At 34.0% G+C, this 129,655-nt stretch overlaps 9 protein-coding genes and 2 long non-coding RNA genes across 14 annotated transcripts in view; 2 read left to right on the forward strand and 9 right to left on the reverse strand.

The window, feature by feature from the left end:
* Positions 1-1,273, reverse strand: part of LOC106670612 (uncharacterized protein At4g17910) — a 1,640-nt gene extending 367 nt beyond the window's left edge. The window contains exon 1 of the mRNA XM_014401105.2: positions 1-1,273. This exon is cut by the window's left edge and continues 367 nt beyond it. Coding sequence (XP_014256591.2) covers positions 1-1,266 — 1,266 coding nt within the window. The 5' untranslated portion in view covers positions 1,267-1,273.
* Positions 1-6,953, reverse strand: part of LOC112126634 — an 11,067-nt gene extending 4,114 nt beyond the window's left edge. Inside the window, exons 1-2 of the long non-coding RNA XR_002910104.1 lie at positions 6,913-6,953; positions 5,748-5,963 (exon numbers count right to left, since the gene is read on the reverse strand). This is a non-coding gene — a long non-coding RNA (uncharacterized LOC112126634). The remainder of the gene's footprint in view (positions 1-5,747; positions 5,964-6,912) is intronic.
* Positions 4,554-14,403, forward strand: LOC106670610 (TBC1 domain family member 25). 2 transcript variants are annotated; one of them, XM_014401098.2, is made up of 12 exons: positions 4,554-4,950; positions 5,016-5,125; positions 5,346-5,441; positions 7,336-7,486; positions 7,550-7,749; positions 7,813-7,951; positions 8,019-8,149; positions 8,232-8,469; positions 8,537-8,743; positions 8,807-9,063; positions 11,282-11,448; positions 11,513-14,403. In XM_014401098.2, exons 1-12 carry the CDS (start codon positions 4,900-4,902, stop codon positions 11,890-11,892), a joined length of 2,127 nt encoding a protein of 708 aa, XP_014256584.1. In that variant the 5' UTR covers positions 4,554-4,899; the 3' UTR covers positions 11,893-14,403. The 2 variants fall into 2 exon arrangements, with proteins under 2 accessions (XP_014256584.1, XP_014256585.1); XM_014401099.2 differs by having other exon boundaries at positions 7,336-7,468.
* LOC112126635 lies at positions 4,590-5,719 on the reverse strand. Its single transcript, XR_002910105.1, has 2 exons — positions 5,402-5,719; positions 4,590-5,193 (listed from the first exon to the last, which is right to left on the reverse strand). It is a non-coding gene; the product is annotated as an uncharacterized LOC112126635 (long non-coding RNA).
* Positions 14,404-16,776: 2,373 nt separating the features above from the next.
* Positions 16,777-17,173, reverse strand: LOC106670616 (E3 ubiquitin-protein ligase PPP1R11-like). Its single transcript, XM_024226031.1, has 2 exons — positions 17,144-17,173; positions 16,777-17,091 (listed from the first exon to the last, which is right to left on the reverse strand). The coding sequence occupies exons 1-2, from the start codon at positions 17,171-17,173 to the stop codon at positions 16,777-16,779; spliced, it is 345 nt and encodes a 114-aa protein (XP_024081799.1).
* A 684-nt stretch (positions 17,174-17,857) lies between these two features.
* On the reverse strand, positions 17,858-19,372 carry LOC106670613 (succinate--hydroxymethylglutarate CoA-transferase). Its single transcript, XM_024226037.1, has 3 exons — positions 19,281-19,372; positions 18,196-19,235; positions 17,858-18,134 (listed from the first exon to the last, which is right to left on the reverse strand). Exons 2-3 carry the CDS (start codon positions 19,219-19,221, stop codon positions 17,904-17,906), a joined length of 1,257 nt encoding a protein of 418 aa, XP_024081805.1. The 5' UTR covers positions 19,222-19,235; positions 19,281-19,372; the 3' UTR covers positions 17,858-17,903.
* Positions 19,373-22,483: 3,111 nt separating this feature from the next.
* On the reverse strand, positions 22,484-34,159 carry LOC106670615 (ras-related protein Rab-5C). Of its 2 annotated transcripts, none has more exons than XM_014401108.2 (6): positions 34,013-34,159; positions 25,088-25,259; positions 24,876-25,027; positions 24,604-24,820; positions 22,896-23,043; positions 22,484-22,818 (listed from the first exon to the last, which is right to left on the reverse strand). In XM_014401108.2, exons 2-5 carry the CDS (start codon positions 25,248-25,250, stop codon positions 22,934-22,936), a joined length of 642 nt encoding a protein of 213 aa, XP_014256594.1. In that variant the 5' UTR covers positions 25,251-25,259; positions 34,013-34,159; the 3' UTR covers positions 22,484-22,818; positions 22,896-22,933. The 2 variants fall into 2 exon arrangements, with proteins under 2 accessions (XP_014256594.1, XP_014256593.1); XM_014401107.2 differs by lacking the exon at positions 34,013-34,159 and adding an exon at positions 25,378-25,505.
* A 3,574-nt stretch (positions 34,160-37,733) lies between these two features.
* Positions 37,734-46,337, reverse strand: LOC106670663 (F-box only protein 42). Its single transcript, XM_014401185.2, has 9 exons — positions 46,014-46,337; positions 41,872-42,000; positions 41,601-41,812; positions 41,384-41,544; positions 41,045-41,175; positions 40,836-40,978; positions 40,650-40,777; positions 40,338-40,580; positions 37,734-38,450 (listed from the first exon to the last, which is right to left on the reverse strand). Exons 1-9 carry the CDS (start codon positions 46,156-46,158, stop codon positions 38,099-38,101), a joined length of 1,644 nt encoding a protein of 547 aa, XP_014256671.1. The 5' UTR covers positions 46,159-46,337; the 3' UTR covers positions 37,734-38,098.
* Positions 46,338-48,215: 1,878 nt separating this feature from the next.
* Positions 48,216-119,790, forward strand: LOC106670634 (mitoguardin). 2 transcript variants are annotated; one of them, XM_014401148.2, is made up of 11 exons: positions 48,216-48,517; positions 51,115-51,274; positions 51,655-51,816; positions 73,188-73,268; positions 114,422-114,606; positions 114,676-114,774; positions 118,452-118,564; positions 118,632-118,800; positions 118,863-119,099; positions 119,167-119,337; positions 119,397-119,790. In XM_014401148.2, exons 1-11 carry the CDS (start codon positions 48,443-48,445, stop codon positions 119,550-119,552), a joined length of 1,608 nt encoding a protein of 535 aa, XP_014256634.1. In that variant the 5' UTR covers positions 48,216-48,442; the 3' UTR covers positions 119,553-119,790. The 2 variants fall into 2 exon arrangements, with proteins under 2 accessions (XP_014256634.1, XP_014256635.1); XM_014401149.2 differs by lacking the exon at positions 73,188-73,268.
* Positions 53,483-92,936, reverse strand: LOC106670635 (protein unzipped). Its single transcript, XM_014401150.2, has 7 exons — positions 92,783-92,936; positions 55,479-55,659; positions 55,234-55,411; positions 54,945-55,155; positions 54,549-54,883; positions 54,290-54,489; positions 53,483-53,986 (listed from the first exon to the last, which is right to left on the reverse strand). The coding sequence occupies exons 1-7, from the start codon at positions 92,795-92,797 to the stop codon at positions 53,700-53,702; spliced, it is 1,407 nt and encodes a 468-aa protein (XP_014256636.1). The 5' UTR covers positions 92,798-92,936; the 3' UTR covers positions 53,483-53,699.
* Positions 119,791-122,427: 2,637 nt separating the features above from the next.
* The window catches only part of LOC106670644 (endoglucanase A-like), a 9,900-nt gene continuing 2,672 nt past the window's right edge, over positions 122,428-129,655 (reverse strand). Inside the window, exons 2-5 of the mRNA XM_014401161.2 lie at positions 124,041-124,492; positions 123,580-123,775; positions 123,314-123,502; positions 122,428-122,619 (exon numbers count right to left, since the gene is read on the reverse strand). Coding sequence (XP_014256647.1) covers positions 122,480-122,619; positions 123,314-123,502; positions 123,580-123,775; positions 124,041-124,492 — 977 coding nt within the window. The 3' untranslated portion in view covers positions 122,428-122,479. The remainder of the gene's footprint in view (positions 122,620-123,313; positions 123,503-123,579; positions 123,776-124,040; positions 124,493-129,655) is intronic.

Below are 129,655 nucleotides of genomic sequence, written 5' to 3' on the forward strand. Positions count from 1 at the left end.
CTCCGCGATGAGGGATATGCAGAAGATAAACAAAGTGAAAGAAGTCAGCCACAGTATGTAAGGTATGTTGGCGAGCCTACGTGATACTCCGAACCAATTTTCACTTGTGAGTGTCAGAACAGTAAAAACAATTGTCGCGATAGATAATCTGAAGCCGTGATAAAGGGTTTCATAGATTGTGTTTACTTTCGACCGAAGAGCCACTCCCATCGACACGCTTGATAAAAATAGCGAAATATATCCTGGAAGTGAAAGAATCCCTTCACGGTTGGCCGATAAAAAGTCATCCCTCGGAGCATCGCTTAATATCCAATCCTGGATCCCTCCGAGCAACGCCGACTGATGAAGCACTCCTATCAATATTGAAATGAGTCCGATTCTTTTAGGCCATGTCACTACTATAATCGACCCGACAATTTTGACCACGCCTAATGTGAAAAAGAAATTCCAATGTAGGCCGTACTCAGACGTATGTTTTTGATAATTCAATGCTTCCACCGATATGTATCTGAGCAATCCTAGAACAAAAGCTGGGACCGAGCCTACGAGCACTTTTAATATGAACTTCTTGTAGTTCTTCACACTTTTAGTATTGACGACTATCCCATTGGACAAGATGTAAAATCCAACGCCTGTGTCCATCAGGCCATATCCGAAGCTTTCTGTTTTCGCAAATCTTCTCGGGAATATTTTAAAATCGACAGCCAATATGCATATGACGGAATATACAGACACGACCGATCTGTAAAACGTCAAAGAGGGTTTCTTTTCCTGTTGGATCGGCGTGTTGAGGATCTTCATTATCATCTTTCTCTTTCCTCTCAGAAGGAGCCCCAGTGTCAGGACACTGCTGAGGAAGAACACAGCCATGATGTTGACCAGGTAGGAACTCAGGATGGTGCAGGCCATGGAAAGAGGAACTATAACGGCTAAGAAATCCAGCAGGAATGTGTAGAACCGTTCGCACCTCTGCTGTCTATAGTTGGTATAGATGTAAATTTTGAAAAGGCATAGATAAAAAAGTACCAACGGCGTTGGGCAAATAACGAGCGCGTTCTCCCAGATAGTGGTGCCGTTGTGATTTTCCATGAACTTCTCGTGGAAGTGACGGTAGTTCATGCTTTCGTTCTTCATATTTTCTTTTCTTCCAGAGGAGATATTTAACGAACAGACGGGAAAATTTCGGCGACGATTTTCCGCTGAAATTGCCTCAACATTATTTATCTTGTATCTTTTTGTTTGCAACCTGCAAATGCTGTTATACATGAAAACAAAAGATAAGAGAGTCAGTCCTCTTTTCTTTCCCTCTCATTTGCCATTTGAATTTGAATTTTTATTCTTTTTGTACGGTTCAGACTTAAGTCTTGGATATACGCAGAAATCTTTAAAATAAAACTGACGACCAATGATATTTCAAAACTTTTCTCTGGCGTATATATTAACTTTTGTAGTTTTCATTATTCAAGGGTTTTTTCAATTAGAAACCTATTTCAGCTCTGTTTTGTTTTCATGAAATTTTTAAACGGGCCAATAAATTGAGTCAAATACACATTTTTTGCACTTTTTTTAAGTTTTCATAAGTTCCCAATGCATTACCACAATTAGCAAAGCTGTTTTGACCAAAAGCTACTCAATCCAGTATAAAAATGCATCAAACTCATGGCTTTAGATCAATACCGGCTCAATTCTTCAATAAAAATTTTATTTCCACATTACTTTATTTTTTCCTACATAGGGATAGGATAGGCAATAGAGACGAAAGGGATGAAAAAAATATTGGATCACTCTTTCTCTGTTCTCATGAATAACACAGTATCGGATAAGATTTCAACATTTTCTGGTGGACCTCAGGGCTCTCACTCTGGGCCCATATTATTTCTTATTTATTTCAATGATGTCTGTAGAATATTCAAGAATTTTACATTTTCTTTATTGGCAAATGATTTGAAAATTTTTAACTCTGTGTCTTTTGCTCACAATTGTGTTTCTCCAGTCACAGGGGGAACTGGACTGCTTCATTAATTGGTGTGAGCAGAATCGTCTTCATTTGAATAGTAACAAATGCAAGGTAATTAAATTTACTGAAAATATCCTACTCCATGACTTAGATTGTTTTCATTATTTTGTTGATGGCAGAGATTGGAAGAGGTTGACACTATCGATGACCGACCTTGGCGTCGTTTTAAACAGAAAGGGTGATTTCAGTGACCATATCAAACAAATTTGAGGTAGAGCTCTAGCAATCTTGGTTTTATTACTAGGTTTTCTAGAAATTTTAAAAATGTCTTGGCAGTTAAAATATTATATCAATTCCTTGTGTGTAGTCATCTGGAATACACAAGTGTCGTGTTGTTGAGATTATTGATCTAAAAAAAAGTATAAAAGAAAGTAACCAGGATAATGACCATCAGATTTGGTCTTCCAAATTAATGAAATTGAAATAATTGAAATTAATGTTGGCCTTAAAATCTAGTTTTTCAAGGCACTTTGAGAGTCTGATATTAAACAATAGTTACACGCAACTGGGTTTATTATCTTTGTATGTACATATCTTCTATTGAAGTAATTCTCAGCCGGCCACCAAGGAGAGGAAGAACTCAGGAGAGCATCAGATACAATGATATAGTATACAGATGGCCCAAAAACAAACTGCTCGGGTATTTTTTGTACAAGCCCAAGATATGAGCAATCAAACTCAGCGGGACCGGGAGTGCACTTCGGTCTTTCAAGCAGAAATACATGCCCTAGAAAATCTTACAACAGATTACACTGGCAAAAAAATCCTCATAAGATCTGATAGCCAAGCAGCCATTAAAGCATTAGCATGTAAAAAAATCACATCAAAATTAGACAGTGAACGCATCCAAAATATACAAAACCTGGGGAAACACAACAACCTGATGATATCTCATGTACCAGGGCACAGAGGAATTTTGGGTAATGAAAAAAAAAATACACTGGCCAGAGGAGGATTTTCAAGATCATACATAACCTATACCTCACCTATACTTGGGATTAAAAAAAAATATATATATATAGAACATTGCTGAATGGATTCAAACAAAACAAAAGGAGAAGTGGATGGACTAGTGGTGCTAAACCAATAAACTTATGATGAAACTCAGAGAGTCTGTAACCAGATCGAGACGCTCAAATGGCTGCAGTTTATATATACAAAATATGCGCGAAAGAAAAGAAAAAGATGGAAAACACACAGAGAGCTGGCGATGACCTCAGCTGTTTGTCGGCCCATAAACTTCTCACTTATATATTATGATGAAACAACCAAGACTGGCAAACACACTGCTGCAATTGTATAGGGCCAGACTCAGAGGAATGATAGGACTATTAACCGGTCACTGGCATCCGAGAAAACATCTACACAGCATGGGCATGTACAATGATGATCCCATGTGCAGATTATGCAATGAGGAAGAGGAAACAGCCACCCATATCATTTTCAAATGCGAAGCAACCCCTCAATGGAGATTTAACCTAACATACAGAAAAAATCTAGAGAATGAAATTGTATTGGTGACAGTTAATGACCTGGTACATCTAAGAAGAAAGATTGAGTCAAATGCATTGAACTAAGGAGCTAGGAAGGTACAAAAGCCAGAAGGCTGCAGTGCCTGGGGAGCACAAACCCCACTCCCTAGTGTCCTCATTACCATTACCATCAATGCTGTATAAGAACAGTTTTTATTATAATTTCGGTTATACTTCCAAAAGTAAATAAATGCATTTTCTTTTTGTAAATGAAGTTCTTTTTTTCATTAATCAAATATGTAATAGAAGGGCAACAAAATATTGAATAATATACAATCATCCAAATAATTATATCGTTCAGTAGAAACTTTTATATATTTTAAACTCTATATGTGATTTCATATATGTCATGAAATTTAAGAGTATTTTTGACCTAAAATTTTGTCTGAGGGAGACACATGTATAAATATATTTGTATATAACAATTTACAGATGTAATAACAATTAAATAAGTAAATATAATATAATAACTAAATTTTCATTCATCAAATATGTAATAGAAGGGCAACAAGATATTGAATAATGTAAAATCATTAAAAAAATATGTTCTTCATCCAAATAATTATATTGTTCAGTAGAAACTTTTATATATTTTAAACTCTATATGTGATTTCATATATGTCATGAAATTTAAGAGTATTTTTGACCTAAAATTTTGTCCGTTTGTCCGAGGGAGACACGTGTATCTCTCTAATATATTTGTATATATCGATTTACAGATGTAATAACAATTAAATAAATAAATATAATATAATAACTAAATGAATTGAAAATTGTTTAAAAAAGTAAATGCTTAAGAACTTTCAAACACTTGCAGTTTATTGTTTAAATTTTTGATGTTACACCTATTGGCACTTTTTATAAACTTTGTGTATTGTAATATAAACATTTTTCATATATTTTCTGTACTTTTTTTACGTTAATAAAAAAAAAAAGAGACGCGTTTCGACTTTGCATCATATCGACTATCGAGGGGCAAGAAATCGACATTGGGTTTAGATAAAATAGAAGGGATGTGTACGTGTTTTATATCTTGATACTTTTGACGTTTCCATGCCCTTCTTTGTCATCGGAATTTTATCCCCCGTTTTTTCGAGTCGGACGAAACAAAACGGGCCTTCAAATTCGTGAAAATACCTGAACGCAATCGGTTGCGTTCACGATGAAATGGGCTCTACGATTGGAAATATCCGAGTTTTCCCTTGAGAGAAAGCAAAAAATAAAAAAAAATTATGCGAATTGACGAGGGACGGCTTCTCATGTCTGGAAACGTTTCGACATCAGATCGCCAGAACTCAGTCCAAAAACTTCTCCGGATGTAGAGAACTCAAGACGGGAGGAATTGAGACCATGGCGCAGATTTTCGGCTATAAACGTGAGGCGATAAGGGTGAAAGTTATGGTAAAATCTTTTTAGCGTCCCTCCGCTAAAACCAGAACCGTTCATTCCGTTATTTCATGTTGTAGAAATGTGAGGGTGTCCTCACCCCAGAGTACAAGAAGTTCAGCATTGACCCGCAGATCACTTCTTACGAGGTACTCCTCAGCTTGCTCGTCAAGGCTTTTGACATTAAAGGGTATTCGCTTAAATATTTTTCTTTTTCATTTTTATGTTTTACTTCTGAAGCCTGTTCTCCAATTTTGTCTGAAACATTTTGACAATGCATCAGTATTTGGTCTGTTATTTTGTCAATATTTTTGCAATTTGACTGACCAAAACTAGCTAGCACAGGCAGACATGAACGATCAAACATTACACACCTTCTGACAATACGTTCACAATTTTTCTGTTCACAGCGATTTTTCAGTTTGCTATAAAGTATTTGACGATTATGGTCAAGAAACATATCTACCTCTTCTCTCCGACTGGGATTTGGATGCTGCCTTTTTAAGGTGAGTCTTTTTAATTGTAGCATATTATGACAAATCTGTAGTTTGGTCGTTTCCAAATGTTCAGGTCTGACTTGTCTTCATTGGTGGTTTTGTGTGTTATTTTGTTTTTGACAAATGAATGAAAACAGCCAAGATTGAGACAAGGATTGGAAATGGCAAAGCTACTATAATTGTACTTAAATTGAAACTAGAATTCTCATGGCGAACTATGAAAATCACATGTTCTTTTTTCTCATAAACTTATAACTTAAACTTCAAATTAGGCTTTTGAGTTACAAAATACAATTTTTCACTTTAATTACTTACCTTGACTGCACTTGAGGTACCTCAGTGTCATTACTGCTGTCTGTGTCAGGTCCTCTGTTAACACTCTCATTGTGACAAAGAGAGATACCATGAACTGGAGTATTTTGGCAAAACAATGATGGTTACGGACGTATAGGCTTGGAGGGTAATGAAAAGCTAGATGAGGCAGCTAAGGGATGTCCGAACCTCTTGACTTAACTATCTGGCATCCTTATGCTAAAAATAAAACACATTTTTTAAAGAAAGGCAGCATTGTTGGGCTGTATTAATGTATCAAGAGAACTGTTGGATCTGACTCTTAAGAGAAGAAGGCTATCTTCACCCGATTAAGGATAGGCCATGCAAGGTTGATACATGAACACTTTTGGGCCAAAGCATGATTATGTTCCAACATGCAAAGAAAGGTTGTTCGATGCATCCTACATAATTTAAGGGTGTAACTTTTTGGCTCTATATAGAGAGAACGTAGGAATGCCCCAGCATGAGAATCAAGTATCTGGGTCCCCAGTTCCAATTTTTGGAGGAAACGGTTGTTTTATTGTATATAGTATTGATAGTTTTGTGTACCTAGGGTGTGTTGAGAGTGAATGTATTTATCAGCGTGAATGTGTAGTTTAAGAGGCTTGGTGGAATATTGAGTACCCCATCCCTCAATTAGGATAGTTAAAGTGTAAAGGGTGATCGAGGAATGTCAAGTACTTCTCCACCCAGAGTGAATGGTATGAATATAAGTAACAATGTATTTAAGAGTAAATGTGTTTGAATGGATTTAGGAACTGATTATGTTGGGGGCTAAAATGACCCATCTGATGTTAGGAACCTGGAGCGGCTCAATGGATAAGACTGTGGTCTGACCCCAAACTGCCAACACCAGGTTGAATGATTCTCGAGACTCACTGGTAATTCATTGTAATTTACAAAAGCTGGATTGCCAATGGACTGAAGAGGCTCAACTCTAGGTACATGCGTGTGCAGATTTGAGCTTATGTAAATCATTAATCATTAAATACCATTCACAAAAGTATTGTGATATATTCAGCCACAAACCATATCAACCTTGTATGGCCTATTCTTAGTTGATACTCCCCTTAGAGAAATAATACCTTAAATAATATCCGGAATATGATTTTTTTGCACTAAAATCTGGATTTATGTCGAGACCTACCATTAGTATTGGGTTGTCCGGAAAATAATGCAGGATTTTAAGTTTTCATTAAAAAAAATCTATATAAAATATTCTGTTTACGTTTACAGGATTACTCATTTGTATGNGGGAAATTATTTTGATTAAAGAACATTGCTTTAAAGTAACTAGTTTCTTTTTTTTTGTTTAATACCAAAATCCTGCATTATTTTCCGGACAACCCAATATCTGTCCTGATTAGTATTAGCAGTTAAAAATTATTAAAGGGCTTGTTTAGGACCTAATTTTAAAATATATATAAAGTGTATAAAATATAAATTTTATGAACATTATTTTTGGATTTATAATAAAACTTAGACAAAACAGTTTTTGCCTGCAAAAACTTTTTATTTATTTCTTTTAAGTTTAATGTACAAATGGTCTTATTATTTTTTTTTTCTCCAGTGCTTCCGAGCCTCATTTAAACTTAAGGATCGAGGCACGGCCTTTTGAAGAAACGTGCGAAATCGAAGAGAACCCCGTTCAGCTCATAGAGGCGAAGCCATCCCACGGTCTACCTGGTTTCATTATGAATCGGGTAAATATTTTCTTGAAGGTGAAAAAAAAGGGAATGAAAGCGGCAGTTTTTGTAATTTATTTACCAAAATTATTTCCCTAGGTTGAAAAAACTTTTAATCTTGTACAAAGGGCGCTTAACTTCACTGAAGAAGTGCAGTCAGCGCCTGTAAGCAATCTTCCTCCCCGACCACCGCTCATGGACGCTGAATTTCGTCAGTTTCTAGATCCCATCGGCGAAGTTATTGATATTGCACAACTGAGATCTGTTATTTACTATGGTGGAATTGATCCTAGTCTAAGGTTGTCGACTCATCTCTAAATTGGAAATTTTATTTAGGTTCTATGGTTGTTTTTCTTTTTTAGAAAAGTTGTCTGGAAGCACATTTTAAACGTTTATCCCAAAGGAATGTCAGGAAAACAGAGGATGGACTATATGAAAAGAAAATCTAATGAATATACTGTATTAAGAGATAGGTGGAGAGAAATGGTGAAAAATGGCAAGGTATATGTCAAAATTTTACTAATATAAAAATTATATGCTTTGGCCATCACCCAAAAATACATTTTAGATGGTCGGTGATTTAGCCTATGTGACAGGAATGGTTAAAAAAGATGTGCTAAGGACAGACAGGCATCATGTTTTTTATGCTGGAAGTGATGATAATAAAAATATTGCATCTCTTTTTAATATATTAACCACGTATGTTTTTATTTTTTTATCTTACTAAATTCGTTATTTGTATAATAATTCTTTCTATTAATAATTCTAATATTTTATTAAGATATGCGTTGAATCATCCATCTGTCAGTTATTGCCAGGGTATGAGTGACCTGGCATCGCCGTTACTCGTCACGATGAATGATGAAGCACATGCTTATATTTGTTTCTGCGCTTTGATGAAAAGATTGGCACCAAATTTCTTGCTTGATGGCATTACAATGACCAAAAGGTTTCAACACCTTGCTGATGGCTTGCAACACTATGACCCAGTTTTCTACCAATACTTAAAATCTTATCAGGTATTAAAAAAAAAAAAAAAAAAAAAAAAAAAATTATAAGCAGCATGTATATTTCACTACTTTTCAGGCGGATGATTTGTTGTTTTGTTATCGTTGGCTTTTACTCGAAATGAAACGAGAATTCGCTTTTGATGATGCATTGAGAATGCTTGAGGTTATGTGGAGCTCTTTGCCTCCAGCAAATCCTGAGGAAGAGCTGCAGCTTTACGAGCAGGAGTTCATGAAAAGTCCACCTGTACCGAGCCCTCGGCCGAAAGAAAATGCTTATACCAAAGTATGGCATGCCCTTAATACAAATTACCCCATTGGATTTTTTTTATGCAAAACTTATTTTTAGATATGTGCACTAAGAAGAGGAGTTAACCACATAAGTTTAGAAGAGACACCAAGAAAGCCTTTGGTGAAGACAAGACCGTATACAAGTCTCGATGATACATCGATCAGAAAGCTTCAGGAAGTTAGTCCCAAGGCACCGAGGATCGTTAGGAATCTTAATGAATTTTTCTCCTTGGAAAAAACCAAGGATAAACCAAAAGAAAAGGTCTCGCCTGATGATTCTACCGAATATTACCCTATGACAATCTCTTTAACAAGGTGATATAATTTGTTCATATTTAATATGCTATAGTATTTTTATGTATATTGTTCTTTAACTTTTTTATTTTCCTTTGAAGGATTTTCTTTAAAATAGGGTTAGTCCAAGAGACACATGGTTTTTATGCAGGTTAATTCATTTCACATTTTTCATCTACATTTTGGGCCATTTTTTCTTTTTCTTCCATCATCAGGAAACCCTAACAAGAATTACACATATTATACATTACAGTATTAGTAATTAATATAATTTACATTTTTATTTTTATTTTATGGTTAAAACATCAACATTAATATTATGCTATATAATAATAACTTCCTTACAGAAAATACGCAATGGGATGACAGGCGAGACTGCTAGGTAAGTAATGTTGATGTTTTAACTATAAAATAAAAATAAAAATGTAAATGGTATTAATTACTAATATTATAATGTTTGCTAATTTACTGTACTTCTTGTTAGGATTTCCTGATGATGTAGCCAGAAATGTAGATGAAAAAATGTGAAATAAATTAACCTGTATAAAAACCACGTGACTCTTGGACTAACCGAATTAAAAAAGAAAATCCTTTTTAGGAAAATAAGGAGGTGAAAAATATACATAATAAATAATCTGCAGACCTGAAATCTTACAGAAGTATAAATATAGTTGTTTTTTTTTTTTTAAACGAGGATGTGACGAAAAAAGTTTCTATATTAAATAACAAATAAACTATTGTGAAATCTTGTTGGTTGGTTCGCGAGGATCTTCAAATATTATTAAATTTATTAAATATGAATGCAATAGACAACAGACATGTACAGCATTAGAATTTGGATGTTAGGATAAGATTAAAAAACAAAAAAGTGGTTACGAAAGGCAACAAGATCGCAGTGCTTGATGCTTAATTCAGTCCAGCTGCTCAATTCCTTAGTGAGTTTTTTTTTTTTTTTTTTAAGAAAATTCAGCCTCCAGGGGCTAATCATCCTTTAGACATATTATATAACTAACCTTTGAGGGTCAGTGTGGTACTCAATATTCCACCATCGACCCTCTCACATCACACATTCACGCTAATAAATGCATTCACTCTCAACACAATCTTTACACATATTTTACAAATAACCTAATTGAGGGTTGATGTAGTACTCATTTTCCTCCATCTGCCCTCTCACACGTTCATAATAAATGTATTCAGTCTCACTATACACAAACAAACACAAGTCGAGATATCTATAAAATACATATATAAATATATATAGAAAATCAGTGTTTACTCTAATTATTAGAACAGGGGACCCAAATACTCACTGTCATGCTCAAACACAATTTTTGGGGAGCCCAGATATAGTATGAAGTGGACATACACTTTCCCTTATATGGCGCACAGCACATCCTCACCCGTCCTAGAGCTGCTTGTGAAGACAAACCAAAAACCAGCATACCTCGATCTAAGTTCCAAGAACCTAGCTTGGTAAAGGTATGATGGAGCAGATGACTTAGTTAACACAGTGAGATCATCCTGACGAGTATGGCCGTAAGGACCTAGGGCAAAATTATCCATTTACCCAGCTTGAGTACCATTCCCATGTACGTCCTCCTTAAGGTTTTGCCAAAGCATATTCCCAGGTGTTTAATGTTGCTTATATATTCTGCTGTACTGGCATATAAGAATCGCACCCAAGAGCTGATGTCCCCGCCGCAAAGCTCGGGGCTGCTCTCTGATGTTCGGGTGGCGGCACTATCAGCTTTTTTGTAATGAATGTTTTTCCTTAAGGAAGTGAGCCATTGTTCATAAATAGTCTGAAATTGCCTCATCAAGCATTATCCATTTTATATTTTTGTTTTGTATAAACAAAACTTTCTTCGTATTAACTGGTGTCTCCTTTTAAACCTCGTTTGTTAATATTGTGGGACAAGTCTACTTATCATTTATAATTTAATAAATAAATAATTAAGACGAATTATTAACTGACAGAATTGGTGTTGTGTTCCACATGTTATTGTCCTGTGTATTTCAATTCTTCTCCTAGGATTCAGGATTACCTAGACAATAAAGAAAGAACTGAAGAAGTTGTTGATAGTACATTGGGTCTGAATGGTGTATGATTTCAAATGTATAACTAAGATAATGTAGTGTTTTAAACAAAAAACAAATTTACAATTGGTGATTTAAAAATCCAAAAATAAATCTAACTAAGCAAATTTTATTTATTTTTTTACTATCTTGCTTAAAGGGAATTGAGATTAGACCTGGAAAACCTTGATAGACACGTATTTGGCAATGATTCAAAGACCGAGGATGTTTTTGTTTGGGAAAATCCTTTAAGGAATGAAATGTCACCCGATGAAATTGAAGTTAGTGTGACGCAGAGTGAAGCAAAACCAAAATCACCTACAAACTGTAAATATAATTGTAATTAATACTAAAAACTATTAAATCAATAATAAATTTGATTTAATAAAAGGTGGGAACGAAGCGAAGTCTAGCCTCTTGGAAAGACGAAGGGTAACATTAGAAGAGATACCGACATCAAATGGAAAATTAGAAACTAGCCAGAATGAGAAAGCAGAACCGAGGCAGCTTTGCGGTCCGCTACCTTCTCCCAGGGAGTTCGGCGATGGAAACCCATTTTTAATGTTCCTCTGCATCACCGTTCTGACACAGCACAGGGAGCCGATCATGCACCAGGGCATGGACTACAATGAGATGGCCATGCACTTCGACCGGATGGTAAGGAAGCACGACGTCACCAAGGTACTCAATCAAGCCAGGCTCATGTACGAGTCTTATCTCAAACTCTATGATTTTTCAACAAAGAAATCAAATGATACATTGAAAGTTTGACAGTTTGGAGACAACTATTGAATTCGAGAGTATTTTTAACGATCAAGACTGATCCCTGTTTTATTCCCTACAATTCCTGACTTATTTAATAAGCTGCTGTATTACATTCCTCACAAGCTTTGTTTAGAGTGAATGAAGCTTTTGAGAAAACCTTGCTGGAAATTAAATTATTTTAAAATTTTAATTCTGCAAATCTTATCTACACGAGCATATAGATTATTCCAAAGAATGTAAATTTAAGGACATTTAAAGATACACATCTTTTACTATTTTTATGAGTTACTAAAAAAAAGTATTGGTTGAAATCTATTGGTTGTAGTTGTATGTGTACATTATATTTGATATGAAAAGTAAATACTGCAAATTTTATATGGTTTAGTGTTTTATTAGTGAATATAAAATTTTAAAAAAAAATCCTTAAAAGTGATATGAGTCAACACCACGGGATATTTTTTTGTAATGAATGTAAGTTTTAGAAATGAAATGTGATAATTAGAATACTTTTATTCATTTATAATTTTAGTTGATACTTAATTTAAGAATATATATATATCAATGCAATAAATATTATACATGTTTATAATTACTGAACGATTTGATTTATATATTTAAACTTCAAAGCATTTGCTTTTTGAGAATTATTAAGCATTTTGTTCATTTTAATAGGAAGTGTATGTAGTGAAACTTCCATTAATGGACACTCTTGGGGAATGAAATATTATGTGGCTTAGAGAGGGTGTGTATATTATGTCAGCTTTCTGGAGAAAATTGAAAAAAATGTTTAGTATTACAAGACAGGCTATAAACAATAAATTAATTCCCCATTCCACTGGATGTACATCTATCCCTTCCTTCTGCAAATTCTCGGAGAAAAATTTCCTGGCTGACATACATTTGCAAAAGTGAAGCATTACATGTTTAAGTGATTCCTTTACTCATCACACCTCACGATTGGGATGTTTTCCTGCCAATCTTATCAAGGTTCGCAACACAGATGCTGTGGTTATTCTTACCATCCTCTTCGCAGTCACACATTTAATTTTTCTTGAATTTTACATATTAATTTTTTCTTTAAATGTCAAATACACGCGGGGAGGCATATTTAATATTGTGGGTAGATGAATTAACTCATAAATGTCACAACAAATAAACTGTATTAAACGTGAAACATTGTTTAGTAATTTCATTTTTAGTCGCAAAATGATCGTTACTTCTCTCTGATCCAGGGATGAAAGTGACGATTTAAATGATAGCAGGAGTAAACCAATGCATTGTGGCCATCAGCCAAAATGTTATCTTGTCGAAATTCAAAGTCAAGCTGATGAAGTACATTTGCAAAGTGGCAAAATCAAAGAATTAGAGTCGAAGGACGATACATGCAAAACACATTGGGGAACTGGTATTCTCACAAAAATTTCATCCCACTTTTGGGAGAGTTTTAGAGTCAGATATACATATGTCAAAAAAGCAGTCTGCGTTCATTAATGGCAGGTTTCACTTCATTTTTTATTTTAACACTCGCATCGCTATTGGTAAGAAATAACATGGTCAGCCATAGTGGGTCTTTTTAGACCCAATTTTTTTGAACTGAAAAACTACAGTACAGGTTTTTTTATAACGTTTATTATTTAGTATGTACATAAGCGAATTATAAACAGAAATTTTCATTTGTATGCTAAAATTGTACATATATAATTTTACATTTTATAAAAAATTTCTTGTGTAGGTATGATGAAATTTAATTATTTTATGAAATTTATTTTACATTATTACCTAAATATTACGTTATACTTTCTTGTTTTTTGGTTGACATACAATTTGTTCGCATTTATTACATCTGGTATATATTGTTGCCAGATCAAAGACATCGACCATCAGGAAGAACATTTTGTTCTTCTTCCTGCCTCTGAAACTATATCATCCGCACAAGTAAAAACAGAGTTAGCATCCATTTAGATCCCTTTCATACAGAAACTGTACAAACTAAAATGTGAGAGCTTTGAAGGAACTTGAAGGGTGCAAGTAGTAGGACAAACCCTTGTTCCACCTGAGTAGTATTAACAATTGTATTTAGAAAAAAAAAATTGGGCTGCAATTGTGGATCTAAATAAACCCAAGTATCTTTTTATTTTTAAAGAAAATTATGTTAAAAGGTCAGACCTAATAGAAGAATGCATTGGAGGGTAGATAAAAATAAATAAAAAATAGACGGCACAAGAAAAGAAAAGAAAAATCACTGGGTTTTTCAACTCTCGATGGCCGGGCGAGTGTTACTGTGAAGTCACCAGAAGTCAGAATTTGTCCGTTAAAGTAAAGTGTCCGCTTTTTAGAGATACCATTAAGTGAAGTTTCACTGTATAATGAAAATAAATGGTCACATTCCAGATTTTATGATGATACCTTTATTTATTTAGTATAAAAGTTTATTGAAATAAATTTTGTAATTGCTTTTATGATTTGACATGTTATGTTATTATGTCGGTGAATAATTTACTATTATTATTCAGAAATCGTGAGATGCGGTCTGGTGTGATGTAGGTTTCAGAAAAACATTTTCTTTATCGTCTTTATTGAGGTCATCTTCAGGGCCTGGGATTTACAAACATTGTTTACATTTAACAAATACAACCTGCCATTCTTGCGTGTCATGTTGAGAGTGCCAGTGTGATATTGCTGTTTTATATACAACACGACATGCAAGAATGGCACAATTACACAGAAGACAAACACTTTGAGCGAGTAGAAATACTTTGATTGAATTTAAAAAAAATATATATTTTGCATTGTATAAATTCACTTTTCTCATCCTACATGTATTTATTAAATGTAAACAATGTTTGTAAATCCCAGGCCCTGAAGATGATCTCAATAAAGATCGAAACATTGGCACGATAAAGAAAATGTTTTTCTGAAACCTACATCACACCAGACCGCATCTCACGATTTCTGAATAATTATCGATTAATGGTCACTAATCACCACACATTTACTATTATGTTTATATCAATGCTTCAATCATTCTTTTTAAATTATTTGTAACAGGATGTTTTTAATAGTTGAAAACAATGGTTCTCACAAACTGTGAGGATGTTTTTAAAGTGAAATTTACATGGTAAAATGACCTTTTTTGGGTTGTCGTAACTTTAGGGTCCTTGTACCATTCTTTTTATGCAAGCAAAACCAAAATTTTATCAGACTTATGTTGCTTTACTAATCCTGAGGACAGAAAAGAAAAAATAATAGAATTTGCAAAAACCAAATGCTATGAAGTACATAAGTTCCTTGTTTTTATATGTGATGTTTCATGTTTTTAACATGTGGGGTGTTGCAAGTATATTTACATGTTTTCCCATAGAATTGAATTATTAGCTATCCCAATTATAACAATGTTTCATTGCTGCACAATTGTTAAAATTAATTAATTTAAAAAATTGTTAATTTTTATGGTGTTCATTAAAAAAAAAGTATTACTATACTTCTTGATCTGATGTACATAAAAATAAATTGAACATATCATCGCTTTTAAAACATTTTTTCAAACGAACTTGTACTTCAGCTGTTTACACTAATTTTTATAGAATATCACAAAATTAGTTTGTCAATTTTTGGCATCTCACTAAATAAAAAAATTACGCAGTGCCTGAAAATTGTTTTGAAGCGATTAAAAAATTATTACAATTATTTTGTACACAGCTTGAAGAATATTTGACAATAGCCTGTCAATTTATTAAAACAAAAAACTTTTTTGATTATGTGATTACTTATTCTTAATCATTCCATGTTAAAGGTGTTATTAATTGTCAACATGTCACATTGATTATATTGTATTTTTTAAATTTTATATAATAAACTATTTTTATTTGTTGTAAACTGTGGAAGGAATATTAAATACATTAAATTTGTAAACAGTTTTTTCTCTTTTTAATTTTTAAAATAGTATGGTGGTATGCAGATTTTAAATTAAGTTAAAATATATTTGACATGAGACAATCTCTGATGTATGTACTGTGATATGTTCAGACAGTTTTTTTCGAAAAACCTTTTATCATAATTTGTATTTAAAAGAAAGAAAAAAATATACAAAAGATAAGCTGATTTTAAATTAAATAATTAATTTGAGTTTACAAATTTTGTCTTAAAAAGGGGCGAAAATTTGAAGCTATACTACTAAAAATAAACAAAATTACATTTAAACAAAAATCAACAAATGTAAAGTTACTTAAATCAAACAGTGGATGGATAATTAACTATACTTAATACACTTTAGGAAATAAGGCAAAAGTTTTTGCAATCTTAACAATTACAAAGTTTTTAATAAACATCCTATGCTGCATCATGACATAACAAAAGCTTAAATGCCTTGAAAATAAACACAACAAATCCTCTGCCAATGATTGAAGTTATGAGTTGATTGGAGCATTTAACAATAAAACTTCTCACATTTTTTCTTTATTTTTTTAACCTTATTTTTATAATATAATTAATAAATAATCACAATAGCCACTTATTTATGGAGAAAACTAAGCACTGGGGAATAATATCCCGATAAATTATTTACATTGGTAAAAAGAGAAACAATATTTTTTTTATTTTTTTTTTGTAGTAAAATTCATCAATTTGAACACATTACACATAGTTATCTGACAAAGTTCATTATATTTATCAATGTTATTATTGTAAGCTATAATTTTATAATGGGGGGGCTTAAAAAATTAAATAAAACCTCCTTTGTTCATATTTTTTGCATACAAAAAAGGGGGAAATACATTTCTAATAATGCAAAGGCAGTTTTTAAAGACATTTATTTGAATTTTTTATGTTAGAATTTAATGTTTACGGGTGCAGTTATGCAAGAAACGAATCTGAAGGCTATTAGTTGGGTTATTAAGTTGGTGAAGGTGTTTCAGGTGGTTCGGGCGAAGGAGGTTTTTTATTCTTTTTTTTCATCTCGACGTGGCCAAAGCAGTTTTCGCATTCGCCCTCGTCCTCGGAGGAACTCTCTCCAAACACCCTCGGCTTTTCATATATGCAGCAGCCTAAGAAATAACCGATGTTAGAACTGGAAGACAAACGTTTAAAAACTTTAATACATTTTGACTTTTTCCGGTTGAGGTGTTCATTATCGACTGTCTCTGATGTCCACTTGACCTGTTTGTCAGTCTTCGGCTTTTTCAGCGTAACTTTGATTGTCCTGACATCCTAACAAGACAAAGAAACACAACTTAAAAAGTCTAATTAAATAATTACAAACAATATTTGGAAATGTTAAATATTGAGACATAAACTGCTAAAATGTGGTTATTTTTTATTTTATTCAGCACAAATTATCCAAAATTATATTACTCTTTTAGTACAAATTAGTATAATAGTACTAATGCAATTTTTACACAATTTTTAACAGTATGATCTGAGAAAATAATTTATACTGACAACAATTAAACAATTCTACTAATAGCATAAGTCAAAATACATAGAATTTATAGAATATTAATCTGTTTCTGATTATTTCGATATTTTTGTTCAGATTGATCCAGTCAGGTAGGAGGTAATTTTGTCAGCTCCTCCTGTTCTTTCTTCAGCCTGGTCAACAAATTTCATCTTACATGCAAAACTAGTAAGAATATGCAGAACAGAATGATTTGAGATAAATCATGCTACAGGTTTATTATATTTTACATGGCAATCTTTATATCTATGATATGTCTATCATTCATTATGTGCTTAAAAACCATTTTAAGCAGAATGATGACTATATTTTTGTGGTAGGTACGAACAGACTCTGAATTCGCATTTAAAAGAACTTTTTTAAATTATATATTTTTAAGTTGGTAAGAAATAAGTCTGTCTTCAACGTATTACAAAAGTATATTTAAAAAAAATAGTTTCAGGAAATTTGATTAATTTGAGATTAAAACAAAACAAAAACTAGTCAAAAAATATTTAATTATAACTTTTAACTATGACAATACAACAGATTAATAATAATAATTTTTATTCCTTGTAAGAATAAATTATTGTATGACATTTTCATTATAAAGATTATCGATGTACGAATTGGACATTTTTAGCTCTTCAGTTAATATTTCTCTTGTGTGTTGCCCTTTGTCAGGAGGTGGATAACGGACCGATAGGCAAGAGTCGCTGAATTCGACGGGAGGCCCAACCATGCGGAATTTTGTCCCGTTGGCCAGTACTTTTTCGGTGACCAAGCCAATCTCCTTTATATGAGGATCTTCGAACACCTGGTTAAATCACAGCGTTTAGTAATTGGCTCCAATAAATTTTCATATGGAATTATCTTACTTGTTTCATTGTGTTCACCGGTCCAAACGGCAACGGCGCACCGTCGAGTAATTTAAGAACTTCCTCATTGGTATGTTTTAAGAAAATTGGATCTAGGATGGCTGACAATTCATCTCGATTCTTTACACGCTGGGCATTCGTTTTAAATTTTTCATCTTTATGCAGATCAATACTGAATCTCTCGCATAAGGTTTTAAACTGTGAATCGTTACCGGTGGTTATAGTGATATATCCGTCACAAGTCTTAAAGCTCTGAAATACAACTATGCTCTCATGCTCTGTCCCCCATCTGACCGCTTCTTTTCCTGCGTTTAAATAATTGCTACCGATATTGATCAGGCAAGCGACTTGCGTTGATAGAAGGTTGCAATCGACTTTTTGTCCCTTTCCTGTTTTCGCACGTTGTAAAAGTGCTGCTAGGATGGCACCATGGGCATAAAGCCCTGTCGATAAGTCTGTAATAGCGACGCCAGTTTTACAAGGATCACCACCTTTCGGCCCTGTAATGTGGAACAACCCTCCAACCGATGCTGCTACTATGTCATAACCCATTCTTTCTTTATAAGGCCCTCTTGGGCCGAATCCAGTTATCGAACAGTAAACAATGTGAGGAGCGGTCTTATTTATCGCTTCATAACCGAGTCCGATTGAATCTAATTTCCCAGGGACAAAGTTTTCAACGAGAACATCACATTTTTCTGCGAGCTTGTGTATAATCTCAACGCCTTTCTTCGATTTAAAATTAACGCAGATGCTTTTTTTGTTCCTGTTCAAGGCACCGAAATAGCACGTCATTTCATCTTTATTGTAATTGACGTGTGGCGGCCAAAGCCTCGTTTCATCTCCGACACCAGGCACTTCGACTTTGAAAACCTCGGCGCCCAAATCACCGAGCAGCATCGTGCAAAACGGCCCAGCTACAATTCTCGACAAATCCAACACTTTGATGTGGTCCAAAGGAGAGTTTGTCGAATAGAGACGACGCTTCAAATATTGAACGGCTTTCGTTTGCCGGTAGAGAACCATTGTGCTTGTCCAGTCTACAAATTTAATTAAGAAACCAAATATATTTTAAATCTACTTACTTCACTTCCGTTCCCGTCGACTTGATCGACGGTTAGTGTCTGCGTTTGTGCATTGTCGGATTCGACCACTCTTTCAGCCATAAATAAGTCCTATTCTCAAACACGTCCTTTTAATCTAAAACAATAAATCGAGATGAAAAATATCTTACGTTATCTCAGGGTAAACACGAAGGCCAAGGCGTGGGTAAACTCAATTTACCAATTAAAAACTAGTGGAAGATTTCCTACTAAAAGGATAAACTGTCCCCCTTTTGGTAGAACCCTCGCGAAGACCTACACCATCACTTCAAACTCTTTTTCAGACTTAAATTTCCAACAAGCCGATGATTGTGGGAACTTGTATCTCGCTTTAAAATGTAAATACAAATGAAAAACGGATTAACAGACTACAAAGTTTTGTGTGGAAACAAAAAAAAATTATAAAAACTAAAGGTTTTAGAACGCTGACGAGTTGCAGTTGCTGGACAGGTTTCAATCAGTGATGTCACTCGAGGGGTTGGCACTAGACATTTATTTATTTTTTTTTAAAATTATATTATGTTTTAATTAGTTCTATTGTTGAACCAGATCAGTTATTCAGTGATTTATAATTGTATATAAAGTATGGTTGAGATTAAAAGATTAGTGTCATGAGAAGGACTGGAACACACGACCTTCGGCTCAATATGCTGCTGCTCTAACCATTCAAGCTATCGTTAGGCCAGATTGACAGAAAAGCTCTCGTATCAAGAGCACTGTCAATGTGGCCCTCGGAGTTTCTGAATCGTAGAAGAAGGGGTGGGAATAGGTCATGCGAGGCTGACACACCGGCACCTACTTACGGGGGCCAAAGCCCGCATGCAGAGTTGCTCAATGTGTACCACCTTATTGAAGCAATTCCTTGACTCCATACAGAGAGCCTTTTCCTGTAGGAAAAGGAATGCCATCCGATATGAGAATTGTGCCCGGCAGTGTGTATTTAGGTTCCCTCTTCCAATTCTTGGAGGAAATGGGGTTGTTCATGTTCTATTGTATGTAGTAATAACAGTTGTGTATATCTAGCTTGTGTGAATGTATTTATTAGAGTGAATTTACTTATTAGCTGAATGTGAGGTGTGAGAGGGTCGATGGCCAATATTGCATACCCATCGACCCTCAAGTTAAGAAGAAAAATAACTTTATTCTGGGACTGGTGCCCCCTAAGAATAATATACATGAAATAAATAAAGTTCCTTCTATGAAATAAAACTCTTGGAATAATATATACAGGTAAGGCAAGCCATAAGAAAAAATAACCAGAATATTAAACAAAAATATCAAATATTAACATAAAGTCTCTGGAGAGAGAGGTGATTATACAGATGGGATTTAAAGGAGGAAAAGCAGGTGGTGAGTTATATGACTAAAGAGTGATGGAGGTATATCGAGTACTCCACCACCCAATTCAATGTATGTAAGTAGGAGTCAACGTATTTAAGAATGAACATGAGTACGAAAGGGCTTGGAACTTCATGCGCTGGGTGCTGAATTGACCTGTGTTTACAGCCCCTCCCCTGAAGTCCAACCTGGAGGGATAAGATTGCCCTCGGACTGCCAAAAGATCGGTGACAGTCGAGGCCTGCCAGTAATTTATTGTTAATTACAAAGAACTGGAATTGCATGTGGACTATAAGAAGAGAATGGGCTCAACACAGGTACGTTTGTATGTCTGTGTGGATTTGAGCCTATATAAATTTAAAGCTAACAATACTTAATGAGATGAACAATACTGTAAACAATCTAAAGAAAAATTAAAATATAAAATTAAACGTTTTGAAATATGTAAAGTAGGAAAAACATCAGTCACCAGGCAGTTTATTAGATATTCTTTTAATTCTGTATATTGGATTATGATAAGTATAATCAATGAATGAAGAAAGAATTTAGATTTTTTAAGTTATAGCAGGGTATTATTAATTTTTGAAAGTAATCCTGGATGATCTATTAAATTCTGTAATCATTAGTTCAAGAAAATAACGTTGTGTTTATCTCTTCTAGAAACTAGTTTCTAAATTGCAAAAGGCTTTGGTCTAGCCATCATTGCTATCATTTCTGATCAGTTTGCCGCATACTTCAGTAGTGTTTATAGAAGTAGTAATAATGCCAAGTGTGTCAAAACTGTTTAGGGATGGTTAGGGTCAAGACAAAACTGTTCGAAAGGAAACTCAAATTCATCTAACACCAAAATTACATGGATAAAAAAGTATTATAAGCTGGATGGTGGTTTTATGGCAGGAATGAGTTAAAACCAGAAATTTTCATCGGACATAAAACACCACTTTTTAAACTTATTATACGCTTATATTTCATATGAATTTTCCTGTACAACTTTTTTCAATTTTTTTATTAATGTTAAATATATTTCTGAAAATACAGAAACAGTAGATTTGTTGTTCTTAATTAATATAATACAATAGAAATTAAGGGATCAACTCCCCTAATATATATATATAGGTATATATATATTTATATAAATATATTTAAATAATAAGAATTCCAATAATCACAAAATAACATACAACATATAAAATTTTAAAATAAAATAACTTTTTATGCATCATTTTTCCTTATTTGTTCTTGTACATATATAATCTTTTTGTAAATATTTGCAATACCTTGTAGTTAAATCTTTAATTAACTGCAGATTGATTTTGGTCATTTACAAATTAATTGTCAATAAACATAACACAGGGTTTAAATTTTGCAGGCAGATCACGGCCGTTGGATTATCTATAATGGTGAAAGTGCCCAAATTAATTGCCTGAGTGAAATTATTTTTCTTATATTATTAAATACATTTCTTTATAAATTGGCTTAATATTTTTTTTTAAATCATTCATTCAAGATTGTAAAACTTGTAACACACAAATGTAATCCACTCATTTATAAATCAGTACACTCTTACAGTACTCTGTAAAAGAAAAATGATTAAACATTGCAAAAAGATTTTTTAAACATAATTGCAGCAGTATTCAATTTTAAGCTAAATTCATTTAAACAACTACTACACAGTCAACAGAAAAATTGAATTTTTTTTTTTTTAATGTTTAACATTCTGACTTTACCAAGTTATTATTTATTTCTATCATTTACTTTTTCAAATTATATTATTTTGGTTTTATTATGTTTTCTCTTAATTTACATGTAGAGAAACACAAATGAACTGGAGATTGCTTTTTTTTTTCTTTTAAAACGCACAAGTTTTTACCCTACAACACTTTACATGTACAAAAATGGAATGAATTGATTTTTATTAAAAATTTTTGCCAAATAATATGATTAGTAAAATAAAAAAAATATATTTATTTTCTGTTCATTTACTTTCCCCCTTTTTTTTTTGCTTGTGTTTATTATATTATTTTCTTTTTATGTGTTTTAAGAAAAAGTGGAATAGTACTGTTTAAATATAGTGCCCAAATCACCAACACAACCCTCTTTGTTTTTTAGTTTCATCGCAACTGAAGCCCTGATCGAAAAATGAAGGCTTTTTTGTACACTACCATCCAAGAATATTGTCCATCTGAAAAATACGATGACAGCATATTTGTAATTAACGTTAAACATTGGTTTTGGATTTTTTTTTTTTTAATTTATTACCGAAGCTTTGTGATATTGACTATTTTCAGTGTAAGTAATCACTTGCAACACGATGATGAGGTTTTGGCTGTCGTCTCTGTCTCTGCCAATCTACGTCCTTGAGAAGCTGCGTTTCCAGCGTTTTGGTCACTTTTCGGGAGTTTCTTTGCTGAAATTACAAATATTACGCTAATTAATTAATTATAGTATAATCACTGAATTTGTATTACTTTTTACATGAATAAATATATAACACAAAAATAAGTCAAATAAGCTGGGCATAAAATTAAAAAATTGTTTTGCATTTAAATAGATTGATTCAGATGGAAATCAAAATCATTACCACATCGAAGAAAAACATGTTGACACCTCTCTATAACGAGCAAAAAATAAGTTTTTTGTCCATTATTAAGAGATTCCCGGTCAGGAAGGGTTTAATTTTTTTAAATCAATATAATAGTAATAATAATAAGTTCACTGATTTCGTGGTCCGCTTGACCAATTAATATATTACAATTAATTAAGGTTTTAAGTTTTTATCTCAACTTAAAACCTTAATTAACTGTAAATAATAATAAGGTGACAATCCTAATTTCCATCAATCAGAGTCAACCATGTTAGAGCAGAGGGGCTTCTTTGTAAAAGAGAAGCTTTAGCAAAGTAATTTCTAGAAAAAATAAGGGGGAAAAGAGCCGTCAAATGCATGAACAATTTATTCCTCCTAGAACAAAATGAGAAGTGGATAAACTCTAGAGGTGCAAAAAGAACCCTCAAAACCAGCAAACTATAGAGAGAGAGAGAGAGAGAGAGAGAGAGAGAGCTAAATTCAGAGGAGTGATAGGACTACTGGTCACTGGCATCTAAACATCTACATGAAATGGGTTTTTCAATGACGACCCCATTGTAGGTTATCCAATGAGAAGGGGGAGAGCTACTCATGTCATCTTCATGAATGGAATGGTAGCAACAACAATCAATGACCTAATAATTCTGAGAGGGAAGGATTGAGCCAATTGAATTGAATTAAGAAAAAAACAAGGCTGTAGTGCTTGGGAGACACAAACCTCCTACTTCCTAGATTTTCATCTTCATCACCCCCACGAAAGAGAAGCTTTGAAAATGTACCTATGTTATTGAAAAAATATATTACAATAACAAGTTCAGACAAACAAGGAACAGGATGTGAGGGCGAATGTTACTTATGGAAAAAAAAAGTAGCACTTAATAAAAAAGGGCAAAGAAATGAATTTCCTAATAGATGAATCAAACATTAAATTTAAACATAACTGTTATTATTTCTCAGGAAAGAATTGCATATCTAGCCTACCTTCCTAAAATGTTTTACCCCATATAGAGGGGTGAACTATTCTAACTGGGGCTGATGGCAGTGTCCGCGACCAGTATGAAAGGGTTAAAATGTAGAAAAATTAATCTTTTTTGCCAGGGATGCAAAACTTGTCTGTTAAGAGAGGTTGCTATAGAGGGGTTTCACTTAATATCGTTTTTTTCACTTAATATCATTTCTTCTTAAATGTAAAACATTAAAATTAAACCAATTTCTTTATACATTTGGTGTGAGCGAAGTTCAATTAATATTTAGACTATCAAACTACACATTCTTACTATTTGGACTATCATTCTATTTACTCAACTGAACTAAAAACTATGCGAATTTTCAATTTGAAATTTAGCCCTGGAATAATTGAATGTAATATAATTCGACTTATACCTATCGCTAAGAAAATTTCATTGACGTGCATTGCTGTTTTTGCTGATGTTTCCATAAAAAGCAGCCCGTTCTCTTCTGCATAGGCCTGAGCCTCTTCCAACTCGACACTGCGCTTGTTTGCAAGGTCAGACTTATTCCCTGCTAATGCTATAACTATGTTTGGTGAAGCTTGTCTTTGTAGTTCCTTGACCCACGTTTTCGCTCTGCCAAATGTGTCCTAAAATAAAAACATTAAAATCACTTTTCAAAACAGGATATTTAAAAAAAATTACCTGGTTTGTGACATCATAAACTACTATTGCTGCCTGAGCACCTCTGTAGTACATAGGTGCAAGGCTGTGATACCTTTCCTGCCCTGCCGTGTCCCATATTTCAAACTTGACAGTCATATCATCAAGGCAGACTGTCTGCGTTAGAAAAGCGGCTGAAAAAAAAATTATTACACTTCCATTTTTTTATTAATTATTTTTATGCGTTAACATACCCCCGATTGTGCTTTCTTGAAATTCATGGAATTGCCCTTTGACAAACCTAAGGACTAAACTGGATTTACCCACAGCTGATTCTCCTAACAGAACTAATTTGAACTGACAAATTTTTGTTTGAGCAGTTCCATTTGGACGCTGAGGTCCACTCCTGCTCGCCATGTTTGAACGCTGAAACATTAAACAAAACAAAAACTTACATAATTTGTAATAAATGTAAACACATAAGCACTAATTTAAACAATATATATTTTCTTTTATATAATCACATTTATAGAATATTTTTTACCTTGGAAAAAAACATAATTTTTACTTTTAACTGCGATCTGAATTAAGTAATTTGTTACCAAGAAAATCAGTAACAGAAACGCCCACTCTTGAAAAACTGCAAGTCAATTGTGTAAAACTCAGTGCAACAAATTACACGTACGATGTTAATAATTACAGTCAATGAGGTACAATTGCAAACTGAATTAGTTGAAGCCACCCACCTTGTACTCTTCCGAGAAAGGACTGACTTCCGAACAGAATTCCCGACAGATTTGAAATGACGATTGATAATAAGATAAGTTGTACAAAATTTCAAAGGCTTGTGTTTAGTATTTGCAGTATAAACAGTTTACATTCTAGAATACAAATCGATGATAATAAAATTGAATTGATTTTTTTTAAAACCCGATAGATATCAAAACTGATATCATGCGTAATTATTTTTTTTAACTAGGTTAATTTCTAGCCACATGCCACAGACTAATTTTTCAATCATACAACACTAAAAATTTCAACAAATAATTGAATATATCTTGACTAAGTTTAGTGTTTTCCCGCCCCTCTGCCCTATTACCACCCTTATTTGCAGCCATTCTCCTGATAAATTATATAAGATAAGCAATCTGCAATTACAAAGTATTATCTTGGCATTTTAGAAATCTTCGTTAGATAATAGGCACTCGTTTTGAAACAGAATAAGTAGATAATTTATAAGAAAATACTGAAACACGGCATTGTTTCAACGTTTACAAAAAAAGAAAACAAGATGCGTCTTGTTCATTTTTACAAAATGAATTTTAATTGAGAACAATACAGTTATGGGGGAAAACCGAGTTTTTGATAGTTTCAATGAACAACACGGTAAATCGTATATTTTTCTTGTGTATAGTTTATTGTATTAAAATAACAATAATAAATAACAAGTAGGGTGTGTGCAATTTAATCCATTCTTTCTTGAGTCAAGAGTAGTTTACAAAAAAAAAAATCATAATTAAGGACAATATATTCAGTGATTAAAAAAAAATTGATTACACCATCAAGATGTTTGAAGACATACCTCCTTAAAATAGCCTGATCTATGTTTAAATATTTTAAATGATTCCATTAAATTTAATCGTCTGATTGACAAAATTACCTCTTTTAATTGATTAATTTATGTAATGACCGGGATTCGAACCCACATCCTTCGGCTAGTGTACACTAACTTTTTCATTTCAACCAAGACCTTACATAAAAACATTAATTTTAAATACATTGACTGCTTTGAGCTAAACTCTGTGAAATAGAATATAAAAGGAGAGAACAAAAACCGCAGCTTGATCAGCCGGCTTTGTTAAGAAGAATATAATTTCTACCTTGCTATAAATGATTGGTTTAAATTCTATTTGCAATTTAAGATAAAGAAAATCGAAGTGAACATCTAAAATTTCAACCGCGTATTCAGATTAATCAAGATTAAGATATTCATCTTTAAAAATCATTAAAACATATTTCTTTACAAAAAGTTAATATTTTTATTTTTATCAGGATGAAAAAAAATTAGTGCTTCTTATTTATATTAAAAAAATAAAAATGATTAACAGAAGAGAAAAAAATCATTGGTTTAGCAGTTGTATTATTTTAGCATACTTTTTTATTTTATATATTTTTAACATTTACAACAAATACAACTACAAATATTTTATTAGGTAAATATTTTTGATTTATGCTGATTGTGTCGTTTGAGCCACTTGTTGCATTCACATTGAAACCTCATCATTAATCACTGAGAATGTCTCGGAACAACTTTTGCTTCAATTAATTTCGAGGATTTTCTGGTAGGGTTGGAAAAGATAATTATCGTACTGGTATATTATTTTGGATGTTTAGTGATAGATAAAACAATTTTTTGGCAAGTTTTGATGAGGTCATATACAAACTGGGTGTGTAGGTTTTTACGGATAACGAGATTTGAAACATAAAAAGGAGGTATTTAGAATTTGACGGAGAATTTTAAAATGACAACCTGACACCACATTGGAAATTAGAATACTTAGTTGAGCTCCACAACCGTATGGTTTGTGTTCCATAAACGCCCAGAGGTTTATGGTCTTATAAATTAAAAGTTGGTTTTCAATGTCTAATTTTGATCGTGAGTCAAGTATTATTATTAATCATTTATCATGTCAGGGTTCTTGTCTTTTCAGTTTCCAAGTCAGTCATTTATCCATGAAAAGTCTAAGATAACACACAAGGTCAGTGGTAGCCAATGGGGTTTCATTTACACTCACTACAGGACAGATATTTGTATTTTTAGTGTTAAATTATCGACCACTTTTTTACTCGCGGATAATCAAGACCATACCATGATCCATTTTATTCATAGACAGATACTTTTACAAAGGGTAAATTTTTTATCTGTATGCAGAAACAAACAATTTTTAAATAAACATTTGCAACCACCCCTAACGTAATGTGAACAATTTATACAGTAAAACTTCCATGTAACGTACACTCTTGGGGAATGAAATAATGTCCATTATTCAGAGGCGTCCACTTTTGGTATAAGAGTGAAAAAAGTTTATTATTTCAATATGGGCCACAATAGGGTTTACAAGATATTGACACCTTTGGAATACTGAGGATTTTTAGCATTTTGAGAGGGGTTTTTAAATTCACTAAGCATACTTTTGCATAAAAGAAAATTATATAATGCACTGCAATGCAAAATTCTCAGTTTGGTATTTACTCGTTAATTTTGCTGATGAGAAATGGTATTTGTGTTAGGTAAAAAACAACACACACAAAAAAGTACATTGTTTCAATTTTGTCCCTTAATTCTTGAAATATAGTCTACTATATAGTCATCCCTGATTGTTTGGGTATGCCTGTACATGCAAAATAACACATGTACCAACCACTAGTTCGAAGGCTTGGAAAATGTCTGACAGAATGGAACTGAAACCAGCACAAATAAGCAGATTGGATGATCTGGGACGGTTCATCATCTCACAGGAACCTTTCATCCTTGAAATACTTCACATCTTCTAAGAGCTATTTAAAAAAAAAATATTTTTTTTTAAATATGTATTTTGACAAAGGACAAAATAAAGCAACCTACAAATTAACACACTGATCGATTTTCCAAATGGGAAATAAAATGTCTAAGCACATATAAAATCAATGAGGCTGACCAAGTTGCCAGAATTTATCATTTGACAGTACATTTCTTGATATAGCTACTTTGAATGCACTTTTAAATAAATAGAAACATATTTTTCACAATTGGTGGAGGAGAACAAATGGGGGGGATATACTCCGCAGATTTAATGTAATTTTAGGATAGTTTGTACGGACTAAAAGCAAAAGAAAACATTAATTTTCGACAGAGTTCTTTCTTTTCAATAAATTTACTGATTATGATTTATTGATTATTATAGTAATTAAAGAAAAAACACCATCAATTCAGCTTTGTCATATTTAAATATTGTAGATTTATCCGTGCACTCTGCATAATAACACACATTCCAACCAGAGAAAATGGAAAAAAACACATATGGCAGATAAGCTGCAGTTTTATCATCACAGACTACACAAGAATACTATGTTCATGACATACTGCTTCATAATTTGTAAATGCGATTTGAAAATGTATACATGTACAAGCTTTCAAATGTAAAATTATACTATTTCTTATTCTGTAAAAGGAGACAAAAGCATAAGGCATAAGAGAGTATTTCCGTTTTTAATAAAAACTACTCATAAATTTGGTGAAAGAAAGTAGATTGTGTTAAGTTAAAAAAACTTAATTTTGTTCTTTAACTTTTGAGATAGTGAAGTAATTCATGGACGTAATGAAACTAATCATTGCTGATCACTTTGCTCTGCCTGTAAAAACCAAATAAATTATGAACTGACAACTAAAGATGCATAATGGCACAACATTTCTACCAGAAAACATGGAGAACAGAAAAATACTAGGATGATTGGGGACGACTAAACCTGCATGTATTATTTCAGAGAACTCATCGAGAAATATCATTCTTAAAACGACTGTTTTGTACAGCTGTATAAATAGGAGAAGGCATTCTCTAAGGCAAAGGAATTCTCAGCAGATGATTTTTTTTTTTTTTAAATAAACTTTAAGTAATGGAAAGAAAATAGATTGATCATCACTAATTACTTTGATCTGCCTGTACATACAAAATAACACACAAGAAATGACAAAATGTTGAAACGTCTATTAGGCAAAACGAATACAAATCATACTGCATGTCCATTATCTCAAAAAACAAATTGGACATTTCATTCTTAAAAAATAGATTTTCACAATAAAAAAACTAAATTATAACTATCTATTTTGTATTAGGTCAAACCGAAAAGAATAGGAAGATTCGGATGATCGGGGCCAATCGCACTTGGGGTTTTACATGTCCATTATCTCAAAGAACTAATTGGACCCTTTCATTCTTAAAAAATAGATATTCACAACAGGGAAAAAATTCTACTCCCCTAATGTAATGTAAAATTAAGACTATTTTGTACCGCTGTATAAATAGGAGAAGGTAGAAATTCTCAGTATTTTTTTTTTATTTTAATAAATTTGATGAAAGGTATAGAAAGTAGTGTGATTGTCACTGATCATTTGCTCTGCAAGATAATGAAACACGTTTGACAGGCAAAACCAACAAGAATGGAAAGACTTTTATGATCAGGGACGGTCATGCTGCATGACCATTATCTCAAAAAACTAAGTGGACCATTTCATTCCTAAAAAAATAGATATTCTCAATAGGGAAAAAATTCTTGTTTATCAAAGCAGATAAATCTGAGAATTTCTATAAAACAATTTTTGCTAATGGTTTCTGAGAAAAATTTAGGACCCTATATTCTACTCCACAAAAAAGAAACTTTCAAATTGTTTGCTTCATATGTACCACACATATAAAATTGCAACAAATGCATCTAATTTCGCTAATTTAGATCTTGGCTTTTTAATCTAATTTCGCTCGAGTTCAGTTTCTAAAACTTCATTTGCTTCTTCTATAGTGCTGTTCTTATATGTTTCATGATGTGGTGGTCAATAATCAATGAAAATACAATCTTCATCCTACCTTTCATAATATTACATTTTGCATATCCTGTTGGACCTGGCTCTTCTCTGAAAATATAATATTTTGCACTCTTTTAACTTTTTTAACTCTCTTAACATTTTGAGTGCACTCTTCCAGGTGTAGTACCCATTGCATTTTTCTTCTTCATTCCCATGCAGTTCCATCAATTGAAATATACTGATAATTTTTACTGATCTATTTATTTTGTTTTATTCTCTTCTTCAGAACTTGAAAGCAATCTCATTCTTTTTCATACACCACGTTTATTCACAATATTTTCTTTCCAAATAATATATCCACTTCAGTTATGTCATCAGTTCTTGAAAACTCTTCGCTTATGTTATTTATTTCTTATTTCTTCTAAGCATTTGGACACTTGATAGTTTTGAGACTTTTTTTCTGGGTAAACAATAACACTAGCGTAATGGTAATGAAATAACGCCCTAAAAAGCAAAATATAAACTAACTACCGACAATATTTAGTTTTTTACCATTTCATTCCACTAAAACGATACTTGCAATTGCAAATTGTACCCACTTTATTAAATTTCAATTCACAGATATTTTGAATTGCGCATACTATGCAACAGTCATTGCAGAAGTGGACAGCAAACTCATATAATACATAGAATATGAAATAGCATTAGAATTTTGTCTCCAATGCTCTTATTCAGTAAATATTTATCTTGGTGAAATGACCTATCGTGGTAAATAATGCTAGGCTACACGTGTTTATCAGATTTAACAAATAAAAATAAATGATGTACAATTAATTGTATATATTTAATTAAAAAATTAAGAAGTCAAATGGAAAAAGCGATATTTTATATGAAATTTCTAATCAAAACTTTACAACCAGTCATGGTGCATTTAGTATTAAATAAATTTTATGAAAGGTATACAAAGTAGCATGACTGTCATTGATCATTTGCTCTGTGAAATGATTTAATAAATAAAAGTAAATTATGTAGAATTAATTGCATGTAATTAATAGATAAAACTCATTAAGTCAAATGTGAAAAAGTGATACCATTTTATGAAAAATTTCTAATCAAAAGTTTACAACCGGCAACTGTACGTTTAATGTTAAATAAATTTGATGAATGTATAGAAAGTAGCGTGATTGTCATTGATCTTTCCTCTGCAAAAAGATGATTTAACAAATAAAAATAAATGATGCAGAATTAATTGCGCCTATTTAATAGAAAAAATCATGAAGTCAAATGTGAAAAGCAATGGCATTTAATGTGAATTTTCTACTCAAAGTTTACAACCTGTCATGGTATGAAGTTAAATATATATAAGTGGGAAGTTTATGGGCCAACAAACAGCTGAGGTCATCGCCAGCCCTCTTCGTGCTTTCCTTCTTTTTCTTTTCTTTCGCGCATATTTTGTTTTAAACTGCAGCCAGAAGTTAAATAAATTTGATGAAAGATATACAAAGTAGCATGATTGTCACTGATCATTTATTATGTAAAATTAATTGTATATATTTAATAGAAAAAATCATGGTCAAATGTGAAAAGCAAATGAAAATTTAGGAGAATTTTCTAAACAAAAGTTTTCAACCGGTCATGGTACGATTAGTGTTAAATAAATTTATGAACGTATGAAAGTAGCATGATCGCCACTGACCATTTGCTCTGTGAAATGATGATTTAACGAATAAAAATAAATGATGTAGAATTAATTGCAAATATTTAATAGAAAAAATTAGTAAGTCAAATGTGAAAAAGTGATAACATTTAAAATTCTCTAATGTAAAATTAAGACTGTTTTGTATGGCTGTATAAATAAGAGAAGGCTTTCTCTAAGGCAAAGGAATTCTCAGCAGATGATATTTTGAAAATAAACTTTATGTAATGGAAAGAAAGTAGATTGATTGTCACTTATCATTTTGCTCTTCCTGTACATACAAAATAACAGCAAAATGTTCAAACGCGCCTGTCAGGCAAAACCAATACGTTCATACTGCATGTCCATTACCTCAAAAAACTAATTGGACCATTTCATTCTTAAAATATAGAAAAATTTCACAATATAAAAAATAAATTAAAACTATTTATTTTGTTCAGCTTTATAATGCATAAATTTTGTATTAGGTAAAAAAAGTACACATTGGTACAACTTTCTATATTAACCGATTGAAATATTGTAGAATGATCAATGATAAAATACTGGTGGTACTACAAAATAAATAATGATAAAACACTGAAACGTGTTTGACAGGCCAAGGCGCTGAGAATAGGAAGATTCGGATAATCGGGGTCAATCACGCTTGGGGTTTTACATGTCCATTATCTCAAAGAACTAATTGGACCCTTCATTCTTAAAAAATAGATATTCACAACAGGGAAAAAATTCTACTCCCCTAATAATGAAAAATTAAGACTATTTTGTACTGGTGTATAAGTAGGAGAGGCAGGAATTCTCAGCAAATTTTTATATATATTTTTTTTAAATAATTTTAATGAAAGTAGTGTGATTATCACTTATCATTTGCTCTGCAAGAAGCTGCAACACGTTTGACAGGCAAAACCAACAGTTGTAGAAAGACCAGTATGATCAGGGACGATCGCGTTGCCAGTTATCTAACAAAACTCACCCGAACATGTCACCACTTTGAAATTCACCTTTATCTTTTATATTTTCTACGTTTAAAAAAACAAATTAACAAAATATAAAGTAAGCCACTTAAAGTCAATTTAAGACAATTTTTTGTTTGTATTGTAAGTAGAAAAATGCATAAATTATCAGCAGTTACTTTTTACAAATTTGATCTATCCTTTGGAGTAATTATAAACGGAAAATAAAAGAATATTGAAGAATAAAGTGTCTTGACATTGTGCATGGTAGATAATGTTTAAAGTATTTTTTTCCAGTTATGATCATAATCATTTGAGTAGATAGAAACACTCTGATGACTCACTTGAACCCATTAGAGGAATTCACCAATTTCAATGGGAATCGTCCAAAGAATCCAAGGCTGTTGGGAAAATTTCCGCAACGCTTGCTAAAAAGATGGACGTATCGAAGCGATAAGAAAAAATGAGAGAGAAAAATAGGAAAAAATTGAAAAATGCCCGATATTGAATAATAAACGTATTATAACCTTGAAACTACAAGAAAGAAAACAGGTATTTTTTTTTTGTTTTCTCCATTCTTGCAAAGCGGAAAAAAGATCGTAGTACAACCGAATAATTAGAAAAGCGGAAAACTTGAAGGGAAGTTAGAATTATGCGTTGAGAAACATCCCGTTACATAAATAAATTACATTTTTTAATCCCTCCCTTGCGGGAAGAACGCAGTCAAAGGGCAGAAAAAAATCGTAAACGGCAACAGGCAAAACGGACCGTTTCTGTTGTAAAAATCGTCTGAGAAAGTGTTGCCTTAAATGGGAACGTTCATCCGTCTCGCCGATTACCTGATCAAAAGAGTGTCTCTGATGAAAAAATCGTAATTAAATAATAACAATAACAAGAAGACGGGGCGAGGTTGTACCAGATCGGCTGGGAGGATGTTCTATTTAATAAAAAAAAAATAATAATAATCTGTACTCACTTGATTATCCGAATTGGTAGTGTTTGAAATAAAATAAAATTAAAACGGTAACGCTAAAACAGTTGTGGTGAATATCGGTAATTTCCAGGGCTCCTAGAAACTCGACAGAACTCAACAATTTCGCCGATGACAGCGCCTTACAACCTCCGCCCTTGAAACTACGATTTTACCCAAGGACCTGTTACCAACAAAAAGAAAATTTCAACAACAATAGTTTTAAATCAATTTCAATTAAATTACAAACCGTAAGCGTTTTTGTTTAAATGCGATGATTTTAATTGAGCTCGACAGAAACGAATTGATGAAAAGTAACAAAAATTATTATCGTCGTTACGCCAGTTACCACAATACAACAAACGATCCGCTCAAATTCAAACTGCGTTTCGATCAAACAGATCCCTAGCCATAAAAGTTACGTAAAATGTTATAACTAAAGCCCGGATTTGTATACAATTGCATATTCTTTATGCTAACACTAACATAGTGATCAGACATTTAAACGAATGCCCATAAGCTAATAGCTATGTCTTTGAATCTCTGATAATTGATAACTTTTTTTAATTTGGTATCAAAAGATTTTATATAGCCATAATAGTATTGAGTAACAAATTTACTTTTTAACATCACAAACTATACCTTAACATCACACAAAAAGTTGTTAATAATAAACTGGGGTTCCCAGAGTCAGCAAATGTATTAATCAGGGTGTGATAGCTGATGACTGGTGAGTCCTATTTCATCAAGGAAACTAGTAGGCCTGGTTTCAGTGGTTGAATTTCTTCTAAAGACACATTGTACATTTCACAATACTTCCTGCGGGCAAGTATGGCACCACAGTTTGTTAGTAGGTGTGTTGGTGTGGTACTGCGTTTTTGCAGAATCTGCACATGCCATGTTGGGTTATACCATTCTTCATCAGATGCCCACTCAGTCTGCAATGTCTGTCAAGAAACCTGTCAGGATTTTGCGTTTTTTCTTGCTTCCTTTGATGCATTCTCTTGTTTCCTTTCTTCTGAAATTTGTTAGGAGGTTCTTGTATTGTTTGTGTCTAATGAGTGAATAACATTGTTTACTTATTTTCTTTTTATCCTTCTGTATGAAGTGCTCATTGATAGTGTGGGTTCCTATGCCACAGTGAGGCATTATGTGTTTAAGGTCCTCCTTTATTCCATCTCATGATTGGGATGTGGTTTCCTCCCAATCTTATGAAGGTACACAGCGCAAATGTCGTTAATGGTGGTAATCTCTTTTTTTGTCATGGTTGCTAAACCATGACTTTATTTTCACAAGAGGAAAAGTGTCTTATAAGCCATTCCTTTATCTGGAGATGTATAATACAGTTTACCATTTTTTTGTTTTTGTTTTTAGTTTCTAAAAGTTGGAAAAGAAGAATCTGTGTAGACAATATGTTTCAGTGTTGCAAAACTGTGTAGCACATTAGCTGTAAAGACCTTTAATCCATATGAAAGAAACCGTCTATTTTATAATAGATAAATTATAGACAATATTTTTAATGCCTACAATATAATTTTGTGGATTTGCAAACATTGTATAGTAATGAGTCTATCTGTGCAAATTAAAATATGATTTTTAATACGAGGGGAGTGCAAAAAAGGTCAGTGCTGTCTTGTCCAATTGATAACTCAAAATATGCAAAAAGTATTTTAATAATTGGATTGTCATTGGTTTGATTTTAAGCAAAAAAGCAGTAGAATATAAATTGATTTAAATTTAAATGTTCAGAATAGAAATGACAAATCTCTTGAATTAAATCACATTCAAAATGTACTCACACTCTCAACAAAAAAATTTGAAATGAATCAACAACTTTAATTAGAAACAACAGAACAAAAAATATCCTTGAAATTAGGCCAAAATGTTACACAAACAGATTGGTAAAAACATGTCAAAAATTAAAAAAAACCTAAATCTGGAAGGAAGCTTACTCGTCACATACTTTAATAATTAGAAGAATCTTATTTTCCACACCAGGTTAAGAATAGGCCATGGACACTTACCTTTGTGCCAAAGCCCATGTGTATCTGGCATGCATTGAATGGTGCAATTTCTTGGCTCCATACAGAGAGTGCGCAGGGATGCCATCAAATATAAGAATTGTACTTGAGCACTCCAGTGAGTGTTTGGGTCCCCTTTTCTGATTCTTGGAGAAAACGGGGTTGTTCCATATATAGAAATAATAGTTGTGTATACTAGCTTAGAGTGAAGGTATTTATTAGCATGAATGTGTGATATGAGAGGGTCGATGATGGAATATTGAGTGCCATTGACCCTCAATTAAGTTGATGTAAAGGGTGATGGAGGAATATTGAGTATTCCACCACCCTATTGAATGAATGATATGTAAATAGAAATGAAGGTTAAGAATGATTGTGACTATGTTTTGGAAACATGCATGCTGAATTGACCTTGCTGTTAATAGCACCTGGAGCACAACCTCCGTGGCTGGACAGAGAAGACTGAGGTCTGGACGGCCACACCCGGGGGTGGGTGATTCTTGAGTCTGCCAGCAATTTTCTTGAATAGCAAAAGTTGGAATTGCTGGTGGATTAAAAGAAGCAAACAACTCAGCACATGTTTATATGTTGGTATGTACATGTGCATATTTGAGCCTATATAAATCTAAATACCTTATTTATTTGTATCTTTTTTTCTTTAATTTGGTATTACACATATTACTTTACATTTACTTTATTATTGTAGCTATACGTTTTCCTGAATTATTATTATCAAGCAATGCAACCCCTCCAATAGTCCAGATTACCAGAAGTATTGATGTTCATATTTTTATTTTAATTAATTAATTTTGTTTATTGCTTGTTTTAAGATTATTATTACTCATAACGTTATGTATCAATATGTATAATTGCTTATGAATATGTTTACTTTATGGTTATGTTAAATACACAGTTATTATTATTTATTATGTCAAAAATTATGAACAAATCCATTTATGTTTATTGGTCTAATTGACCATATTAATTATTTCTATTAATTATTATTTTTATGTAAGGTTTTAGCCGAGATGAAAAAGTTAGTGTCACGAGCGGGATTCGAACATGACCTTCGGCTCAATAGAGTCATGATAGCTCAAGTGGTTAGAGCAGCGGCGCATTGAGCTGAAGTTCATGGGTTCGAATCCCGCTTGTGACACTAACTATTCATCTCAACCAAGGCCTTACATAAAAAGAATAATATGAACAAAGACGCAACAGAATCACCGAGGATGATTACTTTTGGTCAGAATGCTCAATAAATTTATACTATCAATTGTATCTTATCAATTTGTCTACATAGCTTTATGATTGTCTAAATTTACATTTAGTTTAATTACTTGCTTATTAAGATAAAAATAAAATCCTCTGTTCAACTACTTTTTTTTGTGTAAGATATTATTCAAATTCTACCTTTGTAACTGTTTAACTAAAAAAATACATGTAAAATTTTTTATATTTTCAAGACATATCAATGATAATGATGTTGTCTATACAATTGAATAAGACATAACTTGATTTATTTTTTAACACAGCAGACTTTTAAAAATGAAAATACTTGTATTTTTTCTTTACAACCTTGTTTTTGATGTACTGTCTCCAAGATATCAAACAGTTTAAAAAAGAAAGGAATAATAAATGGAAATTTATAAAATATTTATTTTATTATTTTTTTCTTCAGCTTTGAACTTTTTCAGAAAACTGAATAATTTTATACGATAAAAACAACATTTATTTATAATATGTACATGATAATGTTGCCCTGAATTAATGTTAGACTTCTAAAATGTAATAACGCTGTCCATTCTTAACTTATCGATATGTTACATGCCTTAATATTTACCTAACATTCCTTCAACTTAAATCACAATTTTTCTTTTTCAAATCAAAATTTGTACATGCATTTTTGTATTTTTATTATGGTGTTGCAAAACTTGAATGCACAGCATTTTGTGAACGTAGCGCCAAACAGAAGGAAAACAGAATAATCAAGTTTAAAGAAATTATAATAATTACTGGCTATACAGAATAAAGATAAATATTAAAATGTACATAGATAAACATGATTTTTTTTTTACACAGTAGTGACAGGTGCGGTAATGAAATGTAGAGAATTAGACACGATGTCTGCTTCATCTGAGCTCTGCTGGGACTGGCTCGACTGGACAGCACTTGCGTCCTTTTTGATTCCACCAAACATGATGAGCTCACCATTTCCTTTGACGAGCGTGTAGAAGATCGTGGGCTCAGGGCTTCCCTCCGCGACTCTCCTCAACGGCAGCCAATCGGCCTCGGGTTTCTCCTCGAGGATTTTGGAAATGTTCAGGACGAACATGGCCATCTTGGGGTGTTTCGACCTTTTACTGTCTTTTTTGATTTGCCGTATCTTTTCCTCCATTTTTCGTAAAACATCTAACCTCTTTTCTCTGGAAAAAAAAATTACTAAACATAAAATAAACTCAAATGAAAATAATGATATTTCCTCATGGTTAGGCATCTGCTGAGTGGATGAGCTTTAAAAATAAATAAAATTAATTAAAAATTGTAGGGTTTTTTTAGTCTATCAGACATCTGTCAGCTTCTTGTCATCTTCATCAACAGACTTTTTGATATGACATGCAAATAGCAATAATAGGCAGCCTGAAATGATCGAAAACAACCAAACTACAACTTTAATTAATTTTACTTGTTGATAAGACTATAATTGATGATAATACTCTTATTTTTGGAATAGCAGGTATTATGTGTGGTGATTAATGGCATTAATCGATAATTATTCAGAAATCGTGAGATGCGGTCTGGAGTGATGTAGGTTTCAGAAAAACATTTTCTTTATCGTGCCAATATTTCGATCTTTATTGAGATCATCTTCAGGACTCAAAAGTGTTTGTCTTCTGTGTAATTGTGACTCTCAACACGACACGCAAGAATGGCACATTTACATAGAAGACAAACACTTTGAGCCCTGAAGATGATCTCAATAAAGATCGAAACGTTGGCATGATAAAGAAAATGTTTTTCTGAAACCTACATCACACCAGATCGCATCTCACGATTTCTGAATAATTAAGCAGGTATTATTTTTTTCAAATGGATTCTATACACTCTAAGTATATAAAGAAACTGTATAACTAAGTATAAATATGCTGATCTACCTATACATCCTAATACCATCATCCACCTATGCAGACGATTTAATTTTGTCATCTAACTTGAATCCTATCCAAGCTACCTCCACCATCCAAGAACACCTTGAGCTTATTGAAGACTGATGCCAAAAGTGGAGGACAAGCCTTTATAGTTAGGACTATACCTAGACAGTCTGCAGAATTCCCATACAATTCTTAAGAGACAACTTAACAGAAGACTTGGTCAACTACGAATACTTCTATAAGCAAAATCTGTCTTGACCGTCTACACTAAACTTATATAAGACTTTACTTTGGCCACTTTTGACGTACATAGTGGAACTGTGGCTTTCTGCCGAGCCATCCAATATCCAACGTACCCTATCCTTCCAATCAAAAATCCTCAGACAAATCATCAAAGATATTTCCTATATCACTAATCTCACTGTCCAAAACTGCTTCAACATTACTTAAGAAACCAACTGATCCATTCCCAATTCCAAAAGCCCTTTGGCGGGGACATTCCCATCCCGAGAACCTGCCAAGCTGCCTTAATCAATAATAGCATTGAGACCTCATTGCCCTTAATCGTCCACACTGAGTGCCAGTATTGACTGGTTTCTCACAGCATGTGTCCTCTGGGGGCAGCACTGGCCTTAGTGTTAGTGCTGTGACTGTGTGAAAAAACGTATTGTGATCACATTTGTAAAAGTACTAGTACGTATAGGGCAAAAAAATTATATTATTATGTAAGAAAAAGTGCATGGTTTGATTGTCCCTCTTGTGCCTATTCTTGATGGGTTTGTCTGATCATTGTAAATGCAAAAATACATCTCACATGATGATCTAGAAAATGATTCAACTAAACAGTTTAATACTTTGAATTTATACTTTGCAGCTATTTGCTTTGTTTTTACTTGTTTGTGTAATCTCACCTATATAAAATTAATTTCTCTCATCTCACACGCATATACAGTAAATTTAAATTTAATTTACCACACATAAAACTAGCTTAGAAGGAAAAAAAATTCAGATTTAAATACATCGGAATTAAAATATGTAAAGACAAACAAATTTTGACGTAAGAACTATCATTTTACATACTATTATAGCAAATTTATAAAAATCTCAAAGAAATAGGAAATTTATATCGACAGTTGAAAAATAACCAGAATTCAAACTCACTGATTCCGCAGATTTGGTAGCATATACCCTCGAATGCTGTTCAAATGTATCGCATTAGTTGAAATTCTACCAGAAGAAGGCTCTGAGGCACGGCGCGGATTCCAAGGGTTCGCAGGTCTATCGATCATCCAGACCCTTGATATGAAACTTCCTCTTCTGCCATTTACATTGACGTCTCGGTCTATCCTGGCACAGTTGTTTGAATTCCCTCTTAATACTTCATCACCATTCCTCCCATTATTTCTAGTTTAAAAAAAAAAATGTTTAAAAGTTAAACTGATGGAAAATTGATGGAGGTATTGTTATTATTACAAATTTTGTTCTTCGAAAGGCCTCCTTTGGTGATTCCTGGTATGGGAGTTAATGGCCCATCTTGTGTATGCTAAAGGGGTTGGAGATGACTCTGGATTTCTGCTCAGTACAACGACAAAATCGTCTACCTGCAAAACAAACATTCATAGTAATTTTACCTTTATTTATTTATTTTTTTTAGCATACTTTGCAAGCTGGATGACACCAGAGATGGGAGGCAGCCCATTGGGTATTATTTATAGTTATGGACGACCAAACCCAAACCTTTCCAGTCATCGTCAACAACCAGACATCGTTTGACATCATATTCGGTGGACCAATATAGCCTCCTGTTTATATGATATACATTATAAACATGTATTTTTACTTTTTTTACTTTTAATAAGTATATATACCTAAAATAATTAAATGGTCTTCATCAATAGCAATTTGCGAATGTTTATACCGAGCATGGGGTCTTTTGTCTGACGTGTCTTTTTTGCACCATGACATTGTTTTTAAATTGAGACACCAAACATCATTTGATCTGAAATAAAGTCATTCATATTAGTAAAAACACAACAAAACCATTTAATTGAAAAATGAAGTCCTTTTATAAATTTGTTGCTTCAAATTTAAGGTAGTTTTTTTTTTTATATATTTGTATATTTTTAATTTCAAATTTGTTCCATTAAAACAAAGATATTAAAATTTAACTTTAGAAAGAATTGATTTGTTTTTTATAATTTACTTACACACTGTTGTGTCCATCTAAACCACCAAATACCACCATGTTGTTGCCATGGACAGTGGCGGTATGGCCTGCCATTGAAGGAGGGGTGACTGTTGATGTTATGGCACTCCATCTATTTGCTACTATATCATACACGTGCAGCTCGTTGAAGATAGTCCAGGGCTGAGTGACAAAAAAAAATATTTACAATACAGTCTGATGTTATTAACATGTTTTACCTGGTGCAAGGGATATGGCGAAGGGTAGGTCCAACCCCCGTACAATATCAGTGTATTGTTATAATAAACAAGGGTGGCACATGCCTTCGGACATGGATAGCTGCCCATCGTGAGCAGCCTGCTCCAACTCCTTGTTGATAGGTCAAGCTTCCAGAGATCGTTGAATGTTGTACTTGCACAGGCACATCCACCAAACACGTACATAGCATTTTCTGTAAGCCAATCTATAAGTGCTGAGGAAAATACGATTTTTAAAAAATATTTTTATTACCGTGACTGCAAGCAGAGTGGAAGTAGCGTTTGGTTATAACAGGGTTTACACTTTCCTCTTCATCCACCCATTGAATACAAAAATTGCTTATGGCCCGGTAGAACTCCAATTTTTTATGCTTTATGACACCTGTAATTTCCATAATGTAATCAATTTAAAATGAAATATTAACATATACATTTTTAAAAAAATATAAAGATAAGAGATAGAATGAATGAATGAAAATTTTATTTCAGTTTTATTAAGACCCCCATTATACTTAGTAGTCCATTGACCAAATTATTTCTTTCAATTAATTAATCCTTTTATGTAAGGTTTTGGTTGAAATGAAAAAGTTAGTGCTATGGTGCTGTAATTACGCAGCAGCATATTTAGCCAAAGGTCGTGGGTTCAAATCCCGCTCGTAGTACTAACTTTTTCATTTCAACCAAAACCTTGCATAAAAGGATTAATTTATGAAGAAAGTTGATATAATAAACTATTTTTATTTATGATACATTGTTTCATTATAAGGCCCATGCGAAAGTTGTAATAAAAACTAATCTCACTGCCACAAATTTATGTAATATTGAAAATAATGTATGTGCTTGTGTTTGTAGTGTAACAGCCGTGTCATATCAACTTCTGGGGTAGCAGTGTTTTTGGAAGAAAAAAAAAAATTTGTAAATATGTCAGGTTCAAATGCAGGGCCGCTGGATTCAAACCCAGGACCTTTACCTTACAGTGATAAGCGCTGGGTCAATGCCTTAACTGTTGTGGCCACTGACACCCCTTTTATTGTTGTTGTCTTTCTTTTTATAGATGAAAAAAAACTTTTTTGTAGGCATTTTGTTTAAAGTGTTTTTAAATAAAATTAATGATTAAAAACTGTCATAATATTTAAAAATACCTTCAACAAAAGGCCTACAAAAAAGTACATTTTTAAATTATATTTGGTAAGTAATATTTAAAATAATATTTAATAATTTTTATTGATTAAACAATTTTTTGAAAGTGTAAGGGATGCTGTATTTAGACAAAGATTTAATTCTTGGGTGTATCACTAACTTTGCAAAGAGCCAATATGATTTATTTATTTTTTAATTTTCAAGTGGATTCAGACATTAAGTAGAATCTTTATAGTAATGAACAAAAACTTATAAAACTGCAGTTTGTAAAAAGTCATCTCTGATAAGTATTAGGGATGTCTCAGACACATCATTGAAGATAGCAAAAAGTCAAATCTAAAAGGCCAAAACACCCAATCGCCAAACTATAAAGTTTATGTTTAAAAAAGAAAACATTGTTTTTAACTGTCCTTTAACAATTTAAAAATTATAAATTTATTGTCGATGATCATTTTGCTCTGCCTATTCATTCAAAATATTACACAAAACCACACTGGACTTAGTGAAAAGCCAAATTGTCTAACAGACCAAAAATCAGAAAGATCAAAAATGACCAAATACTATGAAAATGAAAAATAAATGAAATTTTACAACAAATTATTATTTCATCCAAAACCAAACCAGTGAGGACATGGAGACCAAAATGATTGGAAAATACGAAGATTTATCACACCACAGACAGCTAGATTTTACAACAAATTACTATCTTTGATCATCCTGGTCTAAAGGCAACACAAAATAGTTTGATTTAACATTCTTAATGATTATCGTTAAGCGCAACAAATATGCCTGACAGACTAAAATGATCGGAAAAGACAAAACTACAGGGGGCTATCACCCAACAGACCTATAGATGAAATTTACACTAGTTAATGTCCAGTTTGATCAACATTCTTGATCATCCTAGTGTATACGCGGTATAAAATGGTTTGATTTTAAATTCTTGCCTTACCACTGATGATGGTAAAAGTTTGGTTAGGGTTGAAAAGTGAAAAAAATAAAATAAAATAAAGTGTGAAAAATGTCTCACATACAAAACCAGCGAGGGCAGGCAGAGCAATGTGATCGGAAATGACCAAACTACAAGTCCATCCCCTCCGCAGACCACTGGATGAAATTTCACCCAAATTACAATCTTTTTCATCCAAGTTTTGTGACATAAATGTGCTGCCTGATTGTCATCTGGTGGTATCATGGTCTATACATGATACAAAATGGTTTAATTTTACTGAAATGAGTCTTTCTAGATGAAATTTAACGACATATTATCATGTCTTTCATCTGAGGTTTGTGAAATAAATCTTTAGCTCAATTACCAGTGATCATCCTGGTATAAATGCCATACAAAATAGTTTCATTTAGTATTCTTGCCTTACTACTGATGATGGTTATGAGCTGAAGCATGCCTGACAGACCACAACAGCAAGTAGAGGAAGACCAAAATGATCGGACAAGGCCAAACTATAGGTTCATCCCATAGATCTGTAGATGAAATTTGACATCTTTTTCATCTGAGGTCTACAAGAATTTACTTCAACGTAATCAATCCTCATCAACCCATACAAAATAGTTTAACAGGCATTCATCCCTTACCACTGATGATGGCATAAGGCTAAAAAGAGTCTCACAGACTAAACCAGTGAAAAAACACTGACCAAAATGATAACAAATAACAAAATACAGGTACATCACAACCTTAGATGAAATTTCAAAACGAATTGCTAATTATTTTATCAAAGTTCTGTCAGATGAATCCTTATCCTGATTGTCCCCTAACATCTTGATCTATATACCATACAAAATAGTTTAATTTGATGTTCTTGCCTTATCATTAATGATGGCAAAAGGCTGGAATGTGTCTGACAGACCAAGCCAACAAGGATAGGGAAACCAAAATGACCAAATAACAAGATACATAACCCCATAGACCACTAGATGAAAATTTCACACCAAATTTCAATCTCTACCATCTGAGCAGTGAGATAAAGCTGCTTCTCGATTCTCTTTGATCATCCTGGTCTATACATTATATAAAATAGTTTAATTTTACACTCAAGCCTTACAAGTGATGTTGACAAAAGGCTTTCAGTATCAGAAGTATTGACCACTTTTTCACTTACGAACACTCTGGATCAAGGTATGGTCTTGAAGAAGAAAGCAAATTTAGTCTACTATTTTAAGGTCATCATTATGGCAAAATGACCATAAATATGTCCACAGATTGACATATTAAAGTTTTTACAGGCGATCTCAAATTTCATTGAAAGCTCAACATTAAGTCAAGCGGACCACGAAATTAGTGAATTAAGTCAAGGACTGTAACTCAGACCACCTTGAAATATTCTAACAAGCCAAAATGACAAGGATTCATAGACAAAATAACCAAATACAAGTATATTACCTGGCATACCTGTAGATGAAATTTCACAACAAATTACTATATCTTTCATCCAGGTGCTGTGAGTTGAACTTGCAGCGGGAAGGTCCCTGATCATCCTGGTCTAAATGCCTTACAAAACAATTTAATTCAACATTCTTGTCTTACTACCGATGATTATGAAAATCTGAAATACCTCTAACAGGCCAAAATGACAAGTATCTACAGACAAAATGACCAAATACAAGGATATCACCTGACAACTGTAGATGAAACTTTACAACCGGGTGCTGTGAAATAAACTTGCACCATAATTGTCCCGGATCATCCTGGTCTAAATGCCTCTCAAAACAGTTTAAATAAGCATTCTTGTCTACTTACCGATGATTGTGAAAGACTAAAATACTTCTAACAAGAAGGATCTACAGACAAAATGCCGCCAGTGACCAAATACAAGTGTATCACCTGGTAGACCTGTAGATGCATCTAACAGGCCAAAACAGGAAGGCCAACCAAATGATTGAAAATGACTAAACTACACAGACTACAGGATGAAGTCAAAAGCGAAGTCACGCCACAGAAGTCAAAAAGAAATCTCACCAGGAAGTCATTGCATCTATAATACTAATAAATAAGAATAAACATGATAAGTAGTATGGCCACGATACTGATGGAAACTAAGCGTACAGCTACAAAAACTAAATGCCCAGTATTTTTGATAGAAAGTAAAAATAACAACAAATCGAATGTTATTAACACTTGAAGATATATTTTTGTATAAATACAGGAGGAAAAATTTGAAACTGGCATTGAAATAGGTAAAAAAATAAAAGGATTAGTTAATTTTCCAATAGTTAATGGTACATATTGAAAATTACTTTTGACAACAATCTGCCACCTCTTGCAGACGAGCTGGCATTGTTCGAGATCCTGGTACGGGAGGAGGAGGCTGATGATGTACTCGAGGATCTCGTTGGGCAAATGGTTGATGTGTGCATTTTTATCAAGAGCCTCTTCTTCCATTTTTCCACTCTGGGTCTACACCAAGGAAGACGACACCGGCCCGTTTTCTGCAGTCAGGAGAATGCCATCGACCTTTGGAAAATCTCCTGCATCGCCGTTTTCTCCCCTGCGCGACTAACTCAACTACAAACAAGTGACAAGAACGGAAAAAGTCAATGTTGACAGTTGATTACGTGAGGTTACACGTTGTTTTTATTAAACGTTATACTTATGGGGTCATCAATGACGTCATTGATTGGTTCAATAAGCCAGGCGAAATTTTGTTAATCGTTTTTATGTTTTAATAAAAAAAAAAAAAAAATAGAGTGATATTAGACCGTAAAAGGCATAGAAAAAAGTTCTAACTAACTTAGTTAAGAAGATTTAATTTAAATGTACAATAGGCTTTACGCCCCCTTACATATATTAAAATAAATTAAGTTTTATAAACGTAGTAAAATAATAATAATAACAGCAATAAAGCATAACAAAATATACAAAACAATAATGACAATAATATCAACAAACAACAGGGCAATTAAGAGGCTGATAAATTGGTGAAGGAAAATTCAGTGACACCTGTTGGCTTACCAAACTGCCAAAAACAATGCATCAATAATAAGTCCTCCGCTCAATGAGAATGTACCCCAGGACAGAGGCATGTGGAAAAGTTGATCAGAGGACCATCACAGAAACTAAAGGCAGAAGTTTTTTAGAACTTAAATTCACCTATCAAATCCTATCTTTTGCAAATGAAATTGACTTTTTCAGAACTCAAATTAACTCTTTGGCAAATCAAATTCATTTTCCTGCTATTTAAATTCACTCTTCTGCAATTCATGTTTACTCTTTTAAAAAATCAAATTCACCTTTTTACAAATCAAATTCAACCTTTTGCAAAATAAATTCACACTTTTCTTGTCAAATTAACACTTTTGCTAATAAAATTCACTTATTTAGAACTCAAATTCGTTCTTTGCAATCCAAATGTTATAAACCAATAATGTGAAAAACATACCAACACACAGAATTATGTACCTAGAAAACAAACTGCCATAAGATACCTACTTCATATTGATCATGAATAACATGCACATATGTATTTGTAATTTGTTGTTGGGCCTGACTCATTTATTTTGTATGGTTTATTGTTATGTTTTGTCTTTTAGGTATGTGCTAACTAGATTGAAGTTTTATCTGATGAAAAATGAATAATTTGATAAACAAAACTGTTAAAATTATCATAGACTATTGTTAAGTAAAGGAAAAGGGCGTCCTGAACCTAGATATGTTTATTTGTTGTTTTGTATTGTAATTCTGTAATACATATTTTATTATTATTATCCACAAATATAATTTTAAATCTCGTCATTGTTATTTTGTTTGAAATTTATTAGTTAAAATCCTTTTTTTTTTAACAAGATAGTTCTTACTCATATTAAGTTGTTTTCCAACGTCCGGATTTCGAGCCCTTTGCTCATCATCAGTTTGAAGGATTTCTACAACCACGTCTCTCAACATGAATTGCAAAAGTGAACCCGCCGATATCCCCGCCAACGCGACGTTCCAATGAAAACCTGTTTTTTTTTTTTAATGGGGCTCAATTTGAACGTGCGAAAAGCGGGAATTATAATACAAGTAAATATTATAATGGTAAATACTTTTACAATATTTATTATTACCATTATTTTACGAAATTAAAGGGTTACCAATGGGGTCTCCATTAGCCCCACTTTGTGCCGAAATATTCATGGATAATTTTGAAAAAAATCTTTTCAAATCAAAGAACAAATTAATTAAATCTGTTCATTTTTGGAAACGCTATGTAGACGATATTTTATGCATTTGGTCGGGAACATTAGAGGATCTCAAAGAATTCCTCTAATTAATTCTCTACACCGTAATATGTTTGTACTTTTTTTAAAAAAAAGGAGTGAACACCGCACTCACTCCATTATTCACCATTTCGTCTAATAGAATGGTTAGGGATGGTCAGAATGACCATGACATTCAATGACGTACAAATGTTTCCTGGCAGCTTCAGTTGAATTTTGCCGCAGTAGGTTTACGTCAGGTTACCTTCGTATGTTTAATGTTTATTCCACTGTTACATTCATGTGTTTTTCTCGGCAAAGTTTTAAAAATTTAGAAATGGCCAAAAAGAAAGAAACACATATTTGGCTGAAGAAATAAGTTGGTCCGGGGGTGGGCGCGGAATCGGAGGGCGGAAAGCGTAAATTGAGAAAGTGTAAGCCGAAATTCCAAGTAAAGGTGAGAGGGTTTTGTCGACTCGGAACGGTCGAAAATGTTGTGGTCAAGGCACGTCAGGTCACCATCCCACCTGATTTGGGACAATTTCTACCTGTCGACAACCCAGAAGGTAAGCTGTATTCATCCCCTACATTCATCTGTTGTTATCCAAGTCTTTGCAGAATGCCTTTCTACGAATATCTGGTTTCCAGCGTGACTTCATACCCGATTTGTATGATGAGTACGTATGGGTGAAGGTGTTTGCTTTGTATGCATGCTTTGAGTTAATATGTGTGAGCGATAGGTAATGTGTCGGTTGTACTTGTTTGTTTTGTGCATAAATGTGTTTTTCATTTGTTGTAAATGAATGTGTGAGTGCGGGAAAAAAAGATTGTGTTTTTGTATTTTGCGAATGTTTGGTTTGTAAGTTTTTTTTAAGTCGTTGGTGCATGATATGTGATCCAGAGTTAGTGTGTATGTGTGTCTGTGAAAGTGTTTGCTTTGTAAACTTGTGAAGAGGAGAGATAAATATAGAAAAGTAGTGTTTGTTGTGTTCATGAATGTATGTGCGCAGTAAGGGTTTATAAACTGCTCAAAAATAAATAGGGATGTTGTAATTTATTCTTATTCTATTTATTTTGATTAAATGAACCGATATATTCTTGTTAGTTGGATAAAATAAAATAGAAAATACAAACCAAAAACAAAGAAATGTTAATCCTCATTTTTAACAACGGATTTACTTATGAATATAAATTTGAAGATTACTCATTTTGTAAACAAACACCTTTTCTCCTCTTTTCTCCATTTTAATCCAGTTGTATTATCTTTAACCATTGAAATAATCACGCCAGAAGTTCACAATATTAATGTAGAAATGAGTCATCGAAGTCACCAGCATGTGGATCTCAGCATTACGACACAAAAGGGGGACAGAAATTTTGTCATTGCTGCAAGAGGAACCCTTTCCGTAGTGTCCGCTGGATCCTAAATTAAGTACAAGATGTTTTGATGATTCGAATTGCTTGTGGGAAGTTGGCCTCACATTGTACGCCCCTTTGAGATGACTTGCAGCAACAGTTCGTCACCAGCAACTCGGGCGAATATGGTGCAGTGAGTGCTTAGAAGAGGAAACCAAGTGGAATGCTGTTATGTTCAGTGATGAATTGCATTTCGGTCTGTGTAGTGATAGCAGGCACTGGAGAGTCTATCGAGGATTGGGGATGTGTATAATGCAAGAGTTCATGCACCCTTCAATGCAGTTTGGACGAGGCAGTGTAATGGTCTGGGCTAGGATTTTTACTGGATGATGAACTGGACTTTATATTGTTGAAGGCAATCTCACCGCAGTCTGTTATGTCCAAGAAATTGTCGAGGAATACTCCCTCAAAATAGAGATTCATCAATGTTCAGAAAACATGGAATTTTCCTGTCTTCCCCTTCCTCCATTATCTCCAGACTTCAATACCGTTGAGTAGGGACATCAGTGGCTGCAACAGTTTAGGCATTGATACGGCGCTCATCACTGAAAGGTAAATGTCCTGGGTTCGAATACAGCAGCCCTGTAATCGAACCCGACATACAAATGGGCTTTTTATCAAAAGCACTAGCATCCTGAGGGTTTATATGACCTCTGCTGTTGTGAACCCTTGTAAAAGAGGATTTAGCTAACAGAGAACATTATACACTGTATTAATTGTTTAAAAAAAAAAATTGTCCATTAAACAAAATTATGGAATTAAAACCTTTTATTTTTCAAAATCCCTTAATGAAATTTTCCTTCAGTAAAAAAACAATTTCCAATACATTTTAATGCTATTTATAATTAAAAATAAAAATGGTAGGGAAAGTAATTACTACAAAATTGGCAATATCCCTATTCATTTTTTAGCAATTTTATGTGTTGTGTCTGAGAAGGAAAGCTCACATAAACATAATTATATAAAAGAACGCATTTTTAAACTGTATTTCTTGTTTATTTCATCTATAAAAATTAGCTTGTAGCATTGTATCAAAAATGAAAATAAATTTTTTAAATAATATTATGCATTGAAGAGATAATTTTATTTTCTGATCATTTTGGTCTGCCTATCCTCACTGGTTTGGTCTGTCAGACACACTTCAGCCTTGCGCCATCATCGGTGGTAAGGTAAGAAGATAAAATTAAACTATGGTGTATAGATCAAGATGATCTGGGACAATCTGGATTTGGGTTCATCTCACAGAACTCAGATAAGATATAATAATTAGTTGTTTAATTTAAATCTAGGGATCTTCCGGGTGATATATGTGTATTTGGTTATTTTCATCATTTTGATCTGCTATCATCACTGGTAAGGTTCACATGTTAAAGTTAACTGTTTTGTATGGTGTATAGACCAGAATGATCAGGGATGATTAAGCAGCATATCACAGAATGAAAATGATGGTTATTTGATGTGAAATTTCATCCTGAGGTCTGCAAGGTGATGGACCTGTAATTTGGTCATTATCAAACATTTTGGTCTGTCTTATCCTTGTTGGTTTGACCTATCAGACACATTTCAACCTTTTACAATCGTCAGTGGTAAGGCAAGAATGTAAGATCAGACTATTTTATATTTTTTTACGTTTCCCTGATTTATTTTTTATATTTAATTTAAACTCCAAAATCAAACACTATGATCAAACATAATGTGAATTGTATTAAGTTAAAAGTTTCACTTCATTTTTGGTTATATTTGACAGGTGCTGATAATTTCGGCAGGAGCAGGACTTGCACTCCTTGTAGTTGTTGCTTCACATATGAAAAGGAGAAAGAAGAGCAGTTCGTTCAGTGTTTCAAGATTAAAGCAAAAACCCACTGAGCAGAGCAATAAAACACCAGCAACCTTGTCTCCAAATGGAGGTAACAAATTTAACTATCATCTTCTTTTCTCTCTCTCTCTCTCTCTCTCTCTCTCTCTCTTGTTAAAATGCCATTAGGATAAAATAATTATATACTTTTACTATTAGAGAAATAATACCATGTAATGCAACCTAAGCTAGTCCCAAGTCTAGTTACAAAATGCAGAGGGAGTGGTATTATTCTACCCCATGGACTTCAAAACACCAAAAAGTAACTTATTCGCTTAAGAATTTGGCATTTTAAATCCCTGAACTTTGGGTTGCCTTATATAAGTTGGTAAGTCTTATTTTTATACATGACTTTTTTTTGCACAAACTAGTTTAGACGTTTGTATTTGATATTCCAACAAATTATTCTTTCGTCTTTTCTTATTCCACCAGATCATGGGAGTGTAGTGGGCTCTCACCGAAGTGGTAGCCCTGCGGCCACAAGGACTGTTTATCGCCAGCCATCTGTCCTGTCAACGCTTTCCGACCGCCTCTCTGCTGCTGGCCTTTCACACGCAGAAGTAAAACTCACACCTCAGCAATTGGGAGCTATGGGTAAGTCCTCGCATGTTGAACAACACCATTACAGATAAGTCCAGTTCACAATTGAAGTGAATGCATGTCTTTTAAGTTGTTTTATCTTTAGAGCAGTAAAATCCAAGCTTTCAAAATAGTGCTAGAAATACTATATTAAGTAAATAAATAATCTTGGGATGTACCTGATGTGCTATATATAAACAAAAATAATAAACTTTTTTTTTTAAACAGTAAAATAGTAGAATTATAATAATTATAAATAATAATTTTTTTTGGAAGACTTTTAGACTCATTTTAGAAAAAAAATTCTAGAATAAATTTCAATATCATTCATATCACATTTATCAAAAAAGTAATTACTGCAACTACACATTTTGAATAAAATTTGCTATCATTTGTAATGTTGGTGTGTTTGTTAAAATTTATACATATATTTTTGACTTATTTGACATTCGATATCAAATTGATAAGGTCATATATGTATGCAGTACTCAGAATGGTATAGTTTGGGTATGAAAATGAACATTTGTTTTTACATATTTTATTTTGCAGTAATTTCCGATTGTGCATATATTGGTGAGAGTTTCGCTTCTCCTTTACGATTTATTTTATTGTCCATTGAAAAAGCTTTTGATAATTATTTAGAACTACGATTTTTTTCCGGATTACTCTTCAGTACATCATTTCAATATCTTCAGACTTATTAATTAAATTACTCCTTACATTTGGTTTTTCCCAGAACAGAAAAAGTAAAACTTTACAAACGATGAACTATTGCAACTCTCACAAATGATTAGATAAATATAACAAATTAAATACCTGCTGTTAAAAATATAATATTACAAAATAAGCTTTAGTTCTATTTTACACTTATTTTTTCAGATTTTTGAAGTGCTAAATACATAAATTGTACAAAAATAACTTTCAGCTCACTCTAACGTGCAATCTATAAATATTGTGCTATACATACATAACATACAATTGCGATTTTTTTTTTATTCATTTGTCAGACTTGCCTGAACTATAAAAAAAAAGAAAATACAAAAAACTTTTATAAAAATACAGCAATTTAAAATTTTTCCCTCAAAATTAATTAATCTTCATTATATACATAAATTTTTAATAAACATTTATATTATGTATATATGATTAAAAAACAAAAAGTAATAAACATAAAATAATTTTACCTTTCTTGCTTTTCTTCTTTTTCTCTCTTTTTCACTCATTCCTTTTGATAATATATTACACCTTATATTTAAATTATTTTACATCAATTGTACAACAGAAAAAAGATCTACCTTTAACAAGAATAATTTAATAAAAGGAATGTGTTTATTACATTCATCTTGAAGTTTTCTAATATATTCTATCAAATATATTCGATTAACAACTTACATTTTTACAACTGACATTATTTTTAAAGGAAAAAATCCCCCCTAAAGGTCTAAATAAAGCTAGACGTTGTTCCAATGTTTTCTGTTTAAAGCATCTAATTATTCACGAATTATTATTGAAAGCTTCATTTTCGAAAATGTGAATTGCAATATTTTTAAAAATCAGACTTGTAAAAAATACTGTAGTTTAACTTCATGTAAGATCTTTCAACTGAGCCAATTTCATAATGAAAGCTCCTGCATGAAGAAAAACAAACAGATCAATATTTATAGTTATTTATCAGAGAAAAAACGCTTGAAGCAAGGTTTTATTATTTACCTTTGACAAAAATTTTCAACAATTAAGATTAAAAATCAATTGTAACTATTTCTTTCTCAAACTCTTTTATACAATCTCTCTTCAGAACACAAGCGATTAATGTCAACAAAGATAAAAACTGATGCAAAAAAACAAACAACATTTTTCTCAGTCATGTACATTTATAGAGCCACACATATTGAAATTTCTTAGTAGCATATCCTAAGACTTAGGAAAAATGGTACAATATAGAATAAATATTTGTCAAACTGTAAATTAACTCCGTCCGAGCTGTGGGAATGAACTTCTTTCTTTTTCGACCCGGCATTTGAACCCTGATCATTCATCAGGTCTGTAGTCTGATTTTCTTCTTTCTTCACCTCACTCTCCTTCTCTGTCCTCTTTGGTATATCCTTGCTCTTTTCAGTTGTTGTCGTGGTTGTGGTTGTAGTTGTAGTTGTCGTTGTAGTCGTTGTTGGCACAAATGAATTATTTCCTGCAATTTTTTAAAAAATAATTAGTCAATTATAGTTATGTGCATAACTGGAGAATCTTATGATGTGGTTTCTTAAATGCTGTGTATTTCAAATTTTTTTTTCTTAACCCTACTTTTGATTGTACTTTCTTTCTATTTGTTATACACCTTAATATTCTATTGTTTCTAAACAATCTGTCTCTTGTTGTCTAAAACAAATTTGTGCTTAATTATGTTCATTATTTCAGTTTTTTTTACACAATTTGATGAGAAACTTAAAAAAAGTGATATTAAAAGACATTAATATTTTTATTTATTAATTACCGGTAAAGTATAAGGGCGAGAAGACTGTTCTGACATCTTTCAATGCAATTTCGTGTCGAATTCCTTGAATGGTCCTCCCTCGGGTAGCATCATCAGGATAGACAGCAACCAGTCTTGCTGTGTATGGAATTTCAGTTTCTGTGAGATTTCCCAGAAGTGTAACGTTTGTTCCTGTCCCTGGATCAAGTTTAATTTCCACTCTGAAATACATATAATACATAATTAATCTGTATATAATTTTTACTGTAGCTGTAAGTACTTGTAAATATGTTCTTTTCGGTCTTCTTTCTCTGTGATTCCCCATTTGATTTCTTCAAGTACGCTTCCATCTTGTTGTCTTATAGTTGTTGGTAGACCTATTAAAATGCCTTTTCCTTGGCCCCAGTATATCGAGTAAGTCGAGTTGTATGTTATTACTGTGTCGCTGTTTGCCGTGAAGTCCTCTTCGTTGACCATCACAGCTGATCCAAGTGTTTGCACATCATTCTTTTCCATTTTCTTGTGGTAGTTGAATTTTATATTGGTCAGTTCATACCGAACTGGTTCTGTTTCAATGAGTACCTCGCCATCTGTGAACTCTTGGGGCACTCTTTCCTAAAATTTAATTTATAACTATACTCATATTTCATTATAGATAACACTCGATTGGTTATACATTGTCGAGAACAGTTATTTTCCCCGTGATCCCTTCCATTTCAAGTTTTCCCAAAAAGTGTTCAAGTCCCAGTGTAGATTCATTTGACGCTTTCCTTCTTGCAATATAAGTCTCACCAGCGGATACAGCACCGACAGGCAGACCGGAGTATTTGTCCCACCTGACCCAAGTGAGTCTAGCCCCATTTTCAATATTTTCCAGCACTTCGTATCTGAAATAATATTGATATTCAGAAGAGAAAAAAAATTAACCAAGTTTTATTATTTTTGCTTGTTTGTGAATTGCTCACCTTTCATAATAATATGTACGACCATGCATGGATATTTCACACTTAGTAGAGCTGAATCGAAGCTGTCCAGGAACCAGAATTGAGTTATATCTCGCCCTACAAATATACACTTTTCTAGGCACTGTCAGTTGTTTGTTGTTGTCCATTTCGTCACTCGGCTGTTGCTTTGAAGAATTATCTAAAATTTAAACTTGGCCATTAATAGAAAATAGGTTCAGACTGGGAGATCGACTTTTTAAACCCACCGGCCTCTATTAATATAGATCCTATTACTGCTTTGTCAGGGTGCTTGCCTTTTTCAGCAGACAGCCATCTCAGTGTAGATGATGTAATTAATTGATGGTGTTGGAGGTCTTTCGACCTAATAGATACAGGATTTTCTGTGATGCAGAAGGTCACATGAACCAACATGCTCATGAGAAGAACCTGAAAAAAATAAAATACAATAAATAAATAATAATGTAGAAATCTTTTGAAAATGATGATAGTGGAATCACGAAACTAAAATTTAAACATACTACAAGATTAAAAAAGAAATTGAATCAAATAAAAAAAAGGATTATAAAATAATGAAGGAATCTAATAACAACTTCGAATAATGATGCTCAATAATGATGTTGAAAAAATTAAAAATTCAATGATATATAAGGAAAGTACTTTAACATGGTCATATTTATGGTTAATAACGATTAATGCACCAGCTTAACTCTCTTATCACCAAGTTCAAACGAATGTTCTTTTTCTTTTATTTACCAATCCTTTTTTTTTCTCTCAAGGACATTAAGGCTTTAACCTATCAAATGAGAAAGAACCATCAAATTGGAAATTAAGCATTCTTAAAATATAATTTTTGAAGGAAATATAATTTTTCATCAAGATATAAATGTGGGTTGTCAACACACTGGTGATTAATGTTTATACATATATTTTTTTTTTAATTTTTGTTAATATACTGGTGGTAAAACCCCATTAACTTCCACAATTAATTTCCGATATGGAAGAAATATTAAAGCAATTATTGTGGCAATGTGAGGACTTGGATGGATTGATTGAAGATGGATGATACCTTTTCAAACACAAAGGAAATTTTACTTAACAACAATAATAACATTCCTATGTATATGACACAGAGCAAAACAACTACAGTCAATATTGCAGTTGTCCTGGTTATTGACCAGGAGCTGGCATTATGGGAGAAATATTTGGCATGATCTAAAACAACCAGTAAACTATATTTTTATTGTTGTTATATAATTTAAGATTTTTTTCATAAATAACCTTTATTTGTGATTATTAAAACAAACAAAAATTTCTAATTTCTATTTCTTGTAGACGATGATGAGGAACAAGGTAGCAAATTTGAATAATTTTTGTTTGCCTGTGATTTGTATCGTTTTGTCTTTTAAAGGTTTCAGTTTTAGATTTTAATCATGTGAAAGACTTGTTTTTAAAAACAAATAATTTACTGCATTACTGCGTTTCATTTAAATTTAGCCGTCAAAAAATGAATTATTGTGTGTATGTGTAGGTGTGTATTCACTTTGGTGGGTGGAGTGTTAAAAAAAGCCATATTCTGAATAAAACAATGAACAGTGGAATCATATAATTAAAGTTATTAATGTAATATGTTAAAAGTCACAAGTGAGAAATTAAGTTACAATTATAACTTAAGCTGTGAAAAAAATATTGTTAGTTAAACATTTTGGCAATTTTGAGTAATAAAATGAGTAATTGCCTATCGTTTCGTTTTGAATCGAACCCGGAGTTGTTTTATTTCATTGTTTTCTTTGAAAACCAAGTCTAGATTAGATTAATGCGGTCGGTTTGGAAGTTCGTCGCCCTTGGAATTGATGAATAGATGATCGCTGAAAAAAATTAGTGGCCTAAAAATCCCCTGAATATAACCTAGGAAAATACTTATATTAAAAAAAAAAATTATAACGACAAAAACGAAAACTGATCCAGACGTGTCACACCCTTCTAAAAGCATTTTGGCCCATTCTCCAATCAAATATTTGACAAAGGGGCTTTTATGTTAAAATTACAATAAGAATGTTAAACAAAGACGATAAAGAATGGAATTCACTTAACGACAGGGGAAAAGAGTCGATAATTTTTTAAAATTTCATATTCAAAGGCTGTCCTGCCTAAATAAGAAATGTTGACGAATGAGGAAGAATTTCTATCATCCCTGTTGAATCTCGATAAGAAAGCCCATTGAATAAATGAAACGCACCGGGGTTTTTCATCGTAATCCCTCGTTAACAGCTCGTCGCAGCTCACATAACACATTTACGCAAATTTACGAGAATTTATGCCTAAGTTGGCCGGTCCGGACGTTATATCCGTGAATAAAGTTTCTGTGGTTTCTGTGATTAATGCCCGCACTGAGTGCACTGGGGTAACGGGAGATTTATCGAAATGGGACTTTGTGATGAGTGTTTTTCTCCTTACTCAAAAAATTGGATGATTGTGAAACTGATAAATGTGTTTCTATGAGAAATATGTATAATAATATAATTAATTAGAAACACGCCCTTTAAGATATTAAATTGTGTACATCGGACAGCTTTGGATTTTCAATAGTTAAAAATATACTACGAGAATCGTTTTAGTATAATTAGAAACGAGAAAGCTTTTTCTAATAAACCTTTATCGGTCTCCATGTCGACCTTTTTCCTCACACAAATTATAATTTACACAATTCCCTCGATGTTCACATCGCTTTAATTATCCCACCCTGCTCTTTCGTATTCTAAAGTTCCATTTCTGCCTAATTTATATTGTACACTTGAGTAATAAACGACCGAAACTTTACAACTCGACTTTAATTTTGACTTCAAATTAAATCCGGCTCCAAAACTCTATCGCCCCCTTCTGATTTGATAGAGGTATAACGTTTTGAAAACAAAGAGGCCCGGACGGCCGATGCTAAATTGCTATTTGTCAATTCTGTTTATCTGCAGAATAATTAACAAAACTGTATCAGCGGCTGGTGTTTACCGTGATCAATATAAATTGGAAAAGTTTCCTATTTTAACACTCGACGACGGTTTTATTAAATCCCGTCGCGCTTGGGTTACGCGTCAGGGCCCGAACTTTTTTATTGCTTTTAATTCAGCCCTTAATTTTACAGTTTTTCGAACGCTTTTAATACAATCTCTAATTTTACAAATCAAAACGTGAAAGTAAAAAAGCCAAAAGGGTTCGCGAAGGGAATGTGTATATGATTGTGACATGATGGGGGACGAGGTAAATCTGGGAAAATTTCTTTGATCATAGGCGGTTTTATTTAACTCAAAGGAAGTCGAGAATGGTGATTTTCTGGATTGGATTTATGATTCGGCATTCAATATTGGAAAGGAAGTTAATTATTAAGGACCATAAACGAAGGAAAGGGAAAAATAAAATTAAGGTTTAATAGTTTATTTGCTTTATGATGTTGGCGTAGCTACGGCTGAGTTTGCAAGTATCTGTTCTGTAGTTAATAATAATTTACCCAGGCCCTGAAGAAGACTCGAATAAAAGTCGAAACGTCGGCAAAAAAATGAAAAAGGAGTTTTTCTAAACTATTTCATTCTTGACTGCTCCTCACGACTTCAACAAATTTTGAAACAACAGGTCACTAATTGTCTATATTATGGAGAAACTATAAATTCTCCAAGAGACAAATTGATGCCATTGTATTCTAGCTAAACAGCGACAAGCTTCCCTAGAAACAGTAGACAAGATCGAACTTGTGACAAATTATCTACACGCACACCGCCCAATCAAACCTCCAAACTTTTGTGGGCATAGAAAAATCGTTATAGCTGAGTAAATACTAATTATTTCCAATGTTTAAATACGGGTTGTATCACAGCAAATCTTCCTATCTTCGTATTTATTCAATTTTCAAGATTTCAAAAGCGAAATGGGTCGATTTGAATATCGCAAAATAAATTTCCGGATCTTGAGCATCGAGTTTCACCGATTTCCGGTTCGAACAGCCTCGTTGAAAATGAGAAATAAATTGGATTTAAATGAGGAGTCGTACCGTTGGGGGAGGGAGTCCAAGAAGTTTATCCGGAGCGTACTTATCAATGAGGAGGGTGAAAAAGAAAGTTTTGGGGAAATGTTATGTCTGCCGAAGGGGGGCTGGGGGGCGGCCGGAGGTGGCTAGGGTGAGCCGTATGAACTGGATCGATTTTGTAGGTTGGCCTTGAGAGAGGAACATCAAGAATAGGTCTCCATAGCAACATTTGACTCTATTTTGACGGATTCTTCCCCAAATTTTAATTCCCTTTTTTGACCGTATATAGTCAGACCCGGCGTGTAGTGGAGTCGAGCGGTGTTAGCATACCCATGGCGCCGTCTTCAAAGAACGAATAATATACATATTTTACAGGCGAAACTTTTTTCGTTTAAAGTTTTACTTTCAACAAAGAAAAAGCTTTTCTTAATTAGGGTTATATAATTATCCTTAAAGTTCAAATTTAAAACAGAACGATACGTATAAGAGAGGTTTTTAAAACAAAACCTGTTTGTTGTATTTTCTCGTTAATTAAACATTTTCTTCTAAATACCTATCAACGGAAATTTTTTCCAGTCATTCAGACTACAGTATAGTGTAATACTAGACAGACCATGCATAAAACAATAGGCTTCAGCTACCTCAAGGAAATTAAAGAACTGGTAAATCAGAAAAGGAAAGAAAGAAACGGTAGGAAAAGATGGCAACAATCAAGAGGCTCTGCAGACAAAAATATTCTTATGTTGTTATATGGTCCAAAAAGTTAAATGAAAGCTTAAAAAAAAAAACAAAAAAACAACTACATGACGACTTAATCAGAGTTTATCTATTTATTTGATCTTATGCCTCGCTATGAAGGCAAAAAAATTAAAGCACCAATCGTCCAAATTCCTCCTTTAAAAAAAGAAGATGGTAAATAGAAGTCGAAAGACTGGTCTCTGGTGGAAAGAGAGCAGAGAAAAAGCCGAATTTTTGCCAGACCTTGCTGAATTTTTCAAACCAAATGAAAACATAATTAGCAGCTTACTTGAAGTAACCATTCCGCAAGTAGAAAATCCATCTCTAATCATTCATACATCGGACATAATAGAAAAATCTTTTGAAGAAAAACAAATTTGTTCTGCTATCTTCCTTGATTCTCACAAGCTTTCGAAAAGGTCTGGCATGAAGGATTCATCAATAAACTAAATGCTGCAAAAGCAGTTTGTAGGTATTGTCATTCCTGCCTAACTGACAGACAGTCAAAGTTAGACTCAAACAATCAGATCGACATGCAAAATTAAAAACAATAAATGCAGGAGGGCCACAAGGTAGCATATTAGGTCCTCTTCTTTACTTGTTCTGCACTAGTGATTTTCCGAAAATAGATGGTGTAAAATTTGCGAGTTTGCAGATGACAACACGTTTGCGGTGATATCAGTAGGACCGACTATCAATCAAAATGCTTGTAATAAGATAAACGAATGGTCACAACAAAAGTTCAATAATGTGTTAAATCAGTATATATAAATTTTACAAACAAAAAAGTGGACCATGTTCCCTTGCTCACAATCGATGAAACTATTATACTACACAACGATACAACTAAGTATCTGAGAATGACCTTAGATGCCAAGCTGAGATGGAAAGTGCACGTGAAGACAAAAAAAAGGACAGAAATAGTTTTAAGGTATAGATCCTGGTTGATAAGACGTGGCTCCAACCTTACTAGACAAATAAAATATTATTATATAAACAAGTCCTAAAGCCTATGTGGACATATAGTATTCAACTATGGGGTTGTACCAAACACGGAAATATCAAAATCATACAAACACTCGAAAATTTGCCACCAAACACCAGTATTGACTCAGCCATCACGAAAATGTGGAAGTGACCAAAGTCCTACATAAACGAAACACCGTCAAAGGTTAAAAAGAACAAAGCCATCTGAACCATTGTAGTCTAATAGACCAGTTTTAATAAATAAATTACATTTAAAAAATATTAAATACCTAATAATTTTAGGAAATTGAAATGTATAGGCTTCTTAAAAGGCTGAAATTGAATTTGTTATTTATCAATTCACTTTTTTTTTTCTGAAGAGGATATTTCAACTTAGTTATTCGAACTCCTCGGGGTGCTGGTATTTTTGAAAAAAAAAGCTCTTAAGTATGGTCGGTTCGAATTCGTCCTTTACCTAACAGTGATGACCTCCGTGTCAACACCTAAACCGTTGCGTCCAACGACACCCCTTTAAAAAATAGTAATATTCTATATACAAACTTCACCGAACAGCCTCCGTGGATTGATTTCGAAAGTTTTCTTTTCTAAACTTTTAATCCCTTCTTGGTGTTATATAGGCCGACCCAACGTGCAGTTGCGTCATGCGGTTTATCATGCTGAAAATCGGTCGTCCTCTTTAAAAATAAAATAGAAAAATTATACAGTCCATATCGGAAAATATTTACAATTGTTCCAATTAATTATCCTTTTTATCTAATGTTTTGGTTGAGGTGAAGAATTAGCGTCCTGAGCGGGGAACACTAATTTTTCATCTTAACCACAAACCTTAGAAAGAATAATTAATTGGAATAATTAATACGGTCAAGTATGACGTCTAAACAAGTATGGATTAATTTACAATTCTGTTTATCAACATTTGTCATTTGGAAAATAGTGAGTTATCAGTGCCATTTTTTTTTCGTCAAGGTAAAAATAATAATAATAATAATAGGCTGACAATATCGTTTTGTAACTCAACTGCCAATAACGATTTTTCGAGGCCGAAGTAAGTAAGAAGGTTCAAAAATTATTGGGTTGTCCGGAAAATAATGCAGGATTTTAAGTTTTCATTAAAAAAAATCTATATAAAATATTCTGTTTACGTTTACAGGATTACTCATTTGTATTCTTCCAAATGATATTGTTTGTTTACCTCTGTAGCATTCCGCTACTTGGAAATAATTCAGTCATCCTTATAATGTCAAAGCGAGAATTTCGTACGATTTTCTTTTACGAGTTTAAACTCGGCCGAAGCGGAGCCCAAACGGCTAGAAACATTAACCAAGTCTGGGGCGAGGGTTGTGTTAATGAGTGCACTGTGCAAAGGTGGTTTAAAAAATTTCGGGAGGGAGATTTCAGCCTTGAAGATGAAGAAGGTCGTGGAAGGCCTTCCTCTCTTAATGATGATGTTCTGCGATCAGTGGTGGGTGCAGAGCAACTCAAAGTCAGTAAAACGACCGTCGCTGACCACCTCAAGGCGATTGGAAAAGTGAAAAAACTCGAAAATTGGGTTCCACACTCATTAAACGATCGCCAAAAAAATCAGCGCTTTGATGTTTGTGCATCACTTCTTTGTCGAAACAAAAATGACCCATTTCTGGCCAGAATTGTTACATGTGACGAAAAGTGGATTCTCTACGATAACACTAGACGTTCTGGACAGTGGCTCGACAAAGGAGAAGCTCCAATACATTTTCCAAAGCCCCCAACTCATCAAAAAAAGGTAATGGTTACGGTATGGTGGGCTTCATTTGGTTTAATACACTACAGCTTCTTAAATCCTGGCGAAACCATCAATGCTGAATCATACTGTAACCAAATTAATACCATGCATCAGAAATTGGCAGTAATGAAGCCCTCTTTGGTCAATCGGAAAGGGCCCATTTTGTTGCATGACAACGCTCGACCACATGTGTCACGTGTAACGTCACAAAAATTATTGGAGCTTGGCTATGAAACTTTGCCTCACCCACCCTACTCTCCGGACCTCTCGCCTACTGACTACCATTTTTTTAGACACCTGGACCACTACTTAGAACACATAATATTCAAAAATCAAACGGAACTGGAAAATGCATTTATTGACTTTATCAATTCTAAAAATTCTGAATTCTACTCAGACGGAATTAATAAGTTACCAACACGTTGGGAGAAATGTATTGAGAGTATGGGAAATTATTTTGATTAAAGAACATTGCTTTAAAGTAACTAGTTTCTTTTTTTTTGTTTAATACCAAAATCCTGCATTATTTTCCGGACAACCCAATATATCAAACTTTCTACCAAATTTTACTTGCAACATTTCAATAAGAAATTTTATGGGTTTTTAACAACTAGAAAACAAACCAAAAATCTCAACCCTATTGAGATATTGATCTATATTTTACTAAAATGAAAGGTTGAGTAAAAAATTAAATTTTTTAATTTTTAAAGAAACAATTTCTTCAGCTTGATCGATTGGTCATCCATTATCGATTAATTTCGTTCTCTTTGTAAGATTAATCTTTCACAATTTAAAATAATTTCTCTGTAAGCAAAATGAAGGAATTTAGTAGAGTGAAAACACTAAATTTTGTGACATATTATGAAATAATAATTAAAATTTTATTTTCAAAGTGTCTTTTTTTAAATTTCGACGTGATGAGTCAGAAGAGAAGTGAGTCAGAAGAATCATCGTGAGATTGAATGTTTTCCTGGAAGTTCAAGTTTTGTCTCCCATAGAAATCCTCAAATGTGGTATGGGGCCAAACATTAATCATAAAGTTTCGATTGTTGCCTGGCCGAGGCGTTTGTTAAATTTAGAGATAACAACCGTTTACGGTTTCCTGTGTGTGCCGAGCTCTCATGCCACTTGTTGCAGGCTTCTGCACGGCAAGCCGTCCCATCGATGAAAACGGCGCTATTTTTCACCCAGTGAGGATGGGAAGAGTGTTTGTTCGTTAATAAATACAGTTGCATCACAAAATGATTCGGGACGAACCGGAGCGTGGCAATAAAATGTACCGGTTTCGCTTTTATTCTATTTAAGCTCGTTGGCCACGGCCTCGAAGCTCCGACCGTGTCGGCTCTACATCTTCAGGGCTCAATTCACAATGACTCATTTACCATTTTTAAGAGGAAGTCGTTAGTCTTCCAGCGCCGCGAAACGTAATTGGCGGTCCAAACAGGTTTTGTAACCGACGGATTTTTTTTTTTTTTTTTGAAAATGAATACTTTTAAATGCTGAGGCGCTGGTTGATATCGCTTAGCGTGCGCTTCGTCGGTTCGAAAGTTACGGCCCTTGGTAAAATATTTGTATTCTCCGTCGAGCCAGAGGAGGAGATTTGAAGATTAGATAGGCAGAAAAGGGGAAAACGAGGAAAAAGCGCAATCTCTTTCAACCTCTCGGGCAATTACGTTATTTCAATAATAACATTAAGAATACTTTTTTATCTAGGAAAATATTTACGCGAAATTAAGCAGAATTATTCACCATTTTAAACCTTTTTTTTAAATTGGATCTTAATCTAATTTACCTGGATATTTATCATTTAAACACATCTACCCCGTTATAACTACGTGTTGAATCTTTTTTGACCCTTTTATGAAAAAGGTCCAACGAAACAGCAAAGTTTTGACGAACAGGAAGCTCCACAATAACGCTCGATTTCACGCTTGGCTGTCAAGAAGCAACGAGACGAATATAAACAACAAATCCAACATATTCAGCGGACTATTATGACGACGAGCTAAGCAGAACATTTTCTATCTCTTTTCTCTTTTAACTAAAGAGAGAAAAATAGATTAACGAATTGACATATATATTTTTTAATTTTCACCCTATCTATACATACATTTTTCTATTTATCTATAAGTCTCCCTCCACCCTACTCCAACTACCTATATATCCACACATCTTTTCATTAATCAATTTATATATATATATATATATATATATATCAATTCGTTAATATATATATAGGTAGATAACTATCTATATATTTATCTTTCTATACATCTATACCTGTTTAACTATCTATCTCACTATTTTACCCCTCTCCTTCTTTCCACTTAAATTTTCTCTCTAACTATCTATACATTTTCCTCCCCTTCATAGATAGATGGATAAGGATAGATATATAGCTAGATACAGAGAGAGAGGTTGTTGGATGAACAGATCGATTAATTGATTGGTGGATTGAGTGAGAGATAGTTGGATTGACTAGCTTGATTGATTGAGGGTTGTGAGAGAGGACGGGAGAGATGATTGAAGATATGTAGATAGCTTGATTGATGGATGGATAGTGAGAGAGAGGTGGTTGGATGGATTGATTGTGTGTATGTGAGACATAGTTGGACAGACATATAGGTTGATTGATCGAGGATAGAGAGAGGAGAGTTGAGAAGATTATACATAAATAGATTGCTTGATTGATAGAAAGAGAGGGAGAGAGAAAGAGAAAGAAAGAGAGAGAGATAGTTGGATAGACTAGCTTGATTGATTGACGGTTGGTCAATCAGAGATGATTGAGAAAGATAGCTGATAATAGATAGATAGATAGATGATAGATAGATTGATGGAGAGAGAGAGAGAGAGAGAGAGAGAGAGAGAGAGAGAGAGAGAGAGAGAGTGAATGAGTGAGGGGGAGAGAGCGAGAAATTGATTGATTAACTGACATTCTATTTTACCTCGCAAAATTATGGCTTTTGGATTTTTTAACTTTTACTTCATGTCACTTAACATGAAGTAAGTGAGAGAGCGGAGAAAGAAAGAAATAAAAAGAGAGAACGACCATCCAGGTTTATTATTGCTAACGAGATGCATCTTTTACACCTTGTGTCTGTTGAATTTTATTGAAATGCAAAAGAGCTCCTTGGTCGTTATTGTTGGGGTCACCGGGGTGGCTTTGTGAACTGTAAGTGCTTTATCATTTTTTCGCCAGACGGGAAGTACAGCAGTAGTGGATTTCAAAGAAACACCAAGTTAGGGAACAATGAATGCACTGTCCTCTAAGCTCTTTACTTCTCGGCCCGTCACTGTTTACTCAGAGGATAAAAAACAACTGAACATAAAATGGGAAGTGGGACTGTTACCATACCCGCCTTAAAAGGTCAGCAGCTACAGAAATCAAAATTAAGTGCGTACAACTTGGACACAATTGTCTAATTGTTCGCCGAGGGTCACTCTTGTGTATATAGTTACAAAAGACGTCATGGAGTCGGAAGAAACAGATTCTAATTGTTTTAAAATGCATTTATCCTTGTCAAAGTGCACAATATTTGATTCAATTTTCTATTGTTTTCTTCCGAAAAACCTTGCTAAATCTTAAATTTCGCTGTATTCCTGGCGAGGTTTATCTTTTCCCCCGTGTGCTTGGAAAAGAACCAATGTGAGATTCTAGAAGATAGGATATTCAAATACAAGTTTAAAAAAATTCCTATTTTCAGATGATTTGCGCAGTAGGTAGATCAGCAATATCCTATTTATTTCGCTAAAACTAGAAAATTTCCATGTTCAGTGGGTGATAACCTTGAATTGTTTGGGCGTAGTTTGACGACGGTAATCCTTGTTATGGGCTCTTTATCCGGTTTTCTAACCTTTCTAGCAAAACCTAATAAGCAATGCGTTTTCGAAGGTTTACATTATTGTAGTATGTACATTCATTTTTGTGATCTAAATCTATTCAGAAAGAAATATCTAACGTATATAAATGAAAAAAGCTTTACCGGATGGAACGATTTATTGGAGTAATAAATAATTATGGCTTTTAAAAAATCTTCGTTCTGTGAATCTTATCAGCAATCATTTATAAAATTCACCTTCTAACCTTTAAACAGGAAAGTTTAAGTTGTTACTCAATAAACAATATCGCCGTTACTTCTCCTCTTCGATAAGGAATTTGTAGGCATAAAATAATTATTTAAAAAAAATTGAAATATGCTTTACGTGGTAGTATCTTTTTTTTTTGTAAGAAGGAAGCTTTTCATATTTATGCTCTGTACACAAGGTATGCGGTCGAAGAGTAAGATATTTTTCTCTTTGTTGACACCTTCCGGCGGCTATTTACCCATTTTATCGATCCCGTCGGATGCTGAGAACAGATCTGGTCTGTGGGAACTGAGTCAGCTCTCAATCAATTGGCAGAACTTTCTCATTAACTCACGTCACCCTGGGGCGTTTATGCCACCGTGGTCGTTTAGGAGACCCGACTTGTTTTGCAGACTGGACGCCGGGTTTGGCCAATTGTGTATTACCAGATTGGCCAGGCGTAAAACAAACTCTCCCCCTTTTTCGATTACCACGAGGAGGGTTTACGTGGTCGAACGTTTCTTCCTAAGTTTATTTCTCCTATTTTTGTGATTTATGAGTTGAACTGAAACCATATAACTCAATCAACAAAAAACAAAATTTATTTCTTAAAAAACCAGTAATAAAAAAAATCCTATTTCCAAGAAATAATATAGTTAGTTACATAACAACAATGGCTGATTTATTTCAAATACAATGCCACACTTTGGTTTACGAGTAGACGTAATAAAACAACTTTATTCGATTACGAAACTTCATTTTAAATTTAGAAACGAATATATCTACATATTCTTACGTAAAATATATGATTCGTACTCTTTCATAAAATATTAATTGTTATAAATTATTAGTCAAGATGAAATTACTAGTAAAAACGATTTGTTAGAGTGAGTGAGTCTGAGAGGGAGAACGGGAGAGAGAGCGAATGAGTGAGTCTCCCAGAGAGAAAGGGACGAAGGGAGAGAGTGAAAAAAGAGGGAGAGAGAGAGTGTGAAAAAGAGGTAGAGAGAGAAAGAGAAAGAGAAAGAGAAAGAGAGAGAGAGAGAGAGAGAGAGAGAGAGAGAGAGCGAAAGGAGGTGAGTGAAAGGAAGAGGGTTTAATTCACTATCATTTTCAATACCGGGTATAAATGTACAGTATTTAAAAAAGAAAAAAGTAAAAAAAGCCAACGTTAGAAAATGTTCTGAGCTGTTTTCCTCGTCACTGGAGGCCCAATAACATGAAATAATGTTAATCGTTTTAAAGACTGTTTATTCTGGAAGTGTTTGTATTTATATGTAACCGTAGTGGAAGGCAGGAATGACACCCCCGAACCCACACAAACGATGAATGGACGCCTTGAACTTCCTTTTTAATAGAATATCCTGAGTCATTTCCCAATAAGACAATTCCTATCCCTCGCGGCTCGCCCACATCCAATCCTTTCATATCTTCCCTTCCTATCGATTTCTATTGCATAACGCCCTTAAAAACAGATGGACCGACAATTTCGAGATGGGCCGTATTCTGACCAATGTATACTTAAAACTTAATAAAAAGGCCGGCATTATTGCAATCGAATCAGCTTCAGAGAGCAAGACCGCGACCCGACGCCAGTTCTCCTTGGGGTCTGTATGGCTTTTGAAATTATATTGAAAATTATAGTACAGGTTGAACGTTTCCCGTTACCTTGATCCTTTGATCGTCTTCACCCGGGTCAAGAGTCGTCACGACGTGACACCGAAAGTTCGGTTCAGAAAGAAAAATTGACTTCAAGGTGGTTCAGTAGTTAAAAAACTTAACATCAGAGCTATAACTCCGCTTACATTATTATTAAACTAAATACAAAGTAGTTTTTCATACTGCTTATCCTATTTTTTTTTTGCAATGTTGGGTTGATTTTGATGTTTTTTCTTTTGAAATTAGACCGATGTAGAAGACAGTATTGATCTTCTGGGTTTAAGTGACCCCAAACACGTTTGACTCAGAATAGCAGTGAGAATGGGCCCCACTCGATAAGATCAGTTCTGACATCGCCTTTTAGCCTAATTTCTCAATAGGTTGTTGAAAAAATACATGTATATTAAAATCGAACCCAGTTTTCTTGAACTGAGTCATTATTGCCAAATAGACCAGCAGCCTAGGCAAAGCTGACGAAATATGGGCCACTCCGGAGGTAAAATTCTTCGCTACACTCATAATTGTCCCCTTTTTTTCTATTACGGCTCCATAATAGAAGACTCGCTTTATCCCTCGGTAAGAAATACGGTTTCGCAGGTTGCCCCGATTAAAAGCCAACCGATTATGTTACACAAAAAGAGGGGGGATACTGGAAAAAGGGGAGATGAAAACGCCTTAATTATGTATTTCACCTTTATTCTACCTCCTTTGCTGGCTTAATTGAGGATTTATTTTAATCAGTTCACTTTACGCAGGTTTTCCATGAGAAACATTTTATAATTAGTGCGGCTCTTTGCGTTATTCTCAGGGTTTATGCTTTGATTAACGAGCTTCAGGCATTGTAAAATATGTAAATGGAGCGGCCTCGATTTATTGCTGTGCGTAATTTTTCACGATTTTTTTTTATTGCACTTTCCTTTCTTCTCGATAGGAATTGCATAAGCGTAATCAAAATGTAAATTGCAATCGGACTCTGAATACACGGATATCCAGTTAAATCTAAATTATAACTTAGATTTCGCTAATTGCTAAAAGGTATAATCGTATATTCAACATTACATCACTTTAGGGCTCGGCTTTCCGAGTCATTAAAGCCAACAAGTTTGTTAGCGCGTATAAGGGAAATATAATGTTTGCGTTTGCTTTGTGCGCGTTGCAAAAGGGATAATGATGAAAGCATATGCCCTACCTTGTAATAATGTAATAAAAGGACTGCTTTTACCAATCAACTCATACCATGTTGGACGTAATAAAATCGACAAAACGTAACCATAATGAAAGACATCTTTGACGTCCTAGTTGAATTTTCTCATTTAGAAAATATTAAAAAGAAAAAGAGGTTTACGGCCTGAGAGGAGACACGAAGACGCCGGAGCTAGTAGTGACAATCAATACTAGAGATTCTCGTCCTCGTTTCTCCATTATCCTTGCAAACCTTGCCAACAGTTTGGGTTGTTTTTTTTTGGAAGAGTAATGTTTGAAAATAGGTGCAACAACCCAGTTGGCACGTATTCCGTTGTCGCCATTGATTTTTTTACCCTTGTTCGTTTTGTTCTTAAATTTTCTTAAATTCACTTGGTATATGGATCAAACATGTCTAGAATCTATAGGAAAAATTTTATTTGTTCGTTCAGTTTGTGTTGTTATGAACACATTGCATTGGATCAACAGTCGATTTTCTCCACAAATATTGGTCAAATTTAGCTTTCTTATGAATTGGGTCTGATCGATAGTGTTATCGACAAGCTATCTTGCAGAATATATCTAGTAAGATAAAAAAAACTTTATATGAACTTAGTGCGACAACGTTGTAAAATTAATCATTGTAAAAAATAAAATTTCTTGAACCGATGTTGCCGAAGGAGGAGAAAATTATTATTATTATTATTTTTTTAATTAATAGGCAACTCTTTTCAAATATTCCTGACTATTTGGATCACCAACTAAGTAATATGAATTGCACGCCGTTTGAATTTTTCTCTTGGACAGTAGTACAAATTTGAAAAATTAATTTTTATATTTACTTGCTAATAGATGTTTACAAGCCAATTTGAACGGAACTGTTAAAATTTTTTGTGAACCTTCGACAAACAGCTGATGTCAGAGTAACTGTTTTACTTTTCCTAAAATTTTGAACTATCTTTTTCTAAAAATTAGTTATTCTTGATAGATAAAAGCAGGTTTTGAAATCTGGAATATGCATATGATTGAGAGTGTTTAGAATTATGTCCGTGGTATCGATCACTTCTCGTTGTCAAGCTGTACAGTTCCATTAAATTTGTTTTGTACCCCTCTCTGATCGAAATGGTATCTTCTGCCTTCGAATCGTTTTAAGCACGCCCTCGAAATTTATTTCATTCATTCGGCGGAAAAAAAAATCGGGGGCTTATTTGAGGCATCAAGGCGACCAGGAGGGGTGGGAAAACAGTATATATAAAATAGGGGAGAGTTGTCATGACTACGCCACGTGGGTACCTTTGCCGTGTTTTCTGCCCCACTAACACCTCAACCTATGAAAATTTTCCAGTGTGCCAGGTTTCCGAGATCGAGTGAGTTGTTTAACCGGAATGTCTGGAAAAAAAAATCCTATCGAAAGTGAAACTGAGGAAGGACGATGGAGGAATTCGTTTTGCATGAGTTTTAAATGAATGGGCACGTTTGTTATTAATTGTGTTTTCAACGTTATAATGTTATTCAGCATAACTTTTACCGGAGCGGTCACACAGTTTGATTTTCGTGCACGCCAAGGCATCGTTAGGGAGGGATTCGACTCAATAAATTTCACGGGCAATAAAGGGTGTCTGAGTTGGGGGTTTCCTCTTCCATCGGACAAAACAACTAAGATTTGTACGTGAGCCTACTTTTCCTGATTTTGTAAAACTTAATAAAATATTACATTTTCTTCTCTGCAGGCCAACTGACTTAACACAACTGTCATCTCCTACTAGAATGTAGAAATTCTAATTCTAGGGGTTTCTGTGCTGCGAAAACCAAGAAATATTATACTCTATCCATTAATTTCGTGGTCCGATTGACCAAATAACTTCTTTAAATTGATTTATGTTTTTATGTAAGGTATTGGTTGAAATGAAAAAGTCAGCGTCCGAGCGGGATTCGAACCCACGACCTTCGGCTCAATACGCCGCTGCTCTAACCACTTGAGCTATCCAGACTTCGATCCACTCGGACACAAACTCCCCATCTCACCTTTCCTTTCGAATTTTCCCTACTTTTTGCCATTTTTCAAATGCCGTGTAATCAGGATTCGATTCTCGGCGACATATGAAGTGGCCTCGGAGAGCTGTTAGTTACTCTATTATACTCTATGTTCTACACTAAAGAGCGGATAGTCCTAATTAATTTATGAAATTTGCAACTTCCCAAAGTTATTAGGAACTCCAGAATGTAGTTTATCTGTTAAGTAAACACATCTTCGTACAATTTTCCTTATAATTCAGTTTTTCTTAACGCCAATCTTTTACAGATTCCCTTTGAGTATTCAGAAGCCCTTTACGAAAACTTTCAAAGGTCTAAGATCTTCCTGCTTTCTATTTCTTTTTTTCTTCTATTTCTTGGATTGCCATCGTCCAGCGAGAGACTTCCTCTTCGTCCCTATCCCATAGAAAGGTTCCTGTGAGCAATGTAGCATCTCCCAAGCTTATTCATTCCATGGAACAAATAATTTGCATTCAGATTCCTTGCACTGCTGCAGTTCAGAGCACTGATATTACTTATTGGCTATCTAAAAGTACAAAGTAAGGTAAGGAGGGCTTAATGTCCAACTATAACCGTTCGGTGTCGCGGACGAGGGGTCAAGCCACTTTACAATACTTCTTTTAAACTATATTCTGATGAAAAGCTATGGATTGGCAGGATACGAACCCAGGACTGCTAGCGTGGCAAAGATGAGTGGGACGCCCTGACCATTCGTAGTTTATTTTTTAACTCTTTATTTAAATTAAATTTTACCAACGTACACCGTCCTCGACCTCTTACTAACTTAATTTTTGTTTTATTTCTGTCAGTTCTCTTCATTATTGTTTATTTTTAATCGAGTTTTCACAAGGGTACCGTAAGTCTTTTTAATAACATACTCTTATATCGGGTCTTGCTTACATTTTTCCGGCGGTGGGTATCCTCATAATCATATAAGGCTGGTGACAGTTCTTAAATTATGTATAAAAATTACAGATTTGACCTTTAAATGCAATTTACGGTTAATGTACGAATTACGCTTTTTTTACCTCGTGTTTCCACATTAGCCCTGGAAATAGACACAGAAGAGGCACCAGCCAGGTATCCAGGGGCCACCGTCGAGCAAGGAGAAAAGGCAAACGTAGTTATTTTCTTTTTTACTATATTATTTAAAAGTTAAACTTTATATTTAATTTTAAATGTTTTAAATACGTTTTGATAAGCATTCTTTTTAGAGAATTACCTCACAATGTCGAAAAGTTTAGCCAATTTATTAATGATTAAGTAGAAGTCGTAAAAGGCTATATTTCTCTTAAGTTTTTGTTATGATACAGTATAAATGTGGGCGGATGATATAATAGTATTTAATTATTTTTATAATTTTTGGTTTTTAACCCAGAAAACTAACTTAAGGGTATCATTAATCCTAATAGTTAATTATTTATTTATTTTTAATTGTTAAATAGTAAATCATAACTATAAACTAAATCCGGCGACGTTATGATGTGTTGACATTAAATATAAACGTGTTTCTAGGAAATCCGAAAGTAAAGACGAAACATTCTCTCGACGCGATAAAAGTAGCAAGAATGACGGTGGCCATACGAGTGTTCAGCGGTAAGCGTTAATGAAATTAATTTATGCAAATAGGTCTATGGCTACGATAAGTCGTGTCGAATCGGACACACGGTTAAATCATTATTACGTTCAAACTTATAATGAGATGTTTCTAAGTGTGATACAGGTGTAATTTGTAGGTTTTGAGAATCAAACCTTCAATTATGACTGTAATGACTGACAAGAGTGTCAAGAAGAGGAGATAATAGCTTTTTAAAAATCCACTTTTTCCCCTTTTAGTATATCTTACTAACGAATATGGAAAAAAAGTTTAAAGAGGATTTTAATATAAAACTCATAAAATTCGAGGACATGTCGTTACAGTTAGTGTACCGTACAAATGCACTAAATTGCGAGGAATTGCTTATAATTGCACTTGGAAGAACCCCTCTTTTATGATTTTCTCCCCACTTTTCCTTAATCAACAATTGTTCTTAATTGTCGAAGGAGCGAGTGTTGTTAATGTTGAAGTGATCTAGGCCTGAAAAAGTATATTTATAGCTCGCGCAATCCTGAGAGAAAGTGGTACGATGAATACGATAGGATTTTATAATAGGAAGGACCAATTTTCTACAGTTTCTTCTTCCTCTTCTTAGGCATATGATTGGCGAAGATGAGTTGAACGATAAAATTACCCCGGCGCGTTAGACCCAATTCCTCTCTCTTGATACGACAGTTGTTGGTAACCAATTGTGAAACTGATCGCTACACTCTCCTATTAATCAATTGTCCGAGTTTACCATGTCTCATGATCTGCATCCTCCTTTCCGATTGGACGGGACACGACTAAATTGACCAGGTGCATTTCACTTTTGTTTTCACCCCCCTTGGTCCAGGGTGGTTTAGATTGTAATCTTCTTGCCCTCCTGGTTTCCGCCCCTGTGAGAATTGTTCAACCTTGACTCCTGGTGGCAACTTAGCGACAAGGAAAGTAACGATGTAGGAAACCGGTGAGATTAAATGTATCGATGGTTGTCAATTTGTATTGAGTAAAATACTCTGCTCTGAGAAGGAAAAATAATTGTGTAACGATCTTGCTTAAAAAGATCAACTAGTTCTTGAATCGTCGAGGTGAAAAATATTGATCTTTATTCGTAAAAAAACACATAAAATATACTGATATGAGGAAGTGGAAAGATTGTGTATTGTAATGATCAGTGCTGAAACAATTTGTAGAACAATATACATATAGGTGTTTAACTTCTGTTCCCCCTATATTTTTGATTGGAGTGTTTTTGGAATTTCCCGAGACACGTTCTTTTATGGTTTAGTTTCTCATGAGCCAATTTGATTTACTCGTCAGAATGGACGGTTTCGAATAGGGGCTTAACTATTTCATTTGGCAAGCACGCATCAATGTACATTTTTGGAAAAATTTTGACTTTTTGCTTTTGAGCTTTTTTTTAATTTGAGCAACTATAGCGAAGTTATTAGAAGGAAAGAAAAACTATTTCCGAACATTGTTTTTTCGTTCTTCTACCAAGAACCAATTTATTTATTTATAATTTTAGTTGATAGTAAATTAATGCTCATGGTACCGAAAGAAAAACTTTCCAATAATTTCCATAAAAGCGTCGATCAGGATGCTCTGGATGTAGTTCATTCAAGGGCTATTCGGCCAGGTGCAAATTTCGGTTGCACTGTGAAATAGTTAGCCTCTATTCCTATCCCCCCAGAGAGTTAGATCGAAATATTTTGGCTCAAGAGAAACAAGACAAAGAAAAAGTTTGTTTTAAACACCCCAATAAAAATGTACATATAAAACAGGGTGAACTCACTCTAGAGTAAATATGAATACCACCCAAAACGTGAAATACACTCCCATAATAAAACAGGAAGGCTTTTATTATAACGACAAAAATAACAATTACTATACATATATTCATATTATTTTAAAGGAAATCAACAGGAATAAGACGTAAATTATCGAGCGGTGGGAAAATTGTATACCTAAAACCATATCTACGCTAAGCGGAAACAGGTAGGATTTTGCTTCAACAAAAAAGTTTGTATAACAATATACAGACAATTCAAAAGAGATCCACCGGATTACGTCGTAAACCATTGACAGGCGACAAATGTAAAAATGTAGTTCTAAAAGTACAGAATACATTTTTCTAATTAGGCAGGGAATATTTTGCAATAAGCATTATAGAAACAACACCAATATACAAATAGTTTAAAAAGAAATGAATACCCTGAACTTCGAACCCTTGCTAGGAGAAAATGAAAAGCATTGTAAAAACAATGTTATGTTTGGATTTAGTGAAATAATAAACCGTTTGTGATTATTACGAATGTTAATATTTGTACAAAATGACCTCCATATATTGGGTTGTCCGGAAAATAATGCAGGATTTTGGTATTAAACAAAAAAAAAGAAACTAGTTACTTTAAAGCAATGTTCTTTAATCAAAATAATTTCCCAACGTGTTGGTAACTTATTAATTCCGTCTGAGTAGAATTCAGAATTTTTAGAATTGATAAAGTCAATAAATGCATTTTCCAGTTCCGTTTGATTTTTGAATATTATGTGTTGTAAGTAGTGGTCCAGGTGTCTAAAAAAATGGTAGTCAGTAGGCGAGAGGTCCGGAGAGTAGGGTGGGTGAGGCAAAGTTTCATAGCCAAGCTCCAATAATTTTTGTGACGTTACACGTGACACATGTGGTCGAGCGTTGTCATGCAACAAAATGGGCCCTTTCCGATTGACCAAAGAGGGCTTCATTACTGCCAATTTCTGATGCATGGTATTAATTTGGTTACAGTATGATTCAGCATTGATGGTTTCGCCAGGATTTAAGAAGCTGTAGTGTATTAAACCAAATGAAGCCCACCATACCGTAACCATTACCTTTTTTTGATGAGTTGGGGGCTTTGGAAAATGTATTGGAGCTTCTCCTTTGTCGAGCCACTGTCCAGAACGTCTAGTGTTATCGTAGAGAATCCACTTTTCGTCACATGTAACAATTCTGGCCAGAAATGGGTCATTTTTGTTTCGACAAAGAAGTGATGCACAAACATCAAAGCGCTGATTTTTTTGGCGATCGTTTAATGAGTGTGGAACCCAATTTTCGAGTTTTTTCACTTTTCCAATCGCCTTGAGGTGGTCAGCGACGGTCGTTTTACTGACTTTGAGTTGCTCTGCAAGTTCTCGAACAGTTGTTTTGGGGTTTTCTTCCACCACTGATCGCAGAACATCATCATTAAGAGAGGAAGGCCTTCCACGACCTTCTTCATCTTCAAGGCTGAAATCTCCCTCCCGAAATTTTTTAAACCACCTTTGCACAGTGCACTCATTAACACAACCCTCGCCCCAGACTTGGTTAATGTTTCTAGCCGTTTGGGCTCCGCTTCGGCCGAGTTTAAACTCGTAAAAGAAAATCGTACGAAATTCTCGCTTTGACATTATAAGGATGACTGAATTATTTCCAAGTAGCGGAATGCTACAGAGGTAAACAAACAATATCATTTGGAAGAGGATTAATAAGTGTTGACATTCATACAAATGAGTAATCCTGTAAACGTAAACAGAATATTTTATATAGATTTTTTTTAATGAAAACTTAAAATCCTGCATTATTTTCCGGACAACCCGAGAAAAGCGTACATTAGATAAATGCTCACTTCCTCAAACTTTACATTCTTTATAATAATCTGATTGAGTACACATTTTAAATAGGTATTTAAAGCGGTATATCCTCTTGTCCACGATACGTAATAGCTGGTTTGAGTATTTTGGTACAAAGGGATCAAAACAAGATAAACCGTATTCACAGACATAATCTGTATGGTTGAGACACAATTAAAATGGTAAACGTACTTCTTGTAACATTTCTCGCATCGATTAAGCTCCCATGTTGAAAACAAAATTGTAACAAGGGTTTCACCTTAGCGCTAAGTGGGATTTCGAAAAAAAATCGCAACTTGCACGTTTTACTACAATAAGCCAGAGCCGTTTTCACTTGTCCAAACAAAATGCCAAGAAGGCAGTTTAACAGTGTAGGAGAGAAACGTGATGTTCGTGAGTCTTTAAAACAGAGAAAAAAAACCGTCTCTACGAGTCCTTAATATCTGCCAAACAAATTGCATGTCGTACTTTTACTTTCTTATCCGACGGTTTCACGCACGTCTCCTTGAATTGCAAACGTCGACTGTTGAAATTCGAACTAGAGGACCGAGGATGTGGGCGATAGCAGGTGGACGCTCGGCTCATATGGCTAAATTGGATAACGAGGAGTCGAGGATCGCTTCCCTATTAGTGGTCATCTTTCGACCCAGTGCCCCTGTTTTAAACTATCATTTGTAAAAACCGCCTATTCGTCCTTCGAACTCATTCAGCTGCGTCGTACCAAACTATGGTGGGCGTCAGCATTTACAGATTTCAATTTAAAAACGATTTACATCGTGCTTAAATTACACACCTTTTTTATTTTTAAATTGACCTTTAACTGAGTCTGTTTTTACTTAACCTTTTATATTGACTGGAGGCACCAATTCTATCTATGCAATTTTAACAGTACAATTTTCTGCTATTTTCTGAAAGTGAAAAGAAAATTTTTATTTCAACAACAACAGAATTCTATGTACAGTTGCTGGTAATTAGAAGTTACAGCTGTCAGGAAAGTCCATTTCAGGACCGCATCGCGATAGACATAACGTGACACTTGATGCCTCGACGATCGCAATCCTCCATATCCTGATTGAAAGACATTATTTTCTAATAGAATTTTCAAGAATTATTTTCTTTTTATGTCTTGTTTCAACAAGAGCAGATTTATATGTACAGTTGCTGGTAATTAGAAGTTAAATGCTGTCAGGAAAGTCCATTTCAGGACCGCAGCGCGATAAACTAACGTAACACTGACGCCTCGACGATCGCAATCCTCCATATCCTGATTGAAAGACATTATTTTCCAATAGTTTTCTGATTTTTTTGTGAAAATTTTTGTTGTGCCTACCTTTTGTAAAACCGCAAAATAAATCCAAGTTCCGGGTTCGCTGTTAGCTAAAATTTCTGTTCTTGGTTTTAATGTGATCGGCTAAGTTTTAAAGCTGATCAAATGGATTATTAAAAGAGTAACCGACTAGCCAAAACCTGTACGGCATAATTCACGATCGACGGGCTTGCTGTGTGCTCTCTTTTTCAACAATTGTCAGTTCTGCGTGGAACCGGTTTGACTTTCCAATTGTCGTCTTTTTGATCCTCGTCGCCTGGTCTGTATTCGCTTTCACTTTCGGAGACAGGAAACCGAGTCCATTCGTGCCTCGGAAATTCTGTTATGCCGATAACTGTTAAAACAGAATTTATTAAAAGCGCGCCGTATCTATAAAATTCGGCTTTATTTGACAGGAGCACGGAAAAGGTGAAATATAACCCGGCTGGGAGAAATTTAGATAGAGGACTGCCTAATATACTCTAAAGTCTGCGTACAATCTTAATATTGACATGTTTTTCCAATATTTTCTCTTTTTTAACTGTTGAGATAGCGAGATTTCCTCGTGATGTGTGCGTTGGTGTACACATTTGGTCTGCCCGTTCATATGTTACCTTCTCGCCAGCTTCAGTGATGTCTGCGTGTAATTTCTCAATTATTCGAAAGCTTTTTATAATTTGGTGAAACGTGGAAGAAGTTTGTCAGTGCTATATTTGCGTGGATGTATTGGACCCTTCTGATTCTTTGGTTTTTATTTTTATTTTTTATTGTTTTAAATGACATCAGCTGTACTTTATTCATGCATTCATGAGGTTTCTTCGAGTTGAGTATATCTCTAGGTTTTCATGTAAGCCCGTTTGTAAGTCATACAGTAATTTCAAACTTAAAGCTAAAGATTTCGGCTTGAGGTCTGCGAGGTAATAAACTTTGGTCATTGCTGTTTTGGTCTGACGCGTCCTTACAAACCAAAGCAGACAAAATAATAAAAAAACGACCGAACTATTATTTCAAGCTTTCAAGTTGAGTGTGTTCGTGGTCGCGTAGTTCGATTTTCTGTCGTCCCTAATTGGCCTTATATATTCTTTGTAAATGTGTTTTAGCCTCAGTGTAACGTCCAATGTATTTTTTTCTGTATTCATATTGCTATTGTGTGATTGTCATTTTTGTCTAGTAGGTTTGTCTTTCCCGTCAGTAGATTTCAAAATTCGTTTGGTGTCTTCAGTGAAGTTTCTATACCAAATTTCTTTACCACGTTCCTTTCCATATGTAATGCAATCCAGTCCTTTTAATACCTGTTTTTGACATGTTTTTTTAGTAGTTATTTATTGACTGTTGGTTATTGTAATGCTCATTAGTTTTGGTAGTGGTTTTACTTTGTCCAGTTGTTGCGTAAATTGTTTCGTAAATTAATTTCGTATACGGTGTTTTAAATTGAAATGCAATGAATTAATTGACTTTGGACAGAAATAATTTGATAAATATTTGAAATAATCATTGCGTTTTATAGTATTTCCTTTTTTCAATTCGTAGAAAGAAACTGTGTCATGGGAATTGACACGGCTCATTTCCATCAGCAATTAATTTTGCCAACGACATGATTAATTACGATTTTTAACTACGAAATGAGGTTATTACACTTATAACTCCGGCGTGTTTGCACAGTGAATATGAAAGAATATCAGAACATGGAATTCATGTTTACCCTTTCGTTTGTGATTACCCAGCTCAAATATCAAAACGGCTTAAGAGTATGATTACGGATCGATGGCGTCTGCTGACCACGTGGATAGGGTCAATGTCCCTTAATCATACCAAAAAGAAATTTAAAGTCCGATATATCATCCAAAACCGTTTGAACCCCCTCGCCCACTTTTTTCGAGGAAACTAGACCACCTCCTCCGTCGTTAGAATTAAAAAGAGTTAACCTGGGAAAGGAGAATGGATTTTAAAAAATCGTCCCGGATAGCATGCTGCGTACCGTTATTAACTGTCCTTCCTTTTCTTGCCTATCTTTAAGAGTTTTGTACCCCGAGATAGCTCATGAATTCGAGATCCATGAAAAGGTCAGTGTCACTCGGATCGATTGTATTCCAAGAAATCGAAAATTAACCCTCGACATTAATCCCATTGGGGTTTCACGGGAAAAAAAACTATTTTATGTTAATCGTTACGTGCTTATGATCGATGTTTTCCAATTATATACGCTTCCTTTTTAAAGCTTCCCGGCGTGAAACCGTTTCGATAATTGCTCGCTGTGTCCGTGTAATTACTTTCGAAAGGTTATCTATCGTCCATTCGTTTACGATTTAATTTGAAAATCAAAAACGCCAGGGGCGTATTTAATAATTAACCTTATCGTTTGTACAGTACACAACATGGTCATGAGTTGTTTAAATTGTTTTAAATTGCACAAAAAGTCAGCGTTGCATAATTATTAATTATAAGGTTTCATGTGGTGTCGTATATACCATGACGCACCGCATCTTTGTGTTTCTGGGAGAATGTTACCAGATGATTCATTTTGACCTTAAATAAAAGGGAGTAATTCAGACATGGATGTAATTCACCAAACACAATATCCGCTAAAAACTGCGTGGAGAAACGCACCCTCTAAACATAGAAAACATAGAATTAAAAATTAATTTTAGAATTTAAAAAACACTGACAAATTGGACCAAAAATAAATGGACTGCCTTCTTCCGCAGTCTTAACACGCTCACGTCATTCTGAATAAAAATTGTGCATTTATGACCCTTACGAAATTTTCAGACACGATGACTTATTTGTTTATATCATGCAATGGGAGAATATAAAAATATATTTATTTTTAATTCTCACTCTCGTACCTGAGAAAATGTAAGTATTCTAAAAATAACCTTTGTTAAAATTGAGAACCTTTTGAAATTCGGGCAATTTTATCGTTTAATCGGTAACCTAAACCTAAAAATTTAGAACAAAACCTTTCTCAAACAATGGGAGAATATAAAAATTAAATATTTTTATATTATTTATTGTTTCTTCTCACTGTCACATTTAAGTTAAGGAAATGTAACCGTAAATGTAAAAATATTTATATATTCTAAAAAATAGGGAGTGTTTAACCGAGGAATATCGAGTACTCTGTGGTGAGTGTACGACGTTTTGAGAGTAAATAAGTTATTATCGAGAATGGAGTGGGTTTAAACCCCGTTTAAACTGTTGGGAATCAGTGTGACCAGACTTCTATGCTTGTATCAGGTGTTGTGTTCACGTTAATTCATAGGAATGAATGTAATTTATTAGCGTGAAAGGAAGGGGGTCTTTAACCCCGCCTCGAGGAATATTTAGTTTTTGGGGTGAGTGTGTGACGTCTGGAGATTAAAAGCAAGTTATTAGCAAGAATGAAATAGATTCAACCCTTCCCCGGAGGAATTGTATTGAATTTTTGAGGTCACGGTCATTTCATCACTTCCCCGTTTTCTTAGTTCAGTAGAAAAATAAAACCAAGAGTTTAAGATTTTATTTGTCATATTTACATACGTACAGAATATTGAAAAACAATAACACTCTTATATGCCTTTATGATAAGGCTTTTCTGGGGTGGGTGTGCGACGTCTGGAGAGTAAAAGTATTTATTAGCGAGAAGGGAGTGGGTTCAACCCTGCCCCGGGGAATATTTAGTTCTCTGGTGTGTTTCAGGTCTGGAAATAAAATTTATTAGCGAGAATGAAGTTGATTCATTCAACCCCTCTCTGGAGGAATCGGGTACTCGGGAGAGAATGAAGTAGTATATTTTATAACTATTTTGTAATTGACAACCTTAGGTAAAAATGAGAGGCTAGCATTTTAAGATTTCGACTTGGTGTTCATATAAAAGGAGAGCATGAAAGACCAGAAAAAGACTGTTTTAAATGAACCTGAACTTTTAGAAGCAATGGCATACTTGTTAATATCTCACATTGAAAGCACATAAAAATTAAGGATTGTTTTATTATTTATTTATTTATTTTTACTTATCACTCTCACATCTGAGGAAATACGTACATAACTAGAAAAATATTTTTAAAAGAAAATTAAAGTTCTTTTGGGATTCGATAAATGGTATTTTTCATCGCCAATCATAAACGTATCTACTATCTATCTATTTGTTATTATGTACTTCATGGTAGAATCACACTTCTTCAAGTCAGAAATGTATTATTGTGTGATTTGAATTGAAATGTTAAAAGATCCTTAGATCGAAACTTTATGCATTTTAGTTCTTTGAAAAGTCTATGAATGCAAATAGGTAAGTGTTGGCTCTGAATACAGAAAGTCCATTGGACATGAATCAAATGTAATAAGGATGTGCGGGTATTTTAATAACAAGGCTATCTCATGCTGAACGAACTTAAATCTTTGATTTGAAGTCATTACATTCTTTCTTCGAATAAACGAGTACGATTTTACGGGTTTCGAGTCCTTAAAATAATAATAACGTGCAGATCGTGCGTAGAGGGCCGGATAATTTAAGCGGCTTTAATTACTATAATAAAGGGGCTTACTTTCGCCCAAATATAAAGCATAAAAGACTTCGTAGAAATTGTGTCCAATTTAATTAACGCTTCCTATTGAACTGTTCTGGCAAGATTCGTTCATTAATGCGATCTTTTATGTATTAGTTAAAATATTCTTATCAACATTCTTAATGTTTGTTTACTGGATGTAAAACGGAAAAAGCCAATGGATCGTAAAATAAAATTAAAAAAAGGTGATATAAATTCACATTATGCGTCAATTTCACTATAAGCTCTGCTATAGATCATGCAACTAAACAATAGACGGAACAAAAGCAAGGTAAAATTAGGCTTGTAACAACACAGCAAGGATAATCTGATTTGAAACAGCTTCTATAAAAGAGAACAATCACATTTCTCAACAAAAACAACGCTTTAAAGTTTTGTCCTTTGGCCTGCGGGTTGTTTAAACATTTGTGTATCGATACGTTGATGATGTATAACTTGGCCTAAAATGACAAATTTTATTTCGAAATTAAATCCAATAAAATAACGATACTGGAAGACAGACGCTTATATTGGCGATTATTGGAAAGGAGACCGTTCAGAACAATCTATCCTTCTCTCTCAGTCATCTCACTCTCTCTCTCTCTCTCTCTCTCTCACTCACTCACTCATTCCCTTTCTCTCGCTCTCCCATATACACACTCTCCATCTATCAATCAACCTATCTATCTCCAATCATAGAATATCAATCAATATAATCAATAGAATGTTCAATCAATCAATCAATCAATCATTTTCTCTGTCTTTCTATCTCCCTACCTCCTTCCCTCTCCGTATTTTTCATCAGAACCGTCAAAAATAGAAAAAGGAAAGATGCGGGAAAAAACGAGTCTGAATACAACAGAGCAAGAATTGGCGTGATGATCAAGGACGATCCGACTCACCTACAATACAATTATAAAATGAGTTATCTCGCTTCGTATTATAAAAGTTATCTTTAATCTTTTAAGCCCACGACTTTTTGAAGTATAAAGAGTAACATGAAAAATATTTTAGTCTGACGCATAAAGTGAATATGGATGAAGGTTATCAGCGAAGATGGAACGTTAGTCAATAATGACTTTATTAAACCATGGTCCTTTTGCTTTTATTTAAATAATCGTTTGTTTGTTTTAAATAACGCCGGGAAAATTGAAAGTGTTTGTTTTGTTTTATCCCCCGGAGCAAACAGGCCCAAGGGATACCCGCCGGGTGGTTTGATTTTTTCCTCTGGAAACTTGACTTGTATAACTTTTTATTCGGGATTTTCTGAGTCGCACTTGTTGGGATTGTGAGTTTGTATTATTGCCGAACTTTCTTGCGACCCCTTTCTCAAAACGTGGCGGGGCCCTGCCTTCGAAAAATTAATTGCGCCCATTCAGCAAAAACCGGGCATGAAATTCAAATTATTTTTAGGGGTGTTGAGTGAAAAACGTAGAAAACACGTGTTTTTTAAAATTTCGGTGACGTTTCGGAACTATCTCGTTTGAAAAACTAGTACCTTCCTCAAGTCATTTAGGCTCCAGAATTAATCAAACTGGAAGGGAACTAAACACTTCGGGCACACCACAATAATCAATAAAATCAGATATCCTTTATAGAAATATGGACTGACTACATCATCCCGGAAACACTTTTTACATCTTATAAAGTCTCAACATTCTGCAAAGGAAAATAATTGAAAACATCAGATACAATGATGTAGGATAGAGATGACTCCAAAACAAATAAAGGAACTGGATCTGGTGTTTTTTGTACCGGCCCAAAACATAAGTAGTTGAGCTCATTAAAGAGGTTCACCTCGGTCTTTTAAGCTGAAATACATGCATGCCATCAATGCTAGTGCCCTGGGAAATTTTAAAAGAAGTTAAAAGCCCTGGCAAAAAACCCTCATAAGATCTGATAGCCAAGTAGCCATTAAAGCATTAGTACGTATAAGAATCACATCAAAATTAGTCAGTGAATGCATCCACAATCAGCAAACCCCGGGGAAGCACAACAACCTGATGATATCTTGCATGGGCACAGAGGAATTTTGGGTAACGAGAAAGCAGACAGACTGGCCAGAGAAGTATCTACAAGACCGTACATAGGCCCCGAATCTATACTTGGGATAACAAAAACAAAATTGAAACCTCCATCGCAGGATAGATGCAAGCAAACCAACGAAGAAGTGGATAACTCTAGCGGTGCTAGACATAGTGAACTTATGATGAAACAATACTCACCAAGACTGGCAAAATCTTAGAAGATCGAAGTGCTTTAGAAAATCTTAAAAGATCACCGTTAAAAACAATCTCATAAGATAGGATAGCCAAGCAGCCTTAAAGCATTAGCATGTAAAAAATCACATCAAAACATTAGTGAATACAATCAAAATTTCCAAAATGTGGGGAAAACAATAACCTGTTGATATCTTGGGTACAAGGTCATAAAGAAATTTTTGATAACGAGAGGGAAGATACACGGCCAGAGGAGGATCTGCAAGACCATATTATAGAACCTATCTTGGGATAACGAAAACAAATAGAATTCTCCATCACCGAATGAATTAAAAAAGACAAAACGAGAAGTGGATAAACAAAAAAGGCGCTAAACACAGTAAACTTACGCTTAAACAACCCTCACCAAGACTGGAAAACTCAGTGCTCAGTTAGAAAGGGCTAAACTCAGAGGAGTGATAGTACTGTTAACCGGTCACTGGCATCAGAGAAAACACAAAACACAATATATTAAGGGGGCATATGCAATAACGAGCCATTTGTTCCTTATGTAATGGGGAGGAAGAAATAGCCATATCATCTTCGAATACGAAGCAACCGCTCAATGGAGACTTTATCTGGGATACAAAGAAAACCCGGGGGATACAATTGCAGAAGCTAAATTCATGCCCAAGTACTTCTTAGGAGAAGGATCGAGTCGATTGCAGCAAGGAACTAGGAAAGTAAAATAAGCCAGAAGGCTGCAATGCTTGGGGAACAAAATCTTCCACTTCCTAGTATCCATCATCATCACCTTCCTCGAGCCAAGGGGATTGAACAACTAACGCCAAAAGATCTGTCTGATAAAGCCAAAACAATTTACTTCTGTTTATAAATTTTGTTCCCGATCTCCAGTTAACTTAATTAAAAATTCTCTTAAGGATTCTTTCTAGGTAGATACTTAGGTCATCAGCGGCTCCAACTTAGTAAAATTCATTTTGGCATAGATGCCCACTCCTGTTCGATAGCGTAGAAATCTCGTCGACTGGTCGGCCATTTCGACCTGTTGGATTTGTAACGATTGGAACGAAGGACGTCTGGTCGGACGCAGCATAAAAAAAGATAAAGAAAAATCAATTCGAAGCCCTTGAATGATGCGACCTCCTCCCGCCCGCAAGGCGCGTGAACATCTGCAGAGATTTTTTCCAAGTCAAAAACGAAATTCTGGTTATTATGAAGATGTGATTAGTATAATCCTGTTTTAACTTTACATTGTACATATTTTCAGTAGTGCTTTGGCTAAAGTCTTACTCAATCAGACACAAGTACAAAAGAAACACTCCATCAAAGCATTTGATTTGTTTATGGTTTCATGTTACAGCCATAGTTTACATATTATCGCCCAATAAAAGACCATTACTAGAATTAATTGCCAAGTTGATTTATAGCTCATGACAAGTTATGAAGTTAATAATTCTCCATCAGCCGAGTTTTCCGCGTTTCGACATCAACTGCCTTCCCTTGTCTAAACAAGTCCCGACATTTATAAACAAATGCAAAATTATTATCGGCTCGTGTCAAAAAGTCTATTTTTTAAAATATTTCTTTCTCTTTGGAAGCATTCTCTGATATCGGTATATTTCCCGGTGGAAACACCTGGGGCTAACCTATCCAAAACACATCTGCCCTTCGTACGCCTCTCCTCTTCAACAAAGGAAACAAAAACCTCCTCATCCAATGCCCTGGCCCCCTCACAGAAATGGATTTCTTACAACGGCGATGTTGTTTTTATTCAGAATAAGTATAAATTTTGTTCTGCATTTTACTTGGAAAACATCCTTTTCATAGGTTTTAAACTGTTTTCTGCCAAAATATTAAATCTGATGGACTGGTGTCGAGTTTACTGTTCGAAATATATTTCAACATGGAAGTAACATGGTGTTAACTTTAAAGTAAAGCAATTTGTGTCATACTTGAGGAACTTAAAGCCCAACCAAACCGTTGGAATTTTAATAATAATATTTTCGAAGCCAAAACAAATCAACTAAACTTTAATAAACTAAATTATGACTCCCCCCTCATTGTGATTGACGGTAATTCCTGTTTTACCAAGATTATAGGATTTTAACCAAAGTACTTTGTCAAGTTGCCCGTCGTCGTGAAAATGTGACACTCGATTTCGAAGACGGGGGAGAAGTTGAACTCTTCGTGACACAAATTATTGATTCCTCCAAAGTCAATTAAAAAAACAAGAAAGCGTGGCTGCGTGTCGGGACGTCTCCAAAAAATACAAATGTTTGTACAACGGAAGAATTTAAATAAAATGGGATTGTATGGGAAGCAAAAGGACTGGGAAAAAAGTTGATCCGCCCCCGTAAAGACCCGTTGTTATTTCTTTAAATCAAGTTTGGATATGCAAATAGATGAAGAACTGAACTTTCTGTCTTTACGTCAGGTTTTTCCTTGTATGTTGAATTTTTACACTACTTAATGTACTTAAAATGTTACATTTACATGATACGTCCATTTTATTATTAACTTAAAAAAATGTGCTTTATAAAGGGGCGGCATAAAAGACGGTTGTCTTCCTTTTTTGACATCGCTGTAATAATTCTTTATCTTACAGTGCACAAAAATATATATATCACGCACCTAACACATAACATAAAACCGTTTACAATTTGATGCGAGTAAAGTTATTTCAATCAATTTTACCTTTTTCCGCGGTCATTAGCGCATGATGGTTATTTTTGAATATTTCTATAGATTTCCAATCCCGCTATACACATCATTTTGTAACTTTGCCAGCTGTGTAACTTTCCCCTCTTGGGAACTCATAACCTTTGACTGGGCCGAGCACCATTGCAAAGCGTTATAAATGGTGGTCTTCAGGAAGTCGGTTTTCCTGAACAATGGGTCGTCCTTGCAGGACGTTATCGCTCATCTGACCGAATTGTACGAAATGTTGGAAACGGTTATACGAGCAAAAGGCTAAAAATAGCTTAACGTTTGTTGTCTTTTTGATAAATAAATTATGAATAACGAATGAGCCGATACGTCCGTCCGGCTTTAACTAGAATAAAACTTTCTACGGCTAAAATGTATCTTAAACCGAAAATATTTTATACTTTTCTATTGTAGAACTTTTACAGGAGATTTGACAATTGTCAAGAGTCTTGTGGCTTGTCGTTTCAAGCCTGTTCCGGTCGACTGACCAATTTAAAGTGCCGGTATCGAATTTTTGAGGTCACGGCCATTTCATCACTTCCCCGTTTTCTTAGTTCAGTATAAAAATAAACCAAGGGTTTAAGATTTTATTTGTATATTTACAGTATATTGAAAAACAATAACACTCTTGTGCTTTCCATAAAGCTTTTCTGGGATGTCAGTGTGGCGTCTGGAGAGTAAAAGTAGTTATTAGCGAGAATGGAGTGGGTTCAACATCTCCCCAGAGGAATCTAGTACTCTTGTACTCATGAGGAGTGAATGTGACCAGCCCTCTACGTTTATGGTAATATATATCTTTGGTTGGCAACCTGAGGTAAAATGCTAGGTAGCCTCCGATTTTACCTCAGGTTGTTGACCAAAGATAGATACGCGAGAAAGCCCGGAAAAAGAAGGAAAGCACTCAGAGGGCCGGTAGACCTCAACGGTTTTTCGACCCCTAAACTTCCCACATATTATTTATATATAAGCTTTTAGCCTATTCAGTACCAGCTCGTACTTGTTTATAAACTTTAATATAATCCTGTTTTTATTCATTAGCAAGAGCTATCTTGGGGAAACAATGCGACGGAAAAACCATCCGAATCCACTCAGACTGTTGTAAGTTAATAATAAGTCAGTTGGGTAATTGCTTTATTTTCTGTCAAAAAATAGCCCTGATTGACCATTTCGTTCAACTCTGTAATCATTTCTCATCATCAGTATATTCAGCTTCATCAATCAGCTGCAGTAAATATTGAACTGGACCTGGAGGTTGGAATAATAACTGATTACAGTTTGTCTAGATTAAGTGTAAAAATTAAATGGAAAAGTAATACTTGCGCAAATAATAATAAAATAAGACAAATTTATTTTATGTATATGCAGATTGTTAATGAAACTATTCAAAATAAGGCAAGTAATGTAAAAATGCAAAATAATTCTTTTATACAGGAAGGCTTAACGTCTGTGAAGTTGAGGGTTGCGGAAAGGGTCAAATCACTACAAAACTTTCACCATATTATTCACACTTAAAAATCCATGGGCTATGCCGGGATTCGAACCCAGGAACGCGTGCAAATAAGAGTCGGACGCACTAACCACTCACCTCCGCGGTCCCCTTGTGAGAATTTAAAAATATATAATAATAATTTTTAATCTCTTAGTGACAAAATGATAAATAAACTTCATTTTTCTTAAGGTATTTTCTATTGAAAGCAGACTGAGAATCATGGGATTATAATGATTTTATTTTAAATTTATGATTTAAGAAAATAAACTGGCCATTCTTGTGCAAACACCGTAAGAACATTTTTAACAGAACATCGAATCGACCTGTTTGACTTTTTTGTTACCGTAGTTTAGTCATTTACGATCATCCTGGTCCGGATGATCTCGCTAGTTGAGTCTGCCAGATTCGGTTTGCAAATTTGCCTCCTTTAGCGATAAACCACATGTCGAAACGCATCGTTACAAACGAAAACAGAGCGTGTATGAGCAACGAATATGGTCGGGAAAGGACAAAACTGCAACAAAAAGCGATCAAATAGTCCACCACTGCACAAACCGTATTAACACGTGAAAAGTCGCCGTTTAGCCGCGATGAAAGTTACACCCTCGGTGTAATCTTGAGAAATGTGAGGTGACGAGTTCGGGAAGGGCAGGAAAGAACGTTGGATATGAGGGAACAAAAGAAACCGCAATTGCAGTGTTCAATAGGCAATGCCGGGAGCACGAACCTCCATTAGAGTACAATGTGTCACAATACAGCCCAATCTACTCCAGACAACATTCAACGACGTTGGAAATGGATTTTGTTTTACAAGCCTCCTTGTTTATTTGCGTAGTGGGTCTTGGCCTCATTTAATAAAACCGCAAAATATTTCAAAGTATCTCTCCGTTTTTTTATGAAATCTCCGGCCTACAACACGTTTTGTTCTGTTTTAAATGATTAGGGGAAAAATCCGTTATATCTTGACTAGGCATTGTTGGATTGATGACCCTTTTAGTACAGTTGTCATCTTACCTAATGATCCAGTACATTAATATTCATCAAGTGACTGAGGTGGTTCTAGTTACTAAACCGCCCTAGAAAAGTACAAAAACAAAATGCTAACAGCATTTCACTGATCGTACGATTACGAAGTTATATAAACATCGGTCAAGTGCTTCGATCTTTCACAAGCCGGATAAAGAGAGATGTGTTTTTCGTCTAGGGCTTAAACATTTTGACCTATATTAACTTAGTCGAATAATGGTGAATGCTATATAAAAAAAAATTAAAAAAAAAAAAAATAGAAAAAATATAAGGTATGGCCTAAGAACAACAAATAGACCGCACACTTCAAGGACGGCCAGTTAAAGACTGGTGAAAAATGGTTCCGATACAAAATCTATTTATAGCATTTTTATCAAGAGCGTGTTTATATGTTTACACATATTGGCTCGTGTTTGTTCAATGATGTTATTCTTCATTATCGCCATCTTGAAAAGAAGTCTTGAACCAGTTTGAAGATATGCAAGATAACAAGAATTTATTTAAAGAAGATAAGTTTATAGTTCTGGAATGGCGGATGCCTACACGGCAAAGCTAAAAAAAAGTTTATAGTTAAAAATTATTACTTTTTTATATTGAATCACGTATATTTTAAAAACAAACTACAAAATATATGCGTCCATCGGAATGTTTATCAACTAAACGCTGACAGGGAATGGTGATTTTATTTACTTTACTGCACCTTTATTCTATGAAATTATAAAGGATGTTTTACTTTATTGCCTGATTATTAACAAAATACTTAAGAGACGTATTTTTTGGAAAGATTACAGACAAGATACGATTCCATGAAATGTCTTTACATGAAACCCTGATGGTACGTTACAATCCCAGCAATTTCTGGCCGTGAATATCAATTAAGTTCAATTTAAATGTCCTAGAAAACGAAAAACAATTGCTTTCTCAATCAGTGATATCGGACGTCGTAGTGTCAAGCGTGAATTTCAATTCCTCACTGAAGATGGCGTGAAACGCGTTTGAATGAAACTTCGGCGAGACTTGAACGTGAAGCTGTTCGGTTTTCTCCCTCTTCGGAAGAAAATATCGCGATTGATACTAGTAAATTCACTTAGTGTGATAGATAGTCTTTGATTCAACTTTTCCTATAAAATTATCTGCATTTGGTAGCATTTGTGGTGTGAATGAAGACGGCCAGGAATTCATTGGAATATGAGATTCCGTGAGATTGCAGTTAAGGGAGACGGTTCTAAGTTTGCTACTTCAGCAGCAGCTTAATTCTTGAAACAACTTGAAATCTCTCGGTAAAGTTAAGCCAGACTTAAAACTCTCGTATCCTATTTCCGTTTTGTAGAATTTGTCTGGGAAACAAGGAGATGAATTCTTTGATTGTATTTTCGTAACTGATGTATACGCAGGAATAATAAGTGGATGTTTACTTTAAACCTGTAACCCAACGCCAAAAAAATAAGCCACCGTGGGTAGTGAGAATGGCTAATATTCATGCGTTTTCTGAAGACACCCTGCGGGTGGAATTCGTTAACGAGACCCGTTGAAAGTACATCATTACCAGACCTGCAAACTGCCAATCGAATAATTCAACTTGTAAACAGGGAAATGATTAGCCATTCGCTTTTTATCAGGGTTTAAACAGCTTCTAGAACTAGTTTCAAAGCGGGAAGCAGGTAGTTAGTACCAGGCTTTGGAGGGAACGCGGATACATGAAATAAAAATCAAAAGCCAGTCGACCTTGGTTAAAGGAGATCGGGAGATAAAATCCACCCTCAACTCCTGCTGCGGTGCGGACCCATTGACTCGACAATAGTTCGATCCTATGATAGTCCGCCCACACAGTTACGCACCTTGACCAAATGTGTTTTTAAAAACGTTTTAAAGCATCTGGATATATGGAAATATTGAACTTTTGAACAACTATAACCTTTTTACCCACAAAGAAATTTTACTCTGGACTAAAAGGATCATAGTGACCTTAGAAGAAATGCCGGGCATATGTCAAATTTATAGTTTTCTTATATGTAGTTATTAACTATTAATGTTCAACGTGTTGATTGCAACATACTCAGACACCTTTGTCCAAATATATCAACAGGCCTGCAGTTGTGTCTTATCAGTTGACACGACCGTACGACCTTTATGGTATTCTTCGATAATCTTCAGTTCGTTTAGTCACGCCGTCGATATCATGTCATCGAGGAAACATAAAATGACAATCGATGAGTTGTTGTTCGATCGAAAATGAGAATTTTTAAATTGGCCACGTTAGATTTCTAATCTTGGCAGGCAATCATCAATAATCAATTTTAAGATTGTCTATATTGTAGTTATTAAAACGTAATAAAGCCGTGATTATATGTTATTAAGGCCGAATTGCTCAACGAATCTGTGGTTTGATTGATATTTTCAATAAGTATAATTTCACAATCCTCGATTTGTCACAATGAACTGTTCAATCAGGGAGCTTGGAAATTGCCGAAGACAGTGTCGACAAATACAAAACCAGGCGAACCTCTGATTATTGTACTTACAACTGTACATTTTATAGTTATTAAATAACTCTTATTAAGTGAGTTCAGGTGTTGCAATTTTATTTAGATTTTGTTTTCCGATTTGTTTATCTTACCTTGTACGACCACATCGTTAATCCTTAAGCGATATTACGAATAGATAGGAGGAGATCAACACACTCCACACTTATGATGTCGTATGATTGTTAACACTTTTCATCTGGTGCAGCTCCTGCTCGACAACTCCTCACGAGACTTGTTTTGAGACTGGTGGGAAATGGGATGCGCGTTGGTGCCGGCGAATGGTGCATGGAACCCCACCACCGCTGAAACGTAGAGGGGGTTAATGTAATGCGAAGGGTGGTTCTGTGAAATAAATGTACGTTATATCGTCTGAGGACTGCACACTGCAGTCACCCCCTTGTATGTTTAATGTTGAAAGTGATGTCTTATTGTCCTGGCGCACACACAAGGCAAACATGGAAGCTTTTACAAATCGACTTTTCCATTTCTGTATATCAGCTTTTCAACGGATCATCGTAAAGTACGTGATTCCTTGCCTTGTTTAAAGTTTAAATGTTGAAATGGTATATACAACATTATTGAGAACGCAGAGCGGGTTTTAAACACGTTTTTAAACCACTAGCCACAAGTTAACTTGATTTGGACTAGAATGGTATCTTAATTTTTAAATATATATTTATATATATTGTTTATTATCTGTGACACCTATTTGACCCTCTGCATTTGTAATTGTACACTTACTTAGTACTAATTGTTTTTATTAAATTATTCTTGAAGTTTAAAACTTAAAATCTGTATGTTGTTTCTTTTTACAAACAACCAATCACAATAAAAACATCGCATAATAATTTGAGCAATCATAAAAATCACATTCAACGATTTTACCTACGTTTTACTAAAATAAGATCAAATGTATTTTTAATTGTGCAATAAATTGATTGCACTCAACAATGTTGCTCATGAGATGTCCAACCATTAATATACTCCTACATTTATGAACATTTATTTTGCCGGCTAACTGCTGCCTAACTGCTAAAACTAATATAAAATATACACTATGTTATTTAAAAGACTACAGTTGGGAAGCCGGCAGGGTGTTCATAACCTCGCCGTTCACGCTAATAAATAAATTCCTATTTAATGTTACTCGGTGACTCACCTGCTTAATACAATCACAGGGGTTGTCACCGGTTTTTTTATACTGCTCCAGTGCTCTACCCCTTCGTTTCATACTACAAACAATTGGCGAGTGTGTGGGGTATTTGATATCCCGTCTCAGACTCGTCCATGTCCACACTTAACTATTTTCTCTAATAAATACAGTCACCTCTCAGTGAAAGCCATGAAGGGGTTACTATATGACCATAAACTTTAGGCAAATAATTCATTTCTGCTGTCACTGTCAGGGCCTAATGTTGTTCTGTCGTTGGAGATTATGTTGTACTTTTTCCGGTATTCTTGTAGTAGTTCACAGTCACGTATTATGTTGTGTAGTTTTAGTTGTACTATATGAACCTAATATTTGTCAATTTGTGTGTAAAATTAAATTTCTGAAATGCTAGAAACTATAAAGTAAACGATACAATTTTTATTACCAAAATTGTAGGGTTGTTTTTTTTAAGTTCGTGACAATGGCTATCGGCTTCTATTACCTGGTCGGCCCAAAATTATAAATACGCAAAAATAATAATATAAATATATTGTTATAAATAAACTTTTTATTTTTTCAACTTTTTTAACTTTTCTAACATAAACAATAAATAAAAAATTAATAGGATATATACATTATTATTAGTAATGAAAAATTGTTTATAAGCGAAACTAATGGGAAATTTTTTTTAACATGAAGTAACAATGGCTTCTAACCGTCCGACGAGTTGACCTTAATTTATAAAAACAGAGAAGTGATAATTTAAATAAAATGATATTACTAAAACAATAAATATTATTTATATATTATTAGTTTAAAAAATGGAAAAATATATGAGCTATGTACAAAATAAAATGTTTTGTTTTACATTAAATGGCAATGGCAACCAGCCAGCAGTATGTCCAGTTGGCCCTAAATTAATGTAACTTAGAAATAAGAACTTAAATCAAATCTTGTAAGTAAACAACAAAATAAAATTTATATAATAATGTATGCATTGTACAAAAAAAGTTTGGTTTTACATCAAATGAAAATGGCCACCGGCTTTCTCGAGTTGTTCCAAAGACATATAGAAGAATGGTAGGTAAATTACAATTATCTCAGGTTCCTGTATTCCATTGAATTTACAATATCCAACTAAAAACTTAAATTTGTATAAACTCAATGAATTTTATACAAATTTAAAAATGATGAAACGAGATAATCGATTTTTCAACGCCAAAAAACATCATCGACAATTAATTAAGTAAATAACATAACGAAAAGAAATATACATAATATTCTTCATTGCACATTTATTTATGTTTACAAATCCAGATAATGTATTATAGTCTGGTTGCAATGTTTAATTAAGAGCAAATCCTCCTGAAAAAGCAGAAAAGTAAATATATAGATTGAAAAGCAAAATAGCTAGAAAAATATATTTAACTGTTATTCTTCAACAAAATAAAGTTGTTGTTTTTTGTACATAAAATTACATTCCTAGTTTTCATCAGTTAATATATTTGATGAACTGTGCAATTCGTAGCTTTGATACTAGTCTTTAGTCCTCTCAGAAGTTTGATGTCCTTTTCTTCTCTAGTTTCTACAGAACAGAGATATGCACTGAGCTCTCTCCATGAACAGTTTCAAATCTAAAGATCAAAATTATTTTAAAGAGTAAATTTACTGTTTATAAGAACTTTTCTAAATAGGCTGTAATTTAGGGGAGTCTTTATCCTAAATTTTAATTCACGAAATTCAGAACTGATGTTATGTGAAAGCGAGTTACATTATAAACAAGGACGGTAGACGAACAAACTACAGTTCATCACCCCGCAGACATTAGCTAGAAGCTCACGATGATAGCTATTGTCAGATTATTTTTTTATCAAGCCATCGCCTAAATTCCCACGGGGTTGTCACGGTGAATGAAATGTAATTAGACCCTTTCAAACCGGTATGGTTTAACAACCTACAAAGATCGGTATGAAACGAAAGCAAGAGATTATCATTAAAAACATAAAAGGAACGTGTGCAATCTACGCAAACTTACTTGACTTGGGTTGAACGTATGTTCATAGGAAGACGAGGGAAGCCAGCGTTTGATCTGAAAACTGCTTTTGACAGCTCAGTGGAAAGGTCTGGCATGCTCAAAATCATTTATTTTGAAATAACTGCCGACGAGAACCGATTCAGGATGAACCTTTTATCCTTATCCTTTTTAACAAAAGTTAATTGTTCAAAGCAATAAATTTCTCATTACGAATAAATTTACATAAATTACAACCATTGATTATTTCTTCTACATAGCACAAAGATGACATTTCTCATTACCTTGCAGCTTTATACAAGATCTATTTTTAAAATGTAAGTCGCTAATCCATGAATTAGAGATGATCATTATATTGAGGTTTGCAGTTAATTTGCTGCCGAACAGATTGCACAATCAATATTTAAACCAATCTAGAAATTAAAAGTTATTGTACGAAAAAGAAATGTACAAATAAAATATCGTATATTTATCAATTTAAGTTGCTAAATATGTAAGTGTATGTAGTATAGGAGACGGTCACTATACCCAATAGCTTGCTAAGTTGGAATCCAGGTATAGGAGAAGAAAAAAAATTATACCTAAGTTCATCATAAATTCACTGCCAAACCTATTGTACATTCAATATTTAAATCCTTTTAGGTATTAATAATATTGGTTTGAAAAGAAATGTACAAATAAATCTTATATTTATAAATTTGAATCACTAAACAAGTAAATATATATGTGGTACACCAGTATAGGAGATGGTCACTACCCAAGTTCGCGACGAATCGCTGCCTAGCCCATCGCTCAATCAATATTTAAACAATTTAAAAAATCAATAGTTGTTTAAAAAGAAATTCATTGTTGAAAATGTATTTTTTTTATGTAAATAGCTTATCAAGTTGGCTCCTACATATATTTATTAGTATGAAAAAATTATACCTAAGTTCGTGATGAATTCTCTGCGGAATTGATTGCAGAATCAATCTTTTAACATTTTTAGAAAGTAATAATTATTGTTTGAAAAAAAATCATAAATAAAGTATATTTTGGATTTTGACTCATACAAGTGTCGCACAAAGTATTATAGGAGACAGTGATTATACCCAAGTTTGCAATAAATTCGCACCAGAAGCTATTGTAGAATCAGTCTTTACACCCTTTTAGGAATGAATAATTATTTTTCTTTAATTTCAAAAATCAACTGTCATTGTTTGAAAAGAAAATCGTGCTTGAAAATTTTCTGTTTTTAAAGTTTGGTCGCTTAGCATGTATGACACCCAAGTATAGGAGACGGCCATTGTACCCAAGTTTTAGATGAATCACTGCTTATTAGATTGCAGAATCAACCTTTAAATTCTTTTAGAAATTGATATTTTAAAAACAAATTAGTTTGAAAACAAATTCACAAATAAAATATATTTTAAATTTATGTCGGTCAACAAGATAGCATCAAGAGGAGGATAGGATAGGGATAAAAGAAGCGGCCACAAGGCCTACTGCACCTCGACCTGAATAGATCTATTGTGCTTCCCTGTTATTTATAACTCACTGGCCAGCTTCAGGTTATTAACCAGCCTCCAAAGCATGTCAGCGGCTCCTTAGTGTAGGATCTTGCTTGTGGTTTTTCTTATTCTAGTTGCAAGAATCTGCACGTTCATACACCTTCACAGAAACATAAAATGTGTTCTGCGGTCTCCTCTTCTTCCTGGCAGTATCTGTGTTTCTTATGTCTGTGCTCCTATCCGGTGCATGTGCTTTCTTAAGTGCCAGTGCCCTGTGTCAGGAGTCCAACCAGAATCTTGGTTCGGTTGCGATTGTCTTCCAGTAATGTTTTTGTAAATCTTGCGGATGGTTCTTCTATGAATCTCTTCGCGTGCCTCACACCTGTGGTATTGTTCCACCAGGTTTTGGACTCATAAAGGAACCATTTTAAGATTGATCCTTTTTTATGGCAGGCTGTTAAGCATGTCAACCTTTTCGTTGCCTCTATGCCCCGAATGTCCAGGGACCCCATGCCAGGGTCCGGTCGTTAGTGTCACTAACTTCCATGCAGTTCCAAACACTCTTTGCCTTCGTCTCGCATGAGGCTAGGACCCTAAGAGCTACCTGGCTGTCAGAGAAAATGGCTATCTTCCGGAAATATATTCCTAGCCTTTTTATTCTCTGGCCATTGTTCATTCGCTATGATTTCAGACTGGAAAACTGTAGCATATGTACCTAGGTTTACCGTCAGTCATACCCATTCCTGTGGCCCATTCTACCCGTTATGGTATCAGTACTTTGTACTTTTTACTAAAGTTGTACTTTGGAGTAGTGGCATCAATTGGCATGCTTAGAATGCCTGTAACTCCTCCCTCAGTTTCCATTGTTTATTTACATAGCCGATCCCTATCCCTATGGGAGAAGGTCATTACACCCATGTTTGCTTTGCATTAACTGCCGAACCTATGGCAGAATCAGTCTTTAAACCCTTTAAGGAATGAATTATTACTGTTTGAAAATAAATTCACAAATAAAATATCTTATATTTTTATATTCGTGTCGTTTAACAAGTTTAGCACCCAAGTGTTGTACGAGACGGACATTATATCCAAGTTTGTGATGAATCGCTTCCGAAACGATTAGAGAAATATTTTAAATCTTCAAAATTAACAGTAGTTTAAAATTGTGATGAATAATTATTCTTTGAATATAAGTTTACAAAATAATATACAATACATATACATAAACAATATTATGTTTTTAAATTCGCTTAGCAAGTATAGGAGACAGTCATTATATGTTTACAATGAATTCACCAAACCTATTAGAATATCCATTTTTAATAAATAAACAATATCGTTTGACAAATAATTCTAATTTTAAATTTAAGTAGCTTAATAAGTACATAAATAGGGAAATGGACTTTATACCCAAGTTAGCATACCATTGCCCAGTTATATTGTGAGCATATTCGTTTTCTCTCGAGCCGTATAAAGTAAATTAATTTCAATTTAAAACATACATTTTTAAAGTTTTCCTTGCTGATCTTCCGGAATTTCATTGTCTTTTAAAAAAATCTTTAAACTGACAAACCTCAGACTGCTTACTGTTTACCAATTTCACTAAGTAGTTACATTTCCTCTGCTAGACGAAAATAGACGTTTTATCTTCTTGCCAACAGCAAGAGAGAATGAAACAGCAGTGTCAAGTTAAAAAAAGATTATTTTTAACTTTAAAAATAAAACTACCTTCTGATGCTTTGTGTAATGATTATATGAACGAATTGAAATAATTGAAAACTTGAATAGTATAGAACTCGACCCTGTTTCAAAGCCAAAGAATCTATTTATGAGTCTAACACTTCATGCAACCGTTATAATCCATAAAATAGCATTTATTATTTGGTGATCGTCGTGTTTCTCGCCAGCTTGCGAGACGTGAATTACTTAGGCGGTACAAATTATAGCCTATCTTTGATTAGGGAGGTCTGAGATAGGGGAAGAAGATAAAGTTGAAAGGTCCTCACCCTCACGATAGGATGGATGAATAATCGAAAAGAGGGTTCAGACGGAACAAGACAAATTGAAACTTATTACGGAGTGTTTAATAGTAAGAGCTCACTCAACTTAAGCCACGAAAATAATTTATGCACCTTTTAAACGGATTATCGATAAATATACATTTTTACGTCCGTCACACTGGCCCTTGAATGTATTAGAAAGTCTTTCTCCTGGTGTAAAATTTATTATCCGGCCTAAGAATTAACATGTCAAAAAACAGGAAATTATTGCCTGGCAAATGTTAGAAGCGATTTGCATAATCATGTCAACGCCTGATAAAGGAGTGCAATTAAGTCTAGTTCTGGTCAGTTTTCCTTAAACACGCCGGGCAGTCCGCAAAAAAATTCCGCTTTTGAATTCTTGAGAAAAGGTGGAACAATTTGCATAATCACTTGAAAGCGAAACTGGACTCAATGGCATACCAAACAATCTTCGTTCACACTTTCTTCGTGCGAAATTGCGTATGCAATGAAAACTGACATTTGTCAAACAGCTGAGGGATAATGATGAAGATGACGATGGACACTAGGAAGCGGCGGTTTTTGTTCCCCTGGGACTGCAACCGCTCATTGTACGTTCCTAGTTCCTTCTCGATCGTTCTCCTAAGAAGTGCTAGGTCAATGACTATCGTTACTGCAATTCCATTCCCGGGTTTTCTTTGTACCTCAAATTATGCCTCTATTGGTGGTTGCTTTGCATTCGAACGTGATGATGTTCTCTCATTGATCATTATTGAATAGTCCTTTCATCCTCTGAGTTTAGCCTTCTCTAACTGCAGCAGTGAGTTTGCCAGTCTGGGTGAGGGTTGTGGAAGTATAAGTTTACTTTGTCTAGCGCCTTTGTCGACTTCTCTTTTTGGACCCATTCTATGATGGAAGATTCTGTGTTTGTTTTCCCAAGAATAATTCAGTTCCTATGTATTACTGGGAACACTTGTAGAAACAGATCAAACAGCTTATTTTCGAATAAGCGGGATTCAAATAGATGTCCGCAATGTGATGCACGTAAAATTATCAATAAAAATTGAAGACGTTGTGGATAAGTTAATGAAATAATTTGATAGAGAATTGTTCAATCAACTATTTCTGGTCCCTCCTTCGTCTTCGTTTTAATCTCTAAATAACATCTTCATTAAACTTTATGTACAGCAGAAAAAAAAAAAAAATTATATGAGTTTTATTGGTCTTAATCAGATTCATCTTTCTTGTTAAAATCTACCTTCTTTCAAGCATCGATGGACATTTTAAAACATTTTTGTGCCACCCAAAATACGTGAGGTTTTATTAAATTTATAATAAATGAAGCTGCTAACGGGGGGAGGAATGCTGCTTTCGATTTTGGGGATGCTGGTCAGCCGTAAGTACCGTGATAAAAAAATTAATGGTCACAGTCTGTTGTACACTGGTGGCTGTCATTCATTATCCCTTTTCATTCTTCACCGTCCACTGGGTTCATTAACACCCTCCACTCGCCGGGTTGATTAATTTAAAATTAAAGCCCTTAGAAAATTACTCGGGCTACTAATATACTCACACCCAACGACAAAAAAAAAAAAAAATAGATATAAATATTAATACTTGACTTAAAATGAAAACACAACACACAACATTCATTTCTAACTTTATAGAGTGGTAAACTTTTACATGCATTAGATTAAAATAAAGAAAATCAGTTCAATTTCATCCTTTCTAGAGCCAACCTGTCGAGTCAGTTGTTTTTTAAATAGTTGTTTTTCCCTTAAAAGCAAGGTTTTAAGTCGAGAAGATATTGCCCGGGCAAATGCTTTGTCAACGATGATCGTAGCCCAAGACCTGGGTGTGTCGCGCTTTTCCATCCACGATGTCTACATGAAGGATTTAGGGCCACCGGAACTCTCGATCGAAGAGAAAAGTGTCAAGTCAGTGGTCGACCACGATCTACGGCGGCTAGGGCTTTTATCGCTATGGAATCGGGTTCCTCGATCGCGGAATCGTTCCTTGATAGCCAGTCAACTTCAAACGTACGTAATATGAAGGTGACCTCTAAACTGTCATCAAAAGGCTTCGTGAGAATAGCCTAGTCTACTGGAGAGGCATCGGGTAGAAAGGCCACTATCCACTATCAGCATATCGCGTGGACACTTGATCAATGGATGGGAGCTGTTCTCTTCAGAGATGAGTGCCGGTTTGGTTTGTGGCATGCAGATGACCGGGACCTTTTGTGGAAAGGTCGTGGAGAACGTTTTGCTTCATGCTCCATAGCCTTTTCACGACAGTCAGTACGGGGTGGAATCAACGTCCATGCCCGTACCGAATTGATTATCATACAGAATTCATATTGACTGCATTAAGTACATTGAGGAAGTTCTTCTGGAAGCTGAAGTCCCATTCGCTCCATTTATTGGGGAAAACGACGTCTTAATACATGATAATACTCGACCGCATGAGCTCGAGTGTCCAATTATTTGGAGTATGTAAGGATTACCCCAACGGATGTTTAACAAGTGTGTTAACAAGACGAAATCCAATCGCTTATTTTCTCGATCTGCCCTCCTTCCCTTCCTTCGAGGCCAGAGGAGGTAATAAGCATTATTAAGAGCAAAACTATGCAATAAATTATTATTATTGCGATACCTGGAACTTGGAGGTAAACTTGAATAAGCCCAATATTGTAGTTTTCAGGAACGGGGAAGACCTGCTAGACAGGAAAGATGGCTTTAAAAAACAAGAATTAATAAAAATAGTTTATAGCTTTAACTCCAAATCTGTCATTATAACATTTTAAATAAAAGAAAGTGAGTGTAAAATTTGCTCTGCATAAGTTTAATAAAATAATATTTAATCCATTACATTTAATAGTCTGATTGACCAAATTACTTCTTTCAATTAATTAACGTTTTTGTTTTGTTAATTATTCAGAAATCGTGAGATGCGGTCTGGTGTGATGTAGGTTTCAGAAAAACATTTTCTTTATCGTGCCAATATTTCGATCTTTATTGAGATCATCTTCAGGGCTCAAAGTGTTTGTCTTCTGTATAATTGTGCCATTCTTGCGTGTCATGTTGAGAGTCCTGAAGAAGATCTCAATAAAGATCGAAACGTTGGCACGATAAAGAAAATGTTTTTATGAAACCTACATCACACCAGACCGCATCTCACGATTTCTGAATAATTATCGATTAACGGTCACTAATCACCATACACACGTTTTTGTTTTGGTTGAAATGAAAAAGTTAATATCACCAGCAGGATTCGAACCCACCATTCGAGCCGAAGGTTCGAATCCTGCTCGCGACACTAACATTTTCATTTCAACCAAAACCTTACATAAAAAGGGTTAATTAATTGAAATACTATTTAATAATAAAATTCCGTTTTCTTCCAACTTGAAATTTTTAACAGCGTGTCACGAGCGTTACTGTGTTAGTCTGGGGACATCGCAGCTATTAAAGTGTGCAAATAACCCTTTATTGTATAAAGAAGAACCTAATATATTGTTTGGCAACAAACACACCTGATTATATCACTTATCTAGAATCTGGACTTCTCCCCATATTTTTGTTCACACTAAAGTTAAACTTATGCTAAATAAATAAATGTCTGAGCTTGTCGGCTAACAGATATCCTAAAATATTTTTAAATGAAATAATCAATAGAATGTTGTTTTGGTACAATGAACGCTGTGAGAATATTGAGTGTAATATCTCAATAAATGTCTGTAATACGTACGAAATGTACGTAAATTGACAGTTACATTTCGTTCTTGTTGAAGTTGTTGCTTGATGCCAACGTCGGTAAAATGTCGATCACGGAGTACATTCAATGAATAAAACAATAAAACGATCAGCTCTCTGATGAGGAGACCGAGGGCGACCTGGTACGTGCCTTTTTGCATAATCTCCAGTATCTTGGTCCCTTCTGACATTAGTTCTAGGAATGTTCAGCACTCTGGCCAAATACGTTTGACTTCTTTCATCTTCCAGCAATGCATGATTTTAGCCGAATCACTTAAAACCACCACTCAAACAAATTTGAAACTTAAAAATAGTACAACTTAAAAAAATCAAACCACCGGGCGTTAGAACGTAGCTTTACAGAAAAACAAAGAAGACTTGGCTATTCCAAGATTTATTTACAAAAACCAATTGTAAACGCAAGTGGGAGATTTTATTTGTGTTTTATTTACCTATAATCCTTTAAAACGGACCAAATATTGTTTTAAGATAATCAAAGGAAGATTGTCTAAGTGGCAATTAAAAACATTAGGGGTGGATACTTTTTTGCCTCTCAGTGCAACTTAAATAGTGAATTTAACTTCTAAAGTTTGTACCCAAAACCTAAATACACAATTGTTAATGGCTGTTTTATTAAACTGTCTCCAATGTAATTTTATATTAATGTTTCGTTTACTTAGATCTAATAAGATATGTAGCGAAATCTAAATTTTTTGCACATGATTCTAATTTATTGTATTTGTATTTCATTCTCATTTTTATTTTCATTTATTGATTCATTGTTTCTGTTTTTGTTTTAAGACACCTCAGACGGCTCAATAGTTTGAGTATGTCCAGCGTAGGGAATAAAGAAAGGAATGCTTAATATTTGACTTGTAATTGTTAATAAATACTTTTATTATGTATTATTAATAAATTGTTAGTTAAATTTTATAAATTTTTTTGCTTGAGTATATGTGGATTTTTTCAAAAAAAGACAACGCTTATAATTGCTGGTTTCTACCGTTCAATAGATTAGCATTTACAAAATTAGAAGGGGGTTCGTAAATCATATGTTTGCCAGGAATGCCCAATATTTTTCTTAGTAATCAGTGATTTAGTGGCAATTTTGTAGATTTAAAAACGATTCACGGACCAAATTCTCAAATCTGGATTTATATCAGTCCCATGCGATTGTTTTTTTCCTTCCTTTGTTTTTTTTTTTTTTTTGTTTTAAATCTTTTGTGATGTTAGGTGTATTTCCCCAGGGCTGTGAGTATCTCCTCTTTTGTAAAATTAACGCGTATCGAGAAGCATTGAATAAGCGAGGGGTCGCAGGTACCACTGGCCCATTTCCCCCTCGAGGATCTGTCCGAGAGCCCTTTATGCTAAAACGGAATGATTACGCTTTCATTGTCGTGGAAAACGCCTCCAAAAAAGGGACGAGAGCTAATGCCATGTAATTATAATTCCGTTACATGAAAGGTCAGTTCCCCCTGGTAAAAGAAATCGAAGGTGGACGCCGGGAAAACAGAGGGAAAAATGTGAAGTCATCAGAACAGTTAATTTCGCCGACGTTCCAGTTTGTATAATGGGCCCTTCGTGATTCTGTTGTATCGAAAATTCTTTTGATATCATTATACGTTCTGGTTTGCTAAACGGCCGGTATCCCGTAGTAATAGCCCTCAATTTAGGACGGGCAACGGATCTTTTTTCTCCGATTAACTGCCTATTATGTTGATTGTTGATTCGAAATCTCGTTAATTACTATTTGCCCAATTGATTTCCTTCCCTTGTTTGGTAATATCATCCCTTTAGAGCTTTCGGAAGAATTTAGGAATTCAATTTAGATTCGCTGTGTTCACGATTAATACAGTGTAAAATCATTATTTAAAAACATTAACATTATTATTATTATCAAAATTTCTTTCTCCGTTTACGTGTATATTATTATTTTGAGATTAATTACAACTAACAGTTTAATGGCTTCGTTAAAACTCAGCCACCCAGGCTTTCTATTCATGCTTAAACCTAATTTTGTAAAGAAACTTTCAAATTCGTATACATGAACCCACAACCACCTAAATACAGAACACCCAAAAAACACAAGCAACACATACCAATAAGATCATCATAAACTGCAAATCTGTCCAACATTACTCAAAACGCACCTCAAACTAAACGATACACACTGTTTAAAAAACTCAACAGGCCTAATTAACAAAATCAAAGGTGTACAAATTAAAATTAACACTAAATTAATACCATTTGACACAACAAACTTTTATCCTTTTTTTTTTTTTTTTGCTTTGTTTTGGAACATTCAGCAAGAGTACGGACCTATGAAGTATCAAATTCCATTTTTTAGCATGACTAGAAATTCATAAAGCAATAAATAAATAACACGTAACGAGAGCAATAAAGATTGATCTACACAATAAGTACTAAGAATAAAAAATTTCGGTGCGAAAACAACAACAGCAAAGGATAACAACAACATGAATAAATAAAGGTGCAGACCTACCAAATAACAAATTACATTTTGACAAAACTAACAATTTGAAGACACAAACAAATAAATTAATAACAAGTAACAGATGCAATGATTAACTATCAACTAACTACAATAAATACTGCAGAATAAATACAGATCAAACGCTCGGGAAGCTAATAGCTGTCCTACGAGGAGGAGATCTCTGCCGGCCACAGAAAGCCATCCCCGGGGAGGCTCTCGTCCACAGTTTTACACAATTTAAAAGGCTACTGTTCTTCATAAAACGGGTGTTTCAGGAGGATGTGGATAAAAACCATTTACAAAAACCTATGGAAAAGTCCACATCCCCCCCACATCCCGGGGACTAAATGCCCAGCGCGTTTAGAGAGCCCGACCCGAAGACAGCCCCGCATCCGGGCTGAAACCCAAGGGGATTGAACCGACCTCTACCTTAACGATTTCACGTTTACACGTTGATGCCACTATTTTGTAAGAAGGAATATATGACCTGGTATACGTCCACTCTGTTAAGAGCAAGTAGGCTCGCCCAGCTGACAGGTTTGTTGATTTCTTTTGTGTTGTACAGATTTTCAAGGAAGTCTGTTTTGGTAGACTCGTATTCTGGACACTCTAAAATCAAATGCTTGATAGTTTCTGGTTGATCACAGGTGGGACAGTTTGGGGACGCTCTACGATTTATTTTGTGCAAATAAGCCCCGCAAATGTAGTGGTTGGTGCGTATCCGAGACATTGAAGGATAAAATTTTTTGCATCCGAAGTTGGATGTTGCAAACCATGGGATGGAGCGCAATTCTGGGTGTAGCGATTTGTAAAAGTTTCCCGCTGTTCCGCTGTTGTACCAGTTGCGCCACTCCACTAACCAGTGTTTGTTTAAGGTACGTTTCGCATCTGTCTTTGGCAGTTTTATGTCCTGGTATTGTCCGGCTGTTGTCGCTCGTTTGGCTAACTGATCTGCTATGTCATTACCCTTTATGCCACAGTGTCCTGTTAGTAAGAATGTTGTATGTGGCGATGCCGTAAGGTACAAACGATATTGACTATGCGTGTCACTAGATAGTCGCACTTTGAGTTGGGGTGGAAAAGTTCTAATTGCTTGATGGAGCTCATGCTGTCTGATACAATAGCGAAGCGTGTGCCCCTTAAGTGTCGCAATGTACTCCAGAGCGCAGACAAGAGCGTACATTTCGGCAGTGAAAATGGATGCCTGACTGGGAAGGGAAAACATTTTTTCCACCTTGGCTGAGGGGTCGTATATAGCGCAGCCTACTCGTCCTTCTAGTAATGATCCATCAGTGAATATTAATTGGGAGCCTGGTACCGCCGTTGTAATGTCTGCCATGAAAAGTTCGTTCACTATTTGTGGGGGATACTTTTATCCTTTAATCCCAGTAAAGGAAACGATGGACATAGTACAAAAGACACCACAATAAAACTACCTTAAATTCAATTGACAAATACATATACACACCAAAAGACAGATTAGGAAATGGGAACCCAACGTCACATCTCGCAGAAGTGTTTTTACAACATTTTGAAGAGAAATACTTACCCGAAATTATGACAAAACATAATATCACATATATACGATTTACTCGCCACAGTAAAAATCACCAACAACTGCGTACACGTCATACTGACAGACCTGAACCCACTACACGACAGCATAAAATTCACCACAGAAAAAGAAACAAACACGGTATAATTTTTTTGGATTTAACAATCACAAAAAGAAACGACAAACTACAAATCGACACAGAAAACCGACAGCACCAGACAGCACAAACATCATACAAGCCGATTCAAGCCACCCAACGAACACAAAATGGCAGCACTGAAATGCAAGACAGACAGGTTAAAATCAATCCCACTAACCAAATACAAATACGAAAACGAATTTAAAAATTACAAACCATAGCGATAACAATAACAGCTTGGTGTTTAGTGACTGTTTCTTAATGATTATTTGAAGATCGTGAGATGCAGTCTGGTGTGATGTGGGTTTAGAAAAACATGTTCTTTATCGTGCCAACGTTTCGATGTTTATTGAGATCATCTTCAGGGGCTGGGATTTATAAACATTGTTTAAGTCGTACAAATACATGTAGGATGTGAAAAAATGAATTTATACAATGCTAGAAATTCATTTTTTCACATCCTACATGTATTTCTATAATTTAAACAATGCTTGTAAATCCCAGCCCCTGAAGATGATCTCAATAAAGATCGAAACGTTGGCACGATAAAGAAAATGTTTTTCTGAAACCTACATCACACCAGACCGCATCTCACGATTTCTGAATAATAATAAACTAAACTCGCATTTTGAGACTTGACCAATATGCTAGACCATAAGGCAAAAAGAAAAAAAAAACTCGCATACAAAAATAAAACAAAATATCAAAACACACTAAAGGGAACACATTCACATACATTGGGAAAGAATAAACAAACTAACATTCAACAAAATTAAACATAAAAACCACTAAATATCACAAATACAATAGGAAAATTACTGAGACAAAACGTCGTTAAGACAAACCAACTACAACTAAAAAGAATATACACACTAACTGCGAATGAGGAGAGAAATACATCGGACAGAAAGGACGAAAATTAAAAGACAAACGTTTCAAATCGTTTAGGGACAACGACGGAAAATCAAATTTCACAATTCACCAGAATTCAGAAAGTAACCACGAATTATCTACAATACAAATAAATTTGAAGCTACTACACTACCTATAAAAAGGAATGAAAATGATGATACTCGAAAACTTAGAAATATATTTACATAACACAGTCAACACCAAAAATCTCATAAATATATAAATCAAGAATAACTCGCAAACATCATTCACATCTTTTAAAACAGTACACAAATTAAAAAGAAAATAGGTCCAAAGACCAACTAGAACAACAAAAACCTTAATCTATCAAACACACCTACAAATATTACTAATACTTCCCACATTCAACATCCAAACCTATAAGTACACAAATTAACAATAAATCACAAAAAATCGTTTACACAGTTAAAAACATTACTAAAATAAAAAAGAAAAAGGACAGAAGATCAAAAAGGCCGACTAGAAGAATCAAAAAGACCCAGACTTAATACATCAAACCCACCGACAAACTGCTAATACCTGACCTGCACAACCCGCACCATCGACTACCTCATAATTAAAACTTCACAAATATCACTCAAACACTGGGTGAAATGCCGAAACGTCACTGAACACACAAAAATCAGCGAGGATAAGCAGACCAGAAGTAAATCTCACAATTCAAACTTAATTTGCTTCATATTTATGCTACATAGCTTCAGCGTAGCGAAAATCCAGGGCAAATGTTTCAGTCATCAGAAATCCTGAGACAAACTACACTAATTGGGAAATAAAATTTCTACCTAATCTTGCTCAACGTTTACGCTTCTTTCGCAATAGCTTTGGAGTTCTGAATCAGGGATACTTCTTAAACAGACAAAACTTCTGCCAGGACCTTATTAGCATTTCTAACCAATTATATTTGTTCCCTCAAAGACTGAATGATACGAATATTTATAAAACGTCCTTCCAACAGAGATGTGGCATCAGGCTTTCTTGAGAGAATGAACAGGAGTATTCCTTTTCCTTGTTCTGTATAAATATTATGCTGGTGAGTCCTTATTCATGTCCTGATTGTAGGTTGCATTTTTTCCACGATTGTGGAGTTTGTCCAAAAACACTTTCTCCGGAGAAACTGTACCAACACCGCCAAATAGTGGCTATAGTGGAGGTCCTATGCCACTCATTGCAGAATCAACCAATATCTTGTTGGTTTGCGCCAATCTTTCTTAAATGCCCATTATTAAATGGAGTATGGTTAGGGATAGAGTAGTGCCCCGTCAGTAAACTGCTGCTCTTTCTTCTACTTCACTCTTACCGTGTCTTTTTTATACAATGCTTGTTGATAGTAGAGATCCCTAAAGGTCTGGAAGTTAATCAGGCCATCTTGAATAGCCAGTTTCTTTGAAAACGACTTGACTTCTGTCATCTGTTTACCTGTGTCACTTAAATAATATAGTGGCACTAGCGTCAGGTATGGAAAAAAAGTAAAAATATTTTGAAAGACAACCTAGTAGGGAAGTGTTATATACACAAAACTGATAAATGGGCCTCTTCTCAATCTCTCTCGTCTCCTTTTCTAAGATGCACGTTGAGAGCATGGATCCCTAAAGGTCTGGAAGTTTATCAGACTATCATGAATAACCACCAGGTTCTTGAAAGAGATGACGAACAACCAGACTCGACTTTTTCCGTCCTTCTGCCAGATTGTGGTACTTAAAAGGCATAGTGGTACCATTGTCAGGAATGACAAAAAGTAGGAAAATTATTAAAAGACACTCTTAGGAAAGTGTAGTTCACTCAAAAAAGATAAAGTAATCTTTTCATGCTTCCTTTCATTCTTGCATTGTGCTTCTCATTGCTTACTTACTTGTCTTAGCTTTTACGATTCCCTTCGGTAATGAGATCCTACAGGTCTAGGAAGTTTAAGGCTATCAATCATGAATAGCCACCGTTTCTTTTGAAGCGAACGATGAATACCCTGACTTGACTTCCGTCTTTCTGCCAGACTGAGGCACTTAATAAAAAAACAGTGGCGCCAGCGTCAGGTATGATGAAAAAAACGAGTCTTCAGCTTTCTTTGATTCTTGGAATATACGTGATTCTCATTAGTAGAAGGAAAAATGACGAACAGCCTGACTTGGCTCTTTACGTCTTTCTGCCATACTCTAGCCTGCAAGACCGTAGTGGCATAAGCGTCAGGTATAAAAAAAATAAAAATACAGCTTCAGGAAAGTGTTGTATGCACAAAACAAATAAAGGATGGATTGATGATTTTAAGAATTTCAAGAATCCAGTTTCTTTGCATTATACTCAAAAATGTTTTTTTGTAAGATAAGAAAATAAAAATGTTGAAGTTGGCCACTCTTAGGTTTTAAAATATTATCAAACATTTTAAGTGAATAACTATTATTAATAGCTATGCAATGGATATTACTACAAGTTTTATTTGTGATTCTGGTAAAACTGATGCAAGCTGATTGTCACACTTTGATCCGAAGCTAATTAAATTTTATTTTCAATTATTGAAACTATCGTAGTAGGAATGAACTGAGTGTGAAGTATGTGAATACAATTGCGAATGTTGACGATGCAAGTAAATCGATTCTCCGATCTTTTAAATTTTGATTCGAGTTAGTTTAAAAAATAAACTTTCAAAATCAACCGTTTTGTCTTTTTAATACCAACCCGCTAGAGTAGAAAACACGCGTGACGGATTCCTAATCATTTCTAAAACCGTGCTAAATCCACCGGTATGTTTTTCTTATGAGAAAAACGGTATCGTATTGACGGGTATGATAGAAGCCTTGGCCTAGTTTGCTGAGGCCCTCCGTGGCGCCAGGCAAGGCTCCCGTTCGCGGACCCAAGGGAGATGGGGTGGTATGCTGAAAGGCCAACCTAATCCAATATTCTATCGAGTGTGAATATCACACTATTTCGTACGATAATTGTTTTTTTAAAGGTTTTTTTATTATGTTTGTAGTGGAGTTTCAGTCTATATTGTAACTGCAAATGCATCGTTTTATTTTGTTCGATTCGAAATAAATTCTAGCATATTTTTTATGAAAGAATCTACATTATCTTTATTGGAAAGGATTGAACTAAACTAGATATTTCACAAAGCACAGGAAAAAGTTCATTTAGAATTTTGTACAAATTTCATATTTACATGGTCTATAATTATCAGAAATCAATTGGTCGATTTTTACAGTTTTATTGTGTAATTTCTTCATGAATCAAAAAGTTAATTTTTTTAAAATTTATCTTGCCTGTATCGTACATTGTCGTTATACATTGTTTTTTCCTTAGCTGTTGCTTTGATTATCGACTATTCTGTTTTTATTTTTTTAATTTACAAAAATTAGGTTTTAGAATAAATGAAACAATGGCAATTAAACTATGAATGGAATACTGTAATAACAAGACAATATTAACAATTTGGCAATTCAAATGTACATAAACACCGTATGAATATACTTACTGTGACTCACGATATTGATCAAATGTTTGCAGTACTATCAAAAATTCGTCCTAATCCAATATGTTTTTTTTTTATTCTAATCCTCAAAATCTTTCCTACCTGCATTGTAAACATAATGCAATCAGTCCTTTTTAAAAGTCTCATAAAACTACTTGATCGATTTTGTGAGTTTCAATCCAAGAAATAACAATTAATAATTAAAATCACTTCAACAGTGGTAACAATTAAAAATTCCTGCAGCATCTAAATTAGTAAATAAAAAGCGATTTTAATTTTTGTTGTCAATTTTGAAATTTGAATGTAATACAATATTTGAATTGTGATGATTTTACGGTGAAGCTGATATCGGAAAATATTCAGAAAGCAATTCTGGATGAGCTTCAAAAAGGAGCAAACCACCGTTCTTTGAGTAACAAATATGGATGCTCAGCAGGGACTATTAGTAACATTCGAAAAAATGAAGGTAACCCATGTGAGAGGGAATGAAAAGAATAGAGCAGTCGTAAGCGAAAATTCTCTGATGCCTTCAAGCGCGATATTATTCATTCAAGCGAAGTTGATAATGCCGTTCAAATACAACAAAAGCTTTGGTGGTTTGATAATATCGACATCAGTGCTGAAGGAGTTCGCCCTGTCTTGAGGGAAGCTGGCTTGCGAGGAAGGGCAAAAATAAAAAACCACTATTAGCAGATAGGCAAAAAACTAAGATTAGCAAAACAATACATCTACTACACTGAAAATGATTGGTCAAATGTTGTATGGTCTGATGAAACCAAAATTAATAGATTTAAATCTGATGGCAAAGTATAATTGTATGGGGATGCTTCATGACATGGGTGGTTTCATTAAGAAAATAGAAGGGAGAATATCTGCAGTCGACTATTTTGACATTTTAAAGTGTCACTCGATAGGAAGCCTTAGAAAGCTCAATAAACACAAAATGGACATTCTTTTCCAGAAATTATAAATGTACCGATCGTATGACAAAACATGGCTTTATGAAAATAGGTATAATTTTTTAGAATGGCCACCACAATCTCCACCTTTTAAAACCTATATCTCTGGGTGCTGCCGATGAGATCTGTCACTGATGTTAATCCTTCAGCATACACCATGCAGCTTTTGTGAGAAAATGTGACCAAGTGGAATCAAATCACACCACAACAATGTAAGAAGTTGGTACAAAGTATGCCAAGACGGATCTGTGCCATAATCAATGGGAAATGGAGCTTTACCAAATATTAAAAGTTAACAACTCATAATATTGATCAATGTTTTAAAAAAAGAAAATTTTTGTTCTTCTTAAAATTAAAAAAAAATGTTTTTTTGTAGTTTTTGTAAATTCACCTCCCAAGTAATATCTTAGTTAAGTAATGTTGAGTAAGTAATAAATTGTTAAGTAATATCTTAGTTAAGTTAGTAATGGAGTTGATATAACTAATATCAAATGATAAAAACATGTGATCTATTGTAAAGCATAGGCGATTTGATTAATTTTATGAGTCACTGTCATTGGTAAAATCGGTTTATTTGAAATACTTTATTTATATTTGCTAGTATTTTTGTGATACACATTTTTTATATACTACAGCATTTATTCCATATTTATAACTACCTAAAAGTTATAATGTTACAATTACTCTACAATTCAATTTATTGCTGTTTCAGGCAGCTACAGACCTTACAACTTCTCAGTTATTTTCCTGTCTTTCTCGCATTTTTACCCTTCCAATTTTTTTTTTTTTTTTCATATTTCTCCCAGTTATAATGTTATTTAATACAATGGTAGCAGACTCAGAATAATCCTCAAAGTAATTGGGGATACACCCCACATTCAAGCTAATAAATTACATTCACATACCAGACTTCTTTCAAACTACCCCAGAGTACGCAATGTTCCTCGGGGTGATTGGTGATAAGCCCCTCCATTCACGCCAATAAATTGCATTCACACTACCCCAGCATACTCAATATTCCTTGGGGTAGTTGGGGATAGGCTCTATCATCCTCACAAATAAATACCTTCATTCCAATAAATAACTCATATAAAGGTGTGTTCAATTAAAAATATTTATATCCCTGAAATATTAGATCAGCGATCTGTCATGCCTCTATGTCACTTATAACTTGTTCGGGATGGTTTTTTTTTTTTTTTTTTTTTTTCCCTCTCCACACAACGGGCACTTGCATGGTCTCACCCCATTATAAGGTGTCCATATTTAATATTGGTATGACTGTGCAACCTTGCAATAGGACCTTTTCCCTTCTAGGCCCAGACTTCAAGGACATTTTTTTTAAATTATGTATGACTTAGAAGTTATTTTCAGTTCTTTTAAATTTAAATTATTAAATTACGCATTTCACATATTTTAGGATAGGTGTACAATTTAATTTGTATTACAACTTTGTTTTAATCTCATTTACATCTCTGGAATAATTCATGATGCTGACCCAGCAGTCCTTTCCATTAAGATATCCAATTCACGTACTTACAAGGCACAGTAAAATTGTATAAATCTACTTTTTCATTCAAACATCAAATATCGCACTTTTTTCTTATTAATTTGTAACAAAAAGTGCTATTTTTCATTATGTTATTTATCCAAAAATTGTCTTCTAAAAGTGCCTTAACTATTACAATTTTTTGTTCGATTAAAACCATAATCTTTCAATTTTTATTATAACTGTATATTTGTTAAAATATAACTGTTTGATTTGTTCATCAGGAATGGAAGCATTAGACAATGGGATTAACTACTGGGAGGATGCTCTTGCTGCTTATCAAAACGGTACCGTTGGCCCTCTTTGTCTCACCGACCAAGAAGAAGCTCAGTTTGCATCAGACCTCCAACAGCTTTTGGAAATTGCTTACAAGCTGCAGAGAAAGTGCGAGCTTCTTTTTCTCGATCAGGTTTTCTGCCTTGTATTTCAATTAAGCAGTCACATTTGATTGTCTATAACTGGTCGATTTCATTGACAGAGATCTGTGCTTTTTCGTGCTGATGGGTCCATCCGAGAAGATTCCTTCCATGGTGATACCTTTTCCTCGGCTGAATCTTTTGTCTCCGCTCAGGATGAGGTAATGAATGAAAAATCTACACACACTGCATATAAAATTCCCATTTTACATTGAATTTTTTTTTTTTAATTTTTTTTGTATTTTTGTTTTTGCCTTTTATTTTGTTTTTAGGGCAGACAATCTTTGGAAGATGGCATAAGCTTCATGACTGCTGATTTTCAATAATCAACTGAGAATTCAATTTTGAGTTTAAACACAAATATACAACATTATAAAGACTTTTGATTTTTTTTTTAATATATAGGTTGCTAGTTAGTAATCTGGCCTTACACCATAAGTATAGATTCAGTTATTATTACTTACCATGAAATAAAAATTATTATGCAAATTTTACTTAAACACCAATAAATTATAACACATTAATTATAATGGATTTTTTTTTTTTATATATATATCAAGTATACATATTATACAGACATAGCGCTCAAGCTACTATTAATAAATACTATGTACATACTTTTTTTCAACTACAACATTTTTCATATTTAGAAAATTAGACATTTTGAAGAATAAAAAAAAGTACAAACACTGCATTACACATAATTACTCGAATTAATTTTTCTTTCCTGTGATACAGGTTTATTTATGTCGTTTATTTTAACTATTTTTAGTGAACTTTATGAATAAATCACCAACCTAATTATTACCAGCCATTAATATTATAATTTAATACTAAAAATCAAGGATAAAGTCAATTTAAAAGAAAAGAAACTTTGTCGAGTTTCAAAGAATCATCTACAGACTTTGAAAATACACTGAAAGACAAACAAAAGTGGTCCCTTAGTATATAAAAAAGTTAGTTTTTTTAATTTAATTTAATTTTTTTTATATAAAAGTATATTTAGAAAAGAAAACAAAGTATTACATTTTTACATTTTTTTTTTTACAAAATAATACTTGTAATGGCATGATCTAGTCGTCTGACAGTCGACCCTTACATATTTACATTCAAATAAAACTTAAATTAACATACAAATTATAAACTTAACATAAAATTATCTCTGCAATTCAGCGCATCTACAATACATCTATACAAACTAAACCAATCTTTCCCATTTAACAGTTCTATATACTCACGGAATGTCAAACGAGATCTGTGGAAGCAAATTAACCTAACGTTCTCCAAAGTTGGACAAACTGCCAAAAAATGAAACAAATCTTCCACCATTTTTAGTTTACATATATAGCATGCTTGGTCTCTTTCCTCCAGCCAAGGCTTAAAATTTAAATATAATAATTGACCTCTAGCGCGAAAAAAAACCTTGATCAAATTCCAGTTGTATTCCTTATACAAGTAATTGTTGTCCCCAAGATCGAAGTTCAATTTCTTGTATATTAAATGGTATGTAGAATATTGCACTTTTCTTAAACTGAGTTTCTACTGCCTGCAATAATTGTACTGCCCAAATTTTGAAATCTTTCGCATCTGTAAAATTTATACGAGAACTACAGTTCAGTCCGGAAGACAACACTTCCAATTCTTTAAACCAAAAAATTTTTTTATTTTATTATCTCCTGAGCGAAGAGGTAGGGCAAACGATCTTGTTTCAGACCCAAAACCCGCTGTATATAATTTAAATGACTCCAACGTATACACAAACAAAGGTTTTAAGCCTAATTCCAAATAAAGAAAATAACTTGGTGTATAATAGGGAGTGCCAAACAACTTCTTAATAAAAAACAAAAAAGTTTTTCTACCACTTCATACTGATGGTAGCCCCATACTTGTGACGCATAACACATCACAGCCCGGATCACATCAGAGACGGAATTAAAAACTTTAAATTTGCTTTTTAGAGGAACATCTCCTCTATTGAGAACACCGTTCTAGGTTATATTCAATGCTTGTTTAGCAACCCTAAGTTTATTGGCCAAATGCATATTGAAGGAAAGTAAAGGAGTCAACGTTACACCTAAATATTTGTACTCTTTTACTACCTCTATTCTTTCATTTTCTAAAAACCAACTTTCATTCTTTGATGGTCTACTGCCATTTCTAAACACCATAATCTTAGTTTTATTCAAATTTACTGACAAATTCCAAATTCGGCAGTATTCTCCCAACCTGTTTAACATCTTTTGAAGTTGAACTGGTTCAGTACTCATCAAAACCACATCATCTGCATAAAACAGTTTACATTTGATGCTCCGACAAACAGACCGCCACCCAAAAACTCGGGTAAATCGTTAATAAACAGCGAGAACAGAAGAGGGGAAAGCAGACAGCCCTGCCTTACACCTACTCTAGTTTCAAAGGTACTTGTGACCTCTCCCCTACACCACACAGCACTCTCTGTCCCGCTATACAACGACTTTAATACCTCGATAAACTTACTGGAGATCCCATAATTATACAGTTATAGAAAATTGCCATTCTGCTTGGCGAATCGAACGCCGACTTAAAATCAACAAAGCAGCAGTAAACTTTTCTACATTTTACAGATAATTTCAATTTTATAATGTTAGTTAAACTAAAAATATTATCCACGGCGGAATATTTTTTCCCAAATCCTGCCTGGCTCTCTACCAAGATATTATTTAAATTACACCATTTTTCTAATCTATTCAGTAGTATCCCCGTAAATATCTTAGAAATAGTGTCAGTAAAGGATGTTCCTCTATAATTACTGACAGTATGAAGTATAATACTTCACACCTTCCAATAAAGGAAAAATGATAGATTTTTTTTAATGATGATGGCCACCCTTAGTATTTTTAATTATATCTTCGGCAATCCTCCATTGATTATCTTACAACAATATTTGATCCATTTTAAAGAATTAGGATTAATCAAAACATAAAATCTCTCACGTGTTTACAATTGGATTTTGTAAATAAATCTTCGAATAGTCAATATCTTCTTTGTTTTTCTGTAAAGCTTGTATCTAACGTCTTGTGGTTTGATTATTTTAAGTTGTACTATTTTTATATTTCAAATTTGTTTGAGTGATGGTTTTAAGTGATATAGTTTCGGATAGATTCATAGCACTGTTGGAAGATGGAAAAAGGCTGAAGAAGACATGGCTTTTTACGTTCCCAGAACAACCAGTGTCTTCCATTGCTACCAAGATACTGGAGGCTAAGCAAAAGGCATGGATCAGGTCGCCATAGAGTCACATTTCAGAGAGATTATCATTTTATTGTTTTGAGTGTACTCCGTAATCGGTTGAAACTGGTGTTGAGATCAAGCAATGACTTCAACAAGTTAGAAATATCCAGTAAACAACAAAGAATAAAAATTATAACAATTGCAAGTATTTAATAAAAAAAATGAGGGTAGCCACTTTTTACCTCTCAGTGTATTATTAATAATTTACAAGATTAACACAATAACATTATTAATTAGTTTCATAGTCCTGTTGAAGGGGATATATTCCTCAAAAGCTTAAAAAAAAAAAATAATAATAAAAATGCTTAAAACCAATGTTTCAATGTTGCTTTTGGCTTTATTTTGATCTCAACCTCAATTGAGTACTAGATGAGTAGTAATAATAATTATAATCTATAACTCAACTGAGGATTCATCATATCATGGCCTTTTTCAACAGCATTGAACAACACGGATCTGAAGCAAAAAAGCCCTTAGGATGGCTTCAAATAAATTCGAAAGCTTAATTTGATTTACATTTGCAACAAAGCAGTAAAAAAACTCATTGTTAATTTTAATTTTTTTTCAGATAGCCGATCTGAGAGAATTTGATGAATATTTAGATTTTACAACAGACACCGAAAAACTTGCTCTTTATCAATCTGCTATGAAACAGTTTGAAGAGTTTGGCATCCCATACAGGTAAAATAATTCATTTACAGTGAAATAATAATAAAATTTATTAAATTTCCTCATTTATGTTTTAAAGATGTCTTCGCACTGAAATGGTCCACTGCAGTTCAGATTTGGAATACCTTGGTAAACTTCATTGTGTTCGTTTAGCATTTCAATGGATGTTCAAGAGCCAGGAAACTTGGAAATGGTTTGCAGACTCTGGAAGGCAAATACTGGCCGACCTCCTACTTTATGCAGATAAGGTTGTGTGATTAATAATAAAAAATTTCCAATGGTATGATCCTTTTTTTTTTGTTTATCGCAGGACCCTAAAGATTTTTTAATTGCATATGAAGAAATGCTCCATTTTATTTCTTCAGATGGTAAAATTTGGTCTGACATTGAGAAAGAACTTAGCCTGAAGGGAGTTAAGGCAATGACGTTCTATGATGTTGTACTGGACTACATTCTTATGGATGCTTTTGAAGATCTTGAGGTGCCGCCTTCCTCGGTCACAGCTGTTGTGCAAAACCGATGGCTATCTAACGGTTTTAAGGAATCGGTAGGCTTTTTATCATTAATTATTACATTAATTAAACAATGATTTTATTTTCATTTTTTGTGTGCAGGCTCTTGCCACAGCCGTTTGGTCTGTCCTTAAAGCAAAAAGAAGAATGCTAACTTTTCCCAACGGATTTATGTCACATTTTTACGCCATTTCTGAACAGATGTCACCACTGATGGCATGGGGTTTTCTAGGTCCGGATGACAATTTACGTGAAATCTGTCAGTTTTTCAAGGTAATCTATCAGGATATTGCAACATTATTTATTACTATGATCAACATATTACGTTCCAGGATCAAGTCATGGGATTCTTGATGGACACCTTCAGTTTTCAAAAGTGCAGGTATACAACTGTAGAAGAACTTGCTGAAGACGTTTTAAAGCATGTAAAGGATAGAGTGTTTAACTTAAACACAAAACTGTCAAAAGTAGATGTTGAAAACCAGTAGACTTTTGAAATGATATTATAGATTTTGCATTCCCGTCGTTTTGTACCCCATGTATTATTTTTAACAATTTCAAATTAAAACATTGGGGGTTGCTGTTACCATTGCAAAATTATATGAAAAATAACTATTCTTAATCAAAATGCATACCTATATTATAGAAAACGATAAATTCTCAAAACAAAATAAAATATAAACTATCCTAGAGTGGATAGTTTATACTGTATTTATTCAGATATCGTAAGATGCGGTCGGGTATGATGTTGGTTTCAGAAAAACATTTTCTTTATTGTGCCAACGTTTCAATCTTTTATTGAGCCCTGAAGATGATCTCAATAAAAGATCGAAACGTTGGCACGATAAAGAAAATGTTTTTCTGAAACCTACATCACACCCTGACCACATCTCACAATATCTGAATAACTATCGATTAACAGTCACTAATTTCTACACATTTATATACTGTATATTGGATATAGTACATCATAAGCATGAATAAGCCACATTGGTCCAATTGGTCTTCATGAATTTTTATTAACTACATAACTTGCAATTTGCTTCTAAGTGTATTGTTAATTGGACATTCCAATAAATTACTAGAAGAAGAAAATTTCAAATCATGCAAATTCCCTTATAATGTATTTTATATGGCTATATGTATAAGTTCACCATTGAATTGAACCAATTTATGTAATTAAAACAAAAAACCTAATTTTTATAATTTGTGCTATCATTCATTACATTAATTTCTGTTGCTTTAAATATTTATCAAGTTTTAAACAGCAATGACACTCATTGCTGGAGGATCAGATGAACAGGAATTTTTAAATGTCCAAATAAATAAATGGAAATCTTCGTAAGTTCCTACATCACAATTATGCATTTGATCCCCTTAATTAAATTTAAAATTTGTATTATTGTATTCCCGAAGCTTTTGTTTTGTAAGGGACTCTTTCTTGTATGCAACTTTAGTAAAACATGCTCCAGGAGTTGGTGCTTTTTTAAAACCCACAATTGAACATAATCGTCAGAGGAAAAAATTCAATCCCATTTAAGCTTTTATTAAAATCATTTATTGCAATTTTCTTTTATGATTCTAATGAACAATTTAGCTATTAAGCTTCTTTTTTTTTTGCTCCAACATACTTTAATGACTTATTTAGCTGATGACTTTAATCTTTAATTTAATTTGTTGCATTTGTGAGGAACAGTCAAGAATGAGGTAATTTAGAAAAACACCTTTTTCATTTTTTTGTTTTTGCTGATGTTCAATTTTTATTTGGGTCATCTTCAGGGCATAAAGTGTGGTGCTATTCTTGTGATGTGGAATTGTGAAGAATAATTATTCTGATAATTTAAGTAATCACATTTTATAAATCAATTAACAATGATAATAATAATGTATAGTATTTAGAGCCATAATTAAAGATTAATTGGAGATCGTGAAATGCGGTCTGGTGTGATGTAGGTTTTAGAAAAACATTTTCTTTAGTGCTCAAGTGTTATTGGCATTCTCAGTGCTCACAGTGTTTGTTTTTGTGTCATTCTTGTATGTGAGAGTGCCCTCTGACACATCTACACAGAAAACAAACACTTTGAGCCCTGAAGATGATCTCAATAAAGATCAAAACGTTAGCACGATAAAGGAAATGTTTTTCTAAAACCTATGTCACACCAGACCGCATCTCACGATCTTCAAATAATTACATTTGGTTGAAGTGGCTGGTTCATCTTCATGGGTCTAGGACGAAGGACACACTTGAGCTCTGTTGAGAGCAAATCTTGTGGTATGCCATGATCTGATTGAACAATCTCAATGACAATTTGGAGCCATTAAAACTACAAAATTAGACAGTACTAATCAGAGATGTGGTAAAATAATTGAGTCTCAGAACCTTCAAGTGCTGTGAAAATTCAACTATCGTTTATTCAACATAACTGCAGATGTTTAACATGGAATGATTTTAGTGTGAGTTTTCTCACAGTGAAATATTATTTTATTTTAGAACCATTGTGAAGTATTGGTTGAGATCTGCAAAACTTGATCATCCTGTCTGTCTATTTTTGCTAAATTTACTTCTGACATTGCCATCTTCTGTGGTTGGCCTGTTTGTAAGAATTACTGTATGTATAATCAACAGTTTAGTCATTCTTGTTTTGTATCTGTTGATAAAATAGCATATACCATAACTGGAGTTCGAAAAAAGGGTCTCAGATCTGCCCAGCCGAGATCTTGACCATGACTTAAAAAAAAAAAATTAATTATTTACTCAAATTTGTTTAATAAAAAAACTAATTTTAATTGAAATTGGACTGGTTTTCTTTATTTTTAATCTAAAGAGTATAAAAGGAATAGTAACACTATAAAGGTAAACAAATTATTAATGTTGTGTTTACATTTTAAGTGAACATTGTACGTACCTAGCTATTATGGAAAATAAAAAAAAATAAACAAAAATCATCTTTATTTAGTAAATAGCATTTACAATCATGATCACATGTTTACTTAGCTACAATAAAGAGATATTAAACCTCTCAAAAATATATATATATAAAGTAATCTTTCATTAAAAAAAACAAAGAAAACAGTATACAGAAAGAAAATACATACTGTTTTATCACTCGCCTTAAAACTGGCACAAATTATCAGTTCTCACTACTTAAAACCTAGAAATTAATAATAGAAACATTATAATAGAGTGACTTTACATTTGGTAATTCTAATGCTCTGGTGCATTTTTATTTTTATTCTATGCTTAAAATGACAAATAAAAAGTAAATAATTACAATTCCATTAAGGTATTCTGACCGAAGATTAATGTTTAAGATGAATATGAAGAAGCTGGCGGCTTTTAAAATCACAATTTTCTGGTTATACTTTTAATATCTCCACCCTGAAGTACCAGTCTTTACACATAATACCGGCAATTTTACATGCTGAGATATCCCCTTGCCTGGTTCCTCTTCCTTGAGTAAAGGTACGCAATGAGCACAGTGATAATCAACAAGGTCAAAGCGACTCCCACCAAGATGGGCACGAGATCGGGTGAGTCAGGTGCACAAGAATATGCTTTAAAAAAATATATAATAAAACAGATTAGTAACATTATGTTTATAGTATACCTACATACAATATTATTGAGCATTTGTGTTCCTTTTTTTCCCAAAAACTATAAAATGTCAGGATTTTACAAATATTTCAATAAGGAAAATTGATTTGACATACAAGCATTTTTGACTTATGAGCTCAACCGTGGAATTAACTCTTATCTCAAGGCATTCTGTATTTCTTTAAAATAAAATACACATTGCAACCGTATTGCAAGAAGATTATTTACTCTACCTCTACTAAATTACATAGTTGGTATGTGATTGGAAAAGTCTATAATAAAGTAGTTGCTCTGCTAGTTTTAAAATCAACTGTTCAACTCCAAAAGTCAAATTTTAATATGATCATAAGTTAATGTTAATCAAGGGTCTGCAATTCACGGGTAGCCATGATTAGTGTCAGACTCTTGGCGTGTAGTTCCATGGTAGTGGGTCCAATTCCCACATCAACCCTAGAATTTTATATTATGGAATTGCCCTTGTCTGGCTTTTATTATTGTTCTTTCTAATTTCTGAATTAATTTTCTTGAATTATTTTTACCAACTTCTACTGATATATCATTAAAATGGTCCAAAAAAAACTCTACTGAAGTAATTGTTGGCCCTATTGATTTTTATATTACAATGAAATCAAATAATACTGTTAAGATTATTACCTTGTTTAAAATCTGCAGTGGCGGCGGAATCGTTAAGATACGCCTGGAGATGGATGTCACTAAGAGAAATGGTGAGCGTGTTGTTTGGTGTTTTGATTTCGATTGGGCTAGAGTAAGAGCAACTGTAAGAAGTGTTTTCCTTTGTCTCATACATTGTTAAATTATATTTAGTTCCATTGTAGACTACGTCTGTAATAAAATTAAAAGGGTTAAAAACTGCTTTTATAGATATAATAGAGATTAACTAAAATTGTTAAAATACTCACTCTTGTTATACAGTTTGACTTCAACTCTGTTAATGTAATAGTTTTTAGAGGTGTCATTTTTCTGGAACCAGAAAGTGAGCATATTTGAGGAATTTGAAGAATTCGACTTCGTATCCCATGTCAGTATGAGAGCCTGCTGTTTACTGTCACAGAGTCCCGTCGCTATTGCATTCTTTGGCACATTGAAGACAACATCCTAAAAAAATATTTAATGTTTTAAAATAAGACACCAAATACAATATTTATATTGTAAATTAAAAGTAATTAATACAAAATATAAAGCTTTGATTTAATATGAATATTGAACGCTTTATTATACCAGAATCTGCTTCAACTAGACAGAGTTCTGGTAATGAAATCCAATTAAGATAAACTATCAGTTTTTAACACTGAAGCTATCAATGAGTGACTGGATTTTTTTTTACATGCCAAAATTAAACCAAATAAGTTTTAGAACTCACCCTATGTTCTTCTACCCTTTTCAGGTCCAAATTTATGTTCATCTTGGCCAAAATGCATACAGTTCCATTCTTTTCAACATCCCAGTCCCAAGTTTTTGGTTTTGGTGAAGTTGGGGTCGGGGCTGTGGAAGTGGCTGGAGTTGGGGTTGAGGAAGGGACTGTGGTTGTGGTTGGTGCTGGAGCATGGGTTGAAGTCGGAGCTGGGGTTGTAGACGGAGCTGGGGTTGTAGTCGGAGCTGGTGTTGTAGTCGGAGCTGGGGTTGTAGTCGGAGCTGGGGTTGTAGTCGGAGCTGGGGTTGTAGTCGGAGCTGGGGTTGTAGTCGGAGCTGGGGTTGTAGTTGGAGCTAGGGTTGTAGTTAAAGGGTGCGGCACAGGTATAGTTGGGTTAGGCTTTGTCTCTATTACTGGCACCCTACTGGTTACTTCAGTTAATTTTGTTTCTGCAACTCCATCTACAAAATAAAAACAAAATAATTTATTTTAATAAACACCATCCTTACCTCTTTCTCAAAAAGTAGTTATTTATACTAACAAAAATTGTATAATGATTTCTCTCTTTTCTGTCACTATTATAAACAAAATGTTTAAATAACAAGAAATACTGAATGTGAATAGAATATAACAAAAAGTACTTTCAACATTTTTAACTGATATAAACTTAATAGGTTATAAAAACATAATGACTAATAGATAATGTATTGGATTATCACATATCTAATATTTAAGTTGTTTTTACACAATTCATTTTTATTTTCCACGCAAAACTCACATTTTTGAACAATTTGATAAAGCCTAGCTAGCTCCAGTTCTTAGGTTAAGGCAGGCAAAATGAATGAAGCCCATGTCAAAAACCATTAAAACAAAGTGGATTTTTTCTTTAAATTCAAAGCAACACAAGCTCAGAGAGACTTTCACTACATTTATAAATGTGGTGCTGCTGATGCTCAAAAATAAATAAATAAATATATATATATATATATATATATATTTTTTTTTGTTATGTNTTTTTTAAGGGCTAGTGAATAACATCATGACACCTGACACTATTATTCTGCTCAATGCCCTGAGAATTTGGAGAACATAGGTGAATGAATTTTTTTACTTTTTGTTTGAACGTTGAATTCTATTATTTCATTCTTGCAACATTGTTACACAATATCAGGCTATTTAGTCAATTTCAATATTTTACTGGCTTAATGTTCAGTCAATCCATGAAATTAATTCAACAAATTGAGATTTAAGTTGTTATAATGTGCATTAAAAAAAATTTAAGCTTTAATTATTAGGAAAAGTATGGTTGAGTTGAAAAATTATTGTCACAATGCGGGATTCAAACCCATGACCTCTGGATCATCTGACGCTAATTTTTTCAACTGAACCATACTTTGCATAATAAATAAAGTAATCATTACTTTGATCAATTGGATTGAATAAAAACATATTATATATTTCTTTTTAAGGAATGGCATTCAATAGAACTAGTGTAGTAGAAAATGTAGAATTTATTAGGACTCTTTTATCAAAGTTTTTTTGTAAATCAGTTTGCCGATATATTTACTAGCAAGTCAAAGTCCAACCTTAACATATGCACACAAGGGTTAATATTGTTTCCAGAATGGACAAATTGAAATGTAGTTTTAACAGAACTTATTTTTAAATGGAGAATGATAAGGTTTCTCCCAACGTCATTATCCATAGGAAGGCCCCAAACTCGGCATGTTAATGAGATCATCAAGATCTGTGAAATATTTTTATTTATTTATTTACGAGGGTATTTCAACTACGAGGTTATACGAACCCTCAAGGGTGCCGGTGTTTTTACATCTGCAAATCACTAAGACCATCAAGCTAAATTTTGTCAGAATGGGACCACATCGAGAATTAGAAATGCTTAAAAATTGTGATACCCATGGAAAATAACAGATAATAAGCTCAGAATGGTAAAATCACAGAAAAGCTTTTCCCTTATGAGTGCATATGAGGCCCTCGCATGAATTCTCAAGACTGGATCAACTCTCCTAAACTGTCAATGTGATGGATGTTTAAGTGTGATACATATTCTATGCCCTCCAAATTGTTGCCATTTCTTATTTATTTATTAATTTTTATAACCGAAACCTGACGATTCAACAGTGAAGTCTACAATGTATGAATAATTTTTTAACAAATAATTTTATGAAACATGTTTTTCAATCATCGTCTAGTTTTATGATTCAAAGACAGTTGTTGCAAAATAATTTTTTTTTAAAATGCCAAAAAACCAATTGTATGAATTTGATCTACTTTTGTATTGGTGCATGTGATGATGGGGGGGGAGCCTCTTGGTCTCGGGCAAATACTTTAAATGTATACTAATAATTAATTAATAATAATATTAATAAAATAAACAAATTTCTGTGGAATTAGTACAATGTTATGTTATATTAAATGTAGAATTAATTACATCAGCAATACTATATCAAGAGCACTATCAACAGATGGCTCCCCCAGAGGACGTCGTAATAGGACATCTTCATCCAATTAAGGATAGGCCATGCAATGTTAACACACTGAATTACTTTTGGGCTCAAGTACGTGTCTGGCATGTAAAAAGGTTGCTGGATGTGTTCCAATCGGGGGTGCAATTCCTTGGCTCTATATAGAGAGTGTGTAGGGATGCTTTCCGATATGAGAGCTTCAACATGGCATAGAGTATCTTCAACGACGATTCTTGGAGGAAGCAGGGTTGTTTTATTGTATATAGTAAGGATAATTTGTGTTCCTAGTGTGTGCTCGGATTGAATATACTTAATACCCCAAACTTAATTAGTTTTCAAATACAAACTCATTCATACTCTTAAATACATTCTTTCCTATTTACATATAATTTACTCAGAGTCGTGGAGTACTCGATATTACTAACTACCTAATTGAGGGTCCATGAAGTATTCAATATTCTGCCATTGGCCCTCTCACACTACATTTATGCCAATAAATACAGGGTGAATTGCTACTCGTGCTACAAACTTCTCCAGTAGATTCTTCACCCTAAAATGAACAAAAAAGTTCATATTGTCCATGGTCCGATTCTCAACCATTTCAGAGTAATTTCGCTTTTTATCGATTTTGAAAGATATCACGTCCTGGCGTCGGAAAATCGTGATATCTTTTAATCTAAACATTTCTCTGAAAATCTAATAGCACCGTTGAAATTCCCGTTAATTTTTCAATAAGAAGATGACGGTGGCAAAATGTTTGGGCTAATTTTTTGTGTTTTATTTCAGCCAGAACTACAAAAAGAGTGGAAAATTGTGTAAATCGGAAAGTGTATAAAGTAATCCAGAGTTTCTAATTTTAGTCTCAGAAGGCAGCAAATTTGAGGAAAACTACCTGATTTAATAACGCTTCCAACGCACTCGTCATTTTCTTATTTAGTGGTTGTGAGACCAAGATGTTGATGACAAAAAGAGAAAAAATGGTGGTTCAAGGATTGCTAATGTTTGAGAGTGACTTGCTACTCGTGCTACAAACTTCACCAGTAGATTCTTGACCCTAAAATGAACAAAAAAGTTCATATTGACCATGGTCCGATTCTCAACCATTTCAGAGTAATTTCGCTTTTTATCGATTTTGAAAGATATCACGTCCTGGCGTCGGAAAATCGTGATATCTTTTAATCTAAACATTTCTCTTAAAATCTATAAGCACCGTTGAAATCCCCGTTAATTTTTCAATAAGAAGATGAAGGTGGCAAAACGTTTGGGTCTTTCTTCCTTGACCTTCTAGCTGTTTGTAAACTTCTTAAGCATTACATACTAAATGGGCATTAAATTAAATTAAAAAATTTCAATGGAATTATGATTTTGATTCTCTCTAAAAATTAACGGGGATTTCAACGGTGCTTATAGATTTTAAGAGAAATGTTTAGATTAAAAGATATCACGATTTTCCGACGCCAGGACGTGATATCTTTCAAAATCGATAAAAAGCGAAATTACTCTGAAATGGTTGAGAATCGGACCATGGACAATATGAACTTTTTTGTTCATTTTAGGGTGAAGAATCTACTGGAGAAGTTTGTAGCACGAGTAGCAATTCACCCTGTATTTATTGGCATAAATGTAGTGTGAGAGGGCCAATGGCAGAATATTGAATACTTCATGGACCCTCAATTAGGTAGTTAGTAATATCGAGTACTCCACGACTCTGAGTAAATTATATGTAAATAGGAAAGAATGTATTTAAGAGTATGAATGAGTTTGTATTTGAAAACTAATTAAGTTTGGGGCTGAAATGATCTAGCTGTTGATAGGAGCCCAACCTTAGTCAGTACCTGGACGGAAGTCGGACCTCGGACTGCCAATACCCAGGGTGAGTGATCATCGAGGTCTGCCAAAAATTTATTGTAAATTACATAAAAGCTGGAATTTCCGATGAGCTGTGAGAAGCGATAGACTCGACTCTGTTGTGTATATGCACTTTTTATATATGATTGTTCCATTCACAGATTTGCTGTTTGCAACAAATGTGTAAATTGTAAGTAAAACCATCATTTACAAAAAGTGAATCATTTCTAATTTATGTGTACATGCATGTGCAGACTTTTGAGCTTATATAAATCAATAAACAGTCATTAACAATGCTAGATTATAAGACTCCTTTAGCAGTTTAAGACATTCTATTATCTAATAACGACCACTACTCACGAATCCAACAAATTATGAAACCACCGGTCACTTAGAAACACACTACTATCCTTTTCAATTATTATTCCATTGTGTTTGTCCTCTTAAATGTAATTTGCTAAAATGTTTGTACTGAATCTTTATTAAGACTATCTATTTAGAATTATCAAAATGATGATTCACACTAATGCTTTTTACATGATATAATTTTTTTTTTATCTCGTCTATTTTGAATTGTGCCAGTCGAAAATGGCAGATAAACTGTTTTCTGCTTTTGATCAGAATTTGTGGCGATGCCTTGCGAGTCTAGGACCCCTTTAATGAAGAGAGCAGGGCAACCCCCCCCCCCCATAAAAACTGAAACTATTTGTATCTTTAATAAATCAGGTGAATGTAAAAAATTAAAATATTTCTCTATATCCCCATCATTTCCAGATATCCAAGCAGATTGCTTGATAATAAGCACTGTCCTCAGTACTTTATTGTGACCACACAAACAAAATGTTTCACCATTAAGTGTACCACACATGTTCCACATGTTGGACTAGGCAGTCTCCATGTGCCTGCAATGCCCTATTCACAGTCTGATCAAAACTGTTTCCTCGGTCCTTTTTCGACAAGAAAAAACCATGGTTTGGTAGTAGCTTTGATTTCCTTCAATTTATTATTTGTTACATTGTCCACCTTTCTTCCCATTTTGAATATATATATAGAATATATAATATATATATAGAGTAAGTTGCATAGTCGGATGTCATTTCATATATATATATGAAATGACATCCGACTATGCAACTTACTCTATGTTGACACCTTCCTGAAATGCTTTACTAGCAGTTTTCAAAAATTCAAATAACCCTCTGCCCTCCTTGCATCCTTTGCAGGCGACAGCGTGTTTTCCTCCGATTCTGCAATTGCCTCAGAGGAGATCCAGGCACATGTCTATCGAAT

The sequence above is a fragment of the Cimex lectularius genome, unplaced genomic scaffold (assembly GCF_000648675.2).
Source record: "Cimex lectularius strain Harlan isolate CLEC.00 unplaced genomic scaffold, Clec_2.1 scaffold58, whole genome shotgun sequence".
Lineage (NCBI taxonomy): Eukaryota > Metazoa > Arthropoda > Insecta > Hemiptera > Cimicidae > Cimex > Cimex lectularius.

Coding starts and splice junctions, on each gene's coding strand:
- LOC106670610 (XM_014401098.2), top strand. CDS start 4,900: ATGGCGCAGATTTTCGGCTATAAACGTGAGGCGATAAGGGTGAAAGTT. Junction 4,951..5,015: donor CGATAAGGGTGAAAGTTATG/GTAAAATCTTTT, acceptor TTCATGTTGTAG/AAATGTGAGGGTGTCCTCAC. Junction 9,064..11,281: donor ATGACAATCTCTTTAACAAG/GTGATATAATTT, acceptor TCTTGCTTAAAG/GGAATTGAGATTAGACCTGG.
- LOC106670616 (XM_024226031.1), bottom strand. CDS start 17,173: ATGTCTCAATATTTAACATTTCCAAATATT. Junction 17,092..17,143: donor ATTTAACATTTCCAAATATT/GTTTGTAATTAT, acceptor TTGTCTTGTTAG/GATGTCAGGACAATCAAAGT.
- LOC106670613 (XM_024226037.1), bottom strand. CDS start 19,221: ATGGTTCTCTACCGGCAAACGAAAGCCGTTCAATATTTGAAGCGTCGT. Junction 18,135..18,195: donor CGGTGAACACAATGAAACAA/GTAAGATAATTC, acceptor TGATTTAACCAG/GTGTTCGAAGATCCTCATAT.
- LOC106670615 (XM_014401107.2), bottom strand. Junction 24,821..24,875: donor TTTATGATGTCACAAACCAG/GTAATTTTTTTT, acceptor TTTTTATTTTAG/GACACATTTGGCAGAGCGAA. Junction 23,044..24,603: donor TGAAATTTTCTTAGCGATAG/GTATAAGTCGAA, acceptor TTGTAATTTCAG/CAAAGAAACTCCCGAAAAGT.
- LOC106670663 (XM_014401185.2), bottom strand. CDS start 46,158: ATGGAAGAAGAGGCTCTTGATAAAAATGCACACATCAACCATTTGCCC. Junction 40,581..40,649: donor CCTTTCGAAGAACAAAATTT/GTAATAATAACA, acceptor TTTTTAAACTAG/AAATAATGGGAGGAATGGTG. Junction 38,451..40,337: donor CTACCAAATCTGCGGAATCA/GTGAGTTTGAAT, acceptor TTTTTTTTCCAG/AGAAAAGAGGTTAGATGTTT.
- LOC106670634 (XM_014401148.2), top strand. CDS start 48,443: ATGTTGTGGTCAAGGCACGTCAGGTCACCATCCCACCTGATTTGGGAC. Junction 51,817..73,187: donor TCAGCAATTGGGAGCTATGG/GTAAGTCCTCGC, acceptor ACGTGTTTCTAG/GAAATCCGAAAGTAAAGACG. Junction 118,565..118,631: donor GAGTTTGGCATCCCATACAG/GTAAAATAATTC, acceptor TATGTTTTAAAG/ATGTCTTCGCACTGAAATGG.
- LOC106670635 (XM_014401150.2), bottom strand. Junction 54,884..54,944: donor AAATAACTGTTCTCGACAAT/GTATAACCAATC, acceptor ATTAAATTTTAG/GAAAGAGTGCCCCAAGAGTT. Junction 53,987..54,289: donor CTCGCCCTTATACTTTACCG/GTAATTAATAAA, acceptor AAAAAATTGCAG/GAAATAATTCATTTGTGCCA.